At 46.0% G+C, this 121,896-nt stretch overlaps 1 protein-coding gene and 1 pseudogene across 1 annotated transcript; both read right to left on the bottom strand.

The window, feature by feature from the left end:
- Positions 1-1,676: 1,676 nt before the first annotated feature.
- On the bottom strand, positions 1,677-64,692 carry CDCP1 (CUB domain containing protein 1). Its single transcript, XM_007983920.3, has 9 exons — positions 64,453-64,692; positions 35,608-35,817; positions 31,417-31,779; positions 29,845-30,213; positions 14,647-14,868; positions 12,599-12,979; positions 10,504-10,869; positions 8,395-8,482; positions 1,677-5,421 (listed from the first exon to the last, which is right to left on the bottom strand). The coding sequence occupies exons 1-9, from the start codon at positions 64,532-64,534 to the stop codon at positions 4,992-4,994; spliced, it is 2,511 nt and encodes an 836-aa protein (XP_007982111.3). The 5' UTR covers positions 64,535-64,692; the 3' UTR covers positions 1,677-4,991.
- Positions 64,693-77,629: 12,937 nt separating this feature from the next.
- LOC103227514 (small ribosomal subunit protein eS24-like) lies at positions 77,630-78,114 on the bottom strand (annotated as a pseudogene).
- Positions 78,115-121,896: the final 43,782 nt, after the last annotated feature.

Here is a 121,896-nt window from a genome sequence, read left to right as displayed (position 1 = left end):
AGAGTGAGTGACAGGGATGAAATGAAGTTAGGTCCAATATTCTGGGCCTGGGTGACTGGAGGAATCAAAGCATTCTAGAGCTGAAAGTGATCTTAGAAGATGTAATCTTGTATAGCCATTCAGAATAGATTAATGCCCTTCCTGGGTCCATGGCAAGTTCTTCCTCTCTTAGTTCTGTCAAGAGCTGGTTGTTGGAAACAGCCTAGCACCACCCCTTCCCCTGCCATACTCTCGCTTCCTCTCTCGCCATGTGATTTCTGCATGTGCAGGCTCCCCTCTGTCTTCTGCCATGAGGGGAAGTAGCCTGAGGCCCTTATCGGTTGCAGATGCTGGGTTTCATGCTTCCTGTACAGACTGCAGAACCATGAGCCAAATAAACCTCTTTTCTTCTTAAATTCCTCATGCTTATGTATTCCTTTATAGCAACATAAATGGACTAAGACAGTACCCTCCCTATAGGGCAGTGTGCAGAGAGAAAAGACCAGAAGACCAAAGACTGAACCTTGAGTCGTGAGAACAGGATCCAGGAGAAGGGGCAGTCAGAGGTGGGATGCAGCCCAGATGTGGTCATGGTGATCAGGGACGCAGTGGTGAAGGTGCTCAGTGCTGTCCAAGGGCATGACCTGGACAGCTCTGATCTCCCCAGCCCCCCTGAAGCCTATTACAGATGGCTGCAAATTCTTTGACACCTCTCCCACTGAGATGGGGAGGGGGAATCTTTGCTTCCTCCACGTAAATCTGAGTAGGTTCTGTGACTAATGCCCCCACAGAATAGAATGGAAGTTTAGCTGGGCGTGGTAGTGCATGATTGTAGTCCCAGCTACTCAGGAGGCTGAAGTGGGAGGATCGCTTTAAGCCCAGGAGCTCAAGGTTGCAGTGAGCTATGATCCTACCGCTACACTCCAGCTGGGTCAACAGAGTGAGACCCTGCCTCAAAAACACAAAAAACGAAAAACAAAACAAAACAAAACAAAAAAAGGAATAAAATGGAAGTAATGTCATGCCAGTGTCCAGGTCCAGCCTCTGAGAGACCGGCTGTTCTGACCTTTAGAATCTGGGAGCACTCAGTCGTGGAACCCAGCCACCATGCTGTGAAGAAGCTCTGTGCAGTAGTCCAAGTGACCAGGAGTCAAAGCTCCCAGTCAACAGCCAGCACTAACTTGTCAGCTGTGTCAAAGAGCCCACTTGAAAGAGGATTCTAATTGTGCTACCCAAGCTGAGACTACATGGAGCAGAGATATACAGTCCCTGCTGAGCCCTGCTCTAATTACAGACCTGTGAGCAAAACTACTAATTGTTAACTAAATTTTGGGGTGGCTCATTACACAGTATCTGGTTTTCTCGGTGGATTCAATCCGGTGTGCTTGGGTCTCCCCTCCGAGTGCATGGCAGATGGTGGGAGCCATGGGAACTTTCCTCTCTCACTGCCCTCCCTTTACTTTTGTTCTGATGGCTGGTGACCCGCACGGGGCTTAGAGATCAACTGTGGCCAGTGATTAGGGTGGCCCTGGGCCTCTATGGGGGTTAGGTATTGGGAAAGGTCACACAGGGTGGGGCCCATGTTGCCCCACAGGAACAGAACAGAACAAGCCCCGGCCTCTCAGCTACCCATTGGCAATAGCTTCCATTCCTTCCACTTGCATACAGGGAGACTTGAAAATCAGTGGTGGCAAGACTCCAAAACTATTATTTTTATTTCCAGACAAAAACATCTGCTTCACACACAGAGCGGCATCCCATGAAGAGGAAAGAGCCTGTATCCCAAAGCCCAGCTTTCCGCACCATCCACAAACAAAGACAGCATCTGCTGAGCCCATGCTGAGCCTGTCACAGTCAACAACTGGGAAACTGGGGCCTCTACTGAACCAGGGGACAAGTAGCCGAAGCACTTGAACAGCTTGATACTTGTTTTTTGGTACATTTGTTTATTTAAAAAAGCATAGGAAATGAATAAAATGCCACTAAAAAGTATCTGCAATGAATAAATTATTTCCAGTGAAGCACTGCAGATCCACACACACCAGTCCTCTAACCTTTACCAAGGCCATGTCTGGTGGGCTTGTGCTTGTCTCAGGTGACTCTTCCTTGAGACCTTTCCCTTCTGTGCAATGACCACAGCATTGGAGATCAGTCCTGCATGCGCTGGCCTTCCACGTAGGCATGGCAGACCACACGGATGGGCACTGGGCTGGCATGCAGTAGGCTTCAACAAACGCACTTCACTGTTTCCAGTGACCCTGAAATGTTTTATATAAGTAGGGGCTGGGCTTTAAAGAAAAGAGCCAGGGTTCCTCAGGCTGGGCCCCTTCACCGAGGCACAGCTTCAGAAAATACTAGTCTCAGGAGCCAGCAACTTGTCCAGGAGTTTTGAGCCCCCAGTGGAAGGAAAATGGCCATGTGGTATCCTTGCAGGCAACAGTGATGTCGGTGATGGTGACAAGTAGCCAGCCCAAAGAAGGCCAACCCCACCTTGGGTGGAATGCAGGGCACTTAGTCCTGCTTGGAAGGGGCTAGGAGGTTGGGGAAAGTCGAGAATGGAGGGCCAGGGCTCCACACAGTGAATTCAAATAAGGACTCCTCGGTGAGGGAAGGAAGCTGCAGCCCTCCTTTGGCCCTTTATGGAGGGTCAGCACCTGGGCTCACAAGGACAAGGGTCACTGGGCAGGAACCAGACTTTCAGAAGGGAAAGGTGCTATAGGCAACGCCAAGGGCATAATTTAAATATCCTGTCCTCTGGGAAGTGTTCAAGAGGTCTTGCAGTACACACCATTTAGGAGATTATAAAACTCCTTTCATTCATGCCATGTGAACAAGTTGAGGCGGTGCGTTTCCAATGTGAATTCATTGAATACAATGAAGTACATTTATTTTTTGAAGGAAGTTTTTGCTACAGAAATACTGAACTTGGGACTGTGCTGACAAGCTATAGCACAATCCCTCTCCTTCCAGATTGGAGCAGGGGTGGCAAAGCAAAAGTCCACAGGCACTGGGCAGATAATTGGTGTAAATGAGGGTGTGGGCCAGGATGTGGTGGCTCATATCTGTAATCCCAGCACTTTGGGAGGCCAAGGCAGGAGCCCAGGAGTTTGAGCCCAGCCTGGGCAACATGGTGAAACCCCGTCTCTACAAAAATTACAAAATTAGACGGGCATGGTCGTTTGCGCCTGTGATCCCAGCTACTTGGGAGGCTGAGGTGGGAGAATCACTTGAGCCCAGGAGGCAGAGGTTGCAGTGAGCTGAGATTGCACCACTGCACTAGCCCCTAGGCAACAGAATGAGACCCTGTCTCAAATTAAAGAAAAAAGAGGAATGTGAGCACACATTGGTCTCATGGTCTACTCACCTGATCAGAGATTAATGCCAGGGGTTCCTTTTCATTACAAGAAATGCAACCTGCAGGGGCATTGATCAGTAGAAACAAACACTCAGCCTCATTATGGAAGGTGATAGGGAATAGTGTGGGCTGTGGTGACCTGGTGAAGTAGACACCCAATCTAAAGGCAGAGCTGGTGCCCAGCTCCAGCCAGTTGTTGCTGGGTGAGAATGTGAGCCTCAAAATGGCCAGTTCTTCTGATCTGGATTGTTATGAGAATTTTTTAAGTGTTAGATTCTGCAAGATAAACAGAACATCCCTGTGGGCCAGATCATTTTGTAGCCTCTCCTGTGGGAGTCAGTGGCAGGAAGGTATGGTAGGCAGAATAACAGCACCCCAAAGATGTCCTGGTCCTAATCCCCATCTGTGGCTATGTTGTCTTGCATGGTAAAAGGCTCTTCCAGTGTGAGGAAGGATCTTGAGATGGAGAGATTATCCTGGATCTTCCTGGTGGGCTTTGTAAGTCAAAGAGGGAAATGGGAGGGTCAGTGACACAGTGAAGACATGTGAGAAAAGCTTGACCAGCCACTGGAGCCTGGGAATGCAGCCAGTTTCTAGAAGCTGGAAATGGCAAGGAACCGGCTTCTCCCTAGAGCCTTCAGAAGGAGCACAGCTCTGCTGACACCTTGATTTTCATTCAAGGACATCCATTTTAGAATTCTGATCCCCAGGACTGTAAGATAATGTGTTGTTTTTAAGTTACCAAGTAATGGGTTGCAGTGGCAACAGACAAATAATGCAGGGGGCCACTGTCTGGTATATATTTAAACACTTTTAGAGGACGAGAATATTCTCTAAATTTTTCTTTAAATGTCAAAGTATTGCTGCAGCTGGGAGAATGGAAACTTAAGGAAATTTCTCTAATTGCTAGGACTACAGGACAATGGGATTCAAGATGAATTTCCATAATGGGATAACCACAAGCCGACCTAGAGAATCAGGAAGTCTCTTATCAAAGCAGATATGTATCAGTGCTGCTCAAACACACACACCCTTTTCTGGCTGGACAGATTATAAATTATTCCCACCTCCCGGAGGACTGGCACACGTTTATCTAGTGGTCGGTAGAAGTCACAATGAAGACATCCAAACCAGTTAGCATGAGTTGTTACCAAGTCAGGTGAAAAAAGCTAGGTGGTTTTACATTTGATCTCTTAAATGCACAGGACCACCAAATAAATAATAATAAAAAGGCACATTGTCATTTTCATCCTGGGGACCCCAGTGAGAGTAGGGATCTCAGGTAGGCTCCTTGGAATTGGAACTGTTGTCCTGAAGAGGGCAAGCCTCTGTTTAACACTCTGAATCCAGGGCTTGCTGCAACCCTATGCTAGGTGACTCAGGCCTCTCTCCTCTCATTACAGGCTGGCTAACCACACAGCCTGAGTTGAGAAGGACATGAGCTGTCATGACTGTATCCAGATGAGAATTCATCATTTTCAATGTCTTGTGCTTAGAATGAGTCCACTGAGCAATGTGAAGTTGGTGGTGTCCAGGAAAACCTCCTGCTGTTCCTTCTGTATAATTCCTCTTCTTTAGGATTTCTGGTTAGGAACACGGACGGGTGTCTCAGTGCCCTGCTTTATGAAACTCAGCAAATTCCCTGGAAGGGATCAAGTTATTCTGCTGGCTCCACAGGCTCCTGAGTGTTCAGCAAGGGAATGTCTGTGTCCTTGCTGTTTACATCCCCATTGTTGGGGTGGGAGAAGGTGTACGGTTCACTCTCGGACTCGGGAGGGGAGCAAGGAGGCAGCTCTTCAGCGGCCAACTTTGCAGTTGGGGCCCTGGAGCATATGGTGGGTGGCGAGGGAGGGCAGACCCCCATGGTGCCCTGGAACGGCCGGTAGGTGTCCACCTCGGGCTGCATGAAGGACCCGCCGGAATCCTGTAGCAGATGCCCATACACCATGGTATCCTCGATGACCGCATATACGTGGGAATCATTGTCCTTTCGCCCTTTTGGAAACTTTTTTGGCTGTCTTGGCATCTCGGTATTGATGTTGCCATTATAGACACCCACGGCGGGGCCCTTGTTTGTCTTCTTTTTCCTATTTGGAAAAGGAACAAGACAGAAGTCAGAAAGGAAAGAATCTTAGATGGGTACCATTGCTATGGCCCTGCTAAAGCTTGGATTCTTTAGGGTTCTGACCATGTCTTCCCCAAATCCCTCAAATTGCTCAGCATTTGAAACTGAAACTCTGTCCTCAGTGAACATTTAGAAGGGACCTGATTTTGTCTCCAGTTTTCCAAGTGGAAACAGAGATCACAGGTGGCAGAAGAGTGGTTTAGAGAGGGCACCTTTAACACTATCTGTGCTCAAATCGTTTTTGATAGATATGTGGTATCCAATGGTGGAAACATCTGACAATCCCTTTCCCCTCCTTTCTACCAGAAATAGGCAGTGTCCCAGCCCATCTCAACCACAGCAGGCTCAGTCATGCCCAGGTTAACTTTCCCACAGTCTTAGCACTTTCCTATAGCTCATGCTTTCTCTCTCTTTTGCCTGGGAAAAGCTCTGACCATCTAGATTCTAAATGGTGACACAAGAGACACAGGAGTCCAGGTTGTATCTTAGTTTTCAGCATGAGTTGGGGAGAGGAAAACTCAGCATTAGCAGAGAGACCCAGTGCCTCAGCAGTCACCCCCAACAAAGGAAAGAGCTAAAAAGAAGACAAAATTCAGGCTGCAATGCCAGAGTTCTTCAATAACACCATTAGCATTTGGATTTTAACGTTCTTTGGTACTTGGACCTGCACGGGCATTAGTGCTTGCTGCCACAGAAAACAAAGCTTTGTTCCCCATCTTCATGAACCAAACAGCAAGGAATGCTGACTTTTTAGCTGACCAGTGAGGCAAATGGAGGAGATTAGCTCAATTAGCGTAATGGACCATATAAGGCACAGGCTGGCAGTTCATGGTTGAGGACAGGCTCTCTGTAGTTTGCTGAGATAAAAATAAACCTGGTACCTTTAGCTTGTAACACTGAGCCCCTGGCCAGGATGATGGGTTCCTAAGGCTCCTGCCTGAAGCTCTGTAATGTTTGTCCCCACTAAAACTCTTCTCATGCTATCCTGAAACCAACTGTTTATTTGCCTGTCTCTTCAGTCCCCCCACCCCCATAAAAGAGATTGTCTTGCTCATCACTGTCCCCAGTACCTCAATGAATCCTAGTGCCCAGGAGACACTCAGGAAGTACCCGCTTAGAGAACAAGTTGGATAGCATTGTCTCTCCTCATTCTCACTATACAACCTGTCCGTCCTCCTACACCAGCTTGGGCATGGACAGGCCTTATGCAAACCTGCCAGCCAGCAGCCTCACACAAGCAAGGCCTGTAGCAAGGCTGGGCTGATGATTCTCTGGCTTAAACTGGAGCTATTTCAAGATGAGGCAAGTGCTGGATCTCTTTCCTTGTCCAATTTCCTCCTGATAAGGAAGCTGGGGCCCAGTGCTAATGCCACACTTCCCCAACTGGGTGGGCTATTCCATGCACCCCAGATGGGAAAATTCCCTGAGAGAAACAGTAACATGATGCTTCCTTAAAAGCAGTCCTTTTTCCCCATGTGTTATAGGTATAGCCACTTCTCATGGAGAAAAGACTCCTGCAAGCCAGTCCTTCCTCATCAGCAGAGACATTTGTGGACACTCTTATTGTAGACCAGGAATTTCAGTTGTCTGCTCAGGTCCACAGTTAATTTTTAAAAAAGAATTTTTTGCCTGGGCATGGTGGCTCACCCCTGTAATCCCAGCACTTTGGGAGGCTGAGATTGAGACCATCCTCGTCAACATGGTGAAACCCCATCTCTACTAAAAATACACACACACACACAAAAACAAAAATTAGCTAGGTATGGTGGCAGGTGCCTGTAGTCCTAGCTACTCAGGAGGCTGAGGCAGGGGAATGCTTGAACCCAGGAGGCGGAGGTTGCAGTGAGCTGAGATTGCGCCACTGCACTCCAGCCTGGCGACAGAGTGAGACTCTGTCTTAAAAAAAAAAAAAAGAATTTTTTGAGGTTGGCTTTTTGGAAAGTGAAATCATGCTAAGGAAAATAGCTCTCTCCCCCATGACTTTAGTCAGAAATATGAGCAGAATTTATACAGTTTGGTGGCAGCATGGACTCTGTTTAAAAAGGTCAACATTTTCCTTTTATAAAATAGAAGCTTGGCCTGGTGCGGTGGCTCACACCTGTAATCCCAGCACTTTGGGAGGCCAAGGCGGGTGGATCACTTGAGGTCAGGAGTTCAAGACCAACCCGGCCAACAAGGTGAAATCCTGTCTCTACAAAAAAATACAAAAAAATTAGCTGGGCGTGGTGGTGTGTGCCTATAGTCCCAGCTACTTGGAAGGCTGAGGAAGGAGAATCATTTGAACCCAGGAGGTGGAGGCTGCAGTGAAATGAGAACACACCACTGGCAACAGAGCTTATAATAAATTTTATATATATATATAATAAAATACAATAAATAAAACAGAAGTTGTCCTCCTGAGGGGATGGAAAGAGAGACTGAGGCAGTTAACTGGGCCTTCCTTCCTCTTGGCCACAGGCCTGCCGTCTGTAATATACCTGGAGCCCAATAGACAAGGATAAAGCAGTTTGCTTAAGAAACTGCAGGAGAACAAGCTGGGACAACACACATTCATTCTCCTTAAGGTGACGGAGGGAGTGGTTTCAGAGGCACAGTCTGGCAGAGCCTAGTGAGCATTTTCTTGCCAAGAACACCCCTGCTTGATCAATCTACTGAGCAAACAGCACACTGCTCGCAGGGGACTTGTGCTGAGGCAGCTGCACCATGAACTACAGGTGAAAATGTCACATGTGTTTTTTATACCTGCCTCACCCCCAGGCATGGAATTTTTTTTTCTCCTGAAAGCATGACTCACATCCGGCAATACTGTTTAACATTGATCTTTGGGGGAAAAAATGGGAAGCAAGAAAACAAAGTCAATAATTAACAATCCACCCAGTCTGTGTGATCTGAGGAGGCATCAAATCAGATAAAGAGAGTAAGAGATTCCACCTACTTCTTTTTCACACAGCAAATGATGAGTCCGAGGGCAGACAGCAGTAAGGCTCCACCTCCCACCACTGTGATGAGGATGACAGTCAAGTCTGTGAGCAGAGACATGAAGAGACAGATGAAGAGGCAGCTGGGGTTAGCTCTACAACGAACTTGAGGCGTCTCCAAAAGCAGCTGTCATCTTTCCAAAGGTGGAACGCCACACATGTGGCTCCTTGTGTGCATTTGGGGTGCCTCACATCACGAAGTGCTTATTTCCTGTCCTTTTGGATCTGGGTCAGCCAATAGAAAGCAACTGTGCCAGTTCTGGGCCTAACTTTTAAGAGGATGTCAGCTTGCACTTTCTCTCTGAGAGAAAGCCAGCTATTATGTAAGAAGTCTGATGATGCTGAGACCACCATGCTGTGAGGAAGCCCAAGCTAGCCATGTACAGACCCCACTGGGGAAAAAACCAATCTAGTGAGAACCAAAGGCCCTAGACATATGTCTCCAGTAATTCTCCAAGCCATCCTCTCTATGTGTTCAAGGCTTCTGGTTGGGGTCCCAGATATCCTGGAGCACAGATAAGACACACTGCTATGCCCTGTCTGAATTCCTGATCCACAAATTGTGGGTAAACAAAATGGCTATTGCCTAAGCCACCACATTTTGCGGTAGTTCGTTTATAGCAATGAACAACTGAAACAAACTGAGGGACCTACCAGATCGACTCCAAAGGCTACTCCTGGCCTACACCAGGTGTGTTCCACTGATTGCCACAGTCTGTCTTGGAGAAGAGAAGAGCAGAGGAGGATAGGAGAAAGCAGGGAGTCAAAAGTCAGAAGTGAGGCAGCTAAAGGGAGGATTGTTTCCTTTTTGCTGTCCTTTTCCTGCAGCTTCACAAACGAAAAAGAAAATAAATCAGAGGGGGAACCCTGTACCAAACAGAGATTTAGAATATCTTGCTTGTTCACCAAGAAAGCAAAAGGTGAGATCCAAAGGAAAGAGGAATGGAAAGAAATGATAGAAAGTGAATCTAAGAGACGGAAAAAACCCAGGAGGTAACCTGTGAGTGTGGAGAGGTTTTCACTTGTGGCATTTGGCTCCCACCAGTTCTTTTGAGGCTAACCAGTTGTGCGGCTTGGATGGACCCTCAATCCCATTGACCCCCAGAAAGGGAAAGGGAAAAAAGCAGCCTCCATGGTCCCTTCTGGTTCTGACACTGTGATGCTCTGTGCCTTCACCGAGTAAAGGGCAGACACGGCCCCACCACAGCCTGTCTTGCCACACCTGCATTCCCTTGCTTGATACCCTTCAGTGGTGCCCACGACTTTAAGGAACAAAGGCAAACTCATCATCCTGGCTCCAAGGCCTCCCATGGAGGGTATTTCATGGATTCCAACGTTTCACTGAGACTCAATAAAAAACCATGTACCTGTCAGACTTTTCAGGTCCCCATATTTTAATTCACGACACTGAATCCCATGGTACTTTTATGAGGTGGCTATTATCTACTATCTGTGGATGAGGAAGACCACAGGTGTGGAGAGACTTCCCCTGTGCAAAAGAGAGATGAATGGTAAAGGATGCTGGCAGACTGACTAAAAAAAATCTAGGCTGGCCAAAGGAATGCAGTCGAAGGGATGGCGTGAGTTTCTTTAGAGTATCAAAAGACCTTATATGCCTCCTCCAGTCTCTTGTGGATCTCTCTGCCTCTGCCATGAAAACAGCCCAGGCTGAAGGATAAGAGACCATGTAGTGTCAAGTCAAGTAATCTCAGTTGTCTCAGATGATCTTAGCTGAGCCTCAGCTTTTTGAAAGCACCACGCTAAGATCAGCAAAGTCCTCTAGCCAACCTGCAGCTGCCAGCAGGTGCATGAATGACAGAGCCCAGGTAAGTCCAGCTCAGACCAAAATTGGGCCCAGATAACGCTGGAGCAATAACAGATGGCTGCTATTAAGCCACTATGTTCTGGGATGGTTTGTTACTCAGCACTATTGATGCAATAGCTGACTGATACATGGACAGCCAGGACTCAATCTGTGTTTCTGACTTGTCTCCAGGCTTGCTCCCTATCCTCCAGCTGACAATTTCCTGTTTATCACTATCCCCAAAGACCCTGAAGGCCCTTACCCACAGTCCTTGGGGTAAGTGTCACCCAGAAGAGCAGGTCTAGCTGCTTGCCGCTCGCGGGGCTGCAGTTAGAAATGTTGACCCAGAAGCTGTGATGGTGGAAGCTCGGCTTGGGGAGCGCATCCTCGTCCAGGCTGAAGATCTCCTCAGCCCGGGTCCGCTGCTCCTGGATGATCATGAATGCACGCCCTGTCTGGCACACCACGCCGGTCCGCTCCTTAAAGAAAGTCAGGCAGGCCACCTGGTCTCTGGGCACGCTGATGTTCCAGGACACTGAGGTGAGGGATGGCAGGCCCCGGTCCCAGTTGGGGGTCCTCAGATAGACCTTGCTTTTTGTGTCGGGGGTCACCGTGAAAACGCCTTCCTCTGCAGGAAAGGGAGGGAGATCCAGACAGATGTTTCATTCAGCCAACATGGAGAGGAAAGGGAGCAGTGGGGGAGATGAAGTTCAACTGTCCAGACTGGTGCTGTCTAACAACTTTCTGCGGTGATGGAAATTTTCTGCATCTGCACCGTCTGATAGGGTAGCCACCAGCTACACGTCTGCTGAGCCTTGAGATGTGCCCAGCATGACCAAAGAACTGCATTTTAAATTTGTTTCATGTTAATGTATTATTATTAGTTATTTTTGAGATGGAGTCTCACTCTGTTGCCCAGGCTAGAGTGCAGTGGCACAATCTCAGCTCACTGCAACCTCCACCTCTCAGGTTCAAGCAATTCTCCAGCCTCAGCCTCCTGAGTAGCTAAGACTACAGGCATGAGCCACCATGCCCAGCTAATTTTATGTACTTTTAGTAGAGATAGGGTTTCACCATGTTGGCCAGGCTGGTCTTGAACTCCTGAGCTCAAGTGATCTGCCTGCCTTGGCCTCCCAAAGAGCTGGGATTACAGGCATGAGCCCCTGTGCCTGGCCTCATATTAATTTAAATTCAAATAGTTACATGTGGCTAGCACCACTGTATTGGTCAGTGCTGGATCAGTCTCAGTCAGAGTAGGTACTCGGGACTTTTGAAAAAAACAAAACAGGCAAACAAAAACCAGGCTAGTTTCCCAAACTGGTGGTTATCTCAGCTTCCCTTCAGAAATGCTCTCAACGTGGCTACTACGTTCATCTACTGCCCTGCTCCAGGGTGGGGCTGGTATAGACTGATTTCTGTTTCAGAGATTAAAATATCTTCAGCTTCTGGGAAGAGTTCTGGAACTGCAAAGTTGAAAGAGCTCCTGACATGTCAACTAATCCCTTCCTTACCTTCAGGAGAGATAAAACCCACACATTCCACACTGATGAGAATGTGCCTTATTTGCAAAGACTCCTTGGAAGGAGTTTCTCTGGTAACCTTGGAGATATCAGGCAGCCTGGACCCACTTTGACCTTATGACCAAAGATTCTTCTCCCTCCCACTCACACCTCGGAGAATAAGAGTATGAAATAAACATCAAACGAAGGTCTTGGTCAATTTTAAAATGGCCTCTAACTTAATGTGCTTGGAGCAACTTGTAATGGTGACTGTGACTTTTAAAGTCAACCACGTAGAAGTCACATTGTGAGCCATTTAGACCTCATTTATTGCCTCAGAACATGGAGACCACGTGCCAGCCTCCCAGGAGGGTCGGGTCTGCCCAGCCGTGCTGCTGGACTCTGGCTCCGGAGACTCACCTCCCTCCCAACGCTCCACCTTCTGGGCTCTCTGCACTGCATTCTGAATTGTAAAAGCAGAGTCATAAAAATGTCTGCCTAAGGATTTTTATGTCACTACCTTAAAAATCCGGGACTGGGGAATATTTGTCTATTTCTCATTTATGTCCTGCCTGCTTCCAAAAAAGACTCAAACCTGATTGTGTGTTTTGCTGCCTACCAACCATCGCCTCCCACTGTCAGAAACATTTTTTATTTCTAATCTCAGGAATTTTCCATGCTAGGTTAATGGTAAAGTCAGGATTAGGACTCACTATCTTTCCAATTTCTTGTGCAAGGACCAGCATACTGAGCTATCCCTTCTCTCCAAACTCGTAACTTAATTAAGGTGATCACAAAACTGAAATAAAATGAACACTTAAACTAAGGGGACATGGAGATGGGGGAGAGCCCCCTTACCTTTGAAATAAGGTATAAAGGACACCGTCAGGCCCTGCCTGGAGGCCTCTTGTCGGAAGCTGGGGGCAAAGGTGCGAAGGGTCACCGAGATGTTCTGCTTCACCTGGATCTGCTCGATAGAGCCTCCCGGGCAGAAAGAGCCGAAGTACAGGTCCTGGCTGGGTATGGCACTGGCTACGAGGTAGCTGAAGCTGGTGTTGCAGGGCTTCTCATGCGTATGCTGCTGCAGCTTCTGGGCTGGCACCAGCACCAGGCTAAGCCTGTCTTTGGGCACCAGCAACTTCCAGGAGAAGTCATGCAGCTCCACAGGCAGGTGGAGGATGTCACTGGGCACCTGGAGTGAGTAGGACTTCCTTTGGCAGTACCGGTGGTCTGTGCAGCCTGGAAGAAGTGGGGCATGCTAGCCACGGACACAGGAGACCAGAAGTGCACCCTCCCCAGCTCTCCCGTCAGCCCGAGGTTGGGGGTCTGCATGCTGTCCTGCGTTTCCCTTCCATCTCTCTTTTCCCACCTTGCCCTCCACTTCCGGCTCCGCTGTGTACCTCTTCGAGCGGTCCCTCTGCTCTCTCACATTCTTACTGTTTACTAAGCTGGCAAACAAACATTCTGGGTAGTACTCAGGGTCGAAATTTCCTCTCCCTTTTTGCTTAAGTTCTTTCTTCTGTGTATCTGTGTCTTAGATGCTAAGTGTCACGGGGCAGGACACAGGTTTCACTCCACCCAGACATGTTGCCCAGGAGGCAGTTCTGGGCAGTGCTTGGAGCTGTGAGTGGTGTTGGGGAGATGTCAGTTCGTCTTCTGACTCTGCCACTTCCTAACAGGGTGTTCTCGGGCAGGTTACTTTGCCTCTTGTGGCCTTAGTTCCTGCATTTGTAGAGATGCTAAGAGCACACATCAGAAGTCACGGTAGCCCAGCAGGGAGGTGGCAGTTGGTTTACTGGCCTTCAGTCATCAAACTTTTTTTTTTTTTTTTTTTGAGACAGAGTCTCGCTCTGTTGCCCGGGCTGGAGTGAAGTTGTGCAATCTTGGCTCACTGTAACCTCCACCTCCCAGGTTCAAGCGACTCTCCTGCCTCAGCCTCCCGAGTAGCTGGGATTACAGGCACCTGCCACCATGCCCGGCTTTTTTGTATTTTTAGTAGAGATGGGGTTTTGCCGTGTTGGGCAGGCTGGTCCGGAACTCCTGACCTCAGGTTATCTGCCTGCCTTGGCCTCCCAAAGTGCTGGGATTACAGGCGTGAGCCACTGAGCCTGGCCGATCAAACATTTTTTAAGTGACTAGTGCATGTCTAGCACTGGTAGGGGCTACCTGAATGAAAAACAGAACGAGCCAAAGTTCTTGACCTCAGGAATCGCAGTCTTGTGTGAGAGAAGACAAGAGGGCAGTGAGTATGGAAGTGGGGGTGTGGGGTGTGGGGGGATGGGGATGGGAGAGGCTGGGGAAATCTGAGCAAAAGAGGAGAGGATCTCACACGAGGAAGATTGGAAGGCTGGGCAGAGAAACATAAGCCTGAAAATGGGGCAGTGTGACACACTTCTGAGGGCTGCAGGCTCCACCTGAGGCTGGTCCCAAAGGCATGTGTTGACACTCACTCTGCTTGCCTGTTGGTCACTCTTGCTCACCTGCACTGTGGGTGGGGTTTTTTTTTTTTTTTTTTGAGTCTTACTCTGTTGCCCATGCTAGAGTGCAGTGGTGCAATCTCGGCTCACTGCAACCTCTGCCTCCCAGGTTCAGGCGATTCTCCTGCTTCAGCCTCCTGAGCAGCTGAGATTACAGGCACCTGCCACTACGTCCAGCTAATTTTTGTATTTTTAGTAGAGAAGGGGTTTCACCATGTTGGCCAACTGGTCTTGAACTCCTGACCTCAAGTCATCCACCAGCCTCAGCCTCCCAAAGTGCTGGGATTACAGGCGTGAGCCATCGTGCCCGGCCAGATGGGCCTTTTTGATCATATGATTTACAATGTACTGAGGGAACCCCACTAAGGCAAGGCAGGGAGAGAAGAGCTGTCCACAGCCCAGGACAAATGCACTAATTCAGGGGCGTACTTATGTTTTTTTCCACATTCATCCACAGACGTGTCAGATTATCACAAAGGAAGGAGATTTTGTGTTTGGAGCCAGATGTCAGGGTGAGGTTGGTGCTGCAGGTCCGAGATTCTAGACATACGAAACAGCCAGGGACAAACTTGCGGCTCTGTTTGACGGGCCGTGGCTCGATGGTAAGTGACGTGGCTCGTTCATTACTCAAGTCAACCACGTAGATTTTATCTGAAACCACAAACAGAAAACAGGTATGAAGCATGGATCAGCAGCAACCACAGGAAACAGCTAAAATTGGCAGAAAACCTCTCCCGAGGAAGAAAATGGCATATCAGATCATGGATGAATAATGCTGGAAAAACGTATTATTAAAGCAACATTACAATAACTATAAAATAAAATTAAAAAGAAAAATAACAGACTTCACTGCAATAAAAACAAAGAGAAAATCATCATAAATGTGGAATAAACACAAACTATAAAAGTGAAAAAAAGATTAAAATATCTGTCTGATGATAGGTGCTACAAATAAGGTTAAAGGACAAGGGACACTTCTATGTTTGCAATATAGAAGGATCGAGCAGCTCTCGGAAAAGGAGACATAAATGACCAAATATTTAAAATATAGAAAGTTCTTAATGTCACTTGCAATCAGAAAATGCAAGTTAAAACACAGTGTTACTGTATCCCACTCCTCAGATCTGGGGGAAATGTGGATGTCTGGCAATACTGAAAGCCGGGGAGGCTACAGGAAACAGGCCCTTTTGTACCCGGCCGGTGGGAGCCTGGAACAGCCTGTTACAGAAACATGGGAATTAGTAAAAGAATGAACTCTTGTCCCTTCTGGGAACCAAACAGTGTGACATGGCCACGTGTGCCCACGTTTAACTGCAGCACTGTGATTGTGGAAAACTAGAGACCACCTTATACTGGAATAGATAAACTATGGGGACATTCACAAATGGAATATTACGCAGCTGTTAAAAAGAATGAGGGAGGCCGGGCACAGTGGTTCACAGTTGTAATCCTAGTACTTTGGGAGGCTGAGGCGGGCGGATCACCTGAGGTCAGGAGTTCAAGATCAGCCTGGGTAACACGTTGAAACCCCATCTCTACTAAAAATACAAAAATTAGCCAGGTGTGGTGGCACATGCCTGTAATCCCAGCTACTTGGGAGGCTGAGACAGGAGAATCGCTTGAACCCAGGAGGCAGAGGTTGCTGTAAGCCGGGATTGCGCCACTGCACTCCAGCCTGGTGACAGAGTAAGACTCCGTCTCAAAAAAAAAAAAAAAAAAAAAAAAGGGGAGGTTTGAAAACCTAAATATAATATTGAGCAAAACAGCAAGTTGTAGATAACATGTAGAATATGATACAATGCAGATGGTAAAATCTGTCTGTGAAACAAAAATCGCTATTTATGTGTACAGACTTACGTATGCAGGTGAAGAGAAAAAACATCTGGAGAGAAATATGACAAATCTGTGACTGTGGTTACCCCAGGAGGGGAACCTGGGAGTGAAGACAGACTGGGTCGTCAAGGAGGATTTTAGCTTTGCCTATAATATTTAAATTTCTAACAAGAACATATTTACCTATGTCTTGTATCATTTGGAAAACTGCCAGATTATTGGTCATTTAGGTGATTTCTATAATTTTGCCATTAGAAATAAATGAATAGTGCCAGGCATGGTGGCTCACACCTATAATCCCAGCACTTTGAGAGGCTGAGGCAGGTGGATTGCTTGAGGTCAGGAGTTGCAGACCAGTCTAGCCAACATGGTGAAACCTTGTCTCTACTAAAATACAAAAATTAGCCAGGCATGGTGGCGGGCGCCTGTAATCCCAGCTACTTGGGAGGCTGAGGCACAAGAATCACTTGAACCCAGGAGGTGGAGGATGCAGTGAGCTGGGATCACGCCATTTCACTCCAGCCTGGACAACAGAGCAAGACTCTAAGAAAAAAAAAAAAAGAAAGAAAGAAAAGAAAAGAAAAAGAAGGAAAGAAAGAAAAAAGAATACGGATACCTTTTCAACTCTTTAGAATAGATTACCAGCTTGGTTTATAAAAGAGTCATTTCACTTTTTAATGTTATCCCTAGAAAGCTCTATACCACAGATGCCTGGGGATCAACTTCTACTGAGTTGCTTTTGAATTTCATTCATTCTTTTGTTAAAAACAAAACAAACAAAACAAAAAACCATCAGATTAGGAAGGCACCTGTGCAAAGTGGTGCTAACTTTGCAATTCAAGGGTGTTGGCAATATCACCCATCAGTGCCAGTGAAGGAGTTCAATTATAGCTGGGAAAGCTGTTTCCAAAGAGGCCTGCTAAACTTCCACTTCCTTGTTCCTCATAACAGGAACCATATAATTGATGGAATTGCTCCTTTTGATCTGGCTGCAGGGAAGCTCGGTGTCAAATTAGAAGCACAATTAGGAAAATGTTTTATGGCTGTCATATCTGTTAATTACCTGCTGTAGTTCTTACTATTTTCCATGTAAATTTTGACATCATATCCAATAGTGCTTTAATTAGAGAGATGTCACGTCTAGAGCTGAAGCATATATTCTATGCTGCTAACTTAAAATATAATTCGATTTAGAAAACAGTCAGCTTTTCAATCACCTAGCCCCACATCCAGCTCATTTCTACTGTCTTTCAAAATTCACCTTCATTGTTACCTCCAGGACACCTCCCCACCCCAAAGCTGTGTTAGGAGCCCCTCTGCTTCTGCAGTCCCAGCTTACCTTTACCAAGGCCCAGCCACACAATGCAGCAGTCTCCCCACCCGCTCTTCCCTCATTTCCATCTTACCAAAGCCATGCATGCACATACTTTAAAGCAGAGATTCTCAGCCTTTATTATTATTATTATTATTATTATTTTGGGGGACAAAGTCCCACCCTGTCACCCAGGCTGGAGTGCGGTGGCTTGATCATGGCTCACTGTGGCCTCAACCTCCCAGGTTCAAGCCATTCTCCTGCTTTAGCCTCCTCAGTATCTGTGAAACAAAACAGCTATTTATATGTACAGACTTATGTATGCAGATGAAGAGGAAAAAGATGTGGAGAGAAATACGACAAATCCGTGACTGTGGTTACCCCAGGGGAGGAGCCTGGGATAACCACAATAAAACACGCTCTGTTCCATTGCTGCCTATGGATCTTTCAGTTTCAGGCTTCCTACTCAGGAAGATGTGGATTTCTCCTCCTTACCCCACACCCCCTCCACACCCCACACTCCCACAACACAGCAGAGACTAGCGAACACTCACACCACACAATTCCCATTTCCATTTCCCCATCTTCCTGATAGCGTCATATTTTCAGCTAGATCTTCATTCTGTGTTTGTGTAATCGTGACTATGTAATAATACTAACAGTGTTTAGGTAGTCATACTATATTGCATACTATAATTATTTTTCCTTTCTGCATAAAATTTTGTGTTCCCTGGAGTGAATTATTGTCATTTTAATCATTTCCTTAGTTTCTATGTACTTATCAGTAACTTGATACCCAAACTCTCTCCCACTTGAATAAATCGCCTTTCAATAAATTTGCAAACATTAGGTACTTCCTCAACTTCTGAAGAACTCTCTCCAGAGCCTTTTCAACGCTCTAATCTAAAGGGGCTGCTCTTGACGCCTGGTGCCCAGGTGTGGTCCTGGATCTCTTTCACTGTCATCGTGGGATTCCCTTTGCTTCTCCCTTGGACTAGATCCTGGGCTTCCTGGATCCATCTTTTCTTTCTTTTTTTTTTAAAAAAATTTTTACTTTCTTTTTAGGTGGATTACAGCCTTCAGGTGCTTCTTGAGAAAGTATATATGGGGGTCAATTTTTTTAGATCTTGTAGGTCTAAAAATGTCTTTATTCCACCTTCACACTTAATTGTTTGGCTTGGTATAAAATTCTAGGTTGGAAATAATATTCCTTCAGAACTTGAAGATCTTGCTCCATTGTTTTGTAATACTCAGTGTTGCTGATAAACTTTATTGCCATGTGGTTTCTTCTTCTTCTGTATAAAACTTTTTTACCTCTTCTCTAGAAGCTTGTGGGGTCTCTGTGTCCCTGATGTTCGGAAATTTTACAAAACTGTGCCTTGGTGTGGGTCTGCTTATATCCATTGCGTTTGGTGGTCCCTTCCAGTTGGCAACTGATATCCATCAGTCCTGGCAAATGTTCCTGAAATACTTTGTGATGATTCCCTTCCTTCTATTTTTTCTGTCTAAAACTCCAACTATTTGGATATTGGGCCTCCTTGACTGGTCCTTGAGTTTTATATTTTCTCTTCCTTTCTATCTTGTTGGCTTTTTCTTCACTCTACTTTCTAGGAGATATCCTCATCTTTATCTTTCAGCCCTTTTGACTCTTTCATTTCCGCTAACATATTTTTAATCTCCAAGAGTTCCTCTGAACTCTTGGAGATTAAAAAGGAGCTTTCTCCTGCAAGCCCTTTTTAAAAATTACAACCCGTTCCTTTTACATAAATGCAGCATCTCTTCTTATTAACTTGAGTCTTGATAGCTGATTTTATTTTAGTTTTTTCTCCCCCTATAGTCTCTGTTTCCTGCAAGTGGCTTTTCTTCTATTCATTTGTTTTAGTCTTTGTATTTTTCATTAGCCTTCATCAGATGTCTGGGGATCTATACACTGCTCTTATTTAAAGTGAGGCACTAATGCTATTTGGAATAGCTCTGCTTGTTGACTGGGCTTCTCAATAGAGTGATATGGCCAGATTGCTTCCTGGGGAGCCCAGAACATCACTATCTTTGGGTCTCTTCTCTTAGGTTGGTCAGATGCCCTCAGAGAAGAAGTCATTCTCTACCAAAGGGAAGAAACACACCCATGGGTACCAGGGGTGAAGAATGAAGCCTCATGCTCAGTACTTCAATTTTACTCAATCCCCCGTGATCAGCTTAGTACCTCCACCTTCAATGTGACTGGGATCTTTGGTTCAGGGACTCTCATCTCAGAAAAAGAAACTTCTCTCTTCTGTCAGCTAAAGGAAGAACAGTTGTTTGGCTGCTTGTTGTCAAGGAGACCCTCTGGGGCTCCAGTGGCTCTTCCCACCTTAGCCCCACATTTGCCCCCAGTTCTGGAGGAGACTTGCTGCCAATTCTTGAGGCTTTGCAGGATAAAGCAGATTTCTTCTTGGTTTTTCCCACTGTTGACCTTTCACGTCTGCTGGATCAGTTATCACCTTTCTACTTTACGAAATGTTATATTGTTTCCTTTCCATTTCTCTTTTTCCTTGAATTTTATGCTTTTAAAACTACAAAAAAAACCTGTACCTTAAAAATGTTTTAAAATGCTTTTAAAATGTTCTAAGAAAACCCATTATTGTAGGGTGTATGAAGGGGGTAAAGCCATCTTTAACGGGAAGTCATGATTTTCCTTTTACTTGTTCATCTTTCCCACCAGAACGTGAACTACATGGCTCCACATAACTGATATATGGTAGAGGATCAGTTACAATGTTAGGCTGTTCATCCTCATGATATGCTTGACAGGGAGTGTGTAAATCAGCTGAGGCTAAATTATGCTGCAACAACAAATGATCCCCAAATCTGAATGGTTAGAATAACAACGGTTTATTTCTTGTTCACTTTGCATATTCATTGTGAGTTGGCTGCAGCTCTGGCTTATGTCTTCTGAATTCCAGATCCAAGTTGAAGAAGCCTCTATTTGTGACGCAGCAGTCTTGTGACAGAGTTTGAAAACGTGAACCACATGATGAGTGCTGAGGCTTCTCTCAGAAGTGGCAGGCTCACCTCTGTTCACATCTCATTGGCCAAAGCAAACTCACCTGGCCAAGGCTGTGGTCAATGCAGTATCAAGTCTAATCCTCCCTCAAGAGGGGTGGTGAATATTTTAGAACAAAAATGCAATCTAGCATAGTAGGTATTATCACTACCATTTTGCAGACAGAGAAACTAAGGCTAGGAAGTGGTGAGACTGGCACTGAGGTTGACGTCTTCCTGATTACAAAGCCTGTGCTCTTTCTACGATGCTCACTGCTTCCTGAGACCCAGCTGCCTCTCCTCTAGCCTGGTGGCTGCACTGAGGAGACAAGAAATTGTGTGGGCCCTGGGACTGGCCTCATGCAGCTCACTTATAGATGACACACTCATGGAAAAACTCTGCCAACTGCCATCCAGTTTCAAGACGATCGTGAAGCTGTTCCTTGATGTGCTGTAGAAGTGTATTAAATGTGGTCATGTGCCGGGTGCAGTGGTTCATGCCTGTAATCCCAGCACTTTGGGAGGCCGAGGTGGGCAGAACCTGAGGTCAGGAGTTCGAGATCAGCCTGCCTCACATGGAGAAACCCCGTCTCTACCAAAAACAAAATCAGCCGGGCGTGGTGGCACATGCCTGTAATCCCAGCTACTCAGGAGGCTGAGGCAGGAGAATCACTTGAACCCGGGAGGCGGAGGTTGCAGTGAGCCGAGATTGCACCATTGTACTCCAGCCTGGGTGACAGAGCGAGACTCCATCTCAAAAAAAAAGAAAAAAAAATGTGGTGATGCTTGCTTTTGTTCAACAACCGTTCATCAAATATGTACAGAGGGCCTGTTTCTACTTTCAACACTATGCTCCAGTGTTGGTACACACAATAAGTAGACTTTTCCTTAGAGAAGGTTGCAATTCAAATGTGCATTAGGTAATACTGTTTTTATTATCTTTTTTATTTTTTTTTGAGATAGAGTCTTGCTCTGTCACCCAGGCTGGGGTGCAGCGGCGCGATCTCGGCTTACTGCAACCTCTGCCTCCCAGGTTCAAGTGACCCCCGCCTCAGCCTCCCGAGTAGCTGTGATTATAGGCACTCGCCATCATGCCTGGCTAAGTTTTGTACTTTTGTAGAGACAGGGTTTCACCATGTTGGCCAGGATGGCTTTGAACTCCTGACTTCAGGTGATCTGCCGCCTCGGCCTCCCAAAGTGCTGGGATTACAGGCATGAGCCACCATGTCTGGCACATCTTCATTTTATAAAATACAAATTTAAAGCTTAGAAAGGTTAAGTAATTTGCCCAACTTACACAGCTAGCTAGTGGGTAGTACCCAACATCCAAACATACCATCTAAACCTTTCCTTTTAATATCTTCCCTTGATAAAAAAAAAAAAAAAAAAAAAAAATTATTTGCTGGGCATGGTGGCTCATACCTGTAATCTCAGCACTTTGGGAGGCAGATCACTTGAGGTTAGGAATTCGAGACCAACCTGGCCAGTATGGTGAAACCCTGTCTCTACTTTAAACAAACAAACAAAAAAATTATTATTATTATTTTGAGACATTTTCACTCTGTTAACTCTGTCACCCAGGCTGGAGTTCATGGCTCGCTGCAGCCTCCACCTCCTGGGCTCGAGTGATTCTCCCACTTCAGTCTCCCAAGTAGCTGGGACCACTCCCTAGTAGTGCATGCCACCACACCCAGCTATTTTTTGTAGAGACAGGGTTTTGCCATGTTGCCCAGGCTTGTCTCAAACTCCTTTGGGCTCAACCAAATGTGCCTGCCTCAGCCTCCCAAAGTGTTGGGATTACAGGCATGAGCCACCACAATCTGGAATTTTTTTTTTTTTTTTTTACAAATAAATTACACATAATAAAATACACGGATCTTAAGTGTTCAGTGTGATGAGTTTGTACAATTTTGTAATATCCATTGTATCGATCACCCAAAGAAAGATCTAGAACATTCTTATCATCTGAGAGTTTCCTTTGTGCTCTTTTCTAGTCAGTTTCCCCCAACTTCCCATCCCCTAAAAGGCAAGCATTTTCTCATTTCTATCACTGCAGATTCTGGCTGCCCTGGAACTTCACAGAAATGGAATTGTACAGTACATACTCTTTTGTCTATGGCTTTTTTTCTCTCTGCAGAATGATGTTTTTAGGGTTCATCCATGTTGTTCTGGATATCGGTCATCCTTTCCCTTGTTATTCCTGAGCAGTACTCCATGAATGAGCATATCACATTTGTTTATCCATTCTTCTATTGGTGATCTAGATTGTTTTCAGTTTTTGACTTTTATGGATAAGACTGCTATGAATATCCTTTTACAAGTGTTTCAGTAGACACATAGTTTCCTTTCTCTTGAGTAAATACCTAGGCGGGTCATAGGTAGGCACTATGCTTTGAATATGGCTTTTCCCCACCCAAATTCATATTGAGGTGTGGTCGGTCCCCAATGGGGCAATGTTGGGAGGTGGTGCCTTTAAGAGGTGATTAGGTTGTTAACATAGATTAATCTCTTTCTCACAAGACTAGGTTAGTTCCATGGGAGTGGATTAGTTTTCACAAGAGTGGGCTGCTATAAAGCTAGGCTGCCTCTCATGTTTTCCTCTTTTTCACACGTGCCCGCTTCCCTTGCCACTCCTCTGCTACATTATGGCACAGCAAGAGGCTCTCATCAGAAGCTGAGCAGATGCTGGTGCCATGCTTCTTGGACTTTCCAGTCACCAGAATCATGAGCCGAATAAACCTCTTTTCTTTATAAATTACCTAGTCTCAGGTATTCTGTTATGGCAACACTAAATGGACTATGAGAGTAGGTATAAGTTTAACTTCATAAGAATCTGCCAGCCAATTCTCCCAGGTGGTCATACCATTTGACACTCCCATGAGCACTCCATAACAGCTCTGTTGCCCTCCATTCTCACCATCATTTGATGTTCTCAGTCTTTCTTATTTTAGCTATTCCAGTGGGTGTGAAATGCTATTGTGGTTTTACAGTTTATGTTTCTTTTGAAAATTTTTGTATAATAATCAGGTGAACTGTGGTGAGACACCTCATGTCCCAGCTAAAACAGAAGCGCAGTTTATTGATTCTGGGGGCAAGACAGACCTCCTGTTATGAGGAGGCTCTCCGTAATATCACACTTCACTCCACTTTCTATTTTGCATTTGCACCTCATTCATTAGTCATTTTACACATGTTCTTTCCACATTTCTTTTGGTTGGATCTCAAAATAACCTGAGGAACCTGAGGGGTAGACACAGTTAATTTCCCTGCTGCCTACAGAATGTTTTCATATGTGGCTTCAGCAGGCAAAACAGGGTGGAAATATGCAGCCCTCACCTCTCATAGATGGGTGTTTTAAATGTAAAATTACCTATTAACATTCATAAATCTATGGAAAGACAAGACAGATCTTTACTCAGTGTGTTCTGTGTGCTTTGACAAGTTGCCTTATCTTACCCTCACAACATGGGGGGAAGGAGGAATGACTATTGTTATTTTACAGCTGAGAAGGTTGCAAATTAACCACTCAATGTTCCCTAATAAAGGGGCAGATCTGTGATCTGGACACAGTTTCCTGCCTTGAAAGAATCCCATAGTTTTTCTACAACATTGCAGATGCCTTCATATAAAAAACATTTGGGCCGGGCATGGTGGCTCACATCTGTAATCCTGGCACTTTGGGAGGCTGAGGCGGGCAGATCACCTGAGGTCAGGAGTTTGAGACTAGCCTGACCAACATGGAGAAACCCCATCTCTACTAAATACAAAATTGGCTGGGCGTGGTGGCGCGTGCCTGTAATCCCAGCTACTTGGGAGGCTGGGGCAGGAGAATCGCTTGAACCCAGGAGGCAGAGGTTGTGGTGAGCCGAGATCGTGCCATTGCACTCCAGCCTGGGCAATAGGAGCGAAACTCCGTCTCAAAAAACAAACAAACAAACAAAAACATTTGAGCCTGACATTAATCCCCACCCCCCACCAAAAGAAAACCCTTCACTATTTAATAGTTATGGACACTGTTTTAAAAGCCACACTAGGGACCTTTGAAGGGATTAGGTTACTGACTGATGTCTCATAAAGGCCCCTAACCATTTTTGTGGTATCTATAGATAGACTTTTTTTTTTTTTTTAATGGACTCCATGGGAATAAGTCAAAGGCCATAATACCTGTCAGCTCTGGCAGGACAAATTCATGGAGCACAAATTACCCAACAACAACAAAAAACAAGAAGCAAAACCAAATCCAATAATTATTTAAGGTTCCAGGTGGCTTCTGGAGGTTATAAAAGCCAAAAAAGGAGCAATGTATCTGCTTCTACGACCAGCATTTACCCAGAGTGGTTAACAAAGTATCCTGTGTAACACACTGGAAATGTACATCTGCTTGTCATATGTGACTCATGATCACCCAGAAGGCCATGAGTTTTGAAGATAATTTTTTGTTTGGTATATTCAGGAAAGCAAACAGCGTTTCCAAAAGCTAGAAGAGGATGCATAAAGCAGTAGGCTAGAAGGCTAGAAGGCTCTCCCTAAACAGCATAATATAGATGGGTAGAATATTATGTCATAACTCATATAATCATTATCAGCAGAGCCACTTGAACTTTTAGAAATTATAAAAAGAGAGAAACAGGCTGCCTGGTGAAAGTGGTAATAACATCAGGCATGACGTGGTAATATTGTGCTATCAAAAAAGAAAGGAGAGGGTGCATTGTGGAGCACTTAAAAACAAGATTTGTTTGGTGAACGTGAACTGAGCTCTCAGACATCCCTGGTTTGCACATTGTGGGCAGCTGAAGCCATCACTGCTTACAAATGTGGTCACAGATGGCTATATCAGTTATTCCTCAGTTCCTGGGTAATCGTACATGACTCAACTTAAAACACAGGATGTCTGTGGTCAAGCCATGGAAAAATATTCCCTACAGGAGTTCTCTGGGTCTAGTTTGAACCTACCTGATGTTTCTCAGCTACGTAGAGAGAGGACTGATAGTAGATATTTTTATTTTGTTTTTTTGACAATTAGGGTCAAGGTAACATCTGTCTGTTTTTTGTTTTTTTTTTTTTTTTGGTAGCCTGGGCCCACTGTGCTCAGGTCCTGCTGTGGATAATGAGGGGTTTGGGCTGGCTGTTGCCTCTCACAGCTTTCTCCACCCCTGCTGAGGCTCTGGCTTTCTATGATTGCTCTTTGGCTCGAGAAGGTCTTGAGGCTCTGCCTTTGTTCTTATTTCCGATGCTCTTCTCCTTGTCTGCAACCCCCCAAGCAGCTGCTCCCATGGGTACCCCACTTCACTGTATCTGCCTTGCCCCTTCAGATGGGCTGTGGATTCTTATGGCACATCTGGCTCTTAAGCCACTTTGGACAAGATGCTGACTCCTGAGATTGGTGCAACACGGATTTATGCAGGGCCTGGAATGTACCAGAAGCTGTGGTGGGAATAGAAAGAGCAGTAAGATAAGATTCTTGACTGGAGGAGTTTAGTGAGATGTAGACATGGGGACAGATAAATCCATGTTGTGTGAAGAATGCAAACCACCCACGTGTGTACTCCTGGGGTAGTGGCTTTGGTCTGGGTAGTTCCCCTGCTTCTGGGGACAAAGGAAGGTCAAGTTAGGGCAAAGCCTGGGTAGGACTCAGAGAGGTGCAGCAGTGAAGGAGTCGAGGGGGAGACTAGCCCCAAGAGGTTTCCTCTAGCACTCACAGGAGAAGCAAGGGCAGACGCTCTGACCCAAAACTCAGTCCCCTCTCCCAGCTTCTTTCTCAGTTCCAAGGCTAAGAAAGCAGGAGCAGCACATAGCAGTCATGAGTGGCATACACCATCAGCATAGATGGGGCCTCCTGCGCAGCCTGAGAAGGGCCAGACTCCGCCCAGAGTCTCCCCTTGGTATTCCTACCAGCCTGCGGTCCTTCCAACTTCACCATACACCATTGGAACTCCCTCCATGAGTGACTTGCTGCATCCTACCAGTCAACTCTGGGCCACAGCCTAATCTCTTTGTTTGGACAAGTGTTGTGTCTTTCTTTTCTTCTCTCTCTTTCTCTCTTTCTTTCTCCCTCTCTCTCTCTTTCTTTCTTTTTTTTTTTTTTAAGACAGAGTCTTGCTCTATTGCCCAGGTTGGAGTGCGGTGGCCCAATCTCAGCTCACCACAACCTCCGCCTCCCGCGTTCAAGCGATTCTCCTGACTCAGCCTCCTGAGTAGCTGGGACTACAGGTATCTGCCACCATGCCCAGCTAATTTTTTGTATTTTTAGTAGAGACGGGGTTTCACCATATTGGCCAAGCTGGTCTCAAACTCCTGACCTTATGAGCTGCCCACCTTGGCCTCCGAAAGTGCTGGGATTACAGTCGTGAGCCACCGCGCCTGGCCTGTGTTGTGTCTTTTCTAACCCTGCATGCCTGCCTCGACCTAGAACCCTGCAGGAAACATTTAAAGAGCGCTCACTACCTGCCAGGCACTGTACTACCTTACACTGTCCTCATAACACCCTGATGAGGACAGTCTTACCACTTCCACTTTACAGATGAGCAACTGGGTCACAAAGAGGTGAAGTGACTTGCTCATGGTCAAAGTAAGTGGGAGAACCAGATTCAAATCCACGCAGGCCAACTCCAGGTCATTGCCCTTAACCATGGGGCTATGCTGCCTGCAGTACAAGCTGCCCACAAAAAACTTAGCAAATGAGAGAGAATAAAGAATGGGAGCTGGGAGTGGTGGCTCACACCTGTAATCCCAGCACTTTGGGAGGCCGAGGCAGGCAGATCACTTGAGGCCAGGAGTTCAAGACCAGCCTGGCCAACATGGTGAAACCCCATCTCTACTAAAAATACAAAAAATTAGTTGGGTGTGGTGGCAGGTGCCTGTAATCCCAGCTAGTCAAGAAGCTGAGACAGGAGAATCACTTGAACCCAGGAGGTGGAGGTTGCAGTCAGCTAAGAGCCAAGGTCATACCACTGCACTGCAGCCTGGGTGACAGAGCAAGACTCTGCCTAAAAAAAAGAGAATGGGTCAGACAAACGTAGGGGCACAGGACTGGTTTCCTTGGGCTAGCCCTTGAAATTTAGGGTCTACATGGGGGTTCAGAAGATCAAGATGAAGCTGCCCAGAGATTAGAGTTCTCAGGCAGTCCAGCCCAACCTAAGTTTATCCCCAAAGGTATTTCTGCCCCCAAGTCCACTCACTCCTGTAGAAACAGTGCAAAGTTAGAGGCCTTGACACCGCTAAACACCTCTCCACGGCAGTTACTGCCCTTTAATCTCAGCACTAAATCCATATCCTTCTTGACACTGTTTATAGCACGTTTAACAATTTGATTAGTTTTAGAAATCAACCCAGCTGATGTTACAGTTAACAGAATTAATCTGAACTTCTAAGCAGCATTCCACCATGACTGAGGTGATAAACAAATCCCTGTCTTCTAAACCCCAAAGCCACTCCATTTCTAAACCCTTTTGTGACTGTTTTCAACATTCTGATTGTACAACTGTGACAGTGGAATCATAAAAATGTCTCAATGGACACATACACATATACTACATATATATGTGCATGTGTGTGTGTGTGTGTATATATATATATATTTTTTTGAGACAGAGTCTCACTCTGTTGCCCAGGCTGGAGTGCAGTGGCCCAATCCCATCTCACTGCAACCTCTGCCTTCTGGGTTCAAGCAATTCTCATGCCTCAGCCCCCCAAGTAGCTGGGACTACAGGTGCATGCCATCATGCCTGGCTAATTTTTGAATTTTTTGTAGAGACGGGGTTTTGCCATGTAGTCCTGGCTGGTCTGGAACTCCTGACCTTAAGTGATTTGCCTGCCTTGGTCTCTTGCCAAAGTGCTGGGATTACAGGTGTGAGCCACCGTGCCTGGCCCCATGTATACATATCTATACATACATATACATACATATGGATGTTTCCAGGGCAGCACCAGTTGGGCAATCCCTCTAGTGGATCCCACACTGCCATTTTTCTGATGCTTATCAGCCCTACAAAAATCAGCAGCATGCCACTCCACACTCCCACTTAATTTTTCTGGCTGGCTCTGCCTACTTCCTAGAAGTAAATAATAGTAAAAACAAGAATGAGAATCAGCCCTCTGGGCCGGGCGCAGTGGCTCAAGCCTGTAATCCCAGCACTTTGGGAGGCCGAGACGGGCGGATCACGAGGTCAGGAGATCGAGACCATCCTGGCTAACACGGTGAAACCCCGTCTCTACTAAAAAAACATACAAAAAAAAAAAAAACTAGCCAGGCGAGGTGGCAGGCGCCTGTAGTCCCAGCTACTCGGGAGGCTGAGGCAGGAGAATGGCATAAACCCGGGAGGCGGAGCTTGCAGTGAGCCAAGATCGCGCCACTGCACTCCAGCCTGGGAGACAGAGCTTGCAGTGAGCCAAGATCGCGCCACTGCACTCCAGCCTGGGAGACAGAGCGAGACTCCGTCTAAAAAAAAAAAAAAAAAAAAGAGAATCAGCCCTCTGGACAGCGCCCATCCTCAGCACACATCAGATATGTCCTGGTTCAAGACCACTTGCCACAACTCACTCCTTCACATCATACATGAGCCCCAGGAAGAGCCACTCTGAGTTCATTTTGTATCTTTTATCTCAAAATCTGTACTACACCCCTCAGGGCCAAGACTGGGGTGAGGCAAGCCAGGCACCCAGGGAGCAAAGTTTAAGGAGGTGCTCACTCTCAGGGGCTGACCTTGCAGTTACATAACCCAGGGAATGGGTACCTCCTTAAATATTGCACCCTGGGCACTTTGCCTCACCCTAGTCCTGGCCTTAACTCCGCTCCTCTATGTTCATGGCATCTCAGCAGCGTTTGTGGAATGATGTCCAACCTAATTCTCATCACTTTAACTGGGCTTCAGTATGGGCCAGAGCACAGGCTCAGGACTCAGAGTTTGCTCTGCTCTTCACAAGCTGTGTGATGTCAGGCCAGTTCCATAACCTCTCTGAACTCTCTGTTTTCTCATTAGTAAATGAAGATAATTCCCACCTCCCCTACAGAGTTGCAATAAAGATTAGCTGAGATTATCTAAGTGGCATGCTTAACCCAAGATGACATGCAGAGTATGTGTCCATAGTAGGGGCGCTGAGCCATAAAACTGTAAGTTCCCATCATCATTGCTGATGGTGCGGGTACATCCTCCTTCACATTGTGGGGTCAAGACATAAGATCTAGAACATGACCTTTCAATGCCTTGGTTAAAAACAATTTAGCATCTTGAATGCAAGACTGCTTTTTATTGTGCTGAAATGGAACTACATACCAGGTGTTCACCAACGAGCCTGTCTTACTGCCTAGCAACCCACTTCCTGAAACTCTTCCCGGGTCCAGAGTCTAAGTGTTTCAGAAGCCACAGGCGAGAAACAGGAAGGGAGCCTCACCCCAGGCAGACTACCCAGGAAACAACGAAGGTGCTGGAGGAGGAAGAAAAAGGAAAGTAGGGCTCACTCACTGCTTTCATTTTGTGGATGTTGGACCAAAACTTGGAACTGCAGCCGGAGGATCCCTGGGTTTTGGGCATCTTGGTCACAGCCTTGCAGGGAGAGGTTGAAGTTCCCCGCCATGTTCCCAGGCTGCTTGTCCTCCAGCTTGAACACCTCGGGGTTGGTGGTGGAGCCCGGGATGTAGTACTCAACCCGCTCCTCCTTCCTCTCGCAGTTGGAGAGGTTGAAGTTGAGGAAGGAGACGCTGGCCCGCAGGTGGGCAGGAATGACAAATTGCCACGTCATGAGCTCATCCTCAGGGAAGCCTTCTGGGTAGTTGGCAGACATCAGGGTTGCTGAGCCTTCACCCTCAAACACAGACTCAATGATGCACAGACCTATTGGGAGTGGAACCCAAACCAGAAAGAATAGGGGGCAATTAGACCCTGTCCTGGTTGTCTGCAGCCGAGGGGTGGGGATATAGGAAAAATGACTGCAGTTCTCAGATCCTGAGCAGAGGGTCTGGATATGGTATATTTGGACTCAAGGCAGAGATTGGGAATGCAGACACATCGGTGGTGTGCGAGTAAATATTTAATAAGCAGTCCAGTGGTAAAGGGGAAAGCCCTGACTTATAGCATCTGCCCACTTCCATAATGGATGTAAATACTCCCACCATGGCTGATTTCAAACTACCAACACCAGGTGACTGAATGTGGAGTTGGGTAGTAGCACACCTTTATTTTATTCCCTCTATACAGATACGATGATACAAATAACCCTGACAGCACAGGCAACATTAAAATAATTAGGAAGTGATGAGTTTTGAGTATTTATTATCTTTGTTTTTAAAATAATTTATTTAATCATAAGTTAATTTAATTCTATTTTTTATAACGGATCTGTTTCACATCAGCTCACAAAACGCCTGAACACTTAACAGTCAGCTCTCTGCCAGGCACAGTGGCTCATGCCTGTAATCCTAGTACTGTGGGAGGCCAAGGCAGGAGGATCACCTGAGGTCAGGAGTTCAAGACCAGCCTGGCCAACATGGTGAAATCCTGTCTCTAATAAAAATACAAAAATTAGCTGGGCGTGGTGGCGCATGCCTGTAGGAGAGCTGCTTGAACCTGGAGGTAGAGATTGCAGTGAGCCAAGACAGTGCCACTACACTCCAGCCTGAGCAACAGGGCGAGACTCTGTCTCAAAATAAACAAAAACAAAAAACAGCTTTGATGAGCCAGTGTGAGTGAGCTCTGCACATCACTGATACGTTTACAGAAAATGTGAAAGAGATGGAAGACAAAGAAGTTAGAAATGAAGCAATCAAGGTGGGTCTGTGAACCAATCCTTTGTCATTTTTTTGAAAACAAGTATCACATGCAAAAAGGATAAAGAGAATCACCCCGTTTGTTTAACAGAGAAGAGGGGGTTCACCCTAGGAATGAGTGACCCATGTCATTTATAGAGGAGCAGGATCTTCCTTTATGGTATTTAGATCAAGTCTTAGAGATTTGCTGACATTTGGCCATTTCTGACCTAGAACAATGATGATTTTGTGTGTTTTAATCTAATCAGATAGTGGGGAGGGGCTTGCTCACGTTTTATAGATGAGCGGTTTGCAATGCTGAAGCCGGAGACATTTCTGGGGTGGAACCATGGTAGGTGTAAGGCCATTTTCACTCCTTCTTGCATCTTGATCCGGGACACAGTGCCATTGCTGCAGAAGGTTCCGATCCTGACCACAGTGGCATCGATTCGGCCACTGATGGAGTAAGTGACTCCGTCTGGGCAGCTCTCACCCGGACCAATCTGCCTCAGGCGAGGGATGGAAAACTGCAGCTCTAAACCGATGCTCTTATGGGCTTTGACGTCCCAGATGTAAGTTCTGTTGAGGGTAGGCAACAACGATGTTGAGGGCTGAAGCTGAACCTCCCCAAAAGGACATGGGCCTGACATACAGTCTGAAAAACAGTCACAAAAGCAATTTTGATCACAGATGCTCCAAGGCCCCACACCACTCCTTCTCCACCACTCAGCCCCCTGTAGTAGACTCTCTGGGGCTCTGCTCAGGTGGCCTTTACCAGGCTGGGGCACCCAGGCTCCAGGTTCTGTGAGTCTTAGTGGCCAATGGCTCACAGATATACCCTCCTTCAGGGAAGTGCCTCAGCTGGGGGGAGCTGCCTTGAACCAGAAAAGCCTGAGAGGTGTTGCAGCCCCTCACGCCCATCCCAAGGGAGAGGTGCTGTCTATAGTCAATAATGGCCTCCTGCAGGAATTAAAAAGTCTGACCTCTTTGCTTCAAGTGAAATAACCTGGGTATGCCATTCATCCTCTGGACCCCCCATGGGGTCAGGCTGAGGCTACCCTTCAGCTAAAACCACATCTAAACTCAGCTACATGCCCTGCTCTATCCTGCTTTCTTCACTTCTGAGACCACTTTCTTGATCAATGACTTAAACAAAAAATCCCTGTCTCAGGCTCTGCTTCCAGGTCACCAGACTTGAGACATCTCTTAACTACTGTGATTTCCAGATTAAGTTCCTGGGGTCCAGTGGGTGAAGCCAGAAGGAGGGCATTTGCAGCAGAGTCTATGCTTTGGGATCTCCTACTTCTGTACTGAGAGAGTCACGATTTCACAATTTGTAGAGCACAGTGCCAAGAACCATCCTTTAAAACTGGTTTTCCCATCAACACATTCATCAACATAGCGAATACATTCTGAACATGCAACTCCCCTGGACAGCTGGAACCTGGCGGCACCATTTCTCTTCCTGCGCTGCTTTAATGCTGGTATTTTATAACCACTGCAGTTGAATTTCTTTTTTTAAGGCTAACAGCTAATGACATCCTTTGATATATTTGTTTCCTAAGCCTTTTAAAACAAGGCAAGAAACATTGTCATCAAGGAGGAAACAAGAGGAAGGCGAGGGGAAGAAATAGAAAGTAGGCAATGTAACATCAAGGTTTTGTTGTCTTGAGCAGGGAGCATCTGAAAGGTGTGAGGGACGCCAGCCTCCGTAATAATAATTTGTGAATCTTTACTGCTGTTCTATTGAGGTATTTGAAAGTACTGTCCACTCAAAATAGAATTATGGAGAATTTCAGATCAGTCTTAGATCTCTGATGTCATCCAGACCTCTGATTTTTGCAAAGCAGTCGTGGATCCAGGTGACTTGGGCTGGCACTTGCAGCAAGTACACGGCAATCCCAGATCCCAGGACGAAAGGCTGTGTTTGGTCAACCTTTTCTTGTCAATGCACTATGCTGTCTAACCAATGACACAGGGTTAGATAACATGGTGACTAAGGTGACTAAAATTAGACTTTGCATGTTGGTAAAGGTAGTACCTATTTTAGGACCTCATGGAAACTTGGATGTTTATATCAAGCCACCTCTTTCTTTCAAAAGCTGGCCTCAAGTGATTTTCCACTCACACCTCCAGTGTGCCCAGGGCAACATCAGTTGGCTCTGGCTAGGTTCTGTACTCTTGTGGGAACACTTAACTCTAGTAAGGCAGTGACTCTTAGCTCTGGTTCTACCTACAACTCACCTGCGGGTGATTTAAAAACTACACATGGGCCATCCCAGGGATTCTGATTTAATTCTATAGCAAAATCTGGAGTCAAAAAGCCCCATCTGCCAGCCTCAGCTCTGTCACCAGCCCTGTGACACTGCAAGATCAGGTTATGAAAGCAATTTTTCATGTGATGCTAAGAGCTTTGTTTTTTAGGACGAACACACAGGTAAGAGGAGTCGAAATGAGCGGCATGTCTCGGAATCTTCTCCTGTACTCTGTGTGGTGCAAACATTTTAAATAACTAAAAAGATTCCTGTCCAGAGGATGGAGAAGTATTATTTCTGAAGTGATTCACAACTCATTTTTCCCAGCAGATTTCTACTTTCATTAACTCTTTTTTCTTCTTCTTTTTTTTTTTTTTTGGAGATGGAATCTTGCTCTGTCACCCAAGCTGCAATGCAGTGGCACCATCTTGGCTCACTGCAATCTGTCCCCCAGGTTCAAGTGATCCTCCTGCCTCAGCCTCCCAAGTAGCTGAGACTATAGGCATGTGCCATCATGCCTGGGTAATTTTTTTTTTTTTTTTTTTTTGTATTTTCAGTAGAGACGGGGTTTCACTATGTTGGCCAGGCTGGTCTTGAACTCCTGACCTCAGGTGATCCACCTGCCTCGGCCTCCCAGAGTGCTGGGATTACAGGCACGAGCCACCACGCCCAGCCAACTTTCATTAACTCTCATGGAACTATTCAAGAAGAGATAAGAACAGAGATGTCAAATTTTATCTGATGTTTCAGAATGATTGTTCAGAGAAGGCAATGAGGGGCAGGCAGACGGACCACTGGACCTGATTCAGTGTCTAGATTTATTATTTTAGAAATGGATATTTTCATACGTTGTGAGCATGGGTTTTTACTACATAGTAAGCCATGTGGGCATCCTAGGATTGAGAGACCAATTGCATTCAAAGGGTTGACTTGTGAAATGTGTCATTTGTTACATTTTTCCTTTTTCAAAGTGGAAGTCACTTTACTGGTTTAACTGATTATAAAAGTAATGTATAGTTGTTTTAAAAACAAACAAAAAGACAAGTAGGTGTGGTGGTGTGTGCCCAGCTACCCCAGAGGCTGAGGTGGGAGGATCACCTGAGCCCAGGAGGTTTGAGGCTACAGTGAGCTGTGGTCACCACTGCACTCCAGCCTGGGTGACAGAAAAAAAAAAAAGGGTGGAGTGGGGTGGGGTGGGGCAGGGAAGTACAGAAAAGTAGAAAGAAGAAAATATCACCTGTTCCCCTCTGCTATCCCCTATAGAGCAGTATAAGGTTAGAATTTTGGAGTTTTGGAGTTTATCCTTCAGACTTTGGGTTCTGTATGATTGTGTGTACATGTTTGTGTGCATATGCACATGTGTGTATTTAATGGAGTAGCATCAAACTATATAAACTATTGTCCTACTACAAGCTGCATTGTTTTTAATGGAACAAAACTATTTTGGGCATCTTTCTATGTCAAATATACAAACTTACTTCATTCTCTTAGTAGCAACACACCATTCCACTGGTTTCTTAAATACATCAACTTTCTGTTTAGTTCTGTAAAAGCTTCATTAAAATTTTAATTATAATTGATTTAAATTGATAAATTAATATAGGGGAGAATTTACATTTAAAAATATGTAGTTTCTCTTTTTTTAAAATTTTTTTTGAGACAAAGTTTCACTCTGTCACCCAGGCTGGAGTGCAATGGCATGATCTTGGCTCACTGCAACCTCTGCCTCCCAGGTTCGAGTGATTCTCCCACCTGAGCCTCCCGAGTAGCTGGGACTACAGGCACGTACCATCATGCCTGGCTAATTTTTGTATTTTTAGTAGAGATGGGGTTTCTCCGTGTTGGCCAGGCTGGTCTTGATGCCCAGTTAATTTTTGTATTTTTAGTAGAGACGGGAAGAGCCCATGTACACAGTGGCTAAGTGCAAAGACTCAAAAGCCAGAGTACCTGGGTTCTTCTCCTGAGCTGCTGCTTACTAGTTGTGCCCACTTAGGCAAGTTCCTCTCTCTGTGAACTTCTCATAGGGCTGTTTTAAAGATTAAACAAATTAAGCTGTGTAAAGCATTTAGAACCCTAACTGGCCACATTGGAGCTAAATTAAAAAACTGCCGAGTTTCAGAATAGATCTTACCTCTCTAGCATTAGAGACTGACTTAGCACCGGAAAGACAGGAGGGAGGTGTAGACATTTAAAAGACACTGTCAAACAGCTCACGAGTGCCTACTTACCAATATTTTTCTGGATCTCTATGACAAAGTGATTCTCAGGACTCTGGCAGCTAAAGGTAAAGACTATTCTTTCTCCAGGCTTGATGGACAACATGGTTGTATGTCTTTTAGAAATGATGATGTAACAGGGTTTTGCCAGCAGAGTCGGGGTCCCCAGCTTTATAAGAACTGTAATGTTGCTTTCTCGTGGCAGAGCAATCTCAAAAGCTTCTGAAGGAAGGAAGGAAAATGAAGTGAGCAGGATGATTTAGGTCTGCAAACTGCCGTGGCCCCCGACCCCAGTCTGATTTAGAGAGGATGCCCTCTCTGACCACTTTGTTCTTTCCCTCCTTTTCTGAGAAGGAGGATGGTACAAAATGACAGTCCTGACCTTAGCAATCAAAAAGAACCATGACGCTGCCGGCTGGTCACTGACGTGTGTTTCTTGTTTGCATTATCAATTTTGCTACAAATTGAAAACAGTATACTGCGTTCTAGATGTCTTGAGCAGTATGCTGTTAGATATCCCATCTGAGCAGTACTAAATAACAACCAGAGTAACCACCACACCTTTTCTCAACATGACTGTAGAACAAAGTCTACACACAGAAACCATCCGTCAAAGGGAGACACATTTATCTGCAAAGGGCTGCTGTCCCTTGACCTGGGTGCTTTATATGCCCAGCACATACATACATACGTATGTACGTATGGTAGTGGGGGCTAGAAAAACATTTGCAGAAATTAGATATAATCATATTGTATCGATGAACTCAGAAAGTTAAAGCAAAACAATGCTATTATCTCAGATTGGGGTTTAGTAAAAACACCTGAGCAAATAATATCAAGCAAGTGAGGTGGGGGTTGATTATTAAACAGAATTGTACAAATGTCAGGGTAGGGCTCTGGTTCACAAACAAGCTCAATCTCCTTCCCATTTGCTTTGCTTGATCGATTAAGTGCTCAAGAAGGGAGAGCCACTTTCTCCTTAGCAGCCACTGCCCCTGCCCTACCTTGGATTCTGATTCTGAGTCTCCGGGCAGCTGATGGCCTGGGAACAGCGGGTGATGGGAGGATCGTCTGTAAGTGAATCCTGTGGAGGGAGCCTAGGGGCTCACAGTGCCTCTGTAGTACCATGTTCTGGTACAAACAGCTGGTTGGGATCTGTTATCATGCTGGCACACAAATGGTGCTTGATAAGCAGTTGGTGAATGAATAGCAATCTAATCAGAAGCTTTTGTTTCCCATCTATTCTTTTTTCCCTCTTTAAAAATTTATTTTTTAAAAATCAACCTTATTGACAGTAATTTACACACATTAAAAAGGACCCACTCATTTTAAGAGTTTTGACAACTGTATACACTCCTGTGACCACCACAATCAAGATATACAAATATTTTCCCCACCCTCAAAGGTTCCCTCAGTGCCCCTCTGCAGTCGACCTCCACTCTAAGTCCTCGAAAATTGTCAATGAGTTTGTCCTGCTCTGGAACAAATGCAGATGGAAGCCTATAGTACTTTCCCTTTTGTAGCTGGCTGCTTCTGCTCAGCATGCTTGTGAGATTCACCCACGCTGCTGCAACGGACAGTCGTGTCCTCCTTTTTATTGCTGAGTACTATTCCATTGACAGACTAGGCCATGATTTATTTATCCATGCACCTACTGATTGACATCTGAGTCCTCTTCAGTGTTGGACCAGCCATGCGCTATAATTTTACCATAACTGCTAGCCTGCACAAGACTGGATGGACTTCTGCCAGCCGCCATGAGTGAGCATGCTGTATTCCCACAGCTCAGCAGCTGAATGTGATCACACATGTGGATTTCTGTCACCCTCCTCTTGTGCCTCTCTCTCCATCCTACACTCTGCTCCAGCCCCGCTGGCCAGCTGCTCCTTACATAGTATGGAAATTGATCTCCCAACCTGTGATATGAGTGATATGGACTGTAAATATTTCCCCCAGTTTATCATTTGCCTTTTGATCTCACTTAGAATGGTTTTTCAGGTACGAACTTTACCCTCTTTGGGCCTCTGTTCCTTCATTGTAAAATGAAGGGGTGGGGCTAGAATAACTTTACGCTCCCTGCCAGCTCTGAGTCTATGACCAGTACCTGAGTAAGTAGGAAGCGACTTTGTAACTGGAAGCATTCCCAACTACTGCTCAGAAGTGACATATCTCTCTGGGCACTAGGGCACCGTCATGGACAGTTTTATGACTGCAAGAGTGCTTAGGTTTCCATTTTTGAAGCAAAACTTCTTGTCTTTCTGGCTTCTGCATGTAACCTTCTCCACCTTAATCGCTGTGTTCTTTGCCTTCTTTCTTGAACACACCAACCTCTTTCCCACCTCAGGGCCTTTGCACGTGCTGGTCCTGACACCAAAAGTTCTTTCTCTAGAAAAAGCTGGCTCCTTTTTGTCATTCCGGTCTCAGCACAAAGGTCGCATTTTCCTAGAGGCCTTCCCTGACCAGCCCACCTAAAATGCTCCTCCCCTGGTCACCTCAGTCCTCCTGAACCCTGTGCTTCATGTCCCTGAGCTCCTACAGGAAGCAGCAGGAACTTGCCTGTATTTTTTAGTGGTAGCCCCAGGACCTAGACAGTGCCTGATCCCCACGAGGAGACAAAACATTTCAAGCCCCAAAACAGCTCCATATAAAACTATTAGTCCCTGTGTTCTTGTCTTCACTGCATTTAATTTCTCATAGACATACTACCATTCCCATATTTTACTTTGGGCTAATAAATCCTGGCAAGAACAAGGAACTATGAATCTTTTAATTAATAGCTTGAGAGAGAATACATTCTCTGAGGCAGAAGTTTTATTTACTCAAATGCTTGGTCTTCAAGCAGTGTGGTCATTTAGAATCTTCTGAGGCTGAGAAGTTCTTTAAGATGTCAGATTAAAAATGAATCTAGATCTAGGTTCAGAAACCCAGTTGCCAGATTTATATATGAGCTGTATATTACAACCCTTGTGTTCTTTTTCTGTAATCATGAAAACGTCTGTGTTATTTGTAAAAAAAATTCTTGGAGCACCCAGTCTCTCCAAGTCGGGCTAATTTACCATCGAGTAAAGCTGAGTCCAGTCTGAGGCTACAGCCCGCCTAGCTCCGTTACCAATTTCTTTCTCATTCCCATTTCCCCTTCTGTCAGCTTTTTTACCCTTTATTTAAACATTCCTGCCCCCATGATCATTATTTTAAATCAGTGCTAGACACTAAGCAGAGCTGCATTGCCTGAGGCTAGAGATGGGGAGAGGGGATGGAGCACCAGGGGGCCAAGCTGACTGTGTAGGGTGAGGGGACTGTTTTGTATCTTGACTATAGCAGTGATTACACCTTGTATACAAATGCCAAAATTCATCAAACTGTACACTTAAAATTGATGATGTTTATTTCATGTAAGCTATACCTTAATAAAAAGAAAAAGGTGTTCAAAAGATCATGTTTTTACACAAAGTAGGCATGTAATAAATTAATAAAAGAATAATCATTACCACAGTTAAAATATAGTTTAATAATAACTGAGGGGGGGGGCCTAGGTATATGTAATATTTTAAACCTCTTTAACTTAGATTCAGAGAAGACCAAAGTTGATCTCACCAAAGTCTCTCCACTCAGTTCTTCTGTGTTGTTTAGCCAGGTTAGTACCCAAAATAATTCTGGGTATATGGCAAGTTATTCTATTATAATAACAGCCAAAGAAAAATGTCTTTTTTTTCCTTTTTTTCTTCTTTTTTTCTCTCTCTTTTTGAGATGGAATCTCACTCTGATGCCCAGGCTGGAGTGCAGTGGCGCAACCTTGGCTCACTGCAACCTCCACCTTCTGAGCTCAAGCTATTCTCCTGCCTCAGCCTCCTGAGTAGCTGGGACTAAAGGCGCGTGTCACCATGCCCAGCTAATTTTTGTATTTTTAGTAGAGATGGGGTTTCACCATGTTGGCCAGGCTGGTCTTGAACTCCTGACCTCAGGTGATCCTCCTGCCTCGGCCTCCCAGAGTGCTGGGATTACAGGCGTGAGCCATTGTGACCAGCCAGAAAAATATATAATGTCTTTTAGAATTTTTTTTTCTTTTCTTTTTTTTTTTTTTTGAGACAGAGTTACCCTCTGTTGCCTAGGCTGCAGTGCAATGGCGTGATCTTGGCAACCTCCACCTTTGGAACTCAAGTGATTCTCGTGCCTCAGTCTCCCGAGCAGCTGGGACTATAGGTGTGCCACCACACCTGGCTAATTTTTGTATTTTGTAGTAAAGAGGGGGTTTCACCATGTTGGCCGGGCTGGTCTTGAACTCCTGGCCTCAAGTGATTTGCCCACCTCGGTCTCCTGAAGTGCTGGGATTACAGGTGTGAGCCACCATGCCTGGCCTAGAAATTCATTTTTTAAAGAATTTTGGAAATGATGTATTCATTCAACAAACATTTTCTGAGTTCATAATCTATTCTAGTGACACACTTGGTGCAAATGCCTTAATGATAAAAACAACCAGAGTCCCTGCCCTTAGGGAATTAATAGCCTAGACTAAGGGCCTACGAATGGTCTGTGATAAAGTTCTAAGCCCCAGTAGGTGTAACAAGGGCTCTGGGAATCTGTACTAGTCTATGGTGAGATGTAGGGATTATTTATTTATTTATTTATTTATTTATTTATTTATTTGGTCTATGGTGAGAAGTAGGGATTCACTTCTATTTTTTTTCCATATGGAGAGCCCATTGTTCCAACTCTCAGCATTGAATATACCAGTCCCTCCTTCATGAATTACTAATGCTACTTCTGTTGTTTATATTTTTTATTTAGGGTCTAAATAACCCAGATTTTCATGCAAACTCATTTTGCAATCAAGGAAGATGAAACCTTATGAAGGTTAAATGACTCACTCCTGGTAGACGTTTAACATCTTAGTATGTTTCTTTGCCCTGGCTGAGATGATCAACCCAGCACGTTCTACTGTCCAGCTGTAGTTTGTAACTATTCTTTGGTGTACCAGACCAGAGAATTTGGGCTTGAGTAATCCCCACCTGGTGTCCAGCTCATAGTTCAGAGGAAACAACTAAGCTAAAGACATATGATAGGCAAAGCTGAATTTAGCTACCTTTCCATCAGGAGATGACTTATAGGCTCTTTTCTAGGGTCACAGCCAAGGACTCATCATCCACATGGCTGTCATTTTTAATGGTGCCCCTCATCCTAAATGATAAATAAGTTAGCCAGAAGGGGTGAACAGGAGCAAGAAGATAATGATTCAACCTTGTACACATTTGAAATATGGACTCTCTCCTGACCCCCACCAAGTCTACCACTCTAGAGGCACTTATTTCACTGCAATAAAAACAGTGGTAAAATCCCCACTGCTTAAGTAGAGTAATTTGTCAGCTCATTTGATCACAAATGCTTGGATCACACCTCTTTCTTTTGCCTCCCCAGGAATTTGGTATTTCATTGGTCTAATATTTCAGAAAATCGTTACCCAGGTTCAGAGAAACTCAGAAATGCTCCAGATTCTGGTGTGACTTTGAGGTCTTATGGGCTGAAAGACATCCAAGCTTTCACTATAGCAGTGCGTGGGCTCCCGGGTTTGGTGCATTTGGAAAAGCTTACAAGGCACAGGCTTGGGCTCCTGAGTCACACACAGCTCTTTTCTTCAGCTTTCCTGCCTCCTGACCTCTCCTTATTAGGACACCTTTGTGAGTATCTGCCTCACCAGCTCCTTCCTGGGCAGGCAGGGATGGGGGAAGAATTTCCATTTGTTTTAATCATCATTCATGATTCACCATTCATTAATCACCATATCACACATCCCTGTTATTTGTTCTCCCCGCCATTCTATTTCTTTGCAATTCTTGATTCTAGTAAGGGAAACTAATGTAGGGGAGGGAATTCCATGTGATAAACACCAGGAAGTCGTTTTTCTCCCAGATCTGTCAAATACAGTTTAAAAGACTGGCAAAGTACTGGCAACCCATCTAAAATTTGTAGATGAATTGGAACAAGTTGCCTCAATTCTGGGTGTGGTTGCCTGTGGGACTTGGCTCTCATTCACTTTCTGCATCCAAGGAAGATGGACTGAGCAGCTCCCAGCCAGCGCTGGGCTCAGCCTGGGCACCAGGAGATACATATTAAGATGTATGGTGCCCTGGAGGAGTGCCCAGGATGCCAAGGGAGGCAGACTCAAACCAAGAAGTTTGTGGCTGATCCGTCACAGCTTGCATGCGAGTCAGGTTCCACTTTTGGCCAAAATAGCCCTGTCCTCTCTTAGGAAGAGGTCACATTGCAGACCAACATTCCACTCTCAACAAGTCCAGCAATTGGTGTTTCCTCCATCCATGGGGCAGATCCCTGCTTTTCAGACTGAGCATCAGATAAGTCGTAATTTGCTTTTAGGGGCCAGGTTTGCAAAATATATTCCATTAAATTGTGGATGTGCACACCATGAGAGCCTCAGGATGTCTAGCAGACTGGCAAATGTATACCCTACCTCATATCCACCCCGAGGGGACACACACACCATTGAAATGATTTCTCCCAACCTTTATTCCCTGCAGGGAGCAAGTGTTGAATTCACATACATTGAATGTACATTTGCCTGTCTACCTGTTCATTAGACCCAGATAGTAATTTTAGGACACCAGGGAAGTTCAAGGTACTCTGAAGACATTGAGGGTCTGCTATCAACCACCTGGGGGTGGTGGTCAAGGAAGGCTTCACAGAAGGGGCATGACTTAAGATGGGTCTTATAGGATGGATATGAGTGTGCCAACCAGGAGCAGTGAGATGAGTGTCAGGAAGGATAGATGGAAGGAATAGCAGGTGCAAAGATGCCAAAATATGAAAATCGTGGCTTCCTTGGAGCCAATCTGGAGAGTTTGATTTGGCCAGAGTTTTGTTTGGGTGGGTAGAGGAGGCTGGAGAAGTGGGAAAGGGCTTGGTTGTTGGCCATGGAGTTTGGGCTTCACCCACTGGTACCAGCACACCTTAGCAGCTTGGTGTGGTGGTGAAGAGTACAGATTCTAGAATCAGACTGTCTAGGGTCAATTACTGGCTCTACCACTCACCCAGATGTGCCCCCCTTGGGCAAATTCCTTAGCTTCTCGGTGCCTCACTTTCCTAATCTGCAAACAGGATAATAATGAGATTCCTTGTAAGGCCTAAATGAGTTAATACCTACAAAGTGCTTAGAATGGTGCCAGGTGGTCAATCGATATTGGCTGTTAGTATTGTTGATATTATCAATGATAGCATATTACAACTACTACTAGCAGTGATGGGGCACCATTGAAGGGTGTTAAGCAGACAACGATAGCAGCAGTTTGGCTCTGCGTCTAAAGCCTACAGTCCTGTCTGGCTGGGTGGGGACTAGGTAAGGCAGGCAAGGCACCGAACAGGCAAACCTTAAGGAGGCACTCACTGTCAGGGTGGTGCCACTTAAGGAGGCAAGTGTGAGTGCCTCCTTAAATACTGCACACCTTATCTGCCTCACCTAGCCATGGCCCTGGCCCTGATCATTGGCTATTAATAGGCCCTTCTACTTGTTGACTCATGTGACTCCAGTACCTTCGTGGAGACTCAGAGAAGTGACCTCACTTCTCCAAGTTTGCTGAGCTCAGGAGGCAACTGGGACATTCTGGTTCAACCCTGGCACCTCTGCAGTCTCCACTCATCCAGGGTACCACACTGAGCTGCCCTCATAGAAGCTGCCAAGGCTGGTCAAGTCACCCAGCAGAAGAGGAGGAACTGCTGCCATTCTTTATTTCCTTCCTTCCTTCCTTCCTTCCTTCCTTCCTTCCTTCCTTCCTTCCTTCCTTCCTTCCTCTGTCTCTGTCTGTCTGTCTGTCTCTTTCTTTTTTTTGTCTACCCTGGAGGTGACAGAAACTGCCATTCTTATTAAGTGAATGCAGTTGTTGGCTGATTCCAAGAAGTAGGGGGTCACCTCCAACAGAATTCATTCTAACAGTGCCTGCTGTGTGAGGGGTGGGGGTGCCAGACTGTCACATCGCCTAACTTGGAGTCTTCCTAGTCCAGTGGACCTGAAGCAGTGAGGCCTAAAGGAATAGAGAGACAACTGGTTTAGACACTCAAAATCCATGTGTCATTGACTTGGCCTGGTCCATTTACAGGCTGGTAAATTGAGGTGTAAGTCTTGCCAACAATAGGAAGACCACTGATCTGCCTACCTGGAAATAGTTCATTTCCACCTTCACATAAGAAAGAACTAGAACATGAATTGCCATTTCAAGGGCTAATCATTCTCTCTTGGATGGGAGAAAAACCATTGGAATCTAGACACCAGGCCTGTCTAAATAGCAACAACAACAAACATTTAATGATTCCTTAATATGAGGCAGCCTCCCTGCATATGTTTATAAGTATTTATAAATCCCCACAACCACTCCATAAAGTAGGTTCTAATATTAATCCCCATTATACAGATGAAGAAACTGAGGCTTGGGCAGTTTAAGTAACGTGCCCAGGCATATATGATTAATAAGAGGTAGGGACAAGTTTTGTGCCCCAGCTCAGCTCTGACACTGGTGCCTGGGGCATGATAAATGACTATTCAGCAGAGCTAGCCCCACCTGAAAAATTCCATACACAACCAGGAACTTTCTGATGATGGTGGGTTGTTCTTACCAACAAAGTCAATCAAGGTAGAATAAAGTATTTCCAAGCTGCTGGCTCTCCAGGATATCAAGAGGAAAATATATTTGTTTTAAATGGTCCAACAAGCATACTGCATTACTGCAAATCCTCCTTCATGTCAAAGTAATTTGAAAGTATAGTTGGAATTTAAACTTAATATTTAAATTCCACAGAATTTGAAATGTTTGCGGCATGGTTGTTCTTTTGTATTGTTCTTTTTTGGCAGTGCCAGGTGTAAGGTTCTAAGAAAGGGAACTGGCATGGTTCTGCTGCTGATGGCTCCACAGCTTCATCAGGTCTGCCCAGGGGGTGTGGGCATGGGAGGTTAATGTGGCCAAGTTGGTGGCAAAAGAAAAGCAGCCATGATTCTAGAACAAAGTACTGAGAATGAAAGGCCAGTGCCAAGTTTGAGCAGAAAAGCATGCTGTAGAAGCCCTGGCCTGCAGGACTCACTTCTCTAGACAGCTGTCAGTGAGACTCATGGGAAAATCCAATGCAAGTTTGAGTCAATTTCAACCAGGCTTCCGCTTGGCTTGGCAGGAAATGCTTCTTCCTAAAAGAGACCCCGACCTGTCATTCTGGGTATCTGGCTATAAAGCCTTCCATCCACTGGTTTGGAAGTCAAGTAGGACCTGCCAAGACCTGCCAATCCCCTTTCCCCACCCTACTCCTTCCACCTATTCCCATGGCTGGTTTCAGGGAAGAGCCTGTCAAGACAGCAGGGCAAATCTCTCATTCACCTTCTGAGAAGTAAAGAGATGTGAAATGATGGCTGCTTACCAGACGTCCCTAGAAAGAAGCTGGGGCAAGGTACAGCAGTCAGGCCAAGCTGAGGAAATGCCTTCAGGCTACTGTTGCAGGTCTGGAGAAAGGGATGGGTGGCAGGGCAGGTGACCATCCCATTCCCCAACCCCAATGGCAGGTGCACCTCCCAACTAAAGATACTGTGCCACAGGTGGCTACAAGAACTTGCCTGCCATTCTACTATTATAGGCTCTCCAAAGGAAAGGACCACATTAAACACTGCAGTGATCAGTCAACACCCAGGAAGGACTGGACATCGACCCTAGTTATCAGTAAAGGACCTGGGGAGTGATCAAGCACAACCTCCCACCCACAGTGGGACTGGGACACAGAACTGCACTGGGAGGTCAGGGCAGGGAAGAAGGCCCGAGGGAATCGGACAAGGGCATGCACAGTGCAGGTGGGAAGTGCAGAGACAACGTGCTGCAAAATGTTGATGAAGGCCGACTCTGGCCACATCTCTCAAGATCATTTTGCCATGAGTTACCCTCCAGGCCAGGTGCTGGCATACAAAGATGAACAAGGCTGGGCTCCGACTTTCCGACTTACATCTAGGGACCTCAGGGCTCAAGAGACATCAGGGTCCCACCCCCTCAGTGAGAGACACACATAGTTCCCATTAAAATAGTTTACTATTTCCACAGCTCTTAGATTAATTACGGAAAAGAGTAAAATTAAGTTCCAATAGCAATGTTAAAAAGAACCATGTGCAGCTTAGTCAATTCAACTGGTTGGAACAGTTTATCAACACAGGGGACTGCTATGTACATTCATTCACTCCTGACTCTTAATTCTCAAGGTCCTCAGGGAAGAAAATTACATGCAATGATGCAAGTTATTTCTTTTATTTCTTTTACTTTTTGGAGATGGAGTTTCACTCTTTTGCCCAGGCTAGAGTGCAGTGGTACTGTCTTGGCTCTGCCTTCCAGGTTCAAGCAATTCTCCTGCCTCAGCCTCCCGAGTAGCTGGGATTACAGGTGCCCACCACCACGCCCAGCTAATTTTTGTATTTTTAGTAGAATGGGGTTTCACCATATTGGCCAGACTGGTCTGGAACTCCTGACCTCAGGTGATCCGCCTGCCTCGGCCTCCCAAAGTGCTGGGATCACAGGCGTGAACCACCGCACCCAGCCAAGTTATTCATTTTCTAAAGTAACTGAACCATTTCGCAAAAGCAATGCTAGCAGTTCACTGTCTCCAGAGCTTATGCTTTGAATCATTTTTCTAAAGTGGTGACAGGTTTGCATAGAGCCATCCAAACTCTTCTGGTGCGTTTTTCCCTTTTATGATCAAAGACATGCCATAGAAAGAGGTGGCCCTGTCTGGGTCACAGTCTGTAGCGAACAGACACATCTGCATATAAACCCCTCTGAGACTGAGGCCATCTTAAGGCTCCTTGTCAATCCAAAACATGGAGGTTAACATTTAATTCCAGATTGAATCACACCGTATCAGTGGACGAACGGTTTCCAAGAGGACCACAGAGGTAAGAAAGCTGCATAATAACAGACTTTGAACATGGGAATTGCAGAATTAAATAACAAATATAACTCAGCTTATGACCACTGTAAATAATTCATGCAAGATGCTAAAATGCCACAAGGCTACTTTAAATCACATTAACATTTTATGAAATGTTAACAAGATTTATTTTGTTAGACCTTGAAGTGTGAGTCACGAGGACCATGAAAGTCACTGAGGATCACAGGGATGGCTGGAGAAGAATCAAAGGAGTAGATTTAAAAACCCATCTGTATGTACACTCAGGGACACACATGCAAAGGCTCACAGCCCCCTCCCTCACCTGCTAAATGTTTAGAAGTTACTGAATTTCCAGTGTCTTTAGTATTCCCCCCAGAGTACCTCATTCCAATGGTCCAACCTTGCCATCAGAGATTAAATAGTTGTTCAAGTTCTTCTGACAAAAAGTCAGCAGGGGGTGGTTAAACAAGAATCCACACAGACAAAACCAATCTGTGCTTGTATAAGTCAGAATAGTGAACCTGGGGTGGGGAAGGTGGGCAGGTGATTAGAAAGGGGCAAGAGAGAAAATTCTGCAGTACTAGACACACACGCATGACACACACACACACCTAAAAATTATCCAGCTATACACTTAAGATTTGTATACTTTAGTCTCAATAAAACAATTTTTTTTTTTTTTTTTGAGACATAGTCTCATTCTGTCACCCAGGCTGTAGAGCAGTGGTGTGATCTTGGCTCATTGCAGCTTCGGCCTCCTAGCTCAAGCAATCCTCCCACCTCAGTCTCCTGGGTAGCTGGGATCACCAGCGCAGGCCACCGTGCCAGACTAATTTTTTAATTTTTGTAGAGACAAGGTATCACTATGTTGCTTAGGTCTTGAACTCCTGGGCTCAAGTAATCCTCCTGCCCTGGCCTCCCAAAGTGCTGGGATTACAGGCTTGAGGCTGTGTCCAGCTCCAATAAAACAATTCTTAAAACTCAGAAAAACCATTGCTAGCTATGTGAAACTTTCTTGTATGCTGAGAAGCTCCTCTCCCGCCATCCTTCTGGGCATACACCAAACCCCTTCTGAGTCGCTCTTTGTGCCTGTAAGGTCCTGGGCATAAGGTCTCATCCACAGATGATTCAAAGTCTCTGCCCTCAAGGTACTAGGTTCTTACAGGGCTTCACGGTTCTTGTTACAACAAATTGTTGTTTGCACAACTCTGAAAACTGAGGAGAAAAACCTGTTGGTCCTTCCTCATGATCTGAACCCTAAGTGCAGTGAGTTATGCTTGGGGCAGTTGCTTACAAGTGTTGTCCCTGGGCCTTGTAAGGGGAGGAGCCTCCTAGGTGTGTCAAGTCTTCCTTTTTAGCAGAGACAGAGTCTAGCATTAGAAACCAATAGTACATTTACAAAGCTAGCCATAGAATTGGAAGGTGTGTTTCATTTTTTTTTTCTTTCAGTGACAGGGCCTTGCTTTGCTGCTCAGGCTGGAGTGCAATGGCACAATCACAGCTCACTGCAGCCTTGACTTCCCAGGCTCAAGCAATCCTCCCACCTCAGCCTCCTGAGTAGGTGGGACCACCAGCGCATGCCACTATGCCTGGCTAACTTTTTTGTTTTTATTTTTGTAGAGACGGGGGTCTTCCTATGTTGCCCAGGTTGGTCTTGAACTCCTAGGCTCAAGCTTTAGCCTCCCCAAATGCTGGGATGACAGGTACATGCCATCATGCCTGGCCTATGCATCACTTCTTTAAAAAAAAAAAAGTTTTTTTTATTGTGGTAAAAAAAAAAAAAACCAACTCGATAAAATAGAAAAGGGAAAAAACACCTATAAATAAACCCTGCAAATATTTCTTTTTGCTTTTTTATTATAGTAAAACCTACATAGATACACTTTATCATTTCAACCATTTTTAAGTGTGTAGTTCAGAAGCATTAAGCACATTCACATTGTTGCACAACAGTTACCACCATCTACCTCTGGAATGTTTTCATTATCCTAAACAGAAAGCCTGTGTCCATTAAAGAATAACTCCCATCTCTCCCCTCAGCCCTGGTAACTAGCATCCTACTTCGTCTCTATGAATTTGGCTACTAATCTAAGTGGAATCAGACAGTCCTCGTCCTTTCGTATCTGGCTTAGTTCATTTAGCATAATGTAGGTGAGAATTAATTGCTAATTACTAATTTGCATGCCAATGAAAAGTTGACTGAAACTGCATAGCCTGAAATTCATATATATTCACAGTAATCCCCTGGATTACTGTGGAAGGGAGGGAGAGAAACTTGTTTAAACAAAAATGATGTCATAACTAGAAAACTCAAAAGATGGCAAAAGGTCATGAAAAATAAGAAGCATTTCCCTGATAAGTGAAAAACTGGTTAGCACTTCATGCAGCCCGTTGACCACTGCATTCAGAGACCTTACTTTGGTCTCTGTAGGCCAAGCACTGAATGAGGGACAGTGCTGGGGGCAGGCCTGCGAAAAATGTTCTGATAGGACTACACTTTTTTGGTGATTAAAAGCCATGTAAGGCTGGGTGTGGTGGCTCATGCTTGTAATCCCAGCACTTTGGGAGGCCAGGGCAGGCGGATCATCTGAGGTCAGGAGTTCGAGACCAGCCCGGCCAACACAGTAAAACTCTGTCTCTACTTAAAAAAAAACACACACACAAAAATTAGCCAGGTGTGGTGGCGCATGCCTGTAATCCCAGCTACTCGGGAGGCTGAGGCAGGAGAATCACTTGAGTCTGGGAGGCAGAGGTTGCAGTGAGCCGACATCACACCACTGCACTACAGCCTGGCGACACAGCGAGACTCCGTCTAAAAAAAAAAAAGGGCCATATAAAAGAAAACGTTCTTACTTGTCTGAACATAAGCCATGAGCTGCTTAAACTAAAAATAAAGTTCAGTTTAAAATGAGCTTTTCCAGAAGGTTATATCTGGCTATTTCCACCTTACCATTCATCATCCCTCAAAGGATAACACTAGAGACGTGGGAGCAGGGAAACACTTCACTACCAACATGTTCAGCTCTAGGTTAGTTCAGCCTGCAGTTTTGAAAATCCACTCACGGGGGAGGAGCAAAAGGCAGCAGGAGAAGAGGTTCTATTAAGACAGAGACCTGTTCTGTGGCCCCCATCACCTGACCTCACATGTGTAATACTCCCTGTCTTGTGTGCCTCATCACTTCGGTCACGTGGCTGGGCCACTAGAAGCCACCTGACCTCTCTGAACCACAAGTTTCTCATCTGCAGCATTCGGCTAAAAACATCAACTGTGCAGGGCTTTTACAAGCATTGGAATGAGACCACATGTGCAAAGCCAGGCACGTGGCCGGCCCTCAAAGAGTGATGGCCATGATCATTACCATTCTGGCAGAGGGGGCAGAGCCTCTGTGCCACGGCACCCAGGGGCGGGCAGAATTCTAAGATGCCCTCCAGTGACTCACATCCTTGTAGAATCTCTTCCACTTGAGTGTGGGAGGGATGGGGTACCACTCGCCTGATTAGGCTATGTTGAATGGTACTGTTAACTTTAGGAAAGGGAGACTATCCTGGGTGGGTGTGGCCTAATCAGCTGAACTCTTAAAAGAGGCTGGGCTTTTCCTGGAGAAAAGGAGTTGACATGTGAAAGGAATTCAACATAAGGGAGAGTCTCTGTAGCTAGTGTTGAAGATGGGTCCACATGACAAGGAATGCAGGTGGTCTCTGAAAGCTGAGAGCAGTGTTGGTTGAAAAGCAGCAAGGAAAGGGGGACATCAGACCTGCAGCCACAGGAACTGAATTCTGCTACAACCAACCTGCTTAGAAGAGAACCACAAGCTCCTGTTGAGAATGTAGCCTGGCCAAAATCTTGATCTTAGCCTTTTGAGACCTTGCGCAGAGAACCCACCCATGCTGTCGTCAGAAGACCTACAGAACTGTGAGCTAACAGGTGTTGTTTTTATGACACCAAGTTTCTGGCAATTTGTTATGCAGCAATAGAAAACCAATACAGAACTCTTGGCCAGGCACGGTGGCTCACGCCTGTAACCTCAGCACTTCGGGAGGCTGAGGTGGTGGATCACCTGAGGTCAGGAGTTCGAGACCAGCTGACCAACATGGAGAAACCCCATCTCTACTAAAAATACACAGTTAGCTGGGCGTGGTGGCGCATGCGTGTAATCCCACCTACATGGGAGGCTGAGGCAGGAGAATCGCTTGAACCCAGGAGGCGGAGGTTGCAGTGAGCTGAGATCGCATCATTGCACTCCAGCCTGGGCAACAAGAGTGAAACTCCGTCTAAAAAAAAAACAGAAAAAAAAAATACTTTTTAAAAGAAGAAAACCAATAGAGAACTCTTAATTAGATGGGGTACCAGGCAGGGAAAGATGGAGTTGTTTTTGTGGACCTGCCAAGCTGCTCAAGGAAAGAAGTTTGGACAAATACAAGCTATTGTTTGGGATGCTGAGCCTCCCCTTCTGCGCTGAATTACAGATGGAAGGTGTTATATAGATAAGCTAGCCTTTATGAAAATATTAGATCAACAAGGATGTCTAAAACATTGGATTTACTGTAAAACTTTAACATCCAGATACTGGAAGGTGACACGAGGGAGGCAAATGAGTGGGTCAGAGAGAAGGTGACGATATGGCCTAGAGAGTTTATGGCTGGTCATCTCACCTAGACTTGTGGGCTGAGCAAGAGCCCCAGACAAAAACCAGAGATCAAAGGGCAACCCGGTGGGGAGCCTGGCTTTAAAATCCAGAATCCAGAAGAGGTAGGCTGTGTAGGCACCGGCCAAGGCTGAAGGCAGGTGGGAGAGGGTGACTAGGAATGATGGCAATAATTTAGCAGCTCCCATTTGTTCAGCCTCTGCCATGTGCCGGGCACTTTCTATATATTTTCTTTAGGTAAACTGCTTAAATTCACACTGGGAAGACACACAGCTGAGCTTCAAACCCAGGCCTGCCTGATTCCAAAGCCCGTGCACCTTCTGCTCCTTTAAGGTCACAAGCTGGGCAGCCTGGGACCAAGTGTTTGCTCTGAACCCCAGCTAGAGAAGAGCAGTGGTTAGAGACGCATTTCAGCTTGTACCATTCAACACCAGCAGCAGAGGAGTGCTGGAGATTTCTGTCCTAAACGCCACTCTGTCCGCCTTTCCCTTTACACTAGTGAGGGGGATGCAGTGGCTCCAGAAAATGTTCTGTAGGTAGGAAAGAGGCTAGCAGCCCTCCAAGATGAGAGTCTCTCCCTAGCGTGGACCCTTCCCTTGGCCTATAATCTTGCCTCTGAGTCCCCTGAACTCTTCCTCATTATCACAAGCCCTGGGCAATCAATCAGGAACAGCATCTGCACCTCCCCCATCTCTGTTGTCCTCACCACCTCCGTCACTGACTTTACTTCCGATACTTTGGCAGCAATCCATCCTCTGCTTCACTGTGGTCTGAAAGATGACCACCAGCTGACTCACTCCCTGCTCCTTTCTTGCTCTCCTGGAAAGACAGATTGCAGCACCCACCCACGGCAGCCAGGATGTGAGAGGAAGTGACCATTTGGGATGTCAGCTTCCACCAAGTACCCGCTGAGCAAGGGGAGAAACCCATGTTTTTGACGCCTTAGAGCTACTTCTTTTTTTTGGGGACAGAGTCTCGCTTGGTCGCCCAGGCTGGAGTGCAGTGGTGCGATCTCGGCTCACTGCAAGCTCTGCCTCCTGGGTTCACGTCATTCTCCTGCCTCAGCCTCCCGAGTAGCTGGGACTACAGGTGCCTGCCACCACACCTGGCTAATTTTTTGTATTTTCAGTAGAGACAGGGTTTCACTGTATTAGCCAGGATGGTCTCCATCTCCTGACCTCGTGATCCGCCCACCTCGGCCTCCCAAAGTGCTAGGATTACAGGCGTGAGCCACCATGCCCAGCCTAGATCTACTTCTTTCTTAACTGCAAAGCCCCAACCTCTTGATCATTCCAGGGGACCTGACTGGGGAGTGTGGGTGTATTGCCATCCCAGGGGCCAGGGCAGCCAACCAGGAATACACCCCTCAGTTTAAACCTTGTTTTAGGGACTAGGGATTAACACCATTTCTGTTGTTGCTGTTGTCATGTCCAGCAATCTTAAAGTGGGGAATGGGAGAGCAAACCACACAGCCTGAGATGGCAAACAGGTTTCTGAATGAAGCCCTTGCAAGCGACCACAAGCCAGGTCAATAACATGATTCCACAGCAAACCAGGCAGCCCAGGATAAACAGATCAGCAACACAACGCGGCACACTCCAGATCTTCGGGGCCAGTCAGACACATGCCTTCCTCACCCAGAGGGCCCAGGGCAGCCTCCAGGAGGTGTTATGTCAATGAGGATGGCCATTACAGACCATTCTCCAAAAGGACCTACATCAGAAGTACCTTTGGAAGGTGTTATGTCAATGAGGAAGGCCATTATGGAAGATACTATATCAATAAGGATAGTCATGGTGGAAGATACATCCACAAGGGTGACTGCAGTAAAAGGTACTGATGTGGAAGGTGTTAAGACAATGAGGACAGCCATTATAAAAGGTGTTTGGGCATCATAATGAAGTTACAGGAACAAGGACAGTCATTATGGAAGGTGTTACATCAACTAGGATGGTCATTATTGGCAACAAGGCAGTGTCAACGTTGGGACCAGCCAGTGATCTTAAGATGAATATGCCAAAAATTCAGGGATATGAAAAACTAAGTTGAGGCACCAACAATGCTGAGATGGGTTTGAGAAGCTTGGCTCCAAAGCATATTGTGTGGGTGGATGGAAGAAAAAAAAACAGATGGTTCTTCCTGAAAGGGAGAGCGATTGTGGGGCAGAGCACTTTCTACGTTCCTTCCTTACAGTAGAAGTTGGCCCTACTGCTAACAGCTATTGCCAAGGGAGAAAAAGGAGGCTTGGAACAAAACCCAAGCTAGAAAATTTGGAGTAATCAAGAATTTAATCCTCATTAGACTATATTCTGCTTGCTTTTGTAGGTGATCTCTAGTTATAAATCAGATATTGAAGAATTAACTCTGAATCGCTTCTTTCCAGATAGTGGATCACTTAGCAAGTTGTCATTTCAGAAATGGTGGGAGATGCCATTTTAAATATTAAAAAAAAAAATTGTGAGGTTATTGGTAATTAATAACAGAGCTATACTTCTGCTCCAGGGCCAAACTCAGGGTTTTGTTAAGGATGTCCCACAGACCTCAGGCACCAGGAGACTATCTTGTCCTCCTCTTTCTCTTGTCTTGCCTATAGAAGCTTATATTGCAATTCTAATACCTACATCTTTTGCTGTACTTATTACACTGGAAAGTGCCGCAAACCCAAATATGAAAGGCAATATAGGGAAGAGAGTCTTTGTTGAATCAGAGGGTGCCAGCTTTACCAAATACTTTGTAATTTAGGTTTTTTCAAAACATACAAAACAGAACTAGGCCAAGCCCCCCAGGCCATCAATTTGTAGCCCCTGGTTTACATGTTAGAATCCCTTCCAGATGGTGAGTCCTTGGAGAGCAAGGGATAAGGGTGCACAGAGCTAGATGCACAAGGGGCCTCCAATATCTCCAGAATGAACAGAATTTGTTACCAAAATGACCTTGGACTGGGCTAGATCTTTTCAAGACCTTCTAAGAATTCAGGGATGTGAAAAACTAAGTTGAGGAACCAAGAATGCTGAGTTGGGGGTTTTAAGAAGCCTGGCTCCAAAGCACATTGTGTAGGTGGGTGGAAGAAAAAAAGCAGATGGTTCTTCCTGAAAGGGAAAAAGACTGTGGGTCAAAGTACTTTCCTTGTCATGAACCATATTCCTTCCTTACAGTACAAGTTAGCCCTACTGCTAAGAGTATTGCTAAGGAAGAAAGAGGAGGATGGGAACAAAACTCAGCTAGAAAATTTGGGGCAATGAAGCATTAATTCTCATTCCACTATATTCTGCTTTGCTCCTATAGATGATCTCCAGTTATCAATCAAATAATAAATCAACTTTTCTAGGCCTGCTCAGTGCTAGGCCCTAAAAGCAGATAGGGAAAAAACAAAACAAAACAAATCACAGCAAGTTGCTCTTCATGAAAAACTGCTGCAAGTCGAGAAGGCAGTTTTTTGGTCATCAGCTCCTCGATTCCTAGCAACTTAACACTTCTACTCCATCCCTTCTACACAACCAAATTCCTGCAGGAAGTAACTTCAGGCTTTTTTGAAGATGGGGTCTATACTTGAGAAATTTGTTTTAATGCAACAAAAACAGTGAGTACTATATTCATACCTGGCTTTAAATTGTTTTTATTTTAAAAATATTTCAAAGGCAAAACTACCATGATAGAAGGCAAATCAGTGGTTGCCAGGGGCTAAGGGGTATGGGTTTATTGCAAAGGAATCTGGAGGAACTTTGCAGGGTGATAGAAATGTTATACCATGCACTTGATAAGACCCATTGAATTATACAATTGATACTGGTAAATTTGATGGTATGTATATTGTATCTCAGTAGAGCTGAAAAATACTCTTACATTTAGATAAACAATAAATGAAGCACAAAATAAAGTAAAATAAAATGTAAAAAGTCATTCTCTCACCCTTGAATCTGGTTCTGTTCCTATAGGCAACCACTATTACCAGATTTTGTGCACTCTTCCAGAAGTAATCTATGCATATGTAAGTGTGTATTTATATACCATCCCTATTTCATTTTATTTTGCCAAAAGGTTGCATGTCATATATACTGTTCTGATTCTTGTGTTTTTCTCTCCATAATATATCTTGGAGGTTACGCCACATTAGTTTACAGAGAGCTACGTCATTCTTTTAAATAGTTGCCTAACATCTCATTGTTTGGATGTAGCATAATTTACCTAACCTGCTTCTAATGATGAGTATTTGGGTTGTTTCCAGTCTCTAGCGACTAGGGCAAGGAGGGGAAGACGCCAGCGGGACATACCTTCCCACCAGCATTCCAGGTTCCTGCCTGGAACTTGAGTTGTATTCCCCATAGAGGCAGAGGCCAGTGAGGCTAGAAGAAGTTATATTGAGGGTTTGGCACCATTCAGGTTGTGGTGAGCTTCTGCAAGATGATCCAAGCATTGTTTACAACTTGAAAAATGTCTTTTAGGCTGGGCACGGTGGCTCACTCCTATAATCCTAGCACTTTGGGAGGCTGAAGTGAGCAGATCACCTGAGGTCAGGAGTTTGAGACCAGCCTGGCCAACATGGTGAAACCCCATCTCTACTAAAAATACACACACAAACACACACACACACACACACACAAAATTCAGCTGGGCATGGTGGCACGTGCCTGTAATCCCAGTTACCCGGGAGGCTGAGGTAGGAGAATTGCTGGAATCTGGGAGGCAGAGGCTGCAGTGAGTCGAGATCGTGCCACTGCACTCCAGCCTGGGCGACAGAGCGAGACTGCTTCAAAAAAAAAAAAAAAGTCTTCTATGTTCTACAAAGATAAGAATGTGGCCCTGATAGATGTAGCCCAAGGCTGAAGTGCCTGATAAGACTGTCAGAAACTTCCGAGCCAGTTCCAGAATAATCCTCCATCTCTCAGCAGAGATTAAAGGCCAGAGCCCTGCCAGGTTTCCCTCCATGGAGATCTAGCTCTGGTTTCACAGACTGGCAAACTCCAGCCCAGTCTTGGCTAATAACACCTGGTCATGAAGATAGCTGCAATCCCCAGGAGACCACTTGGGTGTTCTCATTCCCATCTCAAGTGTAATTGAGCATGATACTTAAGTTGTTATAAAACTGGTCCAGTCAGTTCCTTGGCTAACAGGAAATTCATGTGTGTGCAGGCACTTGCTCACAAAATATTTTTTAAAACTTGTTCTAGTGTGTTTTAGAATAACTTCATACAGCTTTTCAACGAGCAGCTTCACTTCTAGGAATTTCTTCCACAGATATCCTTACGCATCCCCAAAGTCGACTGCACTGGGATAATAACCAAAGCACAAGGTGTAGGTGGTAAAAGTCTGAAAACAATCTTAATGTCTCCCACTGAAGACCTGGTTATACAGACTACGATAGCCTATAATTTTGGCCCAGGTTGTCTGCCTGTTGAATATCTAAATGTTCTTCCTGGACCTGACTCAAATAATCAAAGTGTCTTAGTTTGTTTTGTGTTGCTATAAAGGAATACTTAAAGCTGGGTAATTGATAAAGAAAAGAGGTTTGGCTGGGTGCAGTGGCTCATGCCTGTAATCCTGGCACTTTGGGAGGCTGAGGCCAAGGCGGGTGGATCACCTGAGGTCAAGAGTTCAAGACCAGCCTGGTCAACGTGGTGAAACCTCATCTCTACTAAAAATACAAAACTTAGCTGGGGGTGGTGGCAGGTGCCTGTAATCCCAGCTACTCAGGAGGTTGAGGCAAGAGAATCGCTTCCTAGGAGGTGGAAGTTGCAGTGAGCTGAGATCGTGGCATTGTACTTCTCTAGCCTGGGCAACAGAGCAAAAACTCCATCTCAAAAAAAAAAAAAAAAAAAAAAAAGAAAGAAAGAAAGAAAGAAAAGAAAAGAGGTTTATTTAGCTCATGGTTCTGCTGGCTAAAAGGTTGAAGACTGAGCATCTGGTGAGGGCCTCAGGCTGCAGAAGGCAAAGGGGATCTGGTGTGTAGAGATCACATGGCGAGAGAAGAAGCAAGGGCAGGGGGTTCATGCTGGGCTCTTTTTAACAACCAGCTCTCTAGGGAACTAACAGCGTTAAGAACTCACTCACTCCTGAGAGATCCACCCACATGACCCAACACTTCCCATTTTGCCCTACCTCCAGCACTGGGGATCAAATTTCAACATAAGATTTGGAAGAAACAATCATCCAAACTATAGCACAAAGTCATGACAGTTCTCACTAACTGGGGAATTTGTTCTAGGCCAGACTAGTGCACACATCATTTCATTCAGACCGCCAGCCAGCCTCAGGGTGCTGCTGTCCCTACAGGTTACACAACTTGCCCAGCTCACCTGGTTAATAAGCGGTGGAGGCAGGATTTGAACCAAGCTTTGACCAACTCCAAAGCTTGTTTGAGTGACGCTATCTCCAAAAAGCTGGAAAGGCAACTCTGAGTCCAGTGAGGTCTTTGGCTCCAGTCCTTCCATTTCTCTGCCCTCCTCCCTCCACCAATTTCCAGCTGGGAAGCTGAGCCCTTTGGGATGTACAGTCTGAGGACGTGGGAAATGTAGCAGTAAGCAAGAACTCAGAGGCAAAAGAGAGCCTGGTGTTTGTATCCTTGACGGTGGCCCAGGATGCAACTCCAGTGAGACTTGTCAGCAGGGCAGTTGATGTGAAAATAGCCCATCAACACAGGCTGAACCCTCCTGACACAGTGTCCCTGGGCAGACTCCAGCAGAGCACAGACTTCCAGTATGAGCAGCAGTGTGTAATCCTCGTCCCACTATGTTGTTTGGTTTTTGGTGTGTACATCTCCACTGTGGCTGGTGGTCACTCTGTGTAGGAGTTGAGTGTCTACCTGTGTCCAAGAGATGCCATGAGTCCTTCAAACTCAGAGGCTTCATCTTACCACCTCTGCATTCTCTGTGATGTCCCAGAAACTGCTTGCCTGCTCTGAGCTGTTCTTGGGGTTAAACATTGCTTTAGCCAAATGTCCTTGTTTGAGATGGCCAGATGTTCCTGCCTTCATATCAGTAAGAGAAGATAAGGCATCTCTTTGGATGCACATGGCATGTGCCTGGATGTACACCATTCTAGCTCAGCTCCCAGCTGGACCACACATTGTCAAGAATTGAAGAAGGCCTCTCATGGCTCCAAGGGTTTTGTGACATGGCAGATGCCAAGGAATTAGGCAGACCCAAAATAAAGACAACAGCCCGACTTCAACTCTATATAATCTTTGGACTCAGGGAGTTGATAAAACTCATTTCTGGAGACTGTATTTACCCAGGAAAGGCAGCAGATTGTCACCTTGTACATTTTTGCATTTGGCACATTTCATCTGGAACCCTTTGATCTTCTGTCATTGAGGGTAGGATCATTTGACTTCATTTAAAACTTAAAGAAAGTTATGCCATCTGTGCTCAGGGAACACTTTTAATTTCCTTTTTCAAGACATTCTCAAATTTATGATTTAAGAATATTCACACCCTGAGGGGAGGCATTTACTGGCCTTGTAGTCCTACTACTGAGCTGGGTTCTGGAGTCATACTCCTGGGGCTGCCAGTTTAGCATCATTACACACCAGCCAGGGAGCCCTGGCAAGTCACGTCACCTCTCTGTGCCTACTAACAGGAAGTTAGTAAGAGTACTTGTTTGAGGATGGAGAATTAAATGACATGCAGACCTACTCAAGACCACTTCCCCCATTTACATTCTCTCAGGAGAAAATAGCTTCATTTTTATCGTTGAACACTGTAGAACTTATGTTTCACCTATCAAAGTTATTTTTGGCCAAGGTCTACTTCAGAAATGTGTATATTTACATCTCTAACTTCAAAACATTCTAAACAAAATTATGTGCAGAAAATCTTAACTTACATTCCAAATACACTAGGATCAAGAATGTCAGGATCTGGCTGGGTGTGGTGGCTCATCCCAGCACTTTGGCAGAGCGAGGTGAGTGGGCTGCTTGAGGCTAGGAGTTTGAGGCCAGCCTGGCCAACATGGTAAAACCCCACCTCTACTAAAAATACAAAAATTAGCTGTGCATGGTGGTGCACGTCTGTAATCCCAGCTACTCGAGAGGCTGAGGCATGCGAATCACTTGAACCCAGGAGGTAGGGGTTGCAGTGAGCCAAGATCATGCCACTGCACTCCAGCCTAGGCGACAGAGTGAGATTCCATCTCAAAAAAAAAAAAAAAAAAAAAAAGAATGTCAGGATCAAGTGAGGACACCCCAAGTGTCAAAAATGTCAACAAAGGGAGGTGCCCTACGTTACTGCACACAAAGCAACTGTTTGCAAACAACCATGTAAATGGTTTGGTAGTCCTCAAGTGATGTCTTATGCACTTTATGCTTAACAGGATTGGTTAATTATATATAGGTATCTTTCTGTGTTTTATCACGCCTTCAGAAACTGTTAGAGGTTTTGTATTGCTGTGCAGTGGATCGTTATAATTTTTCCCACACAAAATAATGAGATGTATAGTGTTGCTTAGTGTCTTCATGCAGAATGTCTGGTTTTCAGGAATGGATTACTGATGTTAATCAGATGCTTATGTGTAAAATCCTCAGAGGAGTGGCTGGCACAGCAAATGCTCAATGTATTGGCTATTACAAGCAGCAGTAGTAGTTAATACTTTTAAGAACTGATGGACCAGATACAAACCCAAGGCTACAAAGAGGTGAGAGAAGGAACTTGGCTCTCCTTACCTGGTTGTCTAGAATGTTGCCAGTTGCCCGGGAGATGATGGGCAAATTACAAGGTTTTGTGAAATAGTTTGAAATAATTTGATTGTGGCATACTTTTCATAATTTAGAATGATAATTAAGGGGTATAAACTTTTCTTTCTTTCTTTCTTTCTTTTTTTTGAGACAAAGTCTTGTTCTGTCGCTCAGGCTGGAGTGCAGTGGCATGATCTAGGCTTACTGCAACCTCTGTCTCCTGGGTTCAAGCGATTTTCAAGCCTCAGCATCCTGTGTAGCTAGGATTACAGGTGTGTACCACCATGTCTGGCTAATTTTTGTATTTTTTAGTACAGACGGTGTTTTGCCATGTTGGCCGGGCTGGTCTTGAACTCCTAACCTCAGGTGATCCTCCCCCCTCAGCATCCCAAAGTGTTGGGATTACAGGCGTGAGCCACCACACCTGGCCGGGTATAAACTTTTCTTAACCACCAAGGCAGAGAACCCTAACCACCGGTCCCCCACATCAGTGGTCTTATTATCTCCCACTGTCTTACCCACCCTGACCTCAATCAGGGGTCTTTCTGACCAGCAAACTTCTCTCCCTACCCACTTTCCACCTCACCCCATTCCATCCAAACCCAAGTCAGCACTGCCAGGCAAAAACGCAGGTGAGGCTTGTGCTATAAGCCAAGGGACCCAGTTCTGTTTTCTTTCGGCAAAAAAGCACTGGTGAGCCATTAGTACCATCCAGCTAGGGTGGTGCTTCTAAGACTCTTGAGTCTCCACCAACACTGTCCAGATCCTATTTGCCAAATTGGAGGCAGAAAAATACTTCTTGCGTAGATGCTGGTGAAACAACAGTGAGCCTGGGAGAATGTGAGAAACAGGCACTAACAACCTGATGGCTGGAAGGTACACCAGGACAGGCTCTCCACAGGCGACACGGAAATACGCATCCAAAGCCCTAAGAGCCGCTCTACTCTTCATCCTAGCAACTCTGCTTTCAGAACAGGGAAATACGCATCTAAAGCCCTAAGAGTCTCTCTACTCTTCATCCCAGCAACTCTGCTTTCAGAACAGGGAAATACGCATCTAAAGCCCTAAGAGTCTCTCTACTCTTCATCCCAGCAACTCTGCTTTCAGAACAGGGAAATACGCATCTAAAGCCCTAAGAGTCTCTCTACTCTTCATCCCAGCAACTCTGCTTCCAGAACACGGAAATACGCTTCCAAAGCCCTAAGAACCTCTCTACTCTTCATCCCAGCAACTCTGCTTCCAGAATACGGAAATACACGTCCAAAGTCCTAAGAGCCTCTACTCTTCATACCAGCAACTCTACTTCCAGAACTGTAGCTGGACAAAATAGCTAAGAATGTGCAGAACATGGGCGCGGTGGCTCATGCCTGTAATCCCAGCACTTTGGGAGGCCGAGGCGGGCAGATCACCTGAGGTCAGGAGTTCAAGACCAGCCTGACTAACATGGTGAAACCCCGTTTCTACTAAAAATACAAAAAATTAGCCAGGTGTGGTGGTGTGCGTCTGTAATCCCAGCTACCTGGGAGACTGAGGCAGGAGAATCGCTTGAACCTGGGAGATGGAGGTTGCAGTGAGCCGAAATTGCGCCATTGCACTCCAGCTTGGGCAACAAGAGTGAAACTCTGTCTCAAAAATTTAAAAAAAAAGTGTGCAGAACAACACAGCCAAAGAACACATTATCAGATATATCAAAATGGGATAATCCAGTTCATACTGTTTTATAACCTCAGCAACATGAGGATAATGGTTCATCCTTTCATGTCATTTTCTAGTCTGCGCTATGTAATTTCAAGTGCCTTTTCCCTGAATAGACCTACTAAAATTGATACAAGCAGCTGACTATTGTTGGACATGTTCTATTTTTAATAAGAAAAACTGGAAGCAACCTAAATGTCCAACAACTGGGGACTGGTTAAAGCCATACAATGGGATGATCCCATGTTTGGTTTGCGCACATGAGCGTGCATGCATACACGGGAAGAAGACTGCATCAAAGTGAATAAGGCAGCTTGCCTATAGATAATTTTCTTCATTTTGGTTATATTTATTGCCACTTTTTCTACAATAACTATATGCTACTTAAACCATCTTAATTATTAATTTCCTTCCCCCACATTGATAGTCAGGGAGAACGCCCAGAAGAGTGTGTGTGTGCACATGCAAGGCGTGCAACCGTCACAGATGAAATGGCAGCATCTGAGGTGAGCCCTAGGGCTAGCAGGTCTGACTCCAAGTCATGCAAATCTGTGGGGATGTGGGGGAGGAGCTGGGGGAGACTCATTAGCCCTGCCAGTTACACATTCCAGACAACAGCCAGTAGCTCCTCATTTGAATCGGAAACAGAATGAACACCCACACTCGCCCAGGGAGTGTGTACACATCATTTGATCCGTCTGCTCACATTTTTGGCAAGAGACAACGGTGGCAAGATTGGGGTCACTGACCCAGACTCTGGTATCTGAGTGGTTCTTGGAAAGCAACCAAATTGAGGTTTTCAAAAGGCTATGATCCCAATGTAACCAGTGTTTCACTCTTGGAAATGGGGGAGTTGGTGGGGATACCAAAGTCACAAAAACACACGACACCAAGACACAAACTTTCCTTTACTCTTCATCTCTGCAGTGACACCAAGTTCATTTTTACTCTGCTGAATCTTTCTTTGTTAAGAGACTTCACAGATTTATAAAACAAATCCACTGTGCCGGGGCTCTGGCTTTCTGCATCCTTTCAGGACAGTCTCCAGGAATTTCTCAAAGGCCTTTGCCAGTTAGATCCTCAAGACTATATAGGCAACTGCTCCAACCACAAAAGCTCTCAGTTCAGCCTGATGTAGCCTCAAAGGGCCAGTTCCTGAGACCATAGGGAGGAACTTAAGAAAGTGAAAGGGAAAGTTCCTAGGCTTCTACGTATTTATACATTGAACCATGAGACAGGGCTCAGCCAGTCAAGGACTTCCTGGAAGGGACGCCATTGGAGCTACTCGACCAAAATGGCAGCTACCCCAGATCACAGGAAGAAATGAGACCAGAAACAGAGGCTCTCATTATTAGCAATACGTTGATTTACACCCTATTCTTACTGGAGGAGTTCCCCCACTGTTATCACAGAAAGCCAAAAACATCTCAAACAATTCTCAGAGTTTCAATATAGTTCCAAGATTGGCAGGCGCACATTTTTCTCAGCACACATTTACACATATTTTCACTTCCTTTTTATTCTTAAACTAATTCTTTTTCTTCAAAGGGAATCTTGAAAATTCAGTCCTAAGAAATTATAGTAAATATTCATCAGCCGGGCACAGTGGCTCACATCTGTAATCCCAGCACTTTGGGAGGCCCAGGTGTGAGGATCACTTGAGCTCAGGAGTTCGAGACCAGCCTGGGCAACATAGTGAAACCCTGTCCCTACTTTAATATATATAATTTATATATACATATATATATATAAATCCATGCCATGGTTTAAATGAAGTTTTAAATTTTCTATCTACTATGTAGCGATATGTCGCCTGATGTTGGAGAATGAACCAGGAAGTATTCCTGGAGCTTATATTGATATTTTACAAGCTCCTGTCTTGTATTTGTAATGACGGTAGTCACCGGGAGGCCCAAATTCAACCTCACTTGTGTCCTTTTATTCCTTAATCTAATTTACACCTGCCAAACACAAACCCACCTTAGATGCAGCAAGGGGAATCAAACCCACACGACTTCCTGGAGAGCTCTATTTAAAAAACACAAAACCTGTACTAATCTCGCGAAACCTGTACTAGCCTCACATCAAGTTCTTACATGAAGAAAACAAGTTATTTACTATGTTCTAATACATCTAGGGCCCACAGGGCATTTCCTGGCTGGCACAGGTTGCTGGGACGTGGCGGTCCCTTCCCCCAACCGAAACAACTCGAAATTCACACACATCCCCGGAACAACAGCCTCCAGTCGTCAAAGTCCACTGCCAAGAAGTGCGAGGGGCGCGGGAATGTCCAGTCTCTGCCGCGGCGCAGATGCCTGGCGGCTTTCTCTGGGACCCCGAAAAGAAATCCGGGCGCTTTCATTTTTGCACTAATTTCATTTTTGCTCTTCAGCTTTAGGAGAGGGGGGATGCAGCGTGCGGACGGGAAAAAGGGGATCTGGTGGGAAATGCCGACATGAAAGCACTTTTCTTGCACCTTCTCTCTGGACTAGGCGAGGAGGTAGAGGGCGAGCCTGGAGAGGAAAGATCTCTTCCTACACCTGCCTGGGTGTCTTCAAGAATCCCGGCAAAGACCCCGGGACCCACGGCGCGCCACCTTGGACATGTCGCCTGGGATCGGCTACGGGGCGCTCCTTTTCCCGCCTTCTCGGCCAGCACCGGGCTCATCTTCCCGGACCGGGAGGCTCCCGGATTGGGGATACTCTCACGTGCCGAGGGCAAGGTTGACTCCAGGAGGGCAAGGCCCACGCACCCGACGCGGCGCGCGCAGGAACCGGTCAGGGGGACCCAGAGCCACAGGCGCATTTTGATTACGCCGCCCCCGCCCTCCCTTCGCAGCCCCCTCGCCCTGCGTCCCTCGGCCGCATCTCCGCCCGGCGTAGGCTGGCTGGCTAGCTCACCGCTCCGCGCCACCCGCCTCCAAAGCCCGGCACTTACCTGCCCCGCGCGGCAGGCGCGCCGCACCCAGCAGCAGAACCCCTAGCAGTGCGATAGTGACCCCGCAGTTCAGACCGGCCATGACTTCGGGACGCCTCGGCCCTCGGTGGGGAAAGCGACGGTGGGGAGCGGCGGCCGCAGGCGCCCAAGCCCGGCGCAGCTGCGCTCCGCCCTGGCTCGCTCACCTGCGCGCGGGCGGACCGGCCCGAGCCCCGCCCTGCGCCGCAGGAGCGCGAGCTGACCCGGTGCGTCCCTCCTCTCTCTCCTCCTCCTCTTCTTGCGTCAGCTACCGCCTCTGCCGCCCAGGGTGCAGGGCTCCCGGCACTGGGTTGCTGGGTCCCTACTACTCACCATTGCAGCGTTGGGGTGGACTTGTCCCCACCTTTCTGGGCTTAGTCCTCCTTCCCAAGTCTGAGAACGATCAAGTCTTTTTGTCCAGAGTCGCGAAGGTCGGCCATAGAGGAAGCCAGTCTACCTTCCCTTTTCTGTCCAGGAGACAAAGGTCATTATGCGCCTCGTTTTGGAGGAGAATCCTATTTGCGGGCTACCCAAGCCCTGGATCCTCTGCTACCTGACTTGGGCCAGAGGTCTATTGGACCTTAAAGCCGGTAGTGGTACAGCTAGTCTTTGCAGGACGGTGAGCCTGCAGCCTACTCCACACACATCACCTGCAGTATTTCCAGACACACAACGTGCCCAAGGTCCCTAGGGTAACTAGTAAATTGGAGGCAGATGCACCACTTTGTTGAATTGTGAGTAGAGTCGTATGTATGCTTTCCCTGAGCTGTGGATGGAATAGTATATGCCCTTCTCGAGTTGTATTATAAATGGAGTAGTGTGTGCAGTGTGGGCGTGAAGCATTCAGGTCAAACATTGGGCTGGAAAATGAATGAAAAATGAATAGCGCTGGACTCCTTTTCCAAATCCTCCCACCCGCAGGTGTGCCACCTGCCTGTCTTCAGAGGCCCTGTGGGTTCTCCTTCCACCCTGCAGGCCATACACCAAGTCCAGGCCACAGGGAGAGATTGCCGATGGTTCAGGAGTTCTTAGCTAGCAGACCTGGGTTCTGCCAAAATGACTCCCTGGGACTATTTGTGTTCATGGATAGCCAGAAGCTGGGCCAGAGTCACCCAGAGCAACCTGGGAGGCTTGGGACAGGAACCAAAGCACGTGCGACAGCATCAGTTTACAGTCCAGTCCCAACTTCTGCTTAATTCTTGGGGAGGCTGAGCCTGTCCAGGCTGCCCCAATCCTTCTTGTGGACAAAGGTGGGAAATCATCTCCTAGGAGCGTCACACCTTTCTCCGTGTCCTTAATCATGAGAATAGAGGTAGCTCTGCCCTCTGGGAGCCCACAGTCCATCAAGGGAGGCAGAACTTGGAACATGACCCTGCTCACATCCCCACCTCTGGGAGGGCCTGTAGTGTGAGCTAAAGGGGATCTGAGATTTAATCTTCTAGTCTACTTCTGTCCTTGTGCAGACAGATGGGAAAACTGAGAACTAGAGGGAAGGGAGAGGATGAGAAACAAAGGGAGGCTCTTGGTTCTCCCCCACTGAATCGAGGACAAATTCATCAAGAGAAAGAAATCTTGACAAAAATCTAAACACTCTTTAAAAATATTTATGCTGACCAGGAGGGTGAAAGCAGATTTGTCTTTTCTCCTCATTCTAAGCAGGTATGTATATCCCAGCATCTTTTCCTAGCATCCATAACACCATTGTTTCCCACGACAGTACTAGAATGGCAGTGTATTGAATGCAAAATATCAGAAATATTGCTTGACAAGTTAAGCCTAAGGAGCAAGTTATTTCATTACTATTTCATCTCTCCAAAGTTTGCTGAGCTGTCTTTCTTGGGATAGTTGACACCAGCTTTCTAAAAATGGAATGAGGGTCACTAATTCCCAAATATGAAGTATTAACGATGGTTCCAGAAAGTGGCAGCAACAAGAAAGAAGAAAAACAGGGAGGCACTTCAGCATCCTTTGCATGACAATCCAACTATATAATTGAAGTAAAGATGTCCTGACATACTGTCCTGGTCCTCCAAGTGGAGTGTGAACAAAGCATTGCCAAGGATGGACATGTTTTGTCTTTACAAACATGGCTGAATGGAAGGAGTAAATTTTAAAAGGTTATTTCTGAACTGGAAAGCAGTGTAGGTAACTATAATCTAGTGCTAGAGAAAAATGCCAGATTGAAAGGTAAATTTTCAGCTGGGTCCAGTAGCTTATGCCTGTAATCCCAGCACTTTGGGAGGCCAAGGTGGGTGGATAACTTGAGGTCAGGAGTTGGAGACCAGCCTGGCCAACATGGTGAAACCGCATCTCTACTAAAAATACAAAAATTAGCTGGGTGTGGTGGCGGGCTCCTGTAGTCCCAGCTACTCAGGAGACTCAGACAGGAGAATTGCTTGAATCTGGGAGGCGGAGGTTGCAGAGCTGAGATTGCACTATTCCACTCCAGCCTGGGCGACAGAGTAAGACTCTCTCTCAAAAAAGAAAAAAAAAAAAAAGAAGGTAAGAAGGTGAGTCTTAAAACAGACTGTTCCATCTAATTTTGACCTCTTCTGAAACCCTGCAAAGGCTATAAAACAGGGATTTGAAAAAAAATTACATAAGCCCACAAAGGTGAGAAGAACAGAGAGAAGACAACAGCAAAATCACCCGGGAAGCTAGACAGCAGTTGGACTAGTGGTAGCTGCCTTAGAAGCCTGGAGATGGCAGAACCCTAAGCCAGTAGTGGGAAAACTGAGAAATAACACGATTAACACAGAAATCCTCAAAAAAGATCCTCAGGAAATGGCAGCACAAGGTATTCTGGAACTGGAGGGTGAAAGAGGAGTTAAAACAAGAAAGGCTGGGAGAAAGCTGTTTGAGAAGTACTGTAGTTAGATCCCGGAACCCATCCACCGTTACCCCGTCTGGGCAACAGTCCCTCATCCATCCAGCTTCCAGTGTTGTTCTTGAGAAATCCAAAACCATTCCTATTTTTGTTATTTTCTTTGAGACCCTTTTCTTGCCTCTAAAGCTGTAGAATCTTCCTTTTGGTCATTGGTTGCTGAAATTTCACCATAATGTGCCTTGATATGAGTCTGCCTATATTATCCATCTTTAGATCTTGACAAGTTAGAGGGTTGATAAGTTTAACAGCTTTAGTGTTGTTTTCTGGAGAGATTAAAACCTAGGGATGTGGGCTGAGGGATGCCAGGCATAGCTGAAGATATAGGAAACATTGTAAAAGTAGGTAAATAAAGGGAAGATATGCATTCTGATATCTTCCTGATATCCCCAGCTGTCTGGCCCCACCTGCCTCCGAGGATGAGACAAAAGGGCTTTGTTATCCATATTGGGGATGGAAAAAGTTTTCTTCTGGGGAGTCTGACCAGCACAGGAGGAAAGACCCAAACATACGGACATTTGACCCTCATAAACAGGCCAACCAGCTTCCTACCATGAAGCTTTCAATTGATTAAGCCCCACCAACTTAGCTTTTTAATATCTCATTTTAATTTTAATTTCTATTTTTTTTTTTTTGAAATGGAGTCTCGCTCTGTTGCCTAGACTGGAGTGTAATGGCGCAATCTCGGCTCACTGCAAACTCCGCCTCCTGGGTTCAAGTGATTCTCCTGCCTCAGCCTCCCAAGTAGCTGGGACTACAGGTACACACTACCACGCCTGGCTAAGTTTTGTATTTTTAGTAGAGACGAGGTTTCACCATATTGGCCAGACTGTTCTTGAACTCCTGACCTCATGTAATCCACCTATCTCAGCCTCCCATAGTGCTGGGATTACAGGCGTGAGCCACTGCACCTGGCCAATATCTCACTTTTAAACATGAGCAATCAGGATTTCAGGATATCTGAGGAGAGCTTCTAACATAATAGAGTCAAAGCCAACCAAGTAACCAAACTGAAAAAAAAAAAAGAAGAAAGAAGCAACCTGAAAGAGACTATACAAAGAGAAGAAAATAAAAGGAAGCAAAACAAAACAATTACTAACTCTTAGAGTGATGTAGGCAACTATAATTTGGTGCCAGACAACATTCTCTTTATGAAGCAGGAACACCATGTTATAAAAAACAAAACAAGGCCCAGCGTGGTGGCTCATGCCTGTATTCCCAGCACTTTGGGAGGCCGAGGTGGGCGTATCACCTGAGGTTGGGAGTTCGAGACCAGCCTGACCAATATGGAGAAACCCTGTCTCTACTAAAAACACAAAGAGTTAGCCGGCGTGGTGGCACATGCCTGTAATCAGAGGCAGGAGAATCTCTAGAACCCAGGAGGCGGAGGTTGTGGTGAGCCGGGATCGCTCCATTGCACTCCGGCCTGGGCAACAAGAGCGAAACTCTGTCTCAAAAACAGAACAAAACAAAACAAACAAAAACCGATTCAGAGAACCACAAAAAAATTCTTGGAAATGAAAAAAGTGATTGTAGATAAAAATAATAATAATAAATAAATAGAAGAGTTAGAAGTGTTCCCAGAAAGTAAAGCAAAAAGACAAAAGAGATAAAAAGTGGAGGGAAAAGTAAAGAAAATTTGCGGTCCAGTTCAGAAGATCCAATATCTGAAAAATATGTTTCCTAGAAAGAGAGAGCAGATGAAACAGAGGAGGTGACATCCTCAATAATGTAATTCAAGAAATTCTCCAGGCCTGAATGACATGAGTTTCCAGATTAAAAGACTCATGGAGTGTCCTGCACAATGGATAATATAGGCAGACTCACGTCAAGGCACATCATGGTGAAATATCAGAAACCAATAACAAAAAGAAGATTCTAGGCTGGGCGTGGTGTCTCACGCCTGGGTAATCCCAACTATTCATGAGGCTGAGACACGAGAATCACTTGAACTCGGGGGACGAAGGTTGCAGTGAGCCAAGATTGCACCACCGTACTCCAGCGTGGGTGATGGAGTGAGACTCTGTCTCAAACAACAAACAACAAAAAAGATTCTGTAGCTTCCAGAGGCAAGAAAAGGGTCTCACAGAAAAGAACAAAAATCAAAGTGGTTTTGGATTTCTCGAGAACAACATTGGAATCTGGAAAACAATGAAGCAATACTGTCAAAATTCTGAAGAAAGATAACTTCCAAATTAGAATTCTATACCCAGCCAAACTATCAATTAAACAATACGGTAGAAAAATGACACTTTTAAACGTTCAAGATCTTAAAAAACCTCCAAACTTCCTATATACCTCTTCTCAAGAATATACTGGAAGATGTGTTCCATTAAAACAAAAAATGCATGCAACACAGGGAGGAGTGGATACAGGTTTTTTGGGGATAAACATAATCACCTTAAGAAAAATAATACAAAATTGCAAATAGAAAATCAAATGTGGGGCCAGGCATGTTGGCTCACACCTGTATTCCCAGCACTTTGGGAGGCTGGGATGGGCAGATCACCTGAGGTCAGGAGTTCAAGACCAGCCTGGCCAACATGGCGAAACCCTGTCTCTACTAAAACTACAAAAATTAGCCAGGCATGGTGGTGCATGCCTGTAATCCTAGCTACTTGGGAGGCTGAGGCAGGAGAATGGTTTGAACCTGGGAGGCAGAGGTTGCAGTGAGCTGATATGGCACCACTGCACTCCAGCCTAGGTGACAGGGCAAGACTCCTGTCAAAAAAAAAAAAAAAAAAAGGAGAGAGAGAAAGAAAAGAGAAGAAAATCAGGTGTGAAAAATATTGCTGTGTTTAGACTGAGGAAAGAAATCTCAATGAATTACAAATGGGAAAATTATCACAAATGTTCCAAAATCCAGAAAAAATAACACAATATTTTTACTGTTAATTGCCTGGTACAACTCTAAGTCATTCTCCAGGTCATTTTGCCAGATGCATCAGATAAGATGCAACTGATATGTTGAGATGCATAAGACATGTGAATTCACATGCAGAAATACTCACTGTCCACGGAACCATTATAGTTTTGTGCCCTATAAATACAGAAATTCGTATAAATTCCATTTGTGTGATTCCTATTAACTATAAAGATCAAAATAGTATAGTGCATTCAAAATAATACTGCTGATTACCAATTTGTTTCTTACAGAAAAAAAAGTCCATCATTTTTGATAAACCATGATGAGTTGCATGTTCTGCTTAAAATTTTAGCTTTGATAATTGGGAAAGTTTTCCACAGACTAGCTTCTTCTGGATCTGTACATTTCACTTTATTCCTCCTCCTCCGCTATGCACATACTCTGGGTGTTGGACACTGTAGCACAGGTTCATAATGTAATACCACCTCTGGCCTTGCTCCTTCTGGTCACCTCACCTTGTGACTGAGCCCAGTGGTTGGGAGGAGTATTCCTGGAAGCCATTACTACAATGTGAGAACAAGCAATGGCTTAACTACACATGAGTGTGACCGTGAATCAAGTAAATATATCCCACCAAACCCTAATTATAATTAATGTATGTCTGAGTTAACATCCCTTTAGCCAGATCCCAAAATGCCCACAGCCACTCAATGCTACATTGTATAAGGGGGAGTTTGATGGAGAGAAAGTGGAGGGAGGGCTTTTTTTGCAGTCAAAATACGTGCCTTTGCAAATTTGACAAAGACCTATGACCAGGGAAGCACATTGGAGATTTAACTTCTTGGTGTATTTGCCTCTAGATATATGAAGTACAGATACATCCCGAGGGAGAGTCAAAGAATTCCCAGGGTGATATGCTGCAGACTTAGAGAGCCCAGCATCCAGACTGAGTCAAGCTATAAACATACGGCCAACTATGCAGAGCCCGGAATTCCACAGCCACCCTTCTCTCCCAGGTGAACAGATGGGCGGAGTTAAATCAAATGGAGCCATCGCTTTTAGTAACGAGATTCTCAAATAATAATGCTGCTTGGTCAAGACCACCCCCCGGCCCCAGACACAAACCTGTGCTCTGCAAATACCCTTGAGCCACATACACCTGAGCAAGCACAGAGAAGGAGCCTGCACCAGCCCTGGATACCTACCTGGCTTTTTACATGAGAGAAGAATAAACGTCTCTTTTTTCAGTTTCCAGCCTGAACCTCATCCTAAGGCGGGCATAGGAGATTTTTCTGGTGCTGTGGAAAATGTAAGGGAGAGCAAACCCATATGATTCACTGCAGATACAGGACCTGACCTAAATGGGTGAGATGGAATGGCTCCGTGACTGTCAATGCGAATTCTGCAGTCAGATGTCCTGGATTCAAACACTGTCTCTTGCCAGGCACGGTGGCTCACGCCTGTAATCCCAGTGATTTGGGAGACTGAGGCAAGCCTGGCCAACATGGTGAAACTCCCTCTCTACTAAAAATACAAAAATTAGCCAGGCATGGTAGTATGGTCCTGTAGTCCCAGCTACTCGGGAGGATAAGGCCAGAGAATCACTTGAACCCAGGAGGTGGAGGTTGCGGTGAGCTGTGATTGCACCACTGCACTCCAGCCTGGGTGACAGAGCAAGACTCCATCTCAAACAAAAACAAATACAAATACTGCCTCTGCAACTTTACTGGCTTATGCCAACTCCTTTCACCTATATATGCCTCAGTTTCCTCATCCATGAACTGGGTCCATGAATAGGGTGTTGTAAAGATTAATGAGGTGTTATATATATGTAACACATTTAGCACAGTGCTTGGCACGTGGTAAATGCACAGTAAAGTTAGCTGAGATTGCCTGTGTCGTGAGCAAAGGATGAAAGGAGTGGGTATCAGCTTAGTGGGGAGGGAATCTGTGGAAGTGGAGTGCAGAGTTCTGGAAAGAGAAGGCTACAGACAAATTTCTTCACAGTCTCATTCAAATCTGAAAGTGTCAGCTCCTCAAGGCAAGAAACTGTGTTTTACTCATCTTTATATTTCTGGAGCTGAAGATAGGGATTGAGTAAATGCTTAACAAATAGTTGGGGAATGAATGAACTCATTAGCCAAGGATGTGTGGATTACCCCACCAATTGGGCCACTGAACCCAGGGAGCTCTTTGAAACTTGTGACCCTGGAAAGATGAATGCACAGTTCATTTTAAAAAGGGGGTAGGGCCCCTGGTCGAATGAGGTCGCTGTGGCCATGTTGGGTATCTAGAGCAGCCTCCCTGGCCTTGTAGGATGGGCCAGAGTCCGGTGGGCCAGGACTTTATCCAGTTTGAACAGAGGGTGGAAGAAACATCTGTCCAAATCAGGTAACTTCTTGGAAACTTTGCTTTCCAGTGATTAAGCAAATTAATAAAGTTAAAGTTATTTCAGTGCACAAATAGCTCTTAGTGTCACTGTCAATGTCAACTACTGTTTGAGGGAGAAAACTTCCCATTCACAGTTTGAGCAGAGCTTCTTTGTGAGCCTCAAAACAGAAGAGTTTGCCATTGTCTCAGAATGAAATAGAAGTTCCTTGGGAATGACTGACTTTGCCAAGTAATTTGCCCAGCGGTAACCACAAGGTATAATTTCAGTCTTAGGATGAGTAAGACAAATAAGAACAATCCTTGCAGAGCAGCTAGTCATGCTGCCGTGGATGGGGTCTGAATGAACTCAGTTCTGCATGACTCAGGAACTCGGCAGCAGGCAGCTGAGCACCTTCTGAGGTCACCCCAAAGCAACCAGAGGCCTGGGATCCATGCACCATCACCTCCCCAAACTATACCATCTAAGAGGTCAAGCTGAAATGCCCAGGGGCAAAAAGAGAGGAAAAGTATAGCTGTGTACTCCTTTCTTAAGCTTGTGCAACCAGCTCTCAGTAAGTCACTTGCCCACAGGGTAGAGAGAGCCATACCCTGCCCATCCCTGGAGTCTGCACCACCCTCGGATATGATCCATCCCCATGTCAGGCCTCTGCTTGCCAGGCTTGCTTGTTTCTTTTCTATGTGTTTCCTTGAAATTTGGAAAGAACACAGCTTTAGTAGGAATCTCAGGGATTTTCCTCCCCCTGGAGAGGGAATTGAGTCATATCATTGTTGAGCAGGAGGACTTGGAGCTCATCTGGTTGACACCTCCCTGATCGATGCAGGCCTGGGAAGGGTGACACAGTTGAGTCAAATAGAAGGTGACCTTCAGAGCAGAAGCCAAGTGTCCATCCAATAGTTCATGAGCTTTCCTTTCTGAAAAATCTTGGTTCCTGGCTGAGTGCTCTGGCTCTTGCCTATAATCCTAGCACTTTGGGAGGCTGAGGCAGGAGGAGAGCTTGATGTTAGGAATTTGAGACCAGCCTGGGCAACATAGTGAGATCCTGTCTTTACAAATACATTTTAAAAATTCGCCAGGTGTGTGCCTGGTCCCCTTTTTAAAAATTGTGGTAGAATACGTATATAACATAACATTTGGCATTTTAACCATTTTTAAGTGTGCAGTTTAGTGGCATTAGTACATTCACATTGTCTTGCAGCTGTCACCACCCTCCATCTCCAGAGCTTTTCCTTCTTCCCAAACGGAAACTCTGTGCCCATTAAACTATAACTCCCCTTCCCTGCTGCCCTCCAGCCCCTGTCATCCACCACTCTACTTTCTGTCTCTGTGAATTTGCCTATTCTAAGTACCTCATGTAAATGGAATTGTATAATATTTGTCCATTTGAGACTGGCCTACTTCACTTAGCATAAGGTCCTTCAGATTCTTCCATGTTGTCGCATGTCACAATTTCCTTCCTTCCCAAAGCTGAATAATATTCCATTGTATAGATATACATACACAACACAATTTGTTTATCCATTTATCTGTCAATGGACACTTGGATTGTTTCCACCCTTTGACTGTTGTGAGTAATGCTGCTCTGAACCATGGTTGTACAAATATCTCTTCAAGATGCTGTTTTCAGTTCTTTTGTGTATATACCCAGAGTAGAATTGCTGGATCATATAATAATTCCATGTTTAATGTTTTGAGGAATCCCATATATACTCTTTTTAACAAGCATAATACAATGCCATTGTCACTCCTACAAATAAATGAATCATGCATGACTCCTTAATCGCATTTAATATCCAGTCACTGTCAGGTTTCCGATTGTCTTATCAATGTTATTTTAAAAATAGTTTAGGCCAGGCATGGTGGCTTATGCCTGTAATGCCAGCACTTTGGGAGGCTGGGGCGGGAGGATCGCTTGAACTCAGGAGTTCAAGACCAACCTAGGAGACGTGGTAAATCCCGTCTCTACTAAAAACACAAAAAGTAGGCAGGGGTGGTAGTGTGTGCCTGTGGTCCCAGCTACTGGGGAAGCTGAGGTGGGAGGATCGCTTGGGCCTGGGAACCTGGGACGTGGAGGCTGCAGTGAGCTGAGAACGCACCACTGCTCTCCAGCCTGGGCGATAGAGCAAGACTCTGTCTCAAAAGATAGACAGACAGATAGATAGATAGATAGATAGATAGATAGATAGATAGATAGATAAAAGTTTCATTGTTTGAATCAGGATCCAAATAGAGTTCCTATATTACAATTGGTTGGTATGTCTTTCTAAAAAAATAAACTTAATTTTGGAATCATATTTACAGAAAAACTGCAAAGGTACTACAGAGAACGCTCATGCACTTGTTCTAATGTCAATATCTTGCGTATTACTGTATATTTGTCAAAACTAAAAAAGTAATATCAGCACTTTACTATGAGCAAACTGCAGACTTTATTCAAATTTTACTCCTTTTTCTATGAATGTCCTCTTTCTGTTTCAAGATCCCATCCAGGACCCCATACTGCATTTAGTTATTGTGTCTCAGACTCCTCCCATTGGTGACAAGTCCTCAGGTTTTGTTTTTCATGATCGTGAAAATTTTGAAGAGTAGTGGTCAGGTATTTTGCAGAATTTTCCCTCAATTTGGGTTTGTCCAATGTTTTTGTAATGATTAGCTGGGATTAAGACAGTTTGGCAAGGCCGGGCATGGTGGCTCACACTTGTAATCCCAGCACTTTAGGAGGCTGAAGTGGGTGGATCGCTTGAGGTCAGGAGTTTGAGACCAGCCTGGCCAACATGGCAAAATCCCATCTTTACTAAAAATACAAAAATTAGCCAGGTGTGGTGGCGCATGCCTGTAATCCCAGCTACTTAGGAGGCTGAGGCACGATAATCACTTGAACCTGGGAGGTGGAGGTTGCAGTGAGCCGAGATTGCACCACTGCACTCCAGCGTGGGTGACAGAGTGAGACTCTATCTCAAAAAAAACAAAAAACAAAAAACAAAAAAAAACCTAAAAAGAACTATTTGGGAAGGATTTCACAGAGGTGATGTGCCCATCTCGTCAGAGTGCATCAGGGGTACATGATGTCCCCACAACATCTCTGGTGATGTTAACCTTCGTCGCTTGGTTAAGGTGGTGTCTGCTAGGTTTCTCTACTAGTAAGTTACTAAATTTCCCCTTTCCGTACTCTGTTATTTGGAAATGAGGCACTAAGTCCATAATATGTCTGTAAATCTATTTTAATTTATAAAATAAAGTCTGTATAGAGGGGAACCTTCTCTTTCTATCTTTTCTTTTCTTTTTTTCCGAAATTTATTTGCTGAGGAAATCAGGTCATTTATTTGTCTCGTACTGTGTCCTGCAGTATGATGTTATTTTACACCTTCCCTTGCCCTCTGTATTTCCTATAAGCTGGTATTTGGAACTGGAGGCCTGATCTCCTTCCTGTTTCACTCCTTCAGCAGGACCACTTCCTGAGTAGAGTTGTAGACTTCTGTCAGGAGGCTCCTGGTATCTCTTTTTTGTGAAGTTAGCAGCTATTGATTCTCCTGGTATCTCTTTTTTGTGAAGTTAGCAGCTATTGATTCTAATAACACCTTTAAGTTCCCTCAGGACTTACCTTATCAAAGTACTTTCGTAAGTGAAGACAACTCTTTTTCTCCCCCCACTGCACATAGTATCTTCAGGAAATCGAAGTTATTGCCATGGTAAAGAGCACTGTTATTTTATACACAATTAAGAAGAAAAAAGCACTGCAAATTAATCTACAATACAATGCTTTCTTACATTGTCAGTATAATTTTGAGGCAAACTGAAGAATACCAAGGGTGAGTTACCATTTTCCTTTTTAACTAAACTCATAGTTTTATTTTTCCCTCAGTTGAATCTCATTTTCTAGAAGTCAAGCCAACATCAGTGGGAAGCCTCTGCTGATGGATACCTGGTGTGCTGATGGCAGCCTGTACAGCATGGGCGTGGGTCACACCAGCTTTAATGGCATGACTTCGGCCCTTCCTTCCTCTATCCCATGGATTCAGCAGTTTCTCCTGTCCTTCCTTGCATTGCTTGGTGTGCGGTCTGTTCTTCTGCCTGCTTCTCTGTGACAAGACAGCTTATTCTAATTCTGTGTCTTTGACATTCTTGCCTAAGTCCCATAAGCACTTGGTTATAGCTTTGCAAGAAAATATAGAATTATAGCCATTCCTCTAGTGACAAATATTTGCTACTCTCCTATTAAACATCTGCCCCACTGCTGTATTTCCATGCGTCACTGCACCCACACCAACTTTTAGTTTCCTTATTGAATCGGGTTACAATCTTTTTGATGCTATTTTATTTTAGGTTCAAGGGGTACATGTGCAGGTTTGTTACATGGGTAAATTGCATGTCGTAGGGGTTTGGTGTACAGATAATTTTGTCACCCAGGTAATCGGCATAATGCCTGATAGATAGTTTTTCAATCCTCACCCTCCTCGCATTCTTCACCCTCAAGTAGGCCCTGGTGGTGTTTGTTCCCTTCTTTGTGTCCATGTGTACTCAGTGTTTAGCTCCCACTTCTAAGTGAGAACACCTGGAGACCATGGATTTGGTTTTCTGTTCCTGTGTTAATTCACTTAGGATAATGGCCTCCAGTTCCATCTGTGTTGCTGCAAGGGACATGATTTCATTCTTTATTATGGCTGCATAGTATTCCGTGGTGTATATGGACCATATTTTTTTTTATTTAGTTCACCGTTGATGGACATCTAGGTTGATTTTATGTCTTTGCTATTGTTAAGAGTGCTGCAGTTAACATACATGTGCATGTGTCTTTACAGTAGAATGATTTACATTCCTTTGGGTATGTACTCAATAGTGGGCTTGCTTGGGTCAAATGGTGGTTCTATTTTAAATTCTCTGAGAAAACTTCAGACGACTTTCCACAGTGGCTGAACTAATTTACCTTCCCACCAGCAGTGTATAAGTGTTCCCTTTTCTCTGCCATCTCGCCAGCATCTGTTATTTTTTGACTTTTTAATAATAGCAATTGTTTGATGATTTTTTTTTCACATGGAAGTTTTCGGTTTATTAATCTTCTTGTGAAAAACCCACAACAGCCACAGATAACATCATTGCAGCACCTTTACTCCTTCGGCTTTTTGCCAGCACCAACACTGGCCTTTGCAGTCCTCCTGGTTTTTTCATTCTGTTCTTGTGTTCCTTTCGTTGCTTTCTTGAGGTCTTTTTCTTCTCATACAGGCAATGTCTTGCAAGTCTATGTTTGGGTTCATTTTTCTTTTCATAATCCAGGGAATCGTAAATCATGCCAAAGCCAGTTGTCTTGCCACCACCAAAATGAGTTCTGAATCCAAATACAAAGATGACGTCCAGTGTGGTCTTGTACATTTTGGCTAGTTTTTCCCAAATTTCTGTGTTAGGCACTATCACCTTCCCAGGGTGAATGACATCAATGGCCATTTGTTTCCTCTGAAGTCGTTGGTTGGTCATGAACTTGCCAGTGCGGATAGTTACTGTGTCGTTCATGATGGCGGTCTATCCTCAGACAGCCAGGGAAGAAAAAAGCGGGTGATGCTTTAAATGGTAATGAAGCTCCATAGCTGTAGAACCAACCATGCACATACTTCAATTGAAGGTGATGCCAATATGAATAGTTATGGTCAAAGGTCGGCACGCACTGTCATAACAACCATGTCAGAGATGCCCGACTGTGAAAGGCTGCCCAATTTCAGATGTGTTACAAGTTTTTAGGCCGGGCATGGTGGCTCACACCTGTAATCCCAGCACTTTGGGAGGCCAAGGTGAGCGGATCACTTGAGGCCAGGAGTTCAAGACCAGCCTGGCCAACATGGTGAATCCCCATCTCTACTAAAAATACAAAAAATTTAGCCTGATGTAGTGGCGGTCACCTGTAATCCCAGCTACTTGGGAGGCTGAGGCAGGAGAATCGCCCGAACCTGGGAGGTGAATCTTGCAGTGAGCCAAGATCATGCTACTGTACTCCAGCCTGGGCCACAGAGAGAGACTCCACCTCAAAAAAAAGTTTTTAAAATGTGCATCTTAGAATCAATGAAATACAGGTTTCTGGTTATGTGGGTGACGAGAACCCTGTTTTATTTATCTGGGTGACCTTCCCACAGCATGTAGCTCAGTGCTTACATGGGATTTCAAAAACATTTGTTTTCGGAATGAAGCCAACAGTTAATCAATATATATATTTATTGAGCATTTACCAGGAACAAGATCTACTGGAAATGCATATTTGAAAACCCAAACCAATCCCTTTTTCTTAAAATAGTAATTTGATTTTCCTCATCCTTATTACATTTCTGTAGCTGTTCTTAGCCAAACTGAAGTCTACTGCTATGTCAGTGGGCTTTTTGTTTCTTTTCCGCTTGAGTAATAGACGCACCCAACTGGCCATCTTAGGTTTTGGAGAGTTGCGCTCCCTCTTCTTGAGGGTGGAGTTTAAGCTTCTCTTTGAATCAGCCTCCTGTGTTTTCTCCATCTCTTCTTCCCTTCCTGCCCGTGCCCTCGCCTTAGTTCCCACCAAAGGTCTACCTTCTGAGGTCTTTCTTCCACTATGTGCTTAGTGTTTCTCTCTTCAGATTTAAATACTCCCAGGTTTTGGGCTCAGTCCCCTGTATGCACCCCTGTTTCTTAAATCAGTTTCTTCCCAGCTGACTCTACAGAACACGTTCTTTCTGGGATGGTCTGGTAGAAAGAGGTCTGTGGAAATGCATGCAGCGAACAGCTCATTCCTTGCCCCCTCTTCTCATTATGCATGTAAGTGTATTGAACACTCTGACAAGTCCTGTGTTAAGGAGGCCTGTCAAACTCAAAGATTTCCCAAACGCATTTCACCTTGAAGCCTTTTGCCACATTGTATTGATTCAGTGATACTTTCTTCCTCTCACATTTGAACATTTCTGAAATTGGTATGCATATTATATCTGATCAGATAAGAACACAGTGGCCTGGTGCAGTGGCTCACACCTGTAATCCCAGCACTTTGGGAGGCCGAGGCGGGGGGATCACTTGAGGTCAGGAGCTTGAGATCAGCCTGGCCAACATGGTGAAACCTCATCTCTACTAAAAACACAAAAAAATTAGCTGGGCGTGGTGGCGGGCACCTGTAGTCCCAGTTTCTTGGGAGGCTGAGGCAGGAGAATGGCGTGAACCCGGGAGGCGACAGAGCTTGCAGTGAGCGGAGATCGCGCCACTGCACTCCAGCCTGGGAGACAGAGCGAGACTCCGTCTCAAAAAAAAAAAAAAAAAAAAAAAATATATATATATATATATATATATATAAAAATTAGCTGGGCATGGTGGCGCACACCTGTAATCCCAACTACTTGGGAGGCTTAGGCAGGAGAATCTCTTGAACCCCGGAGGCGGAGGTTGGAGTGAGCTGAAATCATGCCATTGCACTCCAGCCTGGGCAACAGGGCAAAAAAACCCAAAAAAACAAAAAACACTGTGTGTGTTTTTTTCTTCCCTAGAGGTACTTGCAACAGCGGTGTAAGAGACATCGATCGTATTTGAGATGGATAGGGTATTCATGCTTCATCTGTGGATATTCTTTTGAGCCAGTGATAAGAGTACTCTGTATTAAGAAACCCAGCTGTCAGATCCTGAAGCCCTATCTCTCTCTCCCTACTGCATGGCCTTCTTCCAAGGTATTCCTCAGCGTAGTAAGAAGCCCACATTCATAGATCTTGCTGCCTGGCCTCCTCTACTTTAGACAATACCCTTAACACACCTTTAGTAATGGGTGAAAGTTATAGTCCATTTATGCAAACCGGACCTGTCCATGGTCTAACAGTGTTTAAGGGATCAGCACAAGGCTTATATTCATTCTTTCCAGACCTTTCCAAATTCACTCCACTCTGTTAAGAAGATGTGCTTTAATGGGCTGTTTTAAAAAATAAAACTGACAGTTCTTTTGAGATTGAATTCACATACCATGAAGTTTACTCTTTTGAAGTGTATGACTCAGAAATTTTTAGTATGTTCACAAGGTTGTGCATCAGTGACCACTGTCTAATTCCAGAACATTTTCATCACTTTATAGGCTACTGAGGGAAATCAAAATATTTCACCCCACAATACACTTCTTCGACATATTTTGAGATGGCTGTTCAGAGGGTCTGCAAACAGAAGTAGCCCTGCAAAGCTGTCATTTGTGGTGGAGATTTACATCCTTAGAGAAAATTTGCATTGATGCAACCAGAGCCACCATTCTTTCTACAATCTCAAGATGGTCTATAAACTTCTGCACCCCATGGTGGGGTTGGGAATGGGTTTGGGTAATCACGCTGTGATTCCCGACCCCCACCATGCACCCTAATATATTTCTATGCTTTTTCTCTTGTTAATCCGCCTTCTGTGAGTTCACTTTTTAGCAAAACTTCAGAGAGCAAAGGGGATGTTTCTTTCTTGGCGCCTATACTGCTTTGTTTTTTTCTTTTTTGGGCTGTCGTTTGATTTTTTTTTTTTTTTTTTTTTTTTTTTTTTGGAGACAGAGTCTCGCTCTGTCCCCCAGGCCGGAGTGCAGTGGTGTGATCTCAATCTCAGCTCACTGCAACCTCTGCCTCCTGGGTTCAAGCGATTCTCCAGCCTCAGCCTCCCAAATAGTTAGGATTACAGGCATGCACGACCACGCCCAGCTAATTTTTGTATTTTTAGTAGAGACGGAGTTTTGCTATGTTGGCTAGGCTTGTCTCAGACTTCTGACCTCAGGTGATCTGCCCACCTTGGCCTTCCAAAGTTCTGGAATTACAGGCGTAAGCTACCACTCCTGGCCTGAATTTTTCAATTAATAAAATATACTTGAAGGGTCCAAGGCTAGTCCCAAGAAAAGTGCCAAGAAAGAAAATAGCATAAACAAGAAAGTGTTGAGGAGGAAAACTCATACCACCTCCAAGGGGGGTGAGGGAGATGGGGTGAACTTCATCAATATCAGGGGTAGTTTTTTTCTGGGAGTATTTGTCTGATTGGGCCCCCTGGGGTTGGATGGGGTAGGCCAAACCAATCTCATGTTTGCTTAGAAGTCAAGAAGGGTCTCCAGGCCAGGGGAAGCTCCACTGCTCCTGTGCTGCTCAGAGCACTTGCTGCAGTGTGCTGTTCCCTAGGAGGGACTGACAGGGGAGGTTTACTGAGATGGGCATGAGTCTTGGCATCAGGCAGGCCTGGGTCTGAATCTGCCAACGACCTGCTTTGTGACTTTGCACAAGTTACTTTGCAGCTCTGAGTTTTAGTTCCCTTATCTATGAAGTGTTCATCAGAGTGTCTGTTTTGCAGTATTGTACTGAAGATTCAAGAGAATACTTGCAGGGTACAGACAGAACCCTACAGTCGGGGCTGGAGGACACACCTATACATGGCGGCATCATGGCCATCCACAGAGCAAGCCGTAAAGCTTCCTTCGAAAGCCTGGAACAGGCAATTTGGGCAGCACGAAGGACAATTAGGAAAGCGCAGGCTCTGGGAGAGGTGGGGATAGGTTCCAGTGTCTGAAGGGCCATTCTCTTGAGGCAGGACTGGAATTCTTGCTTGTATCTCTACAGAGCGGAGCTCTGGGCATGGTTTTGACGTCACAGGAAGAGGACTTTTAGCTTAGTTCAAGGAAGAGCTGTTTGTCCAAAGAGGTACTTGGGGTGGAGAGAACCATCTCTTGCACTGTGAAAAGTCTGCAACAGATTCTGGGTGACTGTCACCCGAGACCACGCTGGCCTATTCTAAGACACTGACTCTGAGCTGCAGAAACTCACAGCCAGTTGGGGCCAACTCTGGAGCAAGCCAGGAAACACATGATGTTTGTCCATCTTCGAGTTCTCTCTCTAAGGCCCCTGTTCCCTGGCCCACTGTATCTCCCACCAGAGCTGGTCCTCTTTGGGACTGGCCCTTGTGGGCCATACACACCCTTCCCTTCTCTGCTATACACACTCACATTGCTTTGGTGCCTGGATCTCATTCATCATGAGGGGAATCAACACCAAAATTAATCCACACTGAAGTGTGAGAGACTGACAGGGTCTTACGGCTGTTACTCATCCCACTTCCACATGCCAATATTAATGTAAAAGAGAAATAACCATTCCCTTGGACCTACTGTCCTGTAAGGACATTCCTGCCCAGAAGTAGTTCTCAACCTTAGCCACCCATTAGAATTACCTGGAGTTTCGAAAATATGGATGCCTGGGTCCCTTTGGGATCCAGGGATGGGATTTCACTGGGGGAGGGGAGGACAGCAGGGAGACTGGGCGTTGGAAGTAACTGAAAACTTCTCAGGTTGCTAACATGCAGGCAAGGGTGAGGGCCCACAGTGCTGGAGCATCACCTTTGCCCCCAGACACTTTGGGTGCTGCAGCTTGCTCTGCTCAGAGGTTGGTGGCTTTTCTCTCTTTGGGGTGCAGGTGTCCTCTGCTCCTCTGTGAAATGCACTTCAGGGCTCCACTCCCCACAACTTCTGGTGCTGCCAAGTGTGAGTGGCTAAGATGGTCTCATTCAAGAGTGATGTATTAACAAGCCCCCTGGCGACAGATCTAAGCCAAGTCCTCCAATCAGCTGTGTTAGTAATGAGATGAGTTACTGTTCTAAGGGTCACACTCGAAGACCGCCTGCTTTCAAATCTAGCCTACTGTTTGATCTTTACCTTCTATGAGCTTCAGTTTCCTTACATATAAACTGGAGATAAATAACTGCATCTACCTGATAGGGTCATTGTAAGGACCAAATGGGACCAAATCATGGAGCATTGTGCCTGGCACTCAGTGCTACTTGGAAACATTCGCAATTACTATGAACACAATTTTTTAAAAATTTATTATCTTTGAGATGGAGTCTCACTCTGTTGCCCAGGCTGGAGTGCAGTGGTGCAATCTCTGCTCACTGCAAGCTCCGCCTCCTGGGTTCACACCATTCTCCTGCCTCAGCCTCCCGAGTAGCTGGGACTACAGACGCCTGCTACCACGCCCAGCTAATTTTTTGTATTTTTAGTAAGAGATGGGATTTCACCGTGTTAGCCAGGATGGTCCCGGTCTCGTGACCTCGTGATCCACCTGCCTCAGCCTCCCAAAGTGCTGGGATTACAGGTGTGAGCCACCGTGCCTGACCACAATATATTTTTTTGAGACAGAGTCTTGCTCTGTCACCCAGCTGGAGTGCAGTGGTGTGATCTTGGCTCGCTGCAACCTCCACCTCCCAGGTTCAAGCAATTCTCCTGCCTCAGCCTCCTGAGTTGCTGGAACTACAGGCACCCACCACCATGCCTGGCTAATGTTTGTATTTCTAGTAGAGAGGGGGTTTCACCAGGTTGGCCAGGCTGGTCTCGAACTCCTGACCTCAGGTGATCCACCACCTCGCCTCCCAAAGTGCTGGGATTACAGGCATGAGCCACTGTGCCTGGCCGAACACAATATTTTTATCTCTGTTTCCTGTGTCCTGAGTCATTTTTCAGGAACAAAAAAAAAACACTTGCAGACACTGTTCCTAATGCTCAGTTCCTAATGCTGCAGGAAGCAGCAGGTAGGTGATCAGAAGAGAAATTTCCTATAGCAAATTAGGGCCTGTGATCAGGCCGGCCCCGGCTTACTACTCAGTTTTACTGACCCCAGCCAGAAGATGGGAAGGAGGAAGCAAGGAAGGGAGTGCCCTGGAGGCAGCCCAGCCTCTTGAGTGGAACAGTGATATGGCTTGGATTTGTGTTCCCACGCAAATCTCATGTCAAATTGTAATTCCCAGTGTTGGAGGAGGGGCCTAGTGGGAGGTGATTGGATCATGGGGACAGTTTCTAATGGTTTAGCACCATCCCCCTAGTGTAGAGTTCTCTGGAGATCCGGTTGTTGAAAAGTGTGTAGCACTTTCTCTTTTTCTCTCTTTCTCCTGCCAGTCACGTAAGACGTTCTTGCTTCCCCTTCACCTTCCACCATGATTGTAAGTTTCCTGAGGCCTCCCGACAAGAAGAAACCTGTACAGCCTGCGGAACCATGAGCTAATTAAACCTCTTTTCTTTATAAATTGCCCAGTCTCAAGTATGTCTTTATAGCAGTGGGAGAACAGACTAATACAGGGAATTAGTGTTAAGATGCTGGCAGAAGATTCTGAAGCGGTAGAATTGAGGCCTCAGGAGCCTGGCTGTGCTTCCTCCTGTCATGTGTGTCATCCTTAGGCAGGGCTTTCTGTCCACTCCATGTTCTCCTCGTGGTTCTTAACTCCTTTCCTTGTTATCCAGGACATCTGCTTTATATGCATTTTCTCCATGGAGAAATGGCTCTGTAGCAAAGATTAATCCTGACATAAGTAAGAGACATCTGGAAACAATTGAGCCTGCTGATTCTTCTCTTCTCTCCTAGGGCCTTAGGGTTTTCAGCGGCTCTGCTCCAAGGCCTCACTGGGGAGCTGGAGAGGCCCATTTCAGTGGGTGAGCAGATGGGGGCTCCTGGGCTGAGTCCTTCCCAGAGGCTGGGTGGCGGCCTGCCATGGTCATGGGCCAAGGTCACTTGTTATTGTGCTGGAAGGACAGGGCGAGGACCGGAGGTCAGGCCAACCCAGGGTCTCAAGACCCATTCCAGGCAGGACCGGTCCCCAGCAATAGGCTGCCATGCTGCAGCAGCCCTTAATTTTCTGAGCTGCTCAGGGTAAGGACATCCTGGGAGGGAGGCTGCCTTTAGAGAATAGGACCATTAAAAGCTCATCCTAAAGGAAGCATCACCAAAACTCCTCAAGATCGTCATGGTTGTTCAAAAGATGGTCAAAGTTTCTTCCTTTTTCTCACTCCATTCCCTCTCTAGCTGTACCCCTTGTCTCCCTTCTCTCCCTCTCCTCCTTCTCTCTCCTAATTGCATTTCTCAGGGTGCCTGCATCTGACTGCCTGTCTGCCATTGGAATGGGCACAGGTGTTGGGGGAGGATGTCTCCACCACAGGTCAGCCTGTGTACCAAGGAAGCGTTTCGGGAACTGGCTTCTCTCCTTCCACCCAAGCCTATGTCACTTTTCAACCAGTGCAGTGAACAAAACCCTGAGTCACACAGGAAGTACAGTAATTGTCTGAGGAACAATAAGTATCCACTCTGCCGTTGCCAGTGGTGACTATATAGCTCTTCACTGCCGTTGAGCTCTTTATTTTGGGGGTACAGGGGGTGGTATGTGCATATCTGGCTCTCTATTTTATTTTTATACAAACGATAGCATACTATTTGTTTGTCTTGCCCTCAGGTTTGGTTTCTATTGCTGCTGTTGCTTTCTTTCCCGACATCATAAGCCTCTTGCTTATCTTTCCATGTCTGCACACAGGAAACAGCATCACTTGTTTTTCACGTCCTATGCATCGAGGCACACTTTCTGCTCCTCTTTGTGCTGCCAACCGGCCCAGGCCCACAGACGGTAGGACTCGTGCCCCAGGCTGCTGAGTGAGTCAGTCAGGCAGGAAGCAAATGGCAACTTCACTGCAGTGACTGAGGAATGCTTAAGGCGCTGCCGCCGTTGACAACAGTGTGGACTGGTAAAAGGAAACAGGCGGGAGCCCTGCAGCACCTGTGCCACCGCCGTTTAGTATGACTGTGCATTTGACTAAGTCACAAGAGGCCAGGCCTGTGACTTGTCCGAGGGAAAAAACTACCAGAAAACCAGGTGTCTGGGTTCCCAGTCAGGAAGCTTCATTGGGTTGGCTTTGATTGTAAACAAACAAACAAAAAGCTTAGTTATTTAAATTCCATTCATGAATCTAGGAAGGAGCTTAGAAATTAGCCTTTTCCACAATCAAGACCAATTAGTCAACTCTTCTATTGTAAGTTTTCATCATTGTTGTGTTTACCCAACTTACACATTGCTTTTTAAGTCATAACTTGAAGATTTATTCCTGGCAAATGTTTTTAAGAGCAAAAATTTGGAATCAGTGTAAGTGTCCCCAAACAGGATAATGGGAAAGTAAATAAGGATACATCTACTCAATGGAAAATTATGCATTTCTTAAACTGTATGAAGAGTTTGCAATAAAGTGGAAAATACTTAGCTGTTATGTTCAAGGAAAATTATGATGTCTAATTTATTTACAGTGCCATCATAATTATGCTAATTCACATAGGCACTAAAACAAACAAAAAACCCTAAAACTTACATAAAGAAAGATAGACTGGAGAGGAAGACACCAACATGTTACTTATAGTGATTATCTTTTTGTGGGTGAAATGTGGTTTATTTTTATTCACTTCTCTCAAAGTTTCCAAATTTTCTCCACTAGTCATATAATACTTCCAGAATAACAACAGCATTAACTACAAGATCACAGTTCAAAGACACAAAGGTCACTGAGATAATTTGACAAGGGGTCTATATCCAGAGCCGTTAGTATAACCACAACTTCTGATCCAGTAATTTCTCTTAGGAATCTGTCCTGAGTAAGTAATTCTGCTTTCAGAAAAAGCCCTAGGCAGGGAGATGTTTATTGCAGGGGAAAACTAGAAACCACCTAGATGCCAAACACTGTAAAAATAGTTAAATAAAACGAGGTTCAGCCGCTTGACACCACTATGTATTCATTAGGAAAGAAAACGATGACAAAAAGCATGCACTGCAACACTAAATACGAAACTCAGCATTCACAATTAAACATGCAGTATGATAACAGGGTTTGTTTATTTTTGTTTATTTTTTATTTCTTTGAGACGGAGCCTTGCTCTGTCACCCAAGCTGGAGTGCAGTGGCGCCTTGTAGGCTCACTGCAACCTTTGCCTCCTGGGTTCAAGCAATTCTCCTGTCTCAGCCTCCTGAGTCGCTGGGATTACAGGCGCACACCACCACACCTGGCTAACTTTTGTATTTTCAGTAGAGACGGGGTTTTGCCATGTTGGCCAGGCTGGTCTCGAACTCCTGACCTCAGGTGATCCGCCTCCCTCGGCCTCTCAAAGTGCTGGGATTACAGGTGTGAGCCACCGCGCCCGGCTATAATGGAGTTTTAAAAATGCTATAGGTGTTGAAAAAGATACTCAGAGAAGACGAGATGAATGGTTCTTGATGGTGGGGCAGGGTGATGAGATTGTAGTTTCTCTTCTTGATTCAGCATTTTCTGTAATGTACTTGCCTTGCATTTATAACTTTAAAACATAATGGATAATTGAACAATTACTTGGTTCCAAACCACAGAGTCCAGCAGGGACGGCTGGTGGAGAGCAAGCCCCTTTGTCGGCAGTAGAACAAGAGGGAAGGCTGCATCGAGGAGGGACTGATGAGATCTGACTAAGTCCAGCACTAACTAAGCAGTGAGTGGGTGAAAAGAAATTGCTGGGCCTTGCAGGGGTCGAAGTGGGGAATGGAAAGATAAGGAATGCAAAATACACAGTTCTGTGGAAATCACTCAACAGTCAACAGACCACTTCTGATGGACAAACATCAAATTCTGTCAAATCCCACCTATCCTACAGGTCAGGGAGAGGAGAGCTGAGGGCAGTCTCTAGGCAACCTGAAGAGGGGACACGTCCAGTGGGACATAGGAAGCCTGAGTGCAGGGGTCAGCACTGCCAATCTTTAACAGAGGATGCTGGGGTTGACCAGAGCATCCTGAGGCCACAGTGTCCAGCTCACAGTGCCTGTGATTTGCATTGCCCTTTTCTCTTGAAATTCTCTTTCTCGTCCTCCACGGTGTGGCCAAAACGGCTTCCCCTCTGAGCCCTTCCTTCGTTTCCCCTGCCTGGACAGCACATCATTTATATGTGAGTCTACAGCTGGCTGCCACAGCTCAGAATTGATTTTGTTCCATCTGAAAACAGTGGAATATACACCTGTCAGCTGAGGAATGTTTAGGATGTTCCAGATACTGTGCTTGGTTCCCAGTTGTCCCGGGTTGGGTTAGAGCCTGGGTCTGTGTATTTGTGTTCGAGTTACTTCATGCTGCATAATAAACATTCCAAAACGTAGGGGCTTTATTTTGCTTGCCTCTGTGGTAACAGCTAGGGCAGCCAGAAGGCTGGGGCAGGAATCTTCCAAGGCTTGTTCACTAATGGCTGGTGACTAGTGCTGGCTGTCAGCTGGGACCTTAGCTGGCACTGCTGACTGGAACACCCACGAGTGTTCCTCCCTTTACAGCCCGGGCTTCTTCACAGCATGGTGGCTGGGCTCCAAGAGAGAGAAAGGAAGAGAGAGAGAACACGTCAGACAGGAGGAAGCTGTATTTTCTTTTATGACCTGGCCTCAGAAGTCACACAATGTCACTCCCCTGTGTTTCATTGGTTAGAATCAAGTCACTAAAAGGGACTCATAGTCAAGGGAAGGGGAATGAGACTCTACCATTTCCTAGGAGGAATGCTGCAGACGGGTCTTCAACCCCCACTGTTGGCCTTTGTTGTACGCCTCTTCTTTGTACCTAACATAGAGCCCTAAACAGAATATTAGGCAAAATTGCTGGTTGAGTCAAGTTGCCTTTTAGATTGGTACAGATCTGGGTGCAGAAGATAGATTGGAATGAACCCCCTTCCTTCCCATTAAGTCATTCAGAAACACAAAATGTTTGGAGAAGTCAATCATTTTCTGCCTCCAGCTGCCCACAAGCTTGGGAGTTGGGTAGGTCAAGGTTACTGTCTACATTCTGTCCTGTTTCCCTACCCAGGCTTTCCCCCACTGCAGCATAATGTCAATCCCATGGTTTAATCAGACGGGTACCCTCACCGTCTCCCAACAGGGATGCTCCAGTCCTGGTCTAATCAGATGGGTACCCAGAGCCTTTGCTCAGCTGGTTTCCCCTGCCTGGGATGCCCTCTCTGCTTCTCCCTACTTTCTGTTTTTTTGTTTATTCATTTTGTTTTTTGTTTTTTGAGACAGAGTCTCACTATGTCACCCAGACTGGAGTGCAGTGATGTGATCTCTGCTCACTGCAACCTCTCCCTCTTGGTTTCAAGGGATTCTCATGCCTCAGCCTCCCAAGCAGCTGGGATTACAGGCACGCACTATCATGCCTGGCTTATTTTTAAATTTTTTGGTAGAGATGGGGTTTTGCCATGTTAGCCAGGCTGGTCCCAAACTCCTGGCCTCAAGTGATCCACCTGCCTTGGCCTCCCAAAGTGCTGGGCTTATGGGTATGAGCCACCATGCCTAGCCTTCTTACTTTCTCACTCCTATCCAGTCTTCACTACCCAGCTCAAAGAGCTTTCTTGGCATTTCCCTCTCATCACCGCCATTAGCTCCCCAACCTTTGCCTCAGCAAAAAGAAGTGACTAACAAACTTGTATTCCCAAAGCCACAGCCCTGAGCCCGTAAGGGAGCTCAGGGCAGCAAAGGCAAAGACCCTGGCCCCAGGCAACAAGGCAGAGTGGGGCGAGCAGACCACAGGAATGACCAAAGCAAGAGGAGGCGGCTCCTTCTCGTGACAGCCAATGCCACCAGAGGAAATTGAAGGATAGATTGATCTCTTTAGAGAAGCATAAAAAATACAAAATTTTATGTGAAATTCCTTAATTTGTAGAGGTTGATAACTAATTTAAAAATTTAGGCTGCAAATGAATCCCCTGGGCCACATTTGCCCCTCTCTCCCCTTCACAGCTTTTGACTGGAAAGATTTGGGGCTGAGAGAAAGGGTTTAGGGAGGGCCTTGGGGTGTGTGGGGTTTTCTCTGGAGGCTAGAAGCTAGAGAGGGCCAGTGTGTTGAGGATGGAACTTCTGGAGGGTTCTTGAGAGGTCTTGATGCAAATGAAGCTCCCAAACTTGGACTCTGCTCCAAAGGAGGCATCTACTAGCAGCAGAATGGGGCTTCAGTGGAAGTTGGGTTGAGTTATAGAAAAATAAAACCTTAGGCAGGGTGCAGTGGCTCATGTCTGTAATCCCAGAACTTTGAGAGGCTGAGGTGGGTGAATCACCTGAGGTCAGAAGTTTGAGACCAGCCTGGGCAACATGGTGAAACCCCGTCTCTACAAAAATACAAAAATTAGCTGGGTGTGGTGGTGCGCACCTGTAATCCCAGCTACTCGGGAGGCTGAGGCAGGAGAATTGCTTGAACCTGGGAGGCAGAGGTTGCAATGAGCCAAGACTGCACCACAGCACTCTAGCCTGGGTAACAGAGCGAAACTCCATCTCAAAAATAAATAAATAAATAAAAATTAAAAAATAAATTGGGGTCAGGAGAACCAAGGGATACCCCAGTGGACCACCTGAGTGCCAAACATATTCTTGCCCCCGTTGTATAATCAGCAACCCTGCTTTCTCCTGATGACCAGGGTCTGTTATCCACGATGAGATGGTGGCTCTTTTCCCTCCCTGTTGGTCTCTCTGCACAAAGAGCCCAAAGTGACTGGAAAGCAGCCATAGCTAGGAGTTTGATGGAATCCTCAGAGTGTCGCTGGTGGAAGTGTATCCTCCTCTGGGAACCAAAATCTCTAAACCACAGAGCTGTGGGAATGGGACATTGAAACTGATTAATGTCCCATTCCATATCTCTGTGGTTTAGAGATCTTGTCCTGGAAGTGATGGTAAGTGGGGCCACTCAGGCTTCCACCCCTTAATTTCCAGGCGAACCACTCGTCTCAGGGAGTAGGGGCACAATACCATACAATGCCTGCTGACTTAGAGTGTCAGGATACATAGTGCCCTCTCCAGCTGGTGCTTTGGCTGTCTGGCCCTTCAGTGACCATTCCACCTCAGGCTGGCCTCTAGAGAATGAGGATGTGGTATCACCAGGGACCTCATGGTCATTTGCCTTTGCAAAGTAGGTCTCTTTGTCTCAATGCTACATGGGATCCTGTATTGTTAGACCACATATTCTGCAGGTGCTGGCCAAGGTCTGTGGGCATAAAAGGTGAATCCATGCCCATAGTATGGGTTAATTCCACCCAGAGTGAATTGCTGCTCTTTCTAAGGTGGAAGGGGTCAAATGTTGAACTAGCCACTGAAAGGCTGGCTAGGCTTCCTAAGGGTTGTTGCCGTTTCATGGCCTCAGTGTTGGTCTCTGGGGCTGTCGGGTTAGACACTGGAAAGTGGCAGTTGCTGCATCACCTTGGAGAGTGGAAGGCTGTGGTGTCCAGCCCATGCACAATCCTCCATTTGTTCTGCCTTGATGGGTGTGAAAGAACCCAGCTCGTGGTAGCATGCACTGTTCTGCGGTGACTACTCTGTTCACGTACCCATGTGGCCAGTGATGGAAGCTGGGAAAGTCACTCTGACCGTGTGGCTGTTCAGTGCCTTTCCTGTAGTGGGTGCTCTGTGTGGACATTGCTGTGTGATTCGATTCTGTGCCCATTCCTGTGGGTCCATCCTCATGTCTTGCAGGTCATACTCTGTGCCCCTTCCCGAGGGTGCATCCAGGTGCCTCTTTCCCAGCCCTCCTTGGTCTCTTTCTTCCAATTTTTCTCTTCTAGGCCCCTGAGGAACTAGCACAGCCATTTTCTGCTGCTTGCACATTGGTGTAAATTCTAATTTAAGACCACTTATCTTTCTACAGGAAGGGTCTTCTTTCACTGCTGCTTTTCAGGGCTGCCCCTGGATGGAGTTGCGCTCAAGTTTTGGTCCTCACCCACAAATTAGGCTGAGCTGTTTGTGAACCAAATGTAGCCTTCCACCCAAGCCACCCAAGCCTGAAGGAGGGAGGGGGTGGTCCTGGTGCCAGAGTGTGCAGATGACACGAGATCTGGGCCATCTGCTTGTACAGGTGACTTGTGCCCTCAGGCCCCACTTGGACCTGATCTTGGAGGTGCCACTTCCATCTTATGATGGCTTCCTGCTGAGTCTGACCTTCTGCTTTGGTGGATGTGAAAGAACCCAGCTCATGATGGCATCCATGGCTGTGTAAGGGAGGAAACATTTCACCTCTACTCCTTTAGAGTGTTTTGGCTGGGCCGGAGAATTAAGTTGACATAAGATGGATCGGTAGGAGAAAAGTATACAAATTTATTTAATACAAGTTTTATGTGGCACAGGAGCCTTCATAAGGAAATGAAGGCCTAAAGCAGCAGTTAGAGTTGAATGCTTATGAACTGAATTGAGCAAAGAATAATAACTTGTAATAAAGCAACTAAACTATGTGGGGAGGCTAAAAGAAGGTAAGTGATTTTCACTAGCTTTGTTCAGAATTCTCTCAGTCTCAACTTCTCATCCTTGAGGATAACACTGTTACTTTCCTTCTAGTATGGGGAGGGCATCTTTCATAGGGGAACTTCATCTGCTTTTAAGAAACAGCATGGAGCCTGGAGTGATATTCTTGTGTCTGCGTTTTTCAAGTGCCTTTCACTCAAAGGAGCCGACATGCCAGGGTGGAATACTTTGGGGTGGCATATTCTTACTTCCTTTAGCTGGGTAGTCACTTTAAGTCCCATGGCCAGGGCCCAGGAGCTTGCTAAGTCCTGTTTTTCAGAAAGTATGTAATTCTCCACTGCAGATGGCATGGCCTTCCTGCAGAATCCTAGTCAGCTACATTGATTCTTCTATTGAGACTTGTTACAAACTGCAAACAACATTTTTCCCACCACAGATACCTCTAATACCAGAGGGTCTGCTGGTCCATAAAGCCCAAGTGGCTGGGCCCCTTGTACTACAGCCTGGACCTGCTGCACGGCTCTTTCCTGCTCAGAGACCTGCTCAAGCTGGCCCTGGGCCTGCCCATCAGTGCCTGGTTCCAAGCAGTGTTCACGAGTGTGTCAAATGCAGCCTTCGAGTCTGAAGAAGCTGACCAGGCATTATACATTACACTTCCTTCTTAGTGGGAGGTACAAGGAGCCATAATGTGCTCCTTACTTAGGAGGGGTGCCTCGGACCCCCGGGCTCCTAAACACTTGCCTGATCTGGTGGGTGCCTGAGTCCCCACAGGGATTCTCTCCCATCCCCTGGAATGCGCATGTCTTATTGACATCTCTAACACGCTAGTCACTTCTTGATCCTCTCTTCCAATGACATCATCTCCTCAGTGCAGCGGATCAAGGATGCTCTGAGGGCTGTCGACGTGAGATAGGTCCCCACATTATGACAGAGGGCAGGGGAGTTAACATAGCCCTTGGGCAAGGTCAGCAATGTGCACTGCTGCCTATCCCAAGGGGAAGTGACTTGTTTCTGATCCCGTTTTCTTATAAAAATGTTAAAAAAAAAAAAAAAAAAAAAAGGAAAATGCATTTGCCAGCCTATGGCTGCATACTGTGTATGTGAGGCCTTGTTAATCTGCTGTAGCAAAGTTACTACATTTGGCAGCAGCCACTGAGGCTATGACTTGGTTAAGTGTGCAGTAGTTCCTTGTCATCCTCCAGGACCTGTCTTTTGTAAGGGACCACCACCTCTGCATCTTTTAGAATGTTTAACAGTAGAACTAATCTTTGCCAGTCCTCCAGGGATGTGATATGGTCTGGGAGCGGTGGGGCGAGGGTAGTTTCAGTATCTTACATTTAGCCCTTTCTACCATGGTAGCTCCCACCCTACAGCCAGGGAACCAATAATGGGGTTTTGCTTCCAAATATCTCCATTAGTGTTAGACATTTAGGGATTAGAGGAACGACCACCAATCCTCTTCGTAGATGAACCATGTAGACCTCTGTGAGCTGGGCTAGGAATCCATTTATTACCTCAGAGGTTGTTGTTAAGGTCAAATAAGATAATACAGGAGATGGCTGGGCACGGTGGTTCATGCCTATAATCCCAGCACTTTGGGAGGCTGAGGCAGGCGTATCGCCTGAGGTCAGGAGTTTGAGACCAGCCTGGTCAACCTAAAGAAACCCTATCTTTACTAAAAATATAAAAATTAGCTGGGTGTGGTAGTGCACACCTGTAATCTCTGCTACTTGGGAGGCTGAGGCAGAAGAATCACTTGAACCTGGGAGACAGAGGTTGCAGTGAGCTGAGATTGTGCCTCTACACTTCAGCCTGGGCAACAGAGCAAGACTCTGTAAAATAATAATAATAATAATAATAATAATAATAATAGCAATAATAATAATACAGGAGAGGAAGATTTGTAATATGCAATAAGTGACAGTTGATATTTTTCACTCATTCATTCAACAACCATTGATTGAACACCTACATTGTACTGGACACTGTGCCAGGTGTTGAGGTGTTCAAAAAGGCGTACATGATTCTATGAGGTGAAAATTTCATACCCGTGAGCTGGGATGAGCAGCTGTGCACTGATGCTTAACAGACAGTAAATACTGCACAACTGAGGCGGGGCTCAAGCTAGGAAGGAAAACCCAGCACACTAGTAGCTCAAGACCTCAACTCCAAGACTTTGTGACAAGCCTTCCTGCTGGTCTAGACTGCAGTGGAGAAAAATGAATATTGCTCAGAAGTTACCTGGAAGCTCTATCAGGGAGGGGAAATGCACTCTAGGGGGAGATCCTGGGCTTTGGAACCAACTGCCCTGCGCTGGAATCCTGCCACTGCCAGATGAATGGATTGTGTGCATCCCTGAGCAGGTTACCATGCCTCTGAGCTTCAGTTTCCTCATCTACAAAATGGGTATAATGACTCCTGCTTTGCAGAGTTATAATTGTAAATGAGCTGCTATAAAACATGTAAGTACTTGGCATATTTCCAGATACAGCTTTTCCTGAAGGCACGCTTTATTTTATCAAGAATTCTTCCCTCTATTCCTCCATAGGGCCCCTTGCCTTTAGGACTGATGGAGCTTTGACCAAGCCCCAAATCAGCTTTTTGTGAGATTGTCAAACCTGGGTCCTCCAGGACTTAATTTTTCAGCTCACTGGGAAGACCCCCTACCTCCAAATACAGCTCTTCCTCTGGCCTGCATGTGCTTGACATTCCACCAAAGCCAATTCTTTGTACCTTTTCTGTCTCCAGGAAGCCCCTGTCCATCACTAACACCTGCTTGTTGTGTGGCACTTGCTTTATCCTGTTCAAACTACCTTTTGGTCTTTCCAATCGCCTTGGGAAGTAAATTGGAGATTTGTTCCAAGGTTACTTAGCTGGAAAGGGAGAAGCTGGGACTTGAACCTAACATTCCCTGTGAAGTTCTCAGCTAGAAGCAGTCTGAGTTCTTAACTCCAGGCACTACTGTGTTGTCTTGCGAGCCACATGCTACCACTCTAGGTAAGGTACAAACAGGTTAATCATTATCCGTTAAAAATAAAATATTAAGGGCCAGGCACAGTGGCTCACGCCTATAATTCCAGCACTTTGGGAGGCTGAGCTAGAAGGACTGCTTGAGCCTAGGAGTCTGAGACCAGCCTGGGCAATATAGTGAGATTCTGTCTCTACAAAAAAATAATAAAAATTAGCCAGGCATGGTGGTGTGCCCTGTAGCCCTAGCTACTTGGGAGGCTAAGGTGGGAGGATCATTTGAGCTTGGGAGGTTAAGGCTGCAGTGAGCTGTGATTGTGCCACTGCACTCCAGCCTGGGTGACAGAGTGACACCCTGTCTCAAAAATACATACATACATAAAACATTAAGAGCCTTCCCTCCCAGCACTTTAGGAGGCTGAGGCAGGCAGATCACGAGGTCAGGAGATTGAGACCATCCTGGCTAACATGGTGAAACACCGTCTCTACTAAAAATACAAAAAATTAGCCAAGCGTGATGGTGGGCATCTGTAGTCCCAGCTACTGGGGAGGCTGAGGCAGGAGAATGGCGTGAACCCAGGAGGCAGAGCTTGCAGTGAGCTGAGATTGCGCCACCACACTCCAGCCTGGGAGACAGAGCAACATTCCATCTCAAAAAAAAAAAAAAAAAAAAAAAAAAAAAGAGGCTTCCCTGTGTCTCAAGTGCCCTGTCTACATCATATCTACCCCAGTGTCTCCAGACCTCAAAACGGTGCCTGACCCATAGAATTTTATGAGATTAGATAGATAGATAGGTCACTGTCCTTTATGCTTCAGGCTGTCTGCTAAGTGCTTGACATCTAATTTGTCTTATTTAGTCCTCCTAGCGGCCTTCCAAGGTGTCTCTGGCTCCATTTTACAGACAAGAACAAGGAGAAGTTGAATAACTTGCCCACATTCATACATCTGTTTGGCAGCAGAGCCTGAAATAGAGCCCTGGACACAGGATTCCAGGACCTGATCCCAAGCCCTTAAGCACTACGCCTCACTGCCATCCACATGAAAAATGGTCTAGGAAATGTGTATGAGATGAAGCATGGAGAAGTCATTGTAAACAAGGGAGCCAGCCTGAGGACAGGCCGAAGGGGTGAAGCTGCCCTGTGTGTTCAGAGTCACTGGAGCACAAAGCGTGAGAGAGGCCACACAGGTGACAGCAGGGGCGCTGCCTCTAGTGAGAACACCCTCCAGGGAGTGTGCAAGCTGGAGCTTGTGGCGTCATTTGAAAGCACTCTTCTTGGCCCTGCCTTTGAGGAACAGTATCCAGGTTCCAGCATCACCACCAGTCACCTGTTACCACCAGGCCCAACTGCCAAGGGATCGGGCAGTGCTACTGCCTCCAGCATCTGCCTGGCAGGTGCTGGCATGGAGGGCTGCCTCTTCTGTGGAATGTCTGTGGTTATAGTGGTAATCAGAGAAGTGGGTTTGTGTTTCTGGGTTAAAAAAAACAAACAAGCGCAAACAGCTCCTAACCTGCCTGGATCTGGGAAGACGTGAGGGGCACTGTGTACCAGGAACGTGGCTCTGGAGTTACAATCTGAGGAAGAACCCCAGCTTCCCCACTTTCCTCTCCTGTGGGGCTTGGGCTGATCTCTTAACCGCCTACTAAAGGTACAATTTCTCAGTTTTTCCAGTGTAACTTGGCACACACAATACTCTTTGTTGACAGCTGGCTCTAAAGGCAGCGGGCACAGCCCCACTCAGTATCACATATCTTATTTGTAACTTTTGGCATAATGCCCTGGAGGTACTGACCAGTGTGCTCCGCCAGTCTCAGGACAGATTCCCCCAGAACCTAGGCCAAGCATGTGGGTACCAGCAATTTTTTTTTTTTTTTTTTTTGAGACAGGGTCTCACTCTGTTACCCAGGCTGCAGTGCAGTGGCACCATCTCAGCTCACTGCAGCCTCCACCTCCTGGGTTGAAGCAATTCTTGTGCCTCAGCCTCCTGAGTAGGTGGGATAACAGGCATGTGCCACCATGCCTGGCTAATCTTTGTATTTTAAACACAGATGGGGTTTCACCATGTTGCCCAAGCTTGTCTTGAACTCCTGGTTTCAAGTGATCTGCCCACCTTGGCCTTCCAAAATGCTGGGATTATAGGCAAGAGCCACTGCACCTGGCTGGGTGCCAGCAATTTATTAAGGGAATCTTCCCAGGACAGCCCAGTAAGGGAGGGAGTGGGGAAAGCAAGTGAGGTAAGGGGAAGAAGCCTGGCAAGGGGAAGGTTTCAGAAAGGACAACCTCAGCCAGGTCCCTGGGGAGCTCTGGGTTTGTCTCGCCTGAAGGCACAGGAGCTGGTGTTTGTCCCTGACATTAGTCAGTTGTAGGCCACAGGCAGCTGGCGGTGGAGCGGGGATGTAAAACTCCCAGACTCTCCACAAGGGCCCGGTGGCTCTGGTGCCCGGGTCTTGGGGGGTCGGTCCCAAGGAGCAAGCACACAGAAGCTGGGGAGGGACCACGCAGCTGTGAAAGGGGTTGGAAGAGATCTGCATGAACCTGAATTTCCACACTTGTGTTCTAAGGTCCTTCTCCAAGCCCAGGTGACTGGGACCAGGACTCATGACTTTGCTGGAGAATAAAGTTGACAAAATCTAGACGTTTAAGTTTGAAAGCCTTTATCAAATGTAAGACAGAAGATGTCTGGAAGAAAACATGACCTAGTTTCTCTCCCCAAGATAACTGGCTGGCCTTGGGAAGGGCCTCTGCCCTCAGTGCACCCTAGTTGGCTGGATTTGAGGCCAGGTTGGAGCTCTCTCCAGGATATGAGGATCAGACAGTGTCTTCTGGCTGCTGTTGGGGGGCAACCAGAGAGAACTGATGCTCAGAGGGGTTAGGCACCTTGCCCAAGGATATGAGCAAGTAAATGGAGCAGGGATTTGAACGTGTAACTGCAATGCTTGTATTTGTTATCTATTGATGCATAACAAATTACTCCAAACTGTAGTGGCATTAAACAACAAACATTTACTATCCCACAGTTTCAGTGGGTCAGGAATTCAGGAGCAGCTTAGCCGAGTGGTTCTGGCTCAGGGTCTCTCATGAAGTTGTAGTCAAGCTATCAGGCAGGGATGCAGTCATCTGAAGGCTCAACTGGGGCTGGAGGATCAAATACCAAGCAGGCTCACTCACACCCTTCGTGACTGGAGGCTTTGGTTCCTTGCCACTGGGTTGTTCCTAAGACTGCTTGATTATGCCCATGACTTGGCAGCTGGCTTCCCCCAGAGCAAGAAGTCCAAGAGAGAAAGCAAGTAGGAAGCCAAAATGCCTTGTATGTCCCAGTCTTGGACATCACATACCACCTCTTCTGCACATTTTATTGGTTAGAAGCAAGTCACTAAGGACACCTACACTTAAGGCAAGGGGAAGTAGTCCCACTCTGTAAAGGGAGATGTATCAAAGAACTTATGGGCTTGTTTTAAAACCCCATAGTCTATACAGCTGCTCCCTGGCTTGCAGGTGGACTCAGGAGTGCTGCTGATTAAGGACCCCTGTGTCATTCTACCACTCAAGGGGACTCTCTCCTACTCTCAATCTGCACACCTCTTGCCCAGGCCTGGAACTCCTGGCCAGTTCTGCCCTCCAAATCTCCTCTCAGCTTCTCCAGGCATCTCAGTTCCATTTCCAGGGATGGGTGAGAGATGCTCTGAGACCTGTGGGACTTGGTATCTCAGAAGTTCACATTTGTGGAAAAGGGGTTCAATTGGCTACATCCACCAAGCATTGTTGAGGTGCCTCTATAGGGGCGAGGCAGAGTGTCTCTGACCAGAAGATCCAGTCCCCATGAAAGACTCATCCAGCACTCAGCATACAGAACCTTTTATCTGAGGACCAAGAAGTACTTGGTCTCATCACCTCATTTATCTCTCTAGGTTATCTGTGAGCCAGCTGGGAAAACTGGGGCAGAGGTGGCTTTTCCTGACCTTGTTTCAAGGAAGTCAAGCTGGGGCTAGAACACAGGTGACAACTGGCAGCCTCTGCCGAGCCTTCTGCCACTCTGGGCTTTGCATTGGGATGTGGTGGCATGAGGGTTCGCCTTGCGGGCCTCCAGCTACGGCAGCACAGCTGGCCCAGGGCCCTACCCCTGGCTCTAGAATTCCCCCCTGGTTTGTGCTGACATCAAGACGGAGTGCAGCAGGGATACTAAAGCTGCCCCAAGTCTGGAAGCTGGGGGATTCCTCCCTTACCTTTGGCTCAAGTATTCCCCGATGACTTTACTGAACCTCCCCTAGACGGCACAGCAGTCCAGGGCACTCCTACTCAGCCTGCCTTTCTCCTTCACTGGGAGTCAGGGTTGCCAGATACAACACAGGACATTCAGGAAAATCTGAATACTAGATAAACAAAGGATTATTAGTGTAAGTATGGCTCAAATATTGCATGGGATATTCTTATACTAAAAATATTATTTGTTGTTTATCTGAAATTCATATTTACCTGACTATCCTGGCTATTTGACAAATTTGGTGACCCTCCTTGGGGTCAGACTCACACTGCAGCCTGGTCTGCTCCTTCCTACTTTCTGTCATATATGCATTTCCTCCAACAAAATCTTTGCCTGTTTAATCCTTTCTTAACCTCTGTTTCTCAGAGGACCGGGACTAACACAGTGGGGACAGCAGGGCGGGGCGGGGCTGGGCTTACAAACATCCAGTTTCATTGGAGCTGGCGTGGTCATGGGAGAGGGATCGTCTTTGGCTGCTCAAAGTCACAGTACTGAGGGAAAGGGGAGCTACTCTCCCAGGGTCCAAGTTGGAATGCAGCTTCCCTTCCAAGAGTAAAGAAGTTCTGAAACAGTTCTCTAACTTTAGGATGCCCAAGAATTCCACGGGGAACACAAAGGAAATGCAGCTTCCAGGGTCCGTCCCCTGAGAGATTCCATTTCTGTGGGTCTGGGGATGGGATCAGCAATTTGCATTTTTGCAGGCTCCACAGGTGATTTTGAAACCATCACAGAGAAAATAACTCTGCATATGTTATAAAACTTTCCATGGACGCCACTGCCCATGCTTATTTGATGCTCTCCCCAGCTGATAATTGATTAGTGTTTAGTAGTGAAGGTGTCAAGGCTAGGAGGAAGTTTGCTTTCCTTTCTTCCCTCCACTTTTTTTTTTTTTTTTTTTTTTTTGACAGAGTCTCATTCCGTCACCCAGGCAGGAGGGCAGTGGTGCGATCTCCACTCACCACAAAGTCTGCCTCCCAGGTTCAAGTGATTCTCTTGCTTCAGCCTCCCTAGTAGCTGGGATTACAGTGCACCACCACACCCAGCTAATATTTGTATTTTTTAGTAGAGACAGGGTTTCACCATGTTGACCAGGCTGGTCTCCAACTCCTGACCTCAGGTGATCCGCCCTCCTTGACCTCCCAAAGTGCTGGGATTACAGGCATGAGCCACCGCACCCAGCCCCACACTTAATTTTTGAAGCCTTTCTCTAGGTTAGAAAAAAAATGGTTAAGAGTTTTGGTGCCTGAGAAGACATGGTATGCTTTTTAATATCTGATAAAGAGAGCATCATAAACCATTTTCCCCCTTGCCTCCTAAGAGGCTCAGTGCAAGATTTTTGTGTAAATTATAGTATTCTTTCTAAATCAGGACTACTTTTCTTTATCTTTCTTTCTTTTTTTTTTTTTTGTTGAGAGGGGGTCTTGCTCTGTCACCCAGGCTGGAGTACAGGGACATGGTCATAGCCTCCTGCAACCTCTCGAACTCCTGGTCTCAAGAGACCTTCCCACCTCAGCATTCCAGGTAGCTGGGACTATAGGCACACGCCATGCCTGGCTCATTTTTTTAGTTTCTGTAGAGACAAGGTCTTGCTGTAGCAGGACAAGCTGCAGACAAAACCCCTCAGACACCAAGTTAAAGAAGGAAGGGCTTTATTTGGCTGGGAGCTTCAGCAAGACTCACATCTCCAACAACCGAGCTCTCTTGAGTGAGCAATTCCTGTTCCTTTTAAGGGCTCACAACTCTAAGGGGGTCCGCGTGAGAGGGTGGTGATCGATGGAGCAAGCAGGGGTATGTGACTAGGGGCTGCATTCACTGGTAATTAGAATGGAACAGAATAGGACTGGGATCTTCACAGTGCTTTTCTTATGTAAATAACCAATTAGGTCAGGGGTCGATCTTTGACTACCAGGCCCAGGGTGTGGTGCCGGCTGTCTGCTTGTGGATTTCATTTCTGCCTTTTAGTTTTTACTTCTTTCTTTGGAGGCAGAAATTGGGCATAAGACAATATGTGGGGGGTCTCCTCCCTTATTGCTATGTTGACCAGGCAGGTCTCCAACTCTTGGCTTCAAGCCATCCTCCCGCCTGGGCCTCCCAAAGTGCTGGGATTACAGGCTTAACCCATCCAGCCTGGTTTAAATCAGGATTCCTGACACAAGGAATTCTTGCCTGCTGCCAAGCAAAGGCAGATGGACTTCATTACACTGTTACCATTCTTCCATTCCAGGCCTTGCTAGTGGATTGTTTCTTTGTTTCTTATTGTAAACAGCAGCTTCCAGTCGTTTCAGAAGTAAGCACTGTAAAAACCAGTCCTCACTTATCTGACACCTGAGAGTTGGAGGTGCTTCCAGTGGACCAGGTTAATCTGTTTCTGTGCTTCCATGGGAGGCTTAAAACTGCAGAGAGGGTGGGGCAAATCAGGTGCCACCCTTGCAGGGAGAGCTGTGTGGAGGCGGGGTGGTGTAACCAGTGTGTTTGGAATGGGTGTTGGCTAATTCTGAACCCAGGCAGGCAGGCAGGCGAGGTGAGGCAGAGAAGGAATGTGCTGACTCATGCACTTCTCAGTTTCTCTTAGGGTGGAGGGCTGCCCCCAGGTGAGCTGGGGAGTCTGGAAAGAAAAAGTTGACAGTGGAGCGTAATATGAAGCCTGGGAGAACAAGAGTCCCAGCCACAAAAGTTCAAGGCCTCTTTCATTCTAACATTCCACCAGCGACCGTGTACTAAGGACCTATGAAGTGCAGACCCTGCACTAGGGGCTGGATCTGGGGCCTTCAGGATATCTGCCACCCCCGACACTCAGGCCATCAAGTTCTTAGTTTTGGATCTGCCTTTGAGGACATCTGCCTGAGGTTGAAAAGATCAGGCTTCTTTCTTTTTTATTTCCCAGCATCTCCACGCAGCTGATCTTCAGTCTCAGCAAGGTGACATGGGCTGGTCACTTGAGCCACTTCACCTGTAAAATGGGTGCTGGGGGGGTTGGGATGGAGGGCAGTGGGGCTCTGAATCCCACTGTCTCCCCTCTTGTGTGCTGACGTAAGCTCTTCTGCCTCTGGCACTGTGATGGTTGCACATTCTGATAGAAGCCTGGCGGGGACAGAAGTCCTGTCCCGGGGGGGTCTTTATGCACCCAACCCTAAGTACTGGCTCAGAGCCACCTCCAGAATGGGTTAACCCGCTGGGTGTTTGTATCGTATTTCTGCTTTTTGTTAAGGAAGTACCAAAACCAGTTCACTCTATGGGCATGTAGTTTTTCTTCCAAACACAGCTCCAGTTCTAAGGGGCTGGGTCCAGAAAGCAGAGGCTGAGTTCTGAGCATGCTCAGTACACCTTCTGGAGGGGCCCCAAATGGGATTCACCTAAAAGAGAGAGAGATATAGAGAGAGACAGAGAGAGAGAGAGACAGAGAGAGAGCCTCCCTCAAACACTAGACTTCAAAACATAAGGCCAAAAGTGATAATACAGTCCCCTGTATACCAACAGGTTTTTATGCCCAAACCAAAGGTGGCTAGAGGATATTGCCTGCAAAACAAAGCCCTGACCCAGTTGCCCCCAGCCGGCATGAGGGACAGGACAAATTCTGGCCCATAGCAGCTGGAAGACTGTGGGTAAGTCACTGGCCAACTTGGAGTCTTCCAGTCCTCCCAAGTAACATAGGGAGAATTCTGTCTCCCGTGGAGTTGTTTGGGGAGATGCAGATGTGAGTACTCCAGGGACCAGCGACCAGGGAGTGTGTGGTCCTCACTGCTTTCAGCTCCCCTCTGCCTTCCAGGAAGATGAAGATGAGGATCTTGGGACGATATTCTGTAGGGATGATAAGGAGCCATTTGGGGCCCTGCCAGGTGCATTTTTGGAAACTAAATTATAGACACATGAGCACTCTTCAAAAATTACCATTTCAGAACCTGGTGAATGAACTTCAAGGCCCTCTAACTCCACAGTGTGGGCTTGCTTCCAAATGCTACCCACCCTTGTAGGGCAGACAATTTCCTGTCCTTATTGAAAAAGTAAACTGAAACTTACTGAACCGCAGTGAGTGGGTCTCTGAGTCTGTGATTACTGCCGAGTATTACATCTCTGACTGGTGAAGGTCACTAATTAGCTAATGCCAAAGCCCACTGGGGCTCCTAAATGTTGTCCTTGTCCTATAGGGGAAGAGAATAAATGGAAGCATGGAGGGGCCTGTCCGGGTCTGCAGGAGAAGAGTGAGCTCCTAGGGAAGTCCTGCCCCTTTGCCAAGGCTCACTTGGTTTCTTGGGACCTGGGTGAATGAGGTCACTTCAGAATGAGAGATTGCAGCTGGAATAATGACCTGAGCTGCAAACTCCACTTTCCAGGTGCTTCTAACCCTTCTTCCCTCTCAAATAAGTGCACTCAGCAACTTTTGTCTTAAAAATGTGGGCATACTCTTACTTTCCCAGTCACTGGCATGGGGGGAAAGAAAGCACCTTTGCTGGGTAGAGGTGATACTTGGCCTGATGTGGGAAGGAGACAAGCCCATGGACTGTTCCAGAGGGGAGCAGTGGAGAGGAGTGGGGAGCTGAAAGAGAGGTGCTGCCAAGCAAGGGAGGAGTGGGGCATGGAAGGCTTCCCAAACCCTGTGAAGTAGACTTTGTCTTTCATTCCTCAAACTCAAGCAAGATCGAAGGAAATCATGACATGCTGAGTGTGGCTGTGTTTTCGTGTGTATGTGGAAGGAAGCTGGGGTCCAGCCATGGCCTGTGCATGAATTGACGGGGGATAAGACACAGTAGGAAGGATGGATGAGGGCACTGGTGACCTCTGGCCGGTCCTAGCCAGAAGGACCGTCCCTGCCCTCAGGGAGGCCCTATCTTAAAGAAGAGAGGCTACTGACTTAATGGCTGCTTTGGTGGCTTTGAGGCTGGGTGATCTTCACGGAGACCTCTATTAATTATGACTTGCCCTTGCAGAGAAGAAAAGGCCCTTTCCCCCTTGCCCTGAGTTTATGTTTTAAGGGTCTGGCCAGGACTGTAGAGTACCTGGAGGGGCCAGGCAGGTGACTGTGAATGAGAGCCAGGCAGTAGGAAAAGGGAGAGCTGCCAGGTCCAGTCCTGTCCAAGGGGTCATTGTGGCATATCTCTCCCCAGCATTGTCCTGGGCCCCAGGTTGCAGAAGCGGATTTATTTTATATTTATTTATTGGTTTATTGAGACGGAGTCCTGCTCTGTTACCCAGGCTAGAGTGCAGTGGTGCAATCTCGGCTCACCGTAACCTCTGCCTCCCAGGTTCAAGCTATTCTCCTGCCCCGGCCTCCCAAGTAGGTGGGATTATAGGCACCCGCCACCATGCCCAGCTAATTTTTGTATTTTTAGTAGAGACGGGGTTTCACCACGTTGGCCAGCCTGGTCTTGAACTCCTGACCTTGGAGTCCTGGCTGACCTGGGCCTCCCAAAATGCTGGGATTGCAAGCGTGAGTCACCTCGCCCAGCCAGAATCCAATTTTTGAAGTGTGACTAGAAATCTAAATGAAATCATGGGACATGCAAACATTGATGGCTCACTCATTGATGGAGCCAAGTAAAACTCCATCTGTATCCATCAGTGGTTGAATGGATCGTAAGTGTGGCCTATCCGTACAATAGAATGTTATTTAGACATAAACAAGAATGAAGTTCTGACACACGCTACAAAAATAAAAACCATTATGAACCTAAAAAAATTATGCTAAGTGAAAGAAGTCAGACACAAAAAGCCACGTATGGCGCATTGCCAATGTAATGAAATATCCAGAATAGGTAAATCCATAGACAGACAGGAGGTTGGTGATTGTCAGGAGCTAGCGGGAGGAGAGGTGGTAGGGTGAGTGTTTAATGTGTAAGGGATTCTTCTGGAGTGGTGGAAATGTTTGGAAGTGGATGGAGGTGATAGTTGCACAATGCTGTCAGTTGCACAACTTGTTGTCACTGAGTTTTCATTTAAAAGTGGCAAATTTTTGGTTATGTGAATTTCACCTAATCCTGCCCCCCAAAAAACTCCAACTGTCTGCCTCCATTACACACACACACTGGTATTACACACACACACTGGAGCATTCTCTCTTTGCTATAGGGCTCAGCTGGTAAGGACCCTCACTCAGGCCATGCTTCCTTTCCAGGAATGAGTCTGGCAGTGTCTGTGGCCCAAGTCGGGGATGGGGAGCTGGTTCCAGGGTGGCTGTGAGGTTGGGCACTGAATGTGGGGGACCCAACGGCATGGGGTGGCTCCCTGTGCAGACCTGCTGTGATGGGCATCTCTGGTCTCTGGGAGCTGCAGTGCCAGGTTAGGGCTGGGGAGAAGCAGTTGACAATGGTCTTGGGTAGTAGAAGGAACCACAGTGATGCCTGTGCCCACCAGGGACCAATATTGGCCCTCTCCCTGTTTTCTTGGTACCACACACACTCTGAAATTTTGGTAGAATCCAAAGGAAGTGTGGAAATGACTGCTCCTGCACATCCTCCAGATAAAGGGACACAGAGTCACGTTTAGTTTGATTTAGAAAAGAAAAAAAAAATACTACTCCCAGGGAACCACACAAAGAGCTTAGGTAACCAGGGGTCTGCAGGGAGGCAGGAGGGTGGATGTACTTATCTGAGTGTACTTACCCAACCTTTTTTGGGTGAGAAAGACAAACTAAATGTGTAGAGAAAAGGTGGGCATGGGCATGGTTCAGGGAATAATTGGCTTAGATAACACGAGCATCCCAGGGTAGGCCACCGTCGGGTGCGCTCTTAGTAGGGTGGAATGCTGCCGGGACCTGTGGTTTGTCTCTCTTCCCTTCGTATTCACTCTACTCTCAGGTGGGCTCTCTCCTGGGATCGCTAGAAGGCTGCAGCAGTCTCCCATGTCTCTCAGCAGCTGTTTCTGACTCAGCAAAAGGGGCCTTGAGTCTTGTTGTCCTCAGTTCCCGAAGCTCTCACTGTGTATCAAGGGAGCCCAGGGGCAGCCCCACACTGCATCCCTAGAGCAGGGCTGGTCTCAGCTTTGCTTCAGCACATGGACTGAAACCAGGGGAAAGTATGTGGTTTTCTAGTGAAACTGGGGGATGTCTCTGGAAGGAGGGTGGATGAATGCTTCGTGGTCACATAAGCAACCACAAAGTTCTAGATGGGAAGGCTTCCTGGAGGAGGTGAGGTCTAAGCTGAAGGATAGAGATATCTGGGCCTTGGTGGTGAGACTGCCTAGTCAGAGCAGCATGTGTGCATCTCAGAGGTGAGCCTGAGCATGCTCAGAGCCCAGGGAGTTCAGGATCCAGGGGCACGTGGTACATGTGGGAGCACGGTGGGAGGGGCTGTTCCCGAGGTCTGGAGAACCATCCTCAAGGCCTGTGTTTGCCAGGCCAAAAGGGCATCAGCTTATCCTGAAGACAATGGGGAGCCATGGAAAGCTTTTAAGCAGGGAACAAATATGGTCAGATTTGTGTGAAACAAAAACTACTCCGGGAGCTGTGGGCAACCCCCCAACATCTGTTATCTATAGAAAGTCATCAAGTCATCCTCTGTTAGCGGCTTACTATACCCACCCCGGGAAAGACTCCTTTAATCTAATGATTTCCATCTACAAGTTTAGGAGTTTTTTTTGTTTTTTCTTATTTTAAATTATCAAATATTTTGAACATAGAGAAAATTAGGTACCACTTAGATTTAACAGAAGTTAACTTATTGCTGCAGTTGCTCAGATACTATTATTTTATTTCAGAAATAAGAAGTAACACACATAGACACATTTATCTGCCTGCCTGCCCAGAAAACCACTACCCCAAAGTAAGTTTCAATCTTTCCCATGTATGTTTTTACACTTTTGTTATAAACATCTTAATATGTATACGTAAGTGTGCATTGAACACTTGGTTTTCACTTTTCCTTGAAATACACTTAAGAATTCTTTCTTAAATGCTTACAGCACAAAGACCAGGTCTTCATGAGTAAGCTGAAATAGAGCATTGACACTGATATTAGGCTAATTTATGCCCACAAAATGCTTTGGCCTAAACTATTCTGAGAAGCAAGGAGAATATCTGCCTTACTTCAAAAGAGCTGTTCATAAGCACAGTCTCCCACTTAATTGCTTGATAGGGTCTTGGCTTAAGCCCCAGAAAGATCAAACAAATCATCCATAGCTCTATTGGAGTTTACATCTTTCAAGAGAGTCTTGAGTCAGTATTAAGATCTTCTGGGATCTCAGATATTAGCTTCCTTTTATCTCATTTCCGCTACAACCCCAAGAACACGCCCTTAAATCACCTTGATGCTTCCTTTCTGGGCTTCCTGCAATAGACATTTTCAAGGCCTGTTTGTGGCAGCCGTACTTGCTGAGACCTTTCAGGCAGGCAAGGAAGACACATCCTTGGAATATGTATCAGTTCTGTACAAGATTAATCGCTGTCCTTCTTGGGTAATTAACTTCCCACCAAGCAGTTGTTTGGTCTCCTCAAGGGATAATACCATGTTGGAGCCTCAGAGTTAATCTCCATTGCTGGCAGGTAGGATACTCAGCAGCATTAAGAGCTAGAGGAGTCTGGGTGAGAGGTGAGCCACGCTGTTGGCCTCTGCTTAGACTCCATCTCTACTACCCTGGCTACTCCATTTATGAGCCCACTGTGCAAACACTGAGTGGTTGAGGACAAAGACTGATGTCTACTGTTCACTTAGTTATTTAGTGCCTATTCTTTTTCTTTCTTTCTTTCTTTTTTTTTTTTTTTGAGATGGAATCTTGCTCCATTGCCCAGGCTGGAGTGCAGTGGTGTCATCTAGGCTCACTGCAACCTCTGCCTCCCGGGTTCAAGTGATTCTCCTGCCTCAGCCTTCCGAGTAGCTGGGATTACAGGTACCTGCCACCGCGCCCGATTAATTTTTGTATTTTTAGTAGAGAAGGAGTTTCACCATGTTGGCCAGCTTTGTCTTGAACTCCTGACCTCAGGTGATCCATCCACCTCAGCCTCCCAAAGTGCTGGGATTATGGGGGTGAGCCCTGGTGCCCATCCTTTAGTGCTTATTCTGCAGCAGACATTCTCTGATGAGCATTACCATGCAACACAGAGATCCTCACAATTTGTGCATACGCTCATAGATCCACCATCTGCCTTTTCTCCAGATCTTGTCCCTGGTCTCCCAATCTTGTTGGTTTAGGCCCCTCATCAACCAGCTCAGCCATTCCTCACTGCTCATGCATGTGTGTATATTCTTATTTCAGGCCACTCTCTTTCCACACAAAGTGGAGGGCCAGTGCACTTTACCCAAAGCCCGGCCCATTAGGAAGATTTCCTTGCAAGATGCCTTTCGGGGTCTCCCATGTGGGGCTGTGATACCGCAGCAATCCATTTCAACTGGTACCTACATATCAAGCCAACTCACGCATGAACCAAGCTCTGACTTCTCCCATCCTGTGTCAGCAGGTCATAGGAACTTCTTGTGGGGTCAAAGGGGTGGGCGGAGGGAGAGATGTCAGTGCAACAGTGATGGTGCCATGTGGGGCTGCCACCTCATCATGCGGCCCACTCGTGTGCTCTGCCCTTTGTACACCTAATCCTGCCTCCATGGCTTCCATCTTTTGAAGAACTGCTGCTGGGCCTGCCAACCTTATCAACTGGTGGGTCTGACATTACCCAACTCATGACAGGCAGTTCTGGCAACATGGTCATTTGATGTCCCATGGTCAATCTCCCTCAGGGGAGAAGTGGACAGCTTTCCCACTATGGGGTGATGGCACTTGGGCTAGGTCTGATTCGAGTCTCTGATTTTGATGGGGCTGAGAAATTAATGCTCTGAAGTTCTACTATTCCTACAGTTGGGTCCTAAGGCTGCCCTTCAGCATGGTCTGCCTTTTGGCTATAACAGATGAGCCTTTAACCACTGCCAAGGAAGCCCTCTGACTTTCACAGTTTGAACTGATGATGACTTGTCCTTGCCTGCTATTTTCTCTCTTTAAAGCATGAATGGTGGTTAGCAAGAGCTGCCCAGTTTCACAGTCCTTATAATAATCCTTTTTCCCTTTATTTTTATTTTTATTTTTTTTTAAGAGATGGAGTCTCACTCTGTCATCCAGGATGGAATGCAGTGATGTGATTGTAGCTCATTGCAGCCTTGAACTCCTGGGCTTAAGCTATCCTCCCACCTCAGCCTCCTGAGTAGCTGGAACTACAGGCATACATTACTGTACCTGGCTAATTTTTTAAACATTTACAAATTGGGGTCTCACTTTGTTGCCCAGGGTGGTCTTGAACTCCTGGCCTCAAGTGACCCTATGGTCTCAGCTCCCCAAAGTGTTAGAATTACAGGCGTGAACCACTGTGCTTGGCCTCCCATATTTTCTTTCTTTTTTTTTTTTTTTTTTTTTGAGACGGAGTCTCATTCTGTCGCCCAGGCCGGAGTGCAGTGGTGCTATCTCAGCTCACTGCAAGTTCCGCCTCCCTGGTTCATGCCATTCTTCTGCCTCACCCTCCTGAGTAGCTGGGACTACAGGTGCCCGCCACCATGCCTGGCTGTTTTTTTGTATTTTTAGTAGAGATGGGGTTTTACCATGTTAGCCAGGATGGTCTCCATCTCCTGACCTCATGATTCCCCCGCCTTGGCCTCCCAAAGTGTTGGGATTACAGGCATGAGCCACTGCACCTGGCCTGCCTCCCATATTTTTTAAATGCCAGAGCCATTGTATGATCCAGTGCATCCCCTTCCACCTATATCTTATTCCAGTTAACCGCACACGAGGGTCTTTGCCTTTGTGTAGCAAGAGCAAACCAGGCAGAGAAAAAATGGAAGTGATTTGTCCAGTTCACCCAGTGAGTTAAAATCCAAGCCAGCACTAGTAGTCCTTCTGGGCTCTACAGAGTAGAGAGTAGAGGTGGGGCTCTCTAGATTCCAAGAAACATAAACTCCCTCAAACTACCTCAACTAAGAGTGAGCACAGTTATTGCAAAAATCCTCATGCTCAGGAGGGCAGGGAAGCCAAAGATCCAAGCCTAGGAAACTGCAGAACTAGGTCTACCAAGGCCAGATCAGTGTAGAATGCCTGTGAGACCACAATGGAAGGAGCAGGGACTCTCCACTCTAGAGCTGGGGACTTGCTGTGGGCTTGCCCTCCTCTCTTCCCTCCATCCACTGGCCTTTTCTGTCCACACTTGAGAGCTAGGAAATCAGATTAGCACAACTAATCACTGTTACTGCTGGGAAGAGGTTTTACCATCAGACCACATCCCGGGCATTTGACCAGGCTGCCTCAGCTGTCATCAGACCAAGCAGGAGGCGGCAGAGCCACTGGGTGTGACCAGAGCCCTGGAACTGAGTTGCCTGGTTTTGCATCCTGGCCCCACCACAACAAGCCATATGTCGTTGGCTAAGTCATTTAGCCTTTCTGCACCTATTTCTCATTTGTAAAATAGGGGATGATAGTAATACCTACCGCACAAGGTTGTTAGGAGGGTTACATGAGTTAAAATTGCTTAAAGCCCTTAGAACAGTGCCTGGCACATAGTCCATAGTCCGTGTTTGCCAAAAGCAAAAAACAAACACATACTGTATGGCAGAGTGGGAGTAGACAGGAAAGTAGAGAAAACCTCCAAAGGGAGGAGAAAACTTGTTAAGGGAAGGTCAGGCTCCTGGAATTGTTTCAGTTGCCAAATTTCTCATTTTCACTCTAGTCCATGTATTTCCTATAGGAAACTATTTTCTATGAAATAGTCTGAGTTGGTTTTCTTTTTCTCTTTGCTACCAAAAAAAGTCTTTCTGAAGCAAATACCCTTTTTTTCCACTTCCACACATTGAAGCCCCACCCTCACTTTAAAGTCTCGCTTGACCCTTTCTTCCTCCATGAAGTCTTCCCTTATTGGCCAAGTCAGGAGTCTCCTCTTCCAAGTCCCTCTAGCACAATCTGTGTCTCCTTTATGCTTCTTACTGCTTTCTACTTTGCATCATGGGCATTTGTGTGCATACTTTTGCTCCTCTGATAAACTACACAGTGTCTGCAAAGTAAGGTGACATAGGTCAACATACATAGCATCATCAAGAGCTTTTCAATCTGTACAAAAATAAAATATGATCCACATCTCCAGACTTTATGGCCACACCATAGATGCTTCTAGTACACACAAACCTGTCTTATTCCATTTTGAAGGCACCCTAGCAGGTTACTATTACATCCTGATATGTTACATATTGTGATAGTATATATTATGCACTATTATAGCCTGTTATAGGGAGAGCGGGGCTTCTCAGGCTGCCCTGACACCTAGCTCCTCCCAGGGGAGGAAGAATTGGTAACATGAGTGGTCAGTTCCTGAGACATGGATTGGGTGGCAGTTTACCAGGGGGTCGGGTCACTGAGTGTCAGAGGTGAGGACACACTAGAGAGTTTCCCCTTGCCCTTCCCATCTGTGTGTGGTAAGTATAAATAAGCAAAACTTGTCTTCTCCGTGCAGGCCCAGCCATCCTTTTCTCCTTCACTTTCTGCTCCATGTAGTGCACACAACTTGGCAAGACCTACCTTTCTTTCTAGTCTGCTTTCTCCACCTAAGGTTGGAAGCTTCAGATTCGGGTACCTGAGATTCATGGGGCGTCGGGCTGGTGTGTTAGAATCAAGGGTTCTTTTAGGCTTTCTAACCTGAACTGCTTACTCCACACCAGCTTGTACCAGAACTCTGCGCTGGGATTCTCAGTAGGGACACCATACAACTCATGATCCAAACCAGGCATCTTGAGAGTGAAGAGGGGGCCAGTTATTAACATGGACACTGAGAAAATAGGCACAAACTGGGCATGTTCCAGTGACACCAGGGCATATGGTCACCCTAGTTACTGGGTCTTCCTCCGTGTTTATGCAGCACTACCTTATTTCCCATTTGGTTCTCATTCCTTATGAGTACAGTCCCTTTGATAAGAAATCCCAGGGGTAGAAGAGAGGAATGTCAGAATCTGAAAACCAAAACCCAACCTTGAATATCTTATACATATAATAGACTGTTGATTAATATGAGTGAAAGAATAACAAATGTAACTGAATTATTGCAAAGTTATATTTAATAATAAAAATAGGGGCTGGCTGCAGTGGCTCACACCTGTAATTCCAGCACTTTGGGAGGCCGAGGCAGGTGGATCATTTGGGGTCAGGAGTTTGAGACCAGCCTGGCCAACATAGTGAAACCCCGTTTCTACTAAAAATACAGAAATTAGCTGGGTGTAGTGGTGAGTGCCTGTAGTCCCAGCTACTCGGGAGGCTGAGGCAGGAGAATTGCTTGAACCTGGGAGGCGGAGGTTGCAGTGAGTCGAGATTGTGCCATTGCATTCCAGCCTGGGTGACAAGAATGATACTCCATCTCAAAAAAACACATAATAATAATAATAATAATAATAATAATAATAATGATAATAATAATAATAATAATTGAAGTCAATATTATGGCAGCACCAGTGATTAAGAAAAATAACATTTAAAACATTTTTCTTTCCTTTGATGGATCTGAGGCAGAATAGGCTTGGGATCCCAGCTCATCACTTAGGAACTGTGTCATTCTGGGCATGCTGCTTAACTCAGGCTGTGTGTGTGTGATCTGAATGTCATTTAGGGGTCTTCCTGCCCCTTGGAGATTTAGGAAATTTGACTTAAACACAGTGTGTAGTGGGTTAAGTAAACTCAGAGTTTGCCTCACAGTTTCTGCATGTTCTAATTCCTAATTCTTTTTTAAAAACTTGTTTGGGCTGGGTGTGGTCACTCACGTCTGTAGTCCCAGTACTTTGGGAACCCAAGGCAGCAGGATCACTTGAGCCCAGGAGTTTGAAATCAGCCTGGGCAACATAGTGAGACCCCATCTCTACTAAAAACTTTTAAAATAAAAAAAAATTAAATTAGCCAGGTGTGGTGGTGTGCACCTGTAGACCCAGCTACTCAGGAGGCTGAGGCAGGAAGATTACTTGAGCCTGGGAGGTCAAGGCTGCAGTGAGCCATGATCATGCCACTGCACTGCAGCCTGGACAACAGAGCGAGACCCTGTCTCAAAAGACTTTTTTGTTTTTCTCTGCCTTCACCCTGTATGTCTGTGTGTGTTGCCTCACAGCAAACCCAAATGTAAATTTTAGGCCCCACCACTCTTTTCCATAGGAAACCTAACCTTTCTCAACATTTCATGAGTTTGGTGAATTCCGTGACTCTTGGAGGGGCTATGCAGAGAGCTCACCACCTGCCATGGGCATCTACCATCTGGGTGCCTGCAGCACTTCTTCCTTTTTCCACTTGGTTATTTTCCAAAGTTCCTCTCTTCCCCTTTTCATTCCATAAACGTTTGTGGAACACAGTCCAGCCTCTTTGTGACTTCTCCCATAAGAACAACATGCGCCACCCGCCCTGCCCCACTGCTGTCTTCTAAAGCCTTCTCCGGATTTTTGGTGACCAAATTTTTCTCCTTCCTATTTCTCTAATAAAAAAGCCTAGATGAGGATGGGCACACAGCACTATGAACAAACCTTAGGCTGTGGAGATTCCCACTTGTGATTCCAAAGTCCCTCTGGAAGCTTTAACATCTGGGCACATTCAGGTGTGCATGTGCACTTTTCTAACGAGCTACCTCTTGCCTCTTATGAGATTTCCCCTTGCGGAATTCCTTCCTTCCTTTCTTCCCTTCCTCCCTTCCTCCCTTCCTCCCTTTCTCTCCTTCTTTCTTTCTTCTTTGTTTCCTTCTGAGTCTCACGCTGTCACCCAGGCTAAAGTGCAGTGGTGCAATCTCAGCTCACCGCAACCTCCACCTCCCGGGTTCAAGCGATTCTCCTGCCTCAGCCTCCCAAATAGCTGGGACTACAGGTGCCCACCAGCATGCCTGGCTCATTTTTGTATTTTTGGTAGAGACGGTGTTTCACCATGTTGGCCCGGCTGATCTCAAACTCCTGACCTCAAGTGATCCACCCGTCTTGGCCTCCCAAAGTGCTGGGATCACAGGCGTGAGCCATCACGTCCGGGCTTCTTATCAGATTTTCAAAGGGATCTGTGACCCCTGAGAAGTAGAACAATTCCTTTGGAACATATCGTGTCATTTACCTTTAAAACTTCAAGGTTTCTCTTTCTATGATACAGGTGCAAGGTTGAACTGTCTCTTAAACCTATCAGCAATTTTGTGAACCTTTGGGTTCACGAAAGGAAGAAAAAGAGAAAAGAAAAATATAGAGACAGAGAATCCCTAAGTTTCTTTCTCCAACTGGGCAAGAGCTGGAAGAATGGAGGAAGAAGTAAGTTCAATGGTTATATTAGTTAGGATATTTCCAGATACAAGCAACAGAAATACCAACTGACAGTGGACTAACCAATAAAAATACCCAAGCCGGGGTGTCTCCAACATTGATAGTTTGGCAGCTTAATGACATGACCAAACCCCTGGATTCTTTCCCTGTTTTTGCTCTTTTATCATTAGGTTGGCTCTCCTTAGTCCCAGAATGGCCACCACAGTTCTAGCATCATCAGCAGACCCAACAATGCCTAGTGATAAAAGGGAGAGGTGCCTCTTTCTGTATGTCTCTTTACCAGTAAAAAATGATTCCCAGGCCAGGCACAGTGGCTCATGCCTATAATCCGAGCACTTTGGGAGGCCAAGACGGATTGTTTGAGCCTAGGAGTTTGAGACCAGCCTGGGCAATATGATGAGACCCTATCTCTATTAAAAAACCAAACCAAAACAAAAATCGTTCCCAAAAGCTCCCCATAAACATTCACTCATATTTCATTGGCCAAAATTGTATGATATGTTCCTGCCTAACCCAATCACAGGTGAGGGTAATGGTGCCACCAACATTGGCTTACACTAATTAGCATCTACTCTTTGGGAGATGAGGGTGGGTTCATCCCCTACAAATCATATAACTGCCATGGAGGAAGGCAGGTACAGAACAAAGCTGGGATCTTGTTGGACAAGTGGTTGGGTAGCAGCCATATGTCTGGGAGTGGATTGATCCATGAGTAGTGGAGACAGAAGAAAGGAGGAATGGGCTGAAGGAGGGCGCCCGTTGCCCAGCAGGGGAGGAAGGAGATGGTGGGTCAGACATCTCTGTGGCAGGGGTGAGGTACTGCTGTTAGTCAAGGACGTTTTGGTGATTTTCTGAAAAGCCTCAGGGTGGGTAGGAGTTGGGGAAAGTATTTTCACAGTGGCCATGGTGAGTAAAAGCTCCTTTGAATATGTTGCTTCTCATCTTGGGCGATTCTCTGGTGAGATGTCATTTGTAGTCTGTGATAATAGTGGCTCCTGCTTCAAAATTTCCACTCCATCTTCTTCTGCACTGACGTTCACTAACACTGAACTTCTCTTTCCTGTTGCAGACTCTTTAAAGCCATAGCTTTTCTTTTCATTTCTTTCCCATGTCTTTAATTTTCGTGAGGTCTCAACAAATAATTTCCTCATCTTTAGTATCCTGTCTAGAGACTCCAAGTAGGTACACAGCTGCAGATTTCAGCTCAGATTCTGTTCTGCATGGTTACAAAAATGTTCCACACCACCAAAGCGGTCCTTTCAGATTCCCAGTGACCTGATAGATGTACCCATCTATTAGTGGATCCCACTAATCATGTAGACCAGGACTCTGGGATAACCAGCTCTTAGCTGATTTCAGGTCTATGGTGTAAAGCCTGCAGAGCATAATTTAAATGCGTTTTAAAAGCAAACTGGTTTGCAGAGAACCCCGTGTTTTGATATGTTTCCATAACGGCACCAGTGTCTGCTCAAGTCTGTAATGAAATGTGCAATAATGCTCCCACAAAATCCACCAGGAAAGATTCCCATAAGTGGAAGAGTTTTATTGCCAGTAGGTTTTATGTCTTAATTCTCTCACCCCCATTTCTCTGAAATGTAATTTAAATAGTCCTTTTTAAAATTTTTGACTCTTCAGAAGTCAGATATACTCTGTGGAGATGAGGCTGTTGGTTGAAATGATTCCAGTTAGGAAGCATTTTTGGTGGATTGCGCAGGGCACCGATGTGTAAAAACCACCCCGTCCCAACCCAGCTTCTCTTTGTATGCATGGGACCTTTTTAAAAATATTTTTTGAGATGCAGTTTCACTCTTTTTTTGCCCAGGTTGGAGTGCAGTGGCCTGATCTCAGCTCACTGCAACCTCCGCCTCCTGGGTTCAAGCAATTCTCCTGCTTCAGCCTCCTCAGTAGCTGGGACTACAGGTGTGTGCCACCACACCCAGTTAATTTTTGTATTTTTAGTAGAGACAAGGTTTCACCATGTTGGCCAGGCTGGTCTTGAACTCCTGACCTCAGGTGATCCACCCGCCTTGGCCTCCCAAAGTGCTGGGAGTACAGGCATAAGCCACTGCTCCAGGCCTGTATGGGATCTTTTGATCCACAGTGAGGGGAAGAGGGATCAGTTTTATTTGGAGGTTGGGCTGGAGGAGACAGAAGGACCACCAGAAGGATGCTATGGCATCTCTTCTTTGAACCATAATAGAGAAAGGAAAAGGGTTAGAAACTGAAGCTGCTCAGATGAGATTTTTGGAGACCCTGGGCCCAAGCACAACTGCTTTAGGGTCCAGGGAGCACCTTGGGGCACTGGTTGTGGTCAGGACTGCTTACCTTGCCTCAGCGCCAGAACCACTGATGGCATGGTAATGGGAAAGCTCCACCAAATGACCTTGTGGGCAATGTCCTGGCCAGGAGGAGGGGCAGCTGGGGCAGAAAGTGGGGCAAAGGAGAAGCAGAAACTGCAGTGTGTCCACAGGCCTGAGAGGACACCCCATGTGACTCCTAGAAGCAGCAGGTTGAACCACAGGGTTGCTGATAGCCAGTGGTCAAGATGATGGGGCTTGGGTCTTTACCATGTGGTTATAAGGAAGGAGGGCATCATTTTTAGGCCATAGGCTGGTGAAAGTGCCATTGATTTAATCCAAAATGCTTTGGCATAGAAAATCCAGAAAAGGCAAGTAAACGTGTTTCTTTCTTCAAATGATTTACAATGACTCCACTTTGTAATCTTGCCCAATATAGAGCTGGCCAGAACTCCTGCTTAGCTAGCTAGTGCCATAGAACAAATCACCTCTCAATTTAGTGCCTTCCAGTGGTCATTGTTTTGTAATCTCTCAGGATTTCTGTAGATTAGGAGTTTTGGAAAGGCTTGTTGGAGTGGTTCTGGTTCCAGTCATTCGTGTGGTTACTCTCGGACGGTGGCTGGAGCTTGGAGAACCAGGGTTGAAGCAGCAGGTGGCCGGCTGGGCACCTCTGCTTCTTTATATGGTTTCAGGGCCTCAGTGGCCTCTCCATGTGGACTGGTTTAGGCTTCCTCACAGACTGATGGCCTCAGGAGAGTCAAAATGCTTACCCAGGGCTCAAGACTTTAGGAGTGAGGATCATGGGGAATAAGATGGAATATGTGTCCCTTTTATAGCCGAGCCTCTGAAGTCACACAGGATCACTTCAATGGCATGCTGTTAATTGAAACAATCACAAAGAGGCTGGGCACAGTGGCTCATGCCTGTGGTCCCAGCACTTTGGGAGGCTGAGGTGGGCAGACTGCTTGAGCTCAGGAGTTCAAGACCGGCCTGGGCAACATGGCAAAACTCTGTCTCTACAAAATATACAAAAATTAGCTGTGCATGGAGGTACATGCCGGTAGTCCTAGCTACGTGGGAGGCTGAGGTGGGAGGATTGCTTGAGTTTGTGGAGGTCGAGGCTGCAGTGAAGCTGCAATCGTGCCACTGCACTCCAGCCTGAGTGACAGAGTGAGGGTCTGTCTTAAAAGACAAACAAAAAAACAAACAAACCAGTCATAAAAGCCCACCCCACATCAACAGGAGGGGAATTGAACTCCACCTCTTGATGGAGAAATGATAAGGTAATAGAAAAGCATGGGGTTGGGGAGAGGTGGGAGATATTGCATTCATCTTTTAAAAATACAACTGCAACCATCTTTTCCATGCAGGGTGAAATCATCTTTGTAAGCCTTCCTCCAAGGCTACCTTCTTTCAAGACAGCCTTCCTCTGTGACTCTGTTTTTTCCTGCCCAGCATTCAGCCACCTTTTCTACCTGTTTTAATCTCCACTCTTCCCCCAACCCAGGCCCTCAACTGTGTTTGTCATCTCTTCCTGATTCCCACTTATTATGCAGACCAAAACGTCTCCAGCTCTCCTGCTGTGTGATCCTTTCCTAAAAAGGCACTGAACTAACAGTTCTCATGAATGAAGGGAGTACAGAAACCCATCGGAACACGATGACTAAGACGCAGGGCAGCTCCGGGACAGCCCCTGACTGAAACATCCCTGAGTTCTCTGAACATCAAACATGCCTGTGAGATCCTTGATTACACTGCGGGTAAGCAGACAGGAGGACAGATGATGTGTAAGGTTGGAGAATGCCAGGAAAATGAATGGACTTCAAGACAAGGAAAAGCTTTCAGGGAATACTTTCCAAGCCCGCAGGAATGTAAGGACACTCCCACATTGCTGGTAAGTGAGTCATCACCAATCACCGTCCAGTTAAGAATCACTGTATATAACAGGCTTAGAATCAAAGACATTTTTTTTTTTTTTTGAATCGACAGAAAAGAGAACCTATTTAGAAGTCTGGAGAATGAACTAAAAGGACAGGCTAAGATGGGAACACTTGGAGGCAGGACAGTAGAAAGACAGGGACGCTCCTGTGTGACTGTTGGGAAGAGCAAACTCATAGGGAAGCAAGGAGGCACTTGTCAGCTGGAACCTGCTGGTGTCATCGTCTAGTTCCCCTGCACTCACAAGCAATTTGCTACCCTTCAGGGGATTTCATCACCATGTGCCAGTCTTCTCCCTGGGGCAATTATCCTTTTTAATTATGTGGCAGTGATATAACTGGGCCCCACATTTGTCAGGTACATTGGTTTGTTTGCAATAGCTAGAGGAGGTCAGACTCAGACCCAAGTGAGAATTCTGGCTCTGTTACTGTCCAGCCTGGTGACTTAACCTTTCTGGAGCTCTGTTTGCTCGTGGAAACTGTAAAATGGGGATTATTACACCCTACCTTTGTGTCACAATAATAAAATGAGATACAGCCGGGCGCGGTGGCTCAAGCCTGTAATCCTAGCCGAGACGGGCGGATCACGAGGTCAGGAGATCGAGACCATCCTGGCTAACCCGGTGAAACCCCGTCTCTACCAAAAAATACAAAAAACTAGCCGGGTGAGGTGGCGGGCGCCTGTAGTCCCAGCTACTCCAGAGGCTGAGGCAGGAGAATGGCGTAAACCCGGGAGGCAGAGCTTGCAGTGAGCTGAGATCCGGCCACTGCACTCCAGCCTGGGCGACAGAGCGAGACTCTGTCTCAAAAAATAAAAATAAATAAATAAATAAATAAAATAAAATGAGATACAGTGAGTAAAATGTTTAGAATAGCCTCAGACCCCACTGGTGCTTAATCAAGTGTGCTCTGTTTCTGTTCCCTCTTAATTATTCAACACCATTAGTGAGCATCTTTTTTTCCTTTTGTAACCAGCCTCAAACTTGTTCATTTTTCCAGGTGTACATTGTCACTAGAAGCCAGGCATTTAAAATAAAAGCGTGGTTATAATAAAGGATAGGTCATATTACACAGTAATTATTACTCTAGGAGGTTCAGCAAAGGAACAGCCCTTTTCCACAGCTTCCTCTTCATGTACGGGCCTTCCAAATCAATTTTTCTGCAAGAGGCCCCTTTTCTGGTGAGTTAAAAGCCAGCAACTCCCTCAAAGACCAGATGTAGGCAATGAGATGCTACCGAGTAGGGTCATACAACCCACCTAGCACCCTGGCTCAGGTCCTTGGGTCCAGGATCCTAGATTTCCCAGTGGGTCACCTGTTGCCACCACAGGTCTAGAAAGAGGATGCTTGGAAGTTTTGTTTTGGAATTTGAGCCCCTGGGGCACATAGAAGCCTTGAAGGCAGGCTGTAAATGTCCCCATTCAAGCCCAGTCCCTTATAAGCACAAACCACAGATCACCTATTCCCTCTCCCTGGAATAAAACACCCTCAGGCCAGGTGTGGTGGCTCACACCTGCAATCCCAGCACTTTGGGAGGCCGAGGTGGGTGGATCACCTGAGGTCAGGAGTTCCAGACCAGCCTGTCCAACATGGTGAAACTCCGTCTCTACTAATAATACAAAAATTAGCTGGGCGTGGTGGCGCACACCTGTAATTCCAGCTGCTCAGGAGGCTGAGGCAGGAGAATCACTTGAATTCGGGAGGCAGAGGTTGCAGTGAACCGAGATAGTGCTGTTGCACTCTAGCCTGGGCTACAAGAGGGAAACTCCATTTCAAACAAACAAACAAACAAACAAATCAAACCCCCACCCTCCATCCCTATCCACTTGAGAGCTCTCATACAGTTGCTTAAGATCCAATTCCTAAGTATGTCTCTTCTTCTGCAGGCCTTCTCTCTCAAGCAGATGCACTCTTCTCCTTTGAGGCTGCAGATGCCTGGAACACACTTCCATTGCAGCAGCATCAAGATGACGGGCACACTATCCTCACGACCAGGCCCCGAACAACATGATCATTTCTCATTCCTAATTCCCAGGAAACCATGGCGCAGAGGGGGACTCAGTGAGTATTTGTTGACCTGAGTCAGATCAATGAAAGGCAAGACTTCAGACTTTGCAACCCTGATATTCCATGATGAATTAAAAAAAAAAAACAACAGGGGCAGTTAACTTTATGTTCAGAGTCCAGTTAAGTCTAAAATATATGTTTTAGAGTTGAAATGTTCACATTACAACTTGGATATACATAAACAATTTGCTTACAGTTTTTTCTCTAAGTGATTCTTACTTTAAAAATTCATTTCTTTCTACCTAAAATTGTCTTTAAAATTCAGTCTCTGCAATAGGCAAAGTTTTCTTAAATGTAACACAAAAGGCATTAAACATCGGGGGAATTTTTGATAAATTGGGCTACATTAAATTTAAGAACTTCCAAGCATCAGAAGGTAAGAGTATGAAAAGGATGTCACATAGTTGAGAGGGCATTTGTGATAAATACATCTCACGGAGGAGTCACAGGACATAAAGAACCCCTCCATGCCAATAGGCAATGTCAACAGCTCAGTAGGGAAATGGGCAAATGACCTGAACTGGCAGTTCACAACAGAGAATGCAGTCACGCACCACTT

Source organism: Chlorocebus sabaeus, chromosome 22, assembly GCF_047675955.1.
Source record: "Chlorocebus sabaeus isolate Y175 chromosome 22, mChlSab1.0.hap1, whole genome shotgun sequence".
NCBI classification, from domain to species: Eukaryota; Metazoa; Chordata; class Mammalia; order Primates; family Cercopithecidae; genus Chlorocebus; species Chlorocebus sabaeus.
Note: the sequence above shows the minus strand (reverse complement) of the source record. Positions and strands in the feature narration are given on the sequence as shown.

Coding starts and splice junctions, on each gene's coding strand:
- CDCP1 (XM_007983920.3), bottom strand. CDS start 64,534: ATGGCCGGTCTGAACTGCGGGGTCACTATCGCACTGCTAGGGGTTCTG. Junction 30,214..31,416: donor AAACCGCTCATCTATAAAAC/GTGAGCAAGCCC, acceptor CACTCCCAATAG/GTCTGTGCATCATTGAGTCT. Junction 8,483..10,503: donor ACTTACCCCAAGGACTGTGG/GTAAGGGCCTTC, acceptor CTCTGCTCACAG/ACTTGACTGTCATCCTCATC.